The sequence below is a fragment of the Thermobia domestica genome, chromosome 13 (genome assembly GCF_964235325.1).
Source record: "Thermobia domestica chromosome 13, izTheDome1.hap1.1, whole genome shotgun sequence".
Classification (NCBI taxonomy): Eukaryota; Metazoa; Arthropoda; class Insecta; order Zygentoma; family Lepismatidae; genus Thermobia; species Thermobia domestica.
This window is the reverse complement of record NC_137466.1, coordinates 12,343,166-12,479,190: the sequence shown is the minus strand read 5'-3', so window position 1 is coordinate 12,479,190 and position 136,025 is coordinate 12,343,166. Positions and strand designations below refer to the sequence as shown.

The following is a 136,025-nucleotide window of genomic DNA, read 5'->3' as shown; positions in this document are numbered from 1 at the left end:
TATGAAACAGCTACTCAAATTGTTTCAAGGGAAAGGTATTTATTCCAGATTTCAGGGTTTCCTGGTGTAGAAAACTATGATTTCCGTCACATATTTCTGGCATCACGCACCACAGATAAATTAAATGAATATCAGCAACACAATCCCAGATATAACGTTTTTGAAGTATCTTCAAACCGATATGGGAACTGTATTGTCAGAGAAGAAACCTAACGTTGGTACCACCTACTTCAAGTACTACGCCAGTGCCGTCTTGAACACGTTAAGGGATCTAATAGTAAAATTGTTTTTATTGTATATGAGTAAAAAATTTCATTTTGAATTATATTATCAAAATTCTTAATTACAATACTGAAGTTATTTATTAAATATTTATTACATTATTACTCAATTTGTTTTGTAATAACAGCACGTCTTTGGTTGAGTGTTATTACAACCGCTTCTTCATATAAGGCAGAGGTAGCAATTGAAAAAAAAATGTGATCTAGTTATGTTTACACAATTACATTTGTGTTTTCGTGTTAATGGCATGGAAAGTTGCACTTCAAAACAGCTTCCACACATTGATTTAATGTATGCTGTATCAGGTTGTAGTGCTCTAAATACAGAGAGGTTGCACAGAAGAACGTTTTTGTACAGACGTCATCTGAATTGCTAAACATTCCTTCTCTCAGATATGGACTTGAGACAGAAAGAGTTAACCTTCTAAGCCAAGAAGAAAAGATCAGTGTTAGACGATGGACTATTTGCACATCAGAGTTTTAAAAGGGTGATTTTGAATCGTATTGAGAAATCTCCATCAACAAACATCCATGAAATTGCTTGTCACGAATGCTTTTGAAGCATAGTGTTTGGTGATTACTACGAGATCAGAAATTGCACACCTATCATACACAATCAGTGTAAGAAATGGACTCAAACAAATTTACAACTAAAGTAGATATTCAATGGTCTATGCAACAATGGGATGTATTAAGCTTTGTACAGAGTACTTTGTTCATGGATGAGACTCTTTTTATCAGTAATGGTAATTTTAATTACTGTGATAACATTGCATGAAATAGTGACAATCAACTTGATATAAGAGTTGTCTAATCTTAAAAGTAGAATTACTGGTAGTTCCTCATAATCCTAGAAATATTGTAAGGATAATTTTATTTAAAACTTTGAAATATTCAGTTGAACCTAACGAAAACATAGTCAGCCGGATAAGTAAAAGTCAATAGGCACTCTACATAAAATTTTCTTGTTTCATTATCACGAGATATTCTGTATGAACTTGTATGAACTTTTAGGTTGGGAGAGCTTCTTTGTGGCTAAGCGGTTAGCGTATGTGCCTTTTGCGTGGAGACCCAGATTCGATTCCCAGCGGGAACTCATATGGTTCAGATTCCACGTTAATCAGTAGGACCACGTCTCATATAGCCTCGATGCTGAAAAGGGACGTTAAACTCAAATTTAACTCAACTTATAGGTTGGGATTGTACACGAACAGCTAATAGGACTTTATATATTGTCACATGGCTTGAAAGGAGAACAATCTCTCTTCTTCCTTCCAAATATATTGCCAAATTTTTAAATAGGTCGTACATATATTACGTAGCGCTATCTTTGATCAATCTTTATACCTTCCCTCTCCTTGCTGCATTTCGTAACGCAGTGTTCAACACATTCCCCCTTTGTTTCGTAACACCTTTTGAGCTTTCTTTTTCATCAGTTTCGCTTATTTTGGTACTTATCGCTATACAAAGCCATTTTTAAAGGTATTACTTCTTTTTATTACAAAATGCTTACATTCTGAATATATTTATAGACACAGTGTTTTTTGGCCACCAACAAATCAAATTATTAGAACATGGTAGTACGGTAAAAATATTTTATGGTTGTTTAATTAACCCTCTTAATTCCTCGAAACTGTGTACGGTCGTTTTTCCAAGAAGATCGAACACAGTGTTTTAGGTCACCAATGATTGGCAAGCAGGGAATACTGCCGGAAGAGGCAAGTAAAACATGATCTAAAAAATTTACATTGACCTCTTTTACGGGATCCAGGATGCCTCGTGTATTTGGAGTTCGTCATTGCCAACAATGCAAAGAAGTTATCTTCTTCGTCAATGATAGATTCGATAGATTCGATGTGGTTATACACGTAAAGGAGTAGGGGCATATCGTTTGTGAACAAACAATCAAGCATCCCATTTGGAGTTTGGACTTCAGATTAATACTTCAAATTCTTCTTGCCCTAAATTAGTCCCAGAATGCGAATAAAGTCGAATTCTCCAGAAATAAACATATCCAAAAAATCAGTACGAGATGAATATCTAATGAATTAGGTGTTCAATATCTTATTTTGCTCTTGAAATCCTGAGTCGTTCCGTCGAAATATATTATATCACAAAAAAGAGTTTCTGTTTCAAACCTAAAAAAAAAACCTTATACGGGAGGGTCGCACAAGTTGTCGCTGAAATCTGATTGCCATATAGAATAAGGAGCTACGGGTCTTCAAAATTTGAATATCCAAAAAATTATATCATGGAATTATGTACGTTTAAAGTAAATACCTTGAAAACTTTTAAAGCAATCACAACAAAAGTTGCACAATATAATGAGAACAAAATGCTGTGGATATGGCGATTCCTACATTCTTAGCGTCATACCACGGATCTCTGCGTTTAATCGAAGCTCTTCTTCCACAGGGTTATTGTTTGGATCCAGATGGTTCAGTTGAAGAAGGTTCTAATAAGTGGGCAAACTTAGCAGATACAAGCCTTCCAGAGATTAACAAAAAGTGTTATCAGTCATCTTGGTATACACCAATTGCTTGTCAATTACATAATCATTTGTTACAATCTGTTGTTGTTCCAAAAGATAAAGCCAGGCTTCTTGCTGCCTCGTCTCCCGAAGCGGGTGCATGGTTGATGGCGATACCTTCTCCGCCTTTAGACCTTCATTTGTCAAATGAAAGCTTTCGAATTGCTGCAGCCTTACGTTTAGGCTTAGCAGTTTGTGAGCCTCATCGCTGTCCAGCTTGTGGGGATGAGGTTAACCAACGTGGCCTGCATGGCCTTTCATGCATGAAGAGCGCTGGTAGATTCGCCCGACATTCCTCTGTAAATGATATAATACTACGAGCCCTCAACACAGCTGGATTTCCTTCAATACGGGAACCTTCTGGTTGCTGTCGTTCGGATGGAAAGCGACCGGATGGGATGACACTGATTCCATGGATGAGAGGATTGTGGGACTTCACATGCGCTGATACATACGCTCATTCAAGTCTCCTCTGTCAGTAATGAACGCTGGAGCTGTTGCTAATCGCAGAGAAGCTGAAAAGCAAAGAAAATACAACAACCTTCTCGAAAAGTTTGTTTTCACACCAATCGCTATTGAAACAAGTGGTGCTTGGGGTGCAAGAAGTCTAGAATTCATCAGGTAGGTAGTAAGACGCATTTCTTGTGTTTCCGCAGTTCGCTTCACATCCTATTTAATACAGCGCATATCCGTTTCTATCCAACGTGGTAACGTCTCGTCGGTCCTTGGCACTTTACCACCTGGCAAGGAACTGGATGAGGTGTTTATACTCTGAGAAGAATTGTCTTTGTAGAAGAACGTAATCACAATCTAATTGCTGGATATTGTAAAGATCATATATAGGTTTCTAAAGTTATAGGTGTTAAAAGTGAACAAATTCGTATTTTATACTAATACCAGATGGAACACGTTAGTATTAATAAATACATTTTATTATTTAAAAAAATAAAAAAATATTTAAATTTATAATATGTAACAATATCATATAATTACATTGTTAATACATGTTAACTGTCAATGCAATTTTGAAAGTGGTAATACTGAAAATTGGTCATAGAGTCTATCTAGTCTACTATATATACTGATTAGTGTGATGCATCCTGTATATATTGATTAGTGCAACATTGATAATAGAAATAAAATGAGAACAAAATGCTCTATCGAAAACCACAAACAATGTTGCCATAGGGAAAGCGGTGTTGGCAACTCAGCATAAAATATTTTGTTTGAAATAACACCACATACAAGTTAGCACATATTTAAAATGCACTATTATCACTAAAAATAACAATGAAGTGTAGTGGTACTGTGTTGCACACTTTTGGAGATACGTGTGCTGAAAACGTACACTGGAAAACGTACATGGCAATAGATGGTAATAAAGGAATCTGGATCTCGTTCTATGAATTTAGTTCAATTGCGTAACACCTATAGTATAACATAGCGAAATGTTAGCAGTGTCCCAAAATATTGATGCATTTGAAAAATTAAATTGAGGGCGCCATTCTTACATTCTCTGTGAGTTCCAAAGCTATATAGGATGGGACCTATAGTGTAAAGTGGGATTCGAAGTAAAATGAAGGAGAAAGATAACAATGAAATATAAGGTGAAAAGTACAACAAAAACATGTCCGAGGCAGGATTGGAACTCTCTATCCCTAATTTGTCGGTTGTTTATCCTTGTAGACCACGCGGCTATCAGGGCCTACTAAAAATGAAATGAGATAGTAATGAAATAAGTATATTTCCAAAGAGAATACTGTAATATTACAGTGTATAAACATAATCAGATGATATGTACAGAAGAAGTATAAAGGAATATGTCACTTAACACGAAAGTCATAAGCCAGGAAAGTACTCTTTTAAATATTGATAGATAACAGGGGCGTATTTACGATTTTGTTTCGGGTGCTTTGCTAACTTTATTCCTGAAAATGTAAAAATTCTGCAAAATATTTCATTTACTTTAATATAGTAAATAAAATATCGGTGGGTCTTAAGCACGGAACCCCCCCTAATACGCCACTGATAGATAATCTGGAAAACCAATTTACAGAATTAGAAAACACGTGTTTCTTTCCTCTCCTATAACATTTTGCTTTTGGGAGTTGTCTGCTTATTCACCGGGACTACAGAAGTATAATGCAAAACCCTGACTTCTTAATGCATCGAAACGCGAGTAATAGGAACACAATTTGGTTGGGACGTGGGACAATGGATACACACAGCACTTGTAAAAGTCGAATGGTGATACAGTGAAGTGAAAGAATGAAGTAGGGAAAAGGTCAGTTCGGCGTTTATGGACGGACAGAAAAGTAATGATAAATGCACTCATCCGGCTAGCAACAGAAAAGACACTATTACGCTATGGTGTTTGAATAGCGTTGCCAGCGTTGATCGCAGTGCAATAAATAGTTTCTAGCGTAAACTTAGAGCTCTATTGAAGTGTAAATACTGTTTCATATATCTCTTTGTCCGTTTTCAATTGCCACACAAGATGAAAGAGTCAGTGATAGTTCATCTTTTAGTGGATTATTTTGGTGTCTCGGAAGAAGTACCAATGAGGAAAGAGCTTGTGTTATTCGAACATATAAAAAAACAACTTGTTGAAGAGGATGTTGTCGTGGATGAGTTTCGTACACTTGTGATCGACGAAGAGGCTTCAGATGACGCAGAACTGTCTAGTGTAGTCGCAAATAAATGTTACGATACGTCAACATTTCCAGCAGAATATAAATCATCTAAAGCAGAAAGTCGACCGCCGGATGATAGTCAAGAGAGCTGAAGTTCGTCAAGTGACTGTCCATCACCACCAAAATCTCTGAAAACGAAGTTCCCGGAAGGTTATTTGGCTTATGCGTATAAGATATGGACAAAGCAACCAAGGAGAAAAGATAGAAATGTTGATCCTCCAGCTATATCTTCTTGGATTATCAATTGATATGACTCCTAGAGTGAGTTTCAGAGTGAGTAACTACATCACAGAAAAGAAAAAAGAAAAACACAAAACAGTATTACAAAATTTCAAAGAAACGCTCACACGCGTGGATGAACGAAAGCGAAACATGCAATACTTCACACGATAAATAGGAAAGTGTTTGAACAGTTTATTGAAATGAGACGTCAAAATGCAATGATACATAATCGCACATTGAGACGCTGGGCAATGAACTTTAAGAAACAACTCGACCCTAATGACAAGTTATTGTTCCAAACGTCCAGAACCTGGGTCAAAACATTCAAGAAGAGAAACAAGATAGTTTGTCGCAAAATACCCAACAAAGTTAGCAACACTGTTAAAAATAATTTCTTAAATTTAAGAGCCGGCGGGAGTCAAGTGACCTTGACAAATAGAAGATATCGCAGTGCAAAGTGTTTCCTTACTTTGGCAACAGATGGGGTTGTCGCTGAAATGCCGTCAAAGCAAATGCACCCGTCCTTTTCCTTCGTTTTCCCCTGCATGTGGTCAAAGTTGGACAGCGTAGGAGGGGGGTGGTTACGCCTGTAAATGGGACAGAAGAGTGAAATTCTTTTCTTTTGGCTAAAAGAGAAACAGAACTGAAGAAACAAATAAATAAGAGGGACCAACACGATATCAGCCGTCAGCTCCCTGTCAGAGAGCCACTCAAATATCTACAACGGTCACAAACATACCATAGAGAACTAAAGCACTTGTCGCCTGTCTCTTTCTCAAAGGATTCTACCTATGGTAAATAACAGAATAGTGCGGGAAGAATCTGATATAAAATGAAGAACCATACCAGTATTAAAAAAAAAAAAAAAACACACACACACACACACACCGGAGAGTCGATATTCTAATTTATTTAGAGCCTTCGTGGTTTAAAAAAAAAAAAAACTTGGAATTGAAAGGCAGAAAACCCAGACAAAGATTTGAAGTGTATTGACAATGTGAATCAGTTTTTTTAGTGGAATCCATTTCCTTATTTTCTTTTCAAAATATGACCACCAGATTTACCCTCTCTCTCGCCTTCACATTATAATGGTCCTGGGTTCGATACCAGTTGCTGACCATCCTGAGTTTTTCCTATTATAACAGGAAAAAGCCGCAATGTTACATTCAGCCTTGGGGGCCGGCTTAGAAGGACAGGAGGGAGCACATGCCCTGCTTGATGTTGGTTTTTATTGGGGGAAATAGACCACTTCATTAACAATAGAATTAAAAGATGTGTTACTCATGTCCAAAATTATTGTCGCATGTCTATAAATATGTTATTGTAGGAATATAATTTGATAACGAATTCACCCGGTATTTCTTATAATGTTAGTATGCGTACAATCGGCAAAGACATGTATGTGGCAAATTTCATGTCAAAAGAGCAGTAAATAAGAACAATAAAACGAAAACAAAACTTTCGTGTCCATTTAGCAACATATTATTTTACTCATTCTAATCTTCGTATTTATAATTACTGTATTTTCCTATGAAATTTACCACATATATTTCCCGATTGTACACATAGTATCAGTATTAAAAGTCTCCTGCAAAATCATTATTACATGATATTTTTACAAGAAGACAGTTATAGAAATGCGACAATCATTTTGGACATGAGTGTACAAGGATGTAACAGGTGTTTGTTTCAAACATTAAATAAGTGTTCGTATAAATTGAACTTATTTCCTGACGTCATAGAACTAAGAACTGTTGCAGAGCGATGTAAGTCCGGTGACAACACAATATTCCATTCTTACTTTCATACTTTGCAATATATCTATCTATTTTAAAAGCAAATTTTAATATGTTTTTATTTTCAACTTCCTTATCCTAAAATAAATACTAGCCTTTAACCAGCCCTGGTATCCCTGGTTGCATATCACTTTAGGATTTGGAAAAGGTGTCCAACGAATTAAAAAAAAATGATAAGACATCTTTTAAAGACATTCTTTTGTTAATAAATTCCCACTAAAAAGTTAAAAATAATTTTGTTTATGCAAGACTAAATAAAAAGAATGGAGTGCGTCATTTTAAGAATTTATAAAGTAACTGTAAGCCTATATGAGAGCGCATCCCTTTTTTTTAGTCACGCATAAACATTTTTTTTAACTTTTAAGTGCGACTTGATTAATGAAAGAATATCTTTAAAATGTTTATTATTATCTTTTTTATTATTGTTAATGCTTGCGTCCTTGGCATAGGGTGTTTATTTTGGTAAGGTACCGTATGGTACGTTTCTATACTACTAGGGTATATTAAAATTTAGTTTCCTATGCGTTACTACATACATTAAAAAACATTTTTTTAAAAGAATTACTACCGAATATTACTACCGCTCCGCTAATAAGAGAGAGACAGATTGAGGATACCAAACACCCCTACCGTTGATTGAGAAATATTTAGGTGTCGACACTGATGAGCAACATCTACATAAGAATTTGAATGTTTTATGGGCTTTAGACAATTGATTCAGACCGGGAAACATGGGGGACAGAATGTTGGAAGCAAGTAGTCCAGTCCCTAGTTTGAATGCCTGGAATGAGTAAGGACTCTTCCCCCTTGGTAAAACCTGCCGAAATTGGAAGCAATATCAAAGAAGCACTGCTTCGAAAACAGAGGGAGCAAACATGCATAAATAGTCAGAGTCGGATTTAGGTTTAGTGGGGCCCCAAGCTGTTGAAGGTAATGGGGTCCTTTATGTGTCCAGATGAACATACGCACCCTACATACAGCAATGAAGAAACTAGAGATAATTTAGGAAGCAGTCTGGTAGAAGGAGCCCTATTAATTACACGAACGTAGGCTACACAGCAGGAAGCACTGTTGCTACGTATATATAAATTTTACTTTATTTTTTTAAATTTTCTTATATTTTAGAAATCCAATTTTTCTTTAGATTTTGGGGCCCCCAAGAGAGCGGGGCCCTAAGCTATAGCTCGTTTCGCTTACACGTAACTCCGACACTGTAAATAGTATACATATACAGGCGCGGATCCAAGGGTGGCTATAGAGGCTATAGCCCCCCCCCTTGACGCTCAGGTATACACTGGATAAAATGGGCTTCAATCCTGTTTACTCTGGATAAAGAGGCAAACTATGGTTTACCTCCTCCCTTGATCATATCCTGGATCATATCCTGGAGTATATATATATATATATATATATATATATATATATATATGTACATGTATGTATGTATATAAATGTGTGTGTCTAGTATGTTGTACGATGGAAGCTGATGAAAGAGCTTTATACCATATTATTCTTGATTTTTTGACAGGTAAACAAAGAATATTTCGGGAATTAATCTATCATAAATATTATAATAATGTATCTTATTTTTTCTCTTGCATGTATATTCTTAGCCTGCAGGAAGTTTTCATTTCTTTCTTGGAATAGATAAACGAAGACTTTGGTTCGGCTTCTCCTTCACAAATTTTTGTCGAAAGGTTGACTTTATCGCTACAAACACAAATTACTTCTTCTCACAGAAACCATCTACAAACACACTGTACTGCTGAAACAGAAACCATCAACCAAAGAGGTCATAAATTTTGCCATTCCTCGTGTTTGAAGTTCCCGTTCTTCATAATGATTTCCTTCCTCCCGCCCCTGTTAAGAAGATCAAAGTAGATTTTCAAAAGGACTGGCTCCCGCTGAGAAGGAAAGTGGGATGAGGAATGACTATAGTGCCATCTAGCAGTTATACGGCCAAGTACGTGAACACGAAAAAATCTGATTTCTGATTTCTGTAGATTCAATTATGAAGGATATAATTTCTCATCGATTGTGAAATGGATGTCTTTGGAAACAGCGAAAAAATAGTACAGTAGCGCACAAATACAAAGATTGTACTCCATTCTCAAAAAAGTCCGGAGTTTTTAGCTCTTTTCCTTACTGTAAAAAAACAGAAGACTTTTCCCTCTGATTTTGATCATTTTCTTATGGGAATTTGGATTATAATTATCTGTATTTATAAGAAGAAAATATCACGCACAGCGTTCAAATTGCACCTTTAAAATGAGATGCATCATATTTAGTGCGCTACTGAGACATTTTTGCGAAAGAACGAAATGAAACCGTGATTTTCCTAAAAAATGGTTGAGATCCCATGTTAAATTGAACACCAATATTCCGGCCGCTGTGACGCACTCCTTCTCCCTCTTAAGAAACCGTTTCTTATCTGTGCACCGAGACAATATTTTCTTAGAAATAAGATTTGGCAATTCTCATTCATAAGGAAAGTAACAGTATATTTTCTCGTTTCGTTTTATACAACCTCATCTAATTTTCTTCATTTCTCATTTATTAGAGTTTCAAACTCTTGTTTCTAAGAAACGATATTCTCGGTGCACACATAAGAAATGATTTCTCAGAATTAAGAAAGTATTTTTAACAGTGAAGAGAGTAGCTGGCAATGAACGTGACAACAGCGCAAAGCGGAAAGTTTGGTTAGAGAAATCACATCTTTTATTGAATACAATAAGATGTCCCCAAATGAAGTGCTGAATGCAGACCAATACAGATTTGAGAAAGAATTGCGATCTGGAAGAACAGTCGCAATTCATGGAAGCAAATAGGTGTTCGGTGCTGTTGGATCAATTTCGGCAACCATACATTCATACATTATAATGCCGGTCATTGCCATGGATAATACGCTATGACTATATTTGTGCGTCGTCGTGTCAGATCCCAGAGGACAGTTCCCATCTACTAATAATATTGATCTACCAAATGACAAGACATTTGTGAGAAAGTCAGCTAACACGACCAAAAATATCTAATGGATTTTCTTGAACAGGTATTCTGGCCCGATTTACGTAACAAAAAAGTGGATTCCTGGACAGCAAATAAAGATGACGCCCTTTACAATGCTGCAGTGCCTGAAAGTATTGTGTTCATCAAGAAGTTCATTCTGTCAGAATGTACTGGATTAGTAAAAGCAGCTGATGTATTCTTTTTCCGTCCGTTCAAAAACTTGGTAAGATTTATCACAGATACACTAATGGTATGTTCGAACATTAACGTCTGACATAGAAACAATTTATTACGTCTTCAGTCTTTTGTACATTTTCAGTTCTCTGCTGCGAGATTTGCTAATTTGATAAAACTCGCTTTCAGCAAATGTGGATATTCCAGTGCTAATCCCGGTACATTTCCAAAGCCCTTAGAGTACTGTTTTGAAAATGGACTAACAGAAGAATGTTGTGTAATGCGTTGTGAAAATCAAGCTTTTATTAAGTGTGCTCGCTGCGACAAGTGTTTGTGCATGCAACACGCTTTCATTCTTGACTTGCATATATTCTGCGGTTAATCTGTAACGGCAAATTTTATGGAGCAGCCACTCAAGTTATTTGCTTTCCTAATATACAGGGTGAGCCAACACTGTTCAGTTTGTTGTTCAAATACCTTACAGACATAGATCATATTTGTTTGTTAAATTTAGCCATTGTTGTCGTGTGTAAGTTTCTGCTACATTAAGTGTTTGTAGCTGTAGCAAGTGTGTCATATCGATGCCACACTGTTGATATTTTGCTATGTTATAATATCGGCATTATTCTGCATTTGGATTAAATTCATAACATGAGACCCAGTTTCCTTTATTATCATCTGTTGCCACATATCAGACGTCCCCATTGTACATTTTCAGCACACGTAGCTCCAATATTGTGCAACACTGTACCGCTATACTTCACTGTTATGTTAAGTAATTAGTGCATTTTAAATCTGTGCTAACTTGTATATGGTGCTATTTCAAACAAAATATTTTTCTGTTAATTTTTCAACACTGCTTCATCTATGGAAACACTGTTTGTGGTTCTCGATAGAGCATTTTGTTCTTATTATTTTATGCAACTTTTGTTTTGATTGCTTTAAAAGTTTTCAAGATATTTACTTTGAACGTACATAATTCCATGATATAATTTTTTGGATATTCAAATTTTGAAGCCCGTAGCTCCTACTCATCTGCTCTATAGCACGTTAAAGTTTGCACATTTTTATTTCTGATGATGCTCTATCACATGTGCTGCGTAGCAATCAGATTTCAGCGACAACTTGTGGGACCCTCCATTGGTAGGTAATGATTGAAATCAAGAGGTTCAAATAATCTGATGTAAGAAATATATATACGAATAGGACGCGAGGACATTTTCAAATGGTGGTTACTCTCATAAAGAAGCAAGTCCGAAAATGCGTGTGGAGTAAATGCAATGCTGTAATAGCCAGAACACGGAGTTTTATTGTAATACACGTATGATACGTTACCAGTTAGGCTGGTGTCCATCGTAGCAGTAGCGCCTTCGAATCCAGTCTGCATACGTCAATTTATATAAGGTATATGTTCAGAGTTTCCAAAAACAATAGCAATAATTATTGTTTTATTTACAAAAGGAAAAGAACTGCAAAAAACATGTTTACGTAACGAAGACGTACACCCATCCTCCCCCTTGTCATGCTTCGTGACGCATGCTCAAACCCCCTTCTCCCTTCTCGTGCGTTACATATTATGTGGACGACACCAAAGGCTGTACCATTGGACCTCTGTGAAAGGATGAAGTGTTAAATAATAGCGTCGTATGTGCCCAGCTTAATCTTTAAGTTGGCTGTTATTTCGATTAGTCATTGGATGGAAAGGGGATGGACTATATATCTGCTAACGTGTTCAAAAAATCTCACTCCTCTCAACTTTTTATTTGGGGTTATAAACAGTCAATACTGTATTAAGCATCAGTTCGATCCTAGAGGGACCTGTTTGGCATGTTTCTAGCTGTGTGCTTGTGCAATAAACACTAGGAACACTAGGAATGTATTTTATATAGTGCTGCAAAATTCCGTCTGATGCATCTGTATACATATCAACGATTGTAGTCGACCAACTGAACAGTTACTGTGAGTTGTTTGCTTAAATTTTGTTACAAACAAACAATGCGTTAGTGTCCAGCCAAACAACCCCTAGTAGCAAAGTTCGTTGGCCCACCGTTCGGAATTGAGTGAGATTTGGTCAAAACGGTGTGTAGTGGTCAGTGTGAGCCTATAGCTGAAAAACTTCCTTTGGCCCAACGTTGGTTAAATGTATGGTTGGCCAACCAACTATTCTCAGGACCTTCGCACAACGATACTAGAATTGACTGTTTTCCCAACCAAAAAATACGTTACTTTGTCGTTAGGTAAATGTCGGGGAACCGTTCAATGTAAAGTACTTTTCCCTCCACTCAGACACTTTGTTTTATCTTTGGCAGGTCGCTAACTCTATCACACTGGATGCTGATACGGTGTAGAGTGCTTCACTGCTCATGCCCAGTTATTCACCGCCATTTTCTTTAGACCCAATTACGAAAAGAAAAGAGAAGTTCCTGTTTTGTATGTTGAATAATTTTCTTATACAGAGTGTATAGTGAGCTTTTTAGAAAAGAACATTTACAACGCAGAATAATCAAATACCCAACACTTGTAAAGTGTGTAATTGTGGCCGAGTTGTTCTTCCCGCTGGTCTAGTGGTTAGCACGTGCGCCTTTGGTGCGGTGTCCCGGTGGGAAACACTTTCGAATGTTAACTGTCCACGATATTTCTGTATTCGTGTCCGTGTCGTTCCAGATTACTGGAAAAACGAGTAAAACAAGTAATATTAAGTAAACAAAACTAATAATAAATAGTTTTAAAAGGTTGGAAGCGTGCCTCTCGCCAACCGAGGAACTTCAGTTCGCGCCCCGTACACTGCCTTTTCTGCACGGTTGAAGTACAAGTAAAGATTAATCGAATATTTAAAGATTCTAACTGTATGAAATAATCTGAATATCTCAGGAACACGATAGAAAAAGTCGAAAGTGTCAGACCGAATACATCACCTTCCTGCTACTAGTACGCCCGTCGCGAGGACACGTTGGGGAAGATCAGGGAATTGATCTAGATTTGGTTAGGCAAACGTCAGCATTTGGATAATGAACCAACATTCAACGTCGAGGTTTGGTTAAAGTAGAGATACTGTTGGAGTTTGGTTAGGTGAACGAAGCCCCAATATTCCCAATGTCGTTGGGGTTTTGTTGGCCAAACATTGGGAGATGGTTGGCGATTGGTTGGGTAGACGAAGGCCCAAAATTTATTTGGTTGCGAAATAGGTGGGAAATGGTCTGGGTGGGAAATGGTTACCAAAGCGGCCAAACCTGGCGTTGGGCCACCGTTGATATGTCGCATCGCCACCGTTTTCCCAACGTTGGGCCAACCAATTTTAATACTAAGGAACCAGATGTAACGTTATGAAAAAGAAGCAAGAGCCATCTACAAAAAGAACAAGACATTACTGTAACTTCTTAACTGACCAGATGGCATAGTGTTTACAATTGGTCGGAAAAAGTTTCCCCATCTCAAAATACTTATAGTGGATCCCTCTATCATCTATTTGCAGCGATAAAGAATTCTAACGCTTTGCAAATTTTCTCAACGTTTATATAAGTAACATTAGAGAAATTCTATTTGAATAACGGAGCTCACAGAACGTTTATTCGGCAGTACGCCATTATTATAATTCATAAAGATGTCTTAAGTTTATCATTGTTTGTATAAGAGAAAAAAAATTCTAACCACCCTTTGTTTATACAAGTATACTGAAGGGAAGGTTTTTTTTATGCAGAAGAATGGACAGCCAAACGTACATAGCCAGACTCCAAACGACAATGCTGAACAAATTGTGAAGTATAAAAACTCTTCTTGCTCAATAAAAGAAACAAAGAAACATGTGACTTATGTTGCATGTAGACTACGAATTAGCATAATGGAGAATCACATAAATTACAATACAATAAAAATTAGATATAAGATACGCTTTTAGTTATGGTATTAAGAAGCAACAAAGACTGATGAACTCACTTTCATTTCTTTGAACATTACATTGTTTCATAAACCAACTTAACCGCTTTAAAAAAAACTGTAAAGGTAACTAAGAAAGTGTTGTCGCTTTTTCACCCACCACCTTCGAACATCGAATAGTCACTTAAGACGTGTAAGAAAATCAAACATAGTACCCATCAGTCTCGGAGACCTCCCACCAACATTCTGGAAGGTCATGGATTCCATCGAGGTGGAACTTGGTGGGCCGTGAAGCGAAGAAGGTATCGAGCGCATTTTGCACCTCTACTAGAGATTTAAATTATAGTCCCCTCAGGTGATTTTACAAAGAATGGAAGAGGTGATAGACAGACGGTACAATATCCGGGAAGTATGACGGGTGTAGTAGTGTTTCTTATCCAACGCGTAGAGTGGTGTCCCGGGTCTTCCTAGCCATGTGGAACTTAGCATTGTTCTCTAAGAGAAGTACCCCAGATTGTGATTCAGAAGTGTTAACTCCAGAATTTTGAGTTTTTTAAACATGGCTCAACTGGTGACAGCACACAGTTCCATTGATATTCTTGCCAGCTGGTACCTGTTCCTGATGCACGATGCTCGAGCAGTCCACCAAACACAAAGGAGGAGCTTCTGGTGCAGTACTTGTTTCGGCTGTTTAGGAACCGGTTCGTGGGAGGCTGACCAACGATGACGGCATCGTGGAGCTTCGTACGAGGCCCACTTTTCATCACATGTCAACACCCTGTCCATAAATTGCTCCTTACTCAGGTGAGACAGCAAAGAAATGCAGGTATCCGCTCGCGTTGCCTTCAGGTCCTGAGTCAAATCATATGGAACCCATAGACCCAACCTGTAGTGATTCCCAACTTGGTGGAGGTGCTGCCAAATTGTTTCTCCACTCACACTAATTTGTAGTCCCAATTCGTCACATGTCTGGCCACAGTTCGCCTTAAACACTGTCCTAAGATATTCATTTTGTACATGAGTTGGTCTTCCGGCACGTTGTGACTCTTCGAGTGTTTCGTCACTGTCTTTAAACTTGTTGAACCACCGCTGCACTTTCCGCGTATTCACAACAGCCTCACCAAAGGCCATTCATATGCTCTGTCCCGCTGCAGCGGCGTTTGATCCCAGTTTAAACTCGTCCATACTTCACTGTCCATACGCAAGTTCAAGGTCTAAATGAACTGCCGCAACCAGGTAGTATGTTGGATATACCCACACCAATAACTGACCTTCACCTTATCTCCATTCGCATTTAACTCACGGTGTGGGCGCCAATTGAAAATAGACCTGAACAAAAAGCGAGAGAACATTCTTGGTTACTTTAATATAAGTGGCCCTTCTAGTTATTGTATGAACATGCACGAAGTGCTGGTTAACTTAGCTCGACTTTCTTCAACATTATATTGTTTCATGTAAGCAACTTGACAGCTATTTAAAGATTATATATCTCCTTCATAGGAGAAATTGATTTTTAAATAGGAAACAAACGCTATTTTTATACGAACGTATGTACACTCATGTTCAAAATTATTGTCGCATGTCTATAAATATTTTGTTGTAGAAATATAATTTGATAACGACTTCGCCCGGTATTTCTTATAATGTTATTATATGTATAATCAGCAAAGACATGTATGTGGCAAATTTCATGTTAAAAGAGCAGTAAATAAGAACAATAAAACGAAAATAAAACTTTCTGGTCCATTTAGCAACATTTGTTTTATTCATTCTAATTTTCGTATTTATATTTTTTTCCACAATGAAATGTATATGAAATTTACCACAAATATACATTTCCTGATTATGCACATAGTATCAGTATTAAAAGTACCCAGCAAAATCCTTATCAAATTATATTCATACAAGAAGACAGTTATAGATATGCGACAATCATTTGGACATGAGTGTACCTGATATAAGGAATGTAGTCTCTGTTTTGTTCTGATTAAAATGTAAAGTAAGTCTACAATATTATTAGCATTTAGTGAAAACAATGTCCAAAAATAGGACTGTTCTAATCGACAGTACTGACGAAGAAGAATAGGTTAATGTTAAAGTTCAATTATAGTTTCAGAATAAACGAACAAACGCGTGTTTCCTTGTGAATCTAAAAAGAGGTTATACGATAACTTGCCACTTATTAACAAGGAACTGATAGTGAAATGTTCCGTCCCTAATCTTTTCATTGTGGCACTACGTTGATGAAAATACCTATTATGATTAGTGAGATATTGCCTAAAAATTCCATTTTAATGCTTCATTTTATATTAATATTTTATAACAATAACAACACATTTGCCCATTCAAGCCTCCCATTGACTCTTGTGAATGCTGGAGAAGTTGCTAGACGTAGAGAGGCAGAAAAGAAAAGGAAATACAATAATCTCCTCGATAAATTTATATTTGCTCCAATATCCATCGAGACCAGTGGAGAATGGGGTTCTAGAAGCCTTGCTTTTATCAGAGAGGTAGGCAGACGCATATGTATCGTTTCTGGAGATGTTCGCTCAGCATCCTTCTTATTCCGACGTATATCCCTTGCGGTCCAACGTGGAAACGTTTCGTCAGTTCTTGGTACGTTGCCGCTTGGAAGGGAACTGGAGGAGGTGTTTCTTCTTTAGCAAACTGAAACAAGCGAACAATAGAATAATAAAAATAATATATCAACGTTCAGAGAAATTTAGCAGTATTTTAGGTTTAAACTTTAAATGTTGGTCCATCCGCTGGAAACATAATATTTATTCAAATTGGGTTTGCTCCTTAGAAATCATGTTTAAATTTTATTGCCTAAAAATATACTTAACCTTTAAAGTTTTGTTTTGTTTAACTAAAGTAGTGTCTAATAAATAAGACATAGTTAGGTGATAGTATAAACAGAAATGAACAAAGTAACACGACTCTCATGCGTTGTTTTTGGCACACTAAGAAGAAAGATGTTCTGTGACACAAAAACATATATCGTTTCTTGTTAGTAATAACTGACAATTTATATTTTGAAAGAAATGTTATTTATTGAAATACTGTATATGTAGCAATTTACACTGTTAACTAAGAGTTCTATTTTATTCAACATTCACTAATCTCGTAAAGAACTACTTGAGATCACAAAACTACAAAATTAAACTGCTCATTGGATATCTATCCTTCTCACAACACAACGATATTCAGACTATCGTTCAATACTTGTGAAGTATAGCAAACCTTAAACTATATCAAATGCAATCGAAGTGCTCGTCAAGTATATTACGATTTCGCCAGTTGTTGTTGCTCTTGTCATTTCATTCAAATTTCAGGGAATGTAGCAGTTAATTCAGAAATCCTAATTTACACCTTACACGAATTAGATGCTTAATGCTTTCAGCAACATCGTCTTTTGCCATTGACTTCCACCCTTGGTTGCCTGCATCATATATATAGATAATAAATTTTTAAACTCTCTGCGGCAGCTATACATAACTTTCTCGCTGTAACTTTTACGATGAATTGCTGATATATTATGCTCTTTTTTGCCTCCTGAAATCAAATATCATGTAGTTCATACTTGTAATGCACTTTGATTGTACTCGGTATGTTTTCAAGCCTGCTACTATACAATCATTGAACGGGTGACACTTTGTATTAGATGAGAAGGAAGACATCCAGTGAATACCCTGTTCGATCTTTGTTGTGTTATCTCACGTAACTTCTTCTTAGGTGTTAATGAAGATTAAAAACCCTCGTAACAGGTTGTATATCTTTTTTTTCTTTCTACTAACAGTGACACATGCACATACTACTTGTAAAACAAGTCATTTCATTCATCACTGAATAGCACGTGGATTAAAAATCTCCACTTCCCTTAGGTACTCAGTAACGATGCCACTTGAATATATGTGTAGTATCTCGAAACACCGTTTTAATGTCGAATTCCTAATTTTATTTAGAAAAAAAGAAACATCTTAACCGATTAGTGCATAAAGTTTATTAGGCATGCTTTTTCAGATTAATTGCTTGTTTTTCATACAGGAGACTGCTATGAATATATTTTGATCAATATATATTTTTGTTAGGTTATAATACAATAGTTACTTAACGTCCGATAAATCGGACGCTGTCCACCATAGTCACTTAAACCGTTAGTACTCGTTTTGTACTGATTCTGTATTTTCTCAAAATGTTCTTACAAAGAAAGACAGTAATATACGTAATTTTGAATAATATAACGAACAACGCATTAATATTATATGTATGTATGTATGTATAAAATTACAAACAAAGAAAAAGACAGCAAAATTTGTATACAATTTACTGTTCGTATATTACAGGATTCTTCTCAACTCGTATACATTGTTAATTCTGATCATTACATTATCATTTTACTGACGATATGCATGGAAATATTTAGGATGAACTCCTCTAAGGCACTTATGAACTTAGACTTTCCTGAACATTTATTATAACCACATTTCCGTTCAGTTTTACTTCCTATAGGTCAATGATCATAGCGAGCATTGAGCTAATATTGAAGGGTCTTCTTTATTGACTTTCCTGGTCGAAACACCGTTCCGTACATCGTCAATAATGAAAGAGCCTTCTAAATCTGAGAAGTGAATCAATGTATTTCTTGGAATGAAGCTTGTTTGCCAATAACCAAGAATTCACAACTGAAACAAGTACGAAATATGCAAATATTGACGAGTATTATTTTCTCTTTTTTATTCTTGTTCTGTACGATACCACACTGATCTAGTATATCTACTCCTTCAATTCCTTTTTGTAGCTGGCTATAATGTTAGGCTGCGCCACACTTATTCTAAGACATCTTTTTGTGAGACCACCGACTTGTTGAACCCAACGAAAGTATTTCGTATCTCGTTGAAACCGTAACTTCATTGCTGTCGTTCAACCTAACAAAGTTAGCCTATTCGTTGCTAGGATAGTCAGGTGCACCTCCTCGTTCTTTCTTCATTTCTTTGGTTTCTCTTAGTGGGCAGTTGCGGATTCGTCCTTGCTGAATTATACGTGATGCACAAATACCCATACTATTTAGATGATTCATGATATCTTTGGAAGTAAAGTAATTGTCGAAGAATATTTTATACCTAGCATTACGTGGAACGCTTGCTGAAGTTAGCAAAGATAATACGACACTCCCATTCAGTTCATACTAATAGTCTTTCTTTTTCTTTTCCTGTATTCAATTGGAAATACATCATATAACCTGAATTGGTACAAATGGCCCAGTTTTGGTACCCTAAGCGGATGGTCTTTCCTCTTATAAATTGTTTTACATAAGGCTCACACTTTCATCAATTGTAATTGTTTCCTGAAGACCACAGTGTTTTCGGAATTAAGACGAATGCTTGCCTACATACGTATGGTTACAGCTTGCATAAAGAATTCGGAGCAGCGACTCGTTGGGCATTGTTGCTCAAATGAAGTTACACTCTATATTACGTTGCATAAACATATAATAATTAGTAATAATTGCGTTATTCCTACGTAATAGTAGATACTCATTTTCAAAAATAAATAACGCATTTAATGTAAAGTAGTTCCGAAATTAACCAAAGACTCAATACAAGAAAAAATTAAAACAAACAATATATATTACCTAGTCAAAGAATGAGCTTGTAGTGAATGCAAATTGTCCCTTATGCACAGGATAAATCGGACGCCTAAAATTTATATCTAACCTATCATATGCTAATGGAAAACATAACTAAATATGTAGTTAGTAATAAATGTTGATGTCCATACTTTAATTTTTATACAAAATTTAAAGCTTTAAGAACACCTTTATATTTATTTATATGTAAAAAGTAAACCCATACATGAAACAGCATACTGCCTCGACGCCATGTCTTATTCTTCGACAAATGAAGTACAGATAATTAATGTTATCGAGTCACCCAGAGAGAATGTAGAAAGTATAGATAGTACACTCACGAACTACAACGAATTAAAGGGCTGAAAGAATATAGTTTGTTCGAAAAATGAGTAAAAACACGCGTCCGATTTATCGGACGCTATGCACTAATGGGTTAATCGAATTTCTATTGGTTACCAATATTCTCAGCAGGTAAATATCGCGATTACATTTTTACAATGTGCTGAATTAAAATACTTTCATTAAAATCCTGAGATCAAGCATCAACAAGAAACGTCATATTATACACTTCAGGTTTATTACAAAGTCCAAAATGATAAGCTTTGGACCCACATACATTGATTCGATTTCTAACATCACGGAATTGGACTCGGCGCTAGGGTGGAACGTAATTCAAAGTCTGCTATTAGTCTTTCAGGAATTCTTTCAATTTCTCCGAGTTAAATGACGGAGTAGTTACGTCTACAAAGGCCATGATCGTTTCTGTTCTATGAAGATCAACGTTGAAACAAAATTTAATCATTGGTTTGTGTCACTTACTAATTGAATAGAGAGAGAGAGTGCAGAAAAAAAAACTTATAGTTAAAGTCCAAACCAATAACACATTATTACTTAGTGTTTCTGATTTATGAATATCAATACTAATATTTTAAACCGGTAGTTGGTTTCTACCAATTTCTATTTTAGTACAACGATTAGGATATAACTATTCTTCGGAACTCTAGAATCCATTTCTCTCTATTATCATTTTTGCTCTACTATCATGATCGAGATGTAATATATATATATATATATATATATATATATATATATATATATATATATATATATATAGATATAGATATAGATATATATATATATATATATATATATATATATATCGGGTGTTGCAAAATAAGTGTTACAACTCTTGGAAGGTGACTCTTGCCACTGAGACAAGAAGAAAAATTCTCTTAAACTTTCGGATATCGGACATAGTTTCGGATCTACAATGTGCCGAAAGCGTGGGAAAATGATTTTCGGACGCCAATAGTTCGGAAATTATCTAACCTAAAGAGGGCGGGTAAAAAAATACTGAAGAAGTCATACCTGCAGTATTGAATTTTGCATGTTTCACAATCCTACCATGCACGCGCAAGGGATTCCCCAAAGGAACGTAGGGAGTCCCGGATAATCTGCCAAATGAAAATTGGTCTAAATTGATATGAATTGATAGGGTTTGTACCAGGTAACAATAATTCATTTGAATTACGTCGATATCTAGAACAAATACAAAATATCGGACACCTTCATGCCCGTTGTGTGTTGTTGCATAATCGCCAGGTACGGATGCTGGCCAACAGTCACGTTCTGAGTATTAAGTGTAGCGAATTTGTAGTCAAATGCTCTAGAAAGACATCTGGAGTGTCGGTAGAGTACAACAGATGAAGGAGGGTGATTCACATGTGTGGAAACACTTAACAAAAAATGCCCAGAAATGCACTCATACTCAGTAAACGTGAGTTCAAAGTGTTGGAAATTTAAGGAATAGCATCAAGAACATGAAAGCCATTTCCAATTCACCAATAATATTCCATCAAACCGATGCAATATGATCGGCACGTTTGCATACCAATATGGATGCAACAACTATGGCCAAGTTAAAATTATGCAAGGGGATTCACAAAGAAACCGGGTAAACTAAAGGAATGTCACTAGTGAGATCGCATGATCGATATTGAAATGTGGCCAATGCGTGTCTTGATATCAACATGTAACTAATGAACAAATGTCAACACGTCCCACTATTGCTGGGACACCGTCCTACGTGCGAGAACTAGGAAAATAACGTTGTACATTCACCTATTACATCTTTGCACTTTCTGGTAGAACGTAACTAGAACACGATTGTATCAATGTCCCTCTTTTTTGGGACATTATCCCACAGTCGACACATATGAAAAGAAATCTCTTAATCCATGGTTCAAATTCAGATAGAGAGTTAAAATAACAAACTTGTATCATGTCCCACATATGACGTACTAGAAATATAGGAAAATACCTGCAGAAATTCGTATCTTACACGCACTGCACATGCCAAGACAAAGACGAAAATGAGCCAATTTGGCACATATAAGACTACTGCTGGAACACCATACATATGGAAAACAAAACGACATGAGAAATAGGAAGAAACTTCTTAAAGCTCTGATTATTTACAACTGTGCAGTAGGAATAACAAAATGAAACACACAAGCATATCGGGAGGCTGTACAAGAGCGCTTGCGAAACTAAATGAGAAATGAATACAGAGAAAGTGAGGCTCCCTCGAAGACTCAGGGCTAGAGCGCTCGCTTTCGCTCGCGTGGTCGCAGTTTCCAATCCTACTGGGAGCCCACGGCCTCAGATTCAGGACCTGAATATTATTTTCTTATTTTGCCCACAAGGGACGGTGTCCCCGCAGTAGTGGAACATGTCGATATCAACACACACATTGACCACATTTCAATATCGATCATGCGATCTCACTAGTGACATTCCTTTAGTTTACCCAGTTTCTTAGTGAGTCCTCTTGCACAATTTTAACTTGGCCATAGTTGTTGCATCCTTATTGGTATGCAATCGTCCAGATCATATTGCATCGGATTGATGGAATATTATTGGTGAGTTGGAAATGGCGTTCATGTTCTTGACGGTAATTTTTAAATTTCCGAAGCTTTGAACTCACGTTTACTGAGTATGAGTGCATTTCTGGGCATTTTTCGTTAAGTGTTTCCACACATGTGAATCACCCTCCTTCATCTGTTGTGCTCTACCGACACTCCAGATATTTCTCTAGAGCATTTGACTACAAATTCGCTACACTTAATACTCAGAACGTGACTGTTGGCCAGCATCCGTACCTGGCGATTATGCAACAACACACAACGGGCATGAAGGTGTCCGCCATTTTGTATTTGTTCTAGATATCGACGTAATTCAAATGAATTATTGTTACCTGATACAAACCCTATAAATTCATATCAACTTAGACCAATGTTTATTTGGCAGATTATCCGGGACTCCCTACGTTCCTTTGGGGAAACCCTTGCACGTGCATGGTAGAATTGTGAAACATACAAAATTCAATACTGCAGGTATGACTTCTTCAGTATTTTTTTTACCCGCCCTCTTTACGTTGAATAATTTCCGAACTATTGGCGTCCAAAAGTCATTTTCCCACGCTTTCGGCACCTTGTAGATCCGAAACTATGTCCGATAGCCGAAAGTTCAAGAAAACTTTTCTTTTTGTCTCAGTGGCAGGAGTCACCTTCCAAGAGTTGTAACACTTATTTTGCAACACCCGATATATAGGGGAAACCATATAGTCGTTGGCACTCTGACAATTATTGGCACTTTCCTTAGTTTTTCTCTTCACTAAGGAAAAATGAATACGTGTTGCTAAAAATTTCCTGCAGCTGGCAGCTCTAATCCTCTCTGCCCGCGTTCCCTTTGTTTGTTTTGCCGGGAACCTTTCAGTTGGAGGCAAGCTCTAGTCGACAGCGGAAGCTATTTGGATTTTTCAATTTTGCAGGTAATTATTAGACTTTTTGTTAAGGGTATCTATCAGCTTAAGGGAAATGTAATTAGTTTGCTATTGTTTAAAATGTTTTAGTATTTTTTGCACGAGAGGAATTGGGTCTACTAATCATTCCAATGGTACATTTTCAACCGATTTGTTTGTCCTTCGAGTGAATGCATGGGGTGCCAATAACTGTACGAATGAAAATATAAAATGTCAATTATTGGCACTAGAGTGCCAATCACTGTCTCTGATGCTGAAGAATAAAATAGCTTGAAAACTGTCCGATAATGCTTTCCATCTCTACATCTATTCTTGGTCAAAATTTTGGTTTCCTACTCTAATAAGTAACAGTTATTGGCACAGTGCCAAGAACTGTATAAATGGCCATGCCAATGACTGTAGGGATTTGCAGCAGAATAGGTTCTGGTAATGAAATATGTCTAATATGCCTATTGAAATTATTTCTTCATGTACTCTAGTTCAGGGGCGGACTGGCAAAGTTTGGCCCACCCGGCTGAGTTACAGAGTTAGCCCACCATCAAAAAAAAATATATTATAATAGTTTGAACTTTGAGTTACAGCAAGAAAGTATTTTTCAAAACTCAGCTAGTCGGCCATGAAGTGCGCGTGGTCATACACAAGTATAGTTATTAACAATGGCGAGCTAGCCTAAGTCAATGTGAATAACGGAGTAAAGAAACTCCGGTAAAGAAAAGTCTATTGTGAGATTCAAAACGTTAGTCCCAAACGTCTGGACGATTATGGATATTCTTGGTGTTAGCAACATAGACATTTAGTTTCTAGGTTTTTTTTTTAATGGCAGGGCCTAGATCAATGTCAAACTTAAATTATTTCATATAAAATGCATTACAAAACGTTTTCTTATTGTTGCAGAAATCGGCACACAATGCCAAAGATTGGAAGAAAAAGACATGCACTAGAACAGAGAAGTGCTTCCCTTGAAGTAATATCAAAAGGTGTAGGAATAAAGACTGCATCGAAGCAGTGTGGCGTTCCTCGGTCTACCTTACAGTTCCATCTGAGAAATCAAGATGTGAAATCATCATCCGGACCACGACCCATTTTAGAAGAGGAAGAACCATTGTTGGTGGAATTGTTAATAAAATGTGCTGAAAAGGGTTTTCCCAGAAAGAAACAGGATATTCTTAAAAGTGTTCAGTACTTTTTCGTGAAACATCCTCGTCCTAATCCGTTTCCAAATAACATGCCGGGAGATGGATGCTATAAATCGTTCTTTCAAAGAAATCGTGCGGTTGCGGAAAGAACGTGCGAATCTGTTACGAGTGCGAGTGCTTGTGTAACAGAAAACGACATAAGATCATGGTTTCATAATATACAGAAGTATTTTGAAGCCAATAACCTTACAGATGTTCTGCAGGATGCAACACGTATTTACAACAGTGATGAAACTAACTTTTTGCTTTGGCCGAAAACTGGAAAGGTGTTAGCGGAAAAAGAAGTAAGTAACGCGTACGATGTAGACACGTGGAAATGCAAAGGAGTCTTTGACAGTTATGTTTACTTTCAGTGCTGCAGGTGACGTAACACCCCCAATGATAGTTTTCCCTTATGTTCTTGTGCCTAATGATGTGGCTCTATCTGTGCCTACAGGATAGGGTATCGGTCGCAAGTGAGAACGGGTGGATGAAAGCCGAAGTATGTTATGGATATATAGGTAATGTGCTGTATCAGTATTTAAAATCGAAAAATGTCAAGTTCCCGATTATATATTTTGTGGACGGTCATAAAACTCACCTTACTTACCAACTTAGCGAACTTTGCTGCAAGCTTCAAATTGAACTCATTGCTCTGTACCCCAATTCTACAAAAATATTGCAATCTGCTGACGTTGCCGTATTTAAACCATTGAAGGATGAGTGGAACCAAGTGGTACGAGAGTGGCAACTTTAGAATCAATTGCAGTCTCTGACGAAAGCTAAATTTGCTCCTCTGTTGAAACAAGCAATTGACACTTACATTTCGCCATCTATTATACAAAATGGATTTAGGGCATGCGGTTCACACCCATTTGATCCCAACAACATAATTACACTAAATGCGTTGCAAAACCAATTCAAACAGTTCAAGAAATACACGGTGGTAATGAGTAAACTAAGGATGTAGTATTAACCAGAACCGAGTTTGAAAGTATAGTAGGAACTGATGTAATAAGAAGACTTCAGGAAGTTGACAATGAACAAGTCCTTGTAAATAAGAACGAAGAATTCCATGTACTGTATAGCTTATTTCAACCTTTTGTAGATAATAGTAGGCCTAAGTCTTCGGTAGAGAGATGTGTTAATCTTCAGGCAGTGCAGGCGAACAATCAGCAAGGTTCACCTGTATCCTTTGCATGTATCCAACTCAATGATTTCAACCACTCAGATACTGCTAGTAATGCTCATACTCTTTGTGAAGTAAACCCTAGTACACCTAACAATGGCAGTACTATAGATGCAAATGCTTTACAAAAAGGTTCCGGCTCAACTCCAAAAAAGTTAACCACAGAACACCCGTTGCTGCAAGATGTTTTAGTATGGCCAGAAACTCCTAAGAGAAAGGGGAAACGAAATGTAGAAAGACTGCCGTTTGTAATAACGTCTCATAAATATCAAGCTATTTTGCACGAAAAAATGAAGAAAGCAATTAGCTGAACAAGAATAGATCAGAAAGCAAACAAGGAAGATGTCTGAGAGAAAGGAACAAGAGTTAAAACGCAGAGGAAAAGCATCTGAAAAGAAATCAAAGCACGAGGTCTATCCCGATTGTTCAACAGAGATAAGCGGTCCTTCAACTTCTAAACTTAAACAAGACAAAGGACTGACTGAATCATGGAACGCTCACAAGGAGGCTGAACTTCGATTCGTCATCAGCTGCGCGAAGCAAGGTAATATCCTGCAAACACTCTTTTCAGCCATTCTTTTCGGGAAGGATGGATCTTGAATGCGAGTTGTGCCACAGCAAATATCACAGTCGTTGCATTCCAAAGTACCATAAGGAACACATACCAGAAGATATAGAAGATGGATTTGTGTGTCACGGGTGCTACGTTCTACAGGATGACAGTGAATGTGGTCACAGATGAGGACGAGATTAATGAAACGGATTGAAATAAATCATTGAAACATACAATTTTGTTTGTGCATTTCCCGTTTTTTTTTTAATTTTAAAAATATGTTGTGCATTCCTCGGTTTCAATTTGTTTTTACTTCATTATGTTCAAGGTCTAAAATATCTATTTCTTGTGTATTAATAAATATAATAATTTATATTACTTCCAGTCAGGCCTACAAGACTTATTTCTGTCAATAGTATCTTCTACTGTATGCTTTATAATGGTGCCAATAACTGTCCTCATTGGGTGCCAATAACTGTAAGATCATCGTCACATTACAAAATATATTTTTATTGCTAAACTTTACATTTGTATCGTAATTTCTCAACATATTATTCAATTAGAGATTCCCAGAAAGTATATATTAAAAAATCGCCAGTATATGTTATAAAATAAGTCTGTTATAAAGATATGAACGAAAACAAATCCTTAAAGTGCCAATAACTGTATGGTTTCCCCTATATATATACGAGGCGTGCTCAGAAAGTATTGAACCTTAATTTTTCCTGCGTAAACCAATGAAGCGCAGGACATTTTCTTGAATATTGATGTAGACGGAACATTCATGTACAGCCTTGAATTATTTCCCGATCACAAAACGGGTCAGTCACTACCAGTGGGCCAATGAGTTAAGACGTCTAGTGAGAGGTCATCGGATTTAAGTTTTTGTACAATGACAGAAAGGAAACCTGAGCAATGATATTCCATCAACTTTTGCCAAAATCTTGGGGATATCCAAGCGAAAACCATTCACGAGATTCAGTTGGCTTTCAGGGACGATGCCAGGGCAACTCACGCATAGAAGAGTGCTACACTCGCTTCAACAATAACCGCACGTCAGTGGAAAGTGAACCACGATCAGATAGGTCTTCAACAAACCTAAAATCACACTGTGATTGAGCAAGCGAAGACGGTAGTCTTGCATGGTGGTCGTATCAAAGTTGTGTCGAAGCTGATATCAAGGAAGCCCACGCTCCGCATTTGATTCAGGCTTTCATGGCCAAACCCAACATTCCTGTGTGTTGTCAGGCTTCCTACTCATTCGATATGGCTAAGCGGGACTCTTGGTTATTTTACACCTGAAAATGCCATTATTTGAGTGAATGGAAGATGTCATGTGGAATGCGACGGAACGGTTGCTGACCAATCCAAAAACTGCATCCCAGATGTGTTTCCAAGAATGGTAGGCATGCTGGGAGAAGTATGTGACTTACCAATGAAACCACATTGAAGGGGATTAGTGTTTCGGATTTTCAGATCAATCAATGTATTTTTGCTACCTAAGATTCCATACATTTTGAACACTCCTCTTATATATTTTACTGTTATGTACTGCTATGTTTTCAAAATCAGGCTTTTTTTTGGCTTCATTTAGGATCATACGTTCTTTGCTGGTTCAGAAACTATTGAACTTGTTTCAAATGTCCACGCTCTTCAGCCATGATGGGTGGGAAGTAACCAAGACATTCACGGGGAATTGTTTAAAGAAATAATAAACTTTAATACAAATTAACTACTACTACAAGCAACACTGTTCTGGATTATATTTATTGTTTCCACTGTTTCTTCATAGCAGTCTAGGGATAAAACACAGTAAAATGGCAAGAGGGAATGGTTTCGAGTGGAGACAAACAAAACACACCACATGGAAGCATATCCTCATTACTACATAAACAAAAAGCCAAACATGAAACTTAAAGATAGATATCAGCATGTACTACAATATAGTACTACTCTATACCTCATAATTTAACATACAGTTAGATATTCAGGTTTTACTGAGCTTATATATGTCTGCTCCTCGTTATGGCTATATACAGGTTAATATATCTGCTTTAGTTTACGTGGGTAAAAGAAACATCGATCAAACTTGCAGTCACTAAAACATTTAGCATTTGTTATAAGGGGTTTCTTCGTGGCTATATTGTAAGCATACGCTTCATTGGCATAGGAAACTCGAGTTTGATTCCTAATTATTGTTCATATGATTCAGAATAACTGTTAAAGTATACGTGTATGGTTCATACACACTTGATTATGATGAAGAAAGATTAACTTCACACACACAAACCAATCTGCAGTATGATTTATGTAATTTGTCTTTCGTCATATCACACACCCGATGTCAAAAATACACATTTGAAGCAATATGATTTTTAAAGTTTGTTATTGTTTCAAAATCGCTCACTGGGATACTGGCATTTCTACCATCTAAGGTACCATCTAATTTCTTTCTGCGAAAATACCACCAGGTAGAGCTCGCTTCTCTCGCTTTCTATTCTCTTTTGAGCGCTGATAAATCAAAATTTCCGTTCTATGAGTTGCAACACTTCCAGTGGGTGTGCGATATATTGCCATGTTGGCATGTCATCTATGTTGATGACAATCCTTGGCCACCACACTATTCGAAGAATTTTGAAGGAAGTAAAAAATTAGCAAGAAAGAAAGTGGGACCATTCTGTTAGGTAGCATTTCGTCATTTCTCTAGTCTGAATGAGGAAAAGTCAAAAATAACACTTAGATTTAGGATGACTGGCTGGAAAATGCTTTCACAATTTTTCGACCAAGTGTTCCTGCCAGAAACCGAACCAGGAACTGCTCCCACCAAAGCCCATATACTTAGCGAATACATAACGCGGGACCACTGCACTATAACTCGACAAGTTTCAAACCAAGATGCGCAGATCGCTGCGGAGCACTTCGTATTCCACCACCCTCCCCACTACTCTTCCATCCACTGATCTGGCCTTGAAAGTACCAGTGATACTAACTCAGCAAACTTATGCTACAACAAATGGACGGACTCAGGGTAAAAGGTAACAAGTCACTTTTTTTCAATTTTCGGTTTTTAACACAGAGTTGTAGTATTTTAATCAGGGTTGATATGTTTAAAACAAAATGTTTAAAACAAGTGTTTAAAACATGTTTAAAACGAGGGCTGTTGTTTTATTCAGTTTGTTTTAAACGTTTTAAATTGTTTTAAACGTGTTTTTTTTCGATGGTGGTTGAACATGTTTAAAACAACTAAAATATCAGATTGAGTAAGTTAATTTAATTTTGTAACAAACAACCCATCCTCCGCAGGATTTGTGCATGGAGTAAATTACAAGCAGAGTTATATTCTTATTATAACAGCAATTACTGAACGAAATTCTGCACATCAATGTGCGTATAACTAAACCAACAGAAATTCAAATTAAGTATTTCAACATTTCTTAATTTCCAAGAATAACGGAGGTTAAACACACTATACACTATTCTAAGATCCAAATTCATAAAGGGGGCGCGGTGGCTCAGTGGTACAGCGTTCACCTCCGGTTCTTGGGGTCCCTGGTTCGATCCCAGCTCGCACCGTGTGGGCTTTGTGGTGGACAAACACCGTGCTCGTGGGTTTTCTCGGGGTTCTCCCGTTTCCTCCCACTTTCTTCATTCCACCATTTCACTCATTTCTCATTATCACCGTCTCCTTTAGCCTAAACGGCATAGCCGTGGGACGTTAAACTTAACGATTTCATTTATTTTTTTCCAAATTCACAAATTCAAAACTTGGGAATTTTTTGATCACTATCATTTCCATTATAATGAAGAGTTTTCACACCATAAGCTAGAAGAAATGCTCTGATAAATACAATACAATTCATAGAAAAGAGCAGTGACTAGCCTACAAAGAGTAAGAGACATATTTCAACTAAACAGTTTTCAAGATACATCTCTATCTGCAACATGGGTAGCTAATAATGATTAGTGTCTACGGCATAACAACACAATTAACTCTAGACTCCCGCCAGGGATTTTAGCAAAATGGTAGACTCTCACGTTCAGGGCTCTGGTGACCCCCCTAATTATCACAGAGTCATGAGTTATACATCATTGGAAAGCTTATAGACCACAAATTCCTATGAGGTAACATTCGTGAAATTCCCGCCGTATTCGTAGGAAAAAACAGACATAAAAATCATTAAAAATATGAAAACATTGACTTTGCGGGGCCCTGGCAACCTTGCAGCCACCCTACGCTGACAAAATGATGAATGTGTAGACCACATACTTGTGACAATAATGTAGGAAATGATAGCCATTGCTGCCATTGCGAAATGAATTCGTTTTATGTAGGAAATATTAAGAAAAAAATATGCGCAGAAAACATTCATTGAATTTGAGATTCTCTCCCCTCCCCCACTAGTACCACGTCCATATGCAAATCATTTTTGCTGCACACATCATGTATACGAACAAGAATTATGCTTCTAGACCACTTCAGTGAAATATATCTTGTGTTATATGGGACCTCACGAAAATATATGTAAATTAACCAAATTTGACCCTCTCTTCCTCTATAAACAACAAGTACACATACAGGTTACTATCATGTTACTATCATGTTACTATCATCATACATACAGTTACCTCATTGCTTCACATACCAATTTTTATGGATGTACCACAAAGGGGGGGGGATACCCGCCAAAACCTTATGAAAAAAAATTGATGAAAAATTATAAAAACGAACTTCATCCTCCGTTTCTCGGCCGTACATACGCACCCCCTATATACATAAAATGCAACTGACGGAAAGCTTCATCCCTCAAAAATACTTTGGTACCAAATCATCTTTCTGGCTTAATTAGAGGCTGAGCTATTGATGTTTGTTGTAAAAATAAATGTAATTTACGTCAAAAAACTTAAACTCCAGAAACTGGCTAACTTTGACCCCCCCCTTCTCCCCCATATAAGCAAGAAGTACAAATACATGATATTATCATGTAGTGGCCTACTTCATTGCTTCACGTAACAATTTTTATGAATCTATCCCCCAAGAGGGAGAATGGCCCCCCAAAAAACTATTGAAAAAAACACGATATTTACCCTCCTCCCATATACATAAAATGCACACCAGCAAAGCTGCATCTTTCAGGAATAAATTGGTAATAAAACCATCTTCCAGCCTTAATTTGAGGTTTAAGACTGAGCCATTGAGGTTTAAAGCCCTGAGACAGCAGTTGCGTCAATGGGCGTTTAAAGATTAAGAATGCAGACGACCAGTAGAACGTAACACAAAGAAACTAAACTACATATTCCGTGAACGGAGATCGGGAAAAACCCGATTTCTTTCTCCGGAATTGAACATTTGGGCGGATCGAGATTAGGGAAGTTCCCGAAATTTGATCTAGCGGTTAAACATAGATGACAAGCGATATCTAAGAGTGTAAAAATGTAATATATATGCATATTTAGATTATTGTTTTAAACAAAATAAACATTTTAAACATTTTTTTGTGTTTAAAACAAAGTAATTTGTTTTAAACGTTTTAAACGTTTTAAACAAAAAAAACGTTCTTTTTGATTTTTTTTTAAAAAAACTGATTTTAATGGCGCTTTTTTTGTATGAAAAGCCCTATGAAAAAAACGTGACCAAAAACAAGTACAAGGGACGTGCAAAAGGGAATAATTAAGCTACAATGGAATCCACACTGGGTAAAAGGGAATAAGATGACTGTCCTGAAGGGGCCGCGTTGGCTCAGTGGTAGAGCGTTCACCTCTGGTGCTTGGGGTCCCGGGTTCGATCCCAACCCCCGCCAAGTGAACTTTGTGGTGGACAAACACCGTGTGCGTGGGTTTTCCCGGGGTTCTCCCGTTTCCTCCCACTTTCTTCATTCCACCATTTCATTGATTTCTCATAATCACCGTCTCCTTTAGCCTCACCGGCATAACTGTGGGACGTAAAACTCAAAGATTTCATTTCATTTCATGACTCTCCTGAAAAATGAATAAAAATGACTTGTTACCTTTTACCCTGAGTCCGTCCAAATATCACCTGCTAAAATAAATGACAAATATTACCGTATAGCGTTATACCTACAGTATCGACTCGTAATTCTCATATCAGTGGTCCATTTCATTTAATCCCGCTTTTGAAAATGCGTTGCGTTGGTAGCTCTTCGTATTCTACGGTAGTATATTCTGTGTATATTCATTATTAAGCTTTATAACGAAGAGAAACCAAAAGGCGAATGGCTTAATTTTCTGGATTCCACATTAAAGACTGATCTGACAGCCGAGCCTACTAGAACATTACGATACTGAACCAGGGGCGAATACAGAACGGGGGGCGCATCTTTCTGAAAGGGAAATATTTCTGTCTTACTTCAATGAGACGAGTTGACAAAAGTATTTTTGTCAATATAAGGCAACAAATAAGCTGCTTTCAGTCTATTGTTAGTACAAACTATGTCTCAAGTGTTATAATGTTTAACATTTTGCGCCCCCCATCCTTCTGAGTAAGAATGAATAATTATTCAACTTCCAAGGCCGAAGATACAACTTGTGTCAAAAAAAAAGAAAAAAAACTATAACAACTGATAACTAGTAGAGAAAACTTTGTTCAACGATTTCTTTTATTTCAGCTAGTTCCTCTTCCAGAAGTGCGGATCAAAATATTTGGCATAGTTGCAATTAAAATATTTGATTTAATTATCACCCTAGTTATACGTTCGAGGTCCCAAAGGTCATGTGGGCCCCCTATTGTATTTATGAATATACATTATTTGGCATAATTTGAATGCAATTTGTCTTAAAATCCTCATGTATATACCTTCTGCTTCTCAATGCCCCCCCCAACTTTACAGAGAAATCGGCGCCCTTGGGTCGGGCCTAAATGCTAACTCGAGTCGGGCCTCACATTATTAATTCACGGGCCCGGCCTGAGATGAAACCTACATTCACGCATCACACTCAGTACCGGCGTGTTGGCAAATTAGGAGTGAAATAGGTGCAACAGAAACTGTTGGAAAAGGGCCACGTCTTATTATTGTCCATGCAGGAGGGGAATTTGGGTTTGTTGATGATGCTCTATTATTGTTTAAATCTAAGCAAAAAAGTGGAGATTATCATGATGACATGAACAGTAGAAAATTTTCAAAATGGATCGAAGAAAAACTACTTCCTAATCTTCCCGAAAACAGCGTTGTTGTCGTTGATAATGCCAATTATCACAATGTTCAAATCGATAAAAGACCAACTACGTCTTCACTTAAAAGCGACATGATACAGTGGCTATCAGAGACAGACAAACCTATAAACGAAACCGAAATTGAAGCGGAGAATAGAGTAAATACATTGTGAAGAATGAACAAAAGACAATTTTTCTTAAGAATTCAAAATGTACCTTATGTGAAACAATACGCAATTGATAAGAAATTTATAAACGCGAGGCACACTATAATAAGACTTCCACCTTACCACGCAGACTTAAATCCTATTGAACTTGTGTGGAGGGAAATCAAGACCAAAGCGAGGCAATGCATTTCCGATTCACTGGACGCAAAGAAAGAATTACTGGGAAAGTTATTTAATGAATATTCACCACAGAAATGGGTAAAATGTTGTGAACACGTGAAAAAAATTGAAGGTTCTTACTTTGAAAGAGACGGACTTATGGATGAGCGTGTAGATGAACTGATAATTAGATTTAGTGAAACCGATTTAGACTCAGATTCATCGGCTGATACAGACTCAGATGAGTGGGAGAGTGAAACTGAAGGAGAAATGGAAAACATTTAGAAGGTGATTTCTGTTATCATTTATTTATTTATTTTTCATTAAGATTCATTGCGTTGGTAAGGAATACCCCTAATCATACTTAATTCATTTAATATTCAAAGAGAAAATATTAAAATGCATTAAAAATTTAGTGCAGTCAATATACAGCATTTACACTCAAATGTCGTAGAAAATCCTCAGACCATTCCGCTCCCTCCAGATTGCAACACTGGAAAACATCATCGTCGCGGAGAAGGGAGTGGGGAAATGTAGGATTAGGTGCGCAACAACTAGGCTGCAGCGTTCTGTTTACAAACTTTTTCACTTATACCATTTGTGAAACACGATACAATTTAGAACATTACTTAATATATATTGTAATCATATGACTAACTAACTAACTCTATGGCCTATGGAACCCGGAGGTTCAGTGCCGCGTTCACAAAAGCTCTCCACTGACTTCTATCCTTAGCTAACTGTAGCATGTAATCATATGATTGTATAAAAATATTACAACGTGACAATGATTCTCACAAATGAAAATTGGATACCTGTGTACAACCAGGACAGTGTGAACGTTTGAGGAGAGGGAAGAAAGTAGGTACGAGAAAAGAGGCAACGGCCAATAGGGGAAGCGCCGTGATCCGTTCTGCCAGTAGACGGGCTTCTATAAGGTGTAACACTGATATATGGAGGAAGATGAACTTTTGTTACTTGCTTGGTTTGTGTATTTGTGTTACGTACCGTCATCCACAAAGAAGTTTGCATATACTGTAACTTTTACATTTTCATTAATAACTCAGTTTTCTTCATATATTATTGCTTCTTTACACTTTCTTTAACAAAGCAGGATAGTATCGAATAATTATTTATAATTTTGGAGAAAAATAAAGCAAAATAAGAGTATTATAAGCAAAAACGTTTATTCTTATGAAAGGTTGGTCTGTCAAATAATTACGCGATGAATATTTGTGGGGAAATTAGAGGGAAAATAATTCGACAGTGCACAGGTATTAGGAACACTGAATAACATGTGAAGTTATTAAATAAAAACATAAACTGAAAAGAAAACTACGTATTTCTGCGTTGAAGTCTGCAATTCACACTTCATGCATAGTTCCAATATACAAAATCAATCAATATCTTAAGTTGAAATTACTGAAAAGACAGAAAGTGGCTATTAAAAACTTCAAATGTGAACTTGCGCTTGGACCGATCTATTAGCAATATTACAACATACCCTTTTATAAGTTGCTTCGGTGGTGGGTTCAGAGCTTCCAACAAGGCTAGTAACATCATCTCCGCCTTCGTTCCATTCCCGAGTGTTTGTTTAAGGCGCAAATTTCCTGTAAGAATTTAAAGTTTCCGTATGTATATTATTTCAGCTAACAAGTTATAGCTTTATTAGCATTTTCAGTGAACATCTGCAATTCTTCATAGTTTGGTGACGTTTCTAGTCCATTTACTGCCATGAGTTGCATTTGAGCTAGTACCTTGCGCTTCAATTTTTTCACGGTGAGTCAAAAGCCAATGTCTATTTTTGTTCATGGTTGGATCCGTAAGGCTTTTAAGTTAACGGTTGACCAGGTTCTGTTCATTTGCACACACTTTTGGAAAGATGTATATAACAATATACTAAAAGTCCTTAAATATCCAGTGACGAGTTCGGGAGCCATATTGGAAAATGACCGGTAAATAGTGGATTTTAAAGTTATAACTCCTTCATACTTTAACAGCTATAACTCACGTTGTATTTGTACTATTGATGTTGCTTTTAGTTCATTCGAATAACAAAGGACTGCGCTTCACACACTTAACAGTCTATTACACACGGGGGAAGTAACAGAGGTATTTTCTGAAAAAAATCTCCAGATTTACCCTTCTTCCTATTACATTTTCTTTATCAGTTCACAATCTCGTTCTTTGAGAGTAGCAATTAAACTTACATTAAATACATCATAATACACTTAATATAACATCAAAGTTTCACTGAAATCATAGTGATAGAATGACAAATAACAAATAAAACTTTGGTAAGTACTACACTTTGACTATGCATAGAGTGATTAATGCGTTCTGTCAAGCCACATTCCCGAACTATGTATATTTCTTCAACGCCAGTTTTACATTCAAGATAAGTTCCTTGGGAATCTGAAGAACAAATGTAGATTTATTGAAATACATTCTAAGCATTTCACAGCTGCCAGTACCAGTGTTCTTCACCTTTCTGGAGATGCGGATACCCAGGTTGTGCGTACAGCAATAAAATTCTCTCTCAAACAGCCACATCCAGTACCAATTATTGGGGAAGATATTGATCTGGTTGTACTTTTGGCCTCATTAGCAAGTGAGGAAATACCTAGGTATAAAACTAACCAAGAAAGTTCTGTCGATTTTTGTGTAGGTCTGTGTTCAATTTGCTCTCACACCGTGAGCTGAATGCGAATGAAGATAAAGTGAAGATCAATTGCTGGTGTGGGTATATCCCGGTTCTTGCAGTTCAGTTATGCCTTGAACTTCCGTAAGGACAGAGTGAACACAGGACCTCCACAGAGCGTCGTAAGTGCGTGTATGCCGTACGAGTTCAAAGTGGGGTCAAACGCCGCTGCAGCGGGCTGGAAGATATATCCAGGCCATTGGTAAGGGTGTCATGACTACACGGACAGTGCAACGGTGGTTTAACAAGTTTAAAGACGGTGACGAACCACTCGAAAACGCACCATGTGCCGGAAGAGCAACAAATGTACATAATGAAGATCTTCAGTCAGCAATTGAGGCGAACATTGGCCAGAACTTGGACTACAATTCAGTTTAAGGAACGGGAACTACAATTCAGTGTGAGTCGAGAAACCATTCGGCAGCTCCGCCATCAACTTGGGATGCACTATAAGTTGAGCCGGTTGAACCTATATGATTTAACTCCGGGTCAGAAGCCAACGCGAGCAGACCACGAAACACACAGGAGAGCGATCTTCTTCGCTTCATGACAGCGTGTTTTTACGCTGTCTCGTCTGAGGGAGGAGTCACTTCTGGACAGGGTGTTGACATGTGATGAGAAGTGGATCCTATACGAGGGTCCATGGCGCAGTCATCATTGGTTAGCATTCCATGTACCGGTTCCAAAACAGCATTGCAGCAGAAGAATGCTCTCCTGTGTGTTTGGTGGATTGCTCGCGGCATTGTGCATCGGGAGCTGCTACCAGCTGGTCGGAGGATCAATTCAACTGTGTGTTGTCAGCAGTTCAGCGGTGTTCAAGAAAAACGCAAAACTGTGGAGCCAGCACTTCTGAATCATAAATTGGTTCTTCTGTTATAGGACAAGCCTAAGCCTCACGTGGTTAGGATGGCCCGGGACACTATTGTACGCCTTGGATAGTAATCATTGTTCCATCCACCATTCTCCCCTTACATTGTACCCTCCGATTATCACCTGTTTCATTCCTTGGACAATCACCTTAAAGGATTCCAGTTTAAATACCTAGTAGAGGTGCAATACGCACTTAAAATCTTCTTCGCTTCATGACCAACCAATTTCTACAGCGATGGAATCCACGGCCTTCTAGAACGTTGGCAGAAGGTCGTCGATGCTGATGGGAGCTATTTTTGAACTTCCAGATCTTAGATAACATATCAATGTCGAAAGTGGTGAGTAAAGAAGCAACATAACTTTTTGGTTATCTTTATAGATATTACATTTATTAAACCTGGTAGAAAATCTTCGAAATCTTAAGACATAATTAACATTTTGTATACTGTCACAGGTGCGATACGTCATCAGCTTCTTACCTCCGACGAAAGTAAAAAGCTCACTACTTGCTGAAGAAAGGCAAAGGCCTACAAAAACAAGTCGGCATTTTCAACTATGAGAATGAGATCCCTGATTCCGTCACTGCTCCTGTTGCATTGTTGCTTCTTACTTTGTACGGTGCTGAAAAGTTAGTGCTTACTTTAAGATAAGCTGCGTTATCGAGCATTCATGAAACCCATTGCAAAATATCCCGTCAGAAATGAAATTCAGTTGGAAGCTTTGCCATCTATCAGTGTAGCAGCCAATCAGCACTTATTTCGAGTTTACCATCAGGTACAACTCTGGTAGGGTAACAAGCTATTCCCTATTGCCATGAGGAAGAGGATTGAAACGTATTTGGAACCGATCATGACAGAGAAATCTTTAGCTCCGGACTCTTTATTTTAACTTACGGTGTATATATTATAGCTGCGAGATGGGATGCGAACGCGTATTGAAGTACAGAAAAATAGGACTGATATGTACCTCGTTGTGTGTACATTGTCCTGGCAGTGGTTGCATCAATTCCTTTTATGAGGAAATCAATCCCGATGAAACTACGAATGTGGACACTATTGAAACGTAATAATCGTTACTGAAAATCCAAACTGCATTTTGAAAAACCGTGTGCTGAAAAAAGCACTCTGTTCTTAACGAATTCTGCAATTCTACAATGATTGCCTTTCATTTAGGATATCAATAGATTGTAAAAGCCTTTTAATTGAAACTATTGTAGACTATGTTCGTTATCAGACTTTTTTATTAATTATAAGTGTTACTAATGATTAATTAGAGAGAATTGGGTGACTCGTAGATGTTTGTCTAAGATTAGGGTTAAACTGGCCTCCGATAGAACCCTGCTACTACAGTTGTATAAATATTTATTATTTCTTATCTAACATTACGATTCCTATTAAACTTGGAAACTATATTTTGCGTATTATGTTGTATTTAATGTAAGTTTCATTGTCAGAGGACAAGATCGTCAACTGATTAAGAGAAAGTATTTGGAAGAAAGGAAAGTTTGGGGATTTAAAAAAAAATCCCTCGGTTACTTCCCCCATGTGTAGTAGGTTAGTAAGTGTCTGTAAGCGTGCTCCTTTATATCAACCTCTCCCAAGTTATGTACAAAATTTCAGCTTGTTATGATTTTTTCTGGGTAACATATAAGAAAACTAATAGGAAGAAAGGGAATTTTAGGGATTTCTTTTTTAAAAATCCCTCCGTTGCTTCCCACATGTGCAGTAAATTGGTAAGTGTGATGCCAAGCGTAGTCCTTTATTATTCGAATGAAGTAATAATAATATCAATAGTGCAGACAGAACGTGAGTTACAGCTATTAAATTGAGAACCAGTTATTACTTTTTAAAAAGCACGGTTTGGCTTCCATTTTCCAATATGGCGGCCAAACGCGTCACCTGATTTCTCAGAAGTTTTAGTATGTTGTTATATTTAGCTTCCCAAATATATGTGCTAAATTTAGCTTGTTATGATTTTACTAATGTACATATTGACTGAATGATACGTGTCTAGACTGAATGATAGACATATGTGTCATGACGGGCGCGCTAGGCGATAGACTCCAGAACATAAAAAAGTACATTAAGACCACAACTTGCAGTTCTTCTTAATGATTAATTTTTATATGCGGTATGTGGAATAAATGAAGCTCGGATAAGCGAGACCAGGGTGTATTGGTGTTTCACGCACCTAAGCCAGTAAAATATTTGTATAAATAATTATCTTTCACTCCCCAGCTAAATTGATGATTATGGTCGCACATCTTACCTTATAAAATATAGTCCTATAAAGAAGATATATATTTTAGCTAAAAGCTAACGAGAAACCAATAATTTACTCTAGTGTTCTTTTTAAAAATTGCAAAGTTGTGCATTTCATCACAATAAATCGTCTGATACTAAGATGTCTGTTTCTGTCTTTATATTTCCTTCACACTTTGTTGGACACAAAATTGTTCCTTTCCAAGAAAGCAGGACGAGAGAAGAAACTATACAACAGCATAAACTCCAAACAATAGCTACTAACAATAGTACTCTAATCCTGAATAAATAGGTCATTAAAGAAAAGTATCAAGTTATTTTCTTATTATATTCCTTCAGTTCTTATTAACATAAAAATTATACACTTTCTATAATGTTTTTTTTAAAAAAGATATGGGATGGGATTCGATTTGGTGTCAAAACAGGGTACGAACTACTAATTCACGACGCTACCCACGTAATTACGGAAACTACTTTTTACTTGTACTGTTTTTCTTAAGAAATAAATGCTAATTGGCGCATGTTATTTCCACCTTGAAGACGAGAGATTTCCTGTTTGTTTCTATATTTCTGTACGACATCTTGGTTACACCAGCTAATTTAAATTTATCAAGCAATCTAGACACTAGGTTTAAACCAATAAATGCAATATTCAGTTCCTTGATTCAACTACCCAGCTCCTCTACTGCAATTCACTCCGCAATAGTGCTGTGCTACGGCAAAAAGCCCTCGCAAGCATGATTGCCAGTATACACAAAACAGAGCATAATTTTGTTTTTGTTTATATTTTTATTATTTTCCTACATTATCTGGAAATATCTCCTTAGATGGATAGCTTTCTATTTTCTCTACTTACTAATAACAGAATTTTATCCATAAATGTAAGGAAAATGGAATAAATGCGAAAATGTGAGTTACAGTATACGCGGATTTTTTTTCCTTTTTGAGCATGGATGCACGGGATGCTCATATCTCCTTGTTTCTAAGGGATGTCATATCTCAGACTTCTTGCGTGTTTAGGCTGTAGTAACTCATGCAGTCCAATATAAATTAATTTCCAATCTATCTGAGAGAAAGGAAAACTTGTGCTAAAGCTTCATATTCAAAAACTTACTTTTATGTGCAAATAATTGCGAATAAACATGAAGCTGGGGTTACCATGTGTACTTGTCTTTGATATCACTTCCTTTTTCATATTTCAGTACACTTCTTCGGAACACAACGAATAATAAGAAATAACCACTTTATATTTACGTGTGTGAATCATGTGCCTACTATTAATATACTTTTGGGTGGATCAAGTGTAAGATTGCCGCAATAGGTAATTAAATAAAACTTATTGTTTTGAGTTGTTTATTTGTTGATTTTGGAGTTAAATCATTCTCAACACTAACCGATTAAATTCTTTGCTATACACCCTTCAAGGGGAGAGAATCACTTTGAATCCCGATATTCACCTGATGACAACACGGGAACACAATTACGACCTCGATCAACTACACCTATATTCAGCTGTCAAATTGATGATCATCTCAGAAACATAGGGAGACTTTGAATCTGCGTGCCGTCAAAATGGTGAACCAAATGTTCTAACTAAATAACTCTATGGCCTTTGGGACCCAGAGATTCAATGCCGATTTCAAGAAAGCTCTCCATTGACTTCTGTCCTCAACCAGCTGAATTCAGTTTCTACTTGGTATTCCTATTACTGCCAGATCCATCTAACATTGTCTTTCATCTGCATCTATGTCTACCTGATGGGCGTTTTCGATTGGATTTTCAGTTAACACTTCGAAAGCATTCCTACTTTCTTCCATACTGGATATATGACCTGCCCACCTTAGAATTTCGAACTTGATGACCCTATCAATGTTTGGTAAACCCTATAAGTTATGCAGTTTTTCGTTATGAAGTTTCCACTATTCTCTATTTCCGTTCTTTTAGGGTCCCAATATTCGTCTGTGTTTTTCCCTCAGACCTCAATTCTAAATAATTAGTTCTATTTACTTTGTATCCTAAAGGGACAAACCAAAAGTGCTATATTTACATAAGAACGCACCTACGTCTATCGAAAATCGTTTGCTTCTCATTTAAACGAATTATTGCTGACGCTTAGATGGAATGGTCCTTTGAAAGAGCGGTCAATTCGGTCATATGTTTAAAAGAACTGAGCAGGCAGTTAATCAGAGCTAAACAGCTGCACATCTGTTGGCAGGCCAGGCTCACGTCGCGGTACTAGGCGGAAACAGGTCCCACAAGGTAACAAAAACTGGTTATCCAGCGGCTTTCAGAATCACTCAGAGAATTACATACAGTTATTTGCTTGTCTTGGTATTATATGCCCTCGTTTGTTTAAGTAAGCCACCCTGTATACATTAGGAACACAAACTAATTAAAATGAAATTTATTGATAAAAAAACTTAACATAAATTATTTTGAATCAGCAAACACATTGTGGTAATAAATACTATTTCCATTTCAGAGTAAACTATTTGGTAACCAACACCAGTGGGTACCAATTTATAATTTTGAAAAGACATTTAGGTCTATCTCTGATTTTAGCCCTCATATTAGTTTGTTATGTAAATTATTTCTACATACACACGACCTATTACAAATAATAAAACGACCTTTTTCTTCTTATGGGTATAGCGTAAAATGGTTTCTCATGAATACATCATAAAAAGAGTGAAAGCTATTACCTTTATTTATTTCCGGATGTAACGTCAGATAAAGCTGAGCGCGAGTTTACTGCACAGAAATATGTAATAAATCAATGTGAGAATCACATATTAACGTAATAGTAAAAAAAATAAATTGTAACTGAAGCGGATAAATCATATAGCGTTCATCTCTGGTGCATGCGATCCTAGATTTGATTCTAGTCCATATGAAGGGAACGTTGTAGTAGACGAACAAACTGCGCGTCGATTCTTTTAACGTGGTCTGTTTTTTTTCTAATTTCTTCTTTCTATAATTATCATTCACCTCATCATCAGTGTCTCCCTTAACCTCAGTCCATAATCATCAGAAGTTAGACTAAAAATCATCAAAAGTAATAACAAAAATGGTTAATAATATCCTAAGATTTATCCTTGAAATGATACTATACTGCAGAGTTACATAAAGCTTCAGAATGAAATAAATAACCTAGCGTATGTGCTATTTTGTTTCATAACTTAGATAGTCTGTAGAAAGGAAAATGTTGAACTATTGAAAGTCTAGATGGTACTTTATGGAACATAATAAGTGTTATATGTTTGTTTGGATGGAATTAGAAACTAAAGCTCTGAGAGAGGTGGTTTGGAACTGAATTGGATAGATATTTGAGATCACTGATTTTATGGTGGATAGCAGATAGTTATATAAGTTTATAGGAGTTCATATTTTGTCATCCATGTGTTGGAGGTACTCTAAAAGACACCATTCCAAGAAAAATGTTTAAAACTGAATTTAGCCTAAATAGGTTCGTCGATGCTGCCATTGTCCAGATAGATGACAGTATTATCCTTTTGCCAACCTTTTGTTTATGAAACGCTGTTAAAGAAGAGTGGTTGTGCATGTATGTTACACTGTACAGAAATCATAGAATGCGCATCTGTTGATTATTATGTTAATATGTTCTATAAGGGTTAGTTTTGTGTCAAAAAAAATCTGAGTTCCTTATAACTGTTGATTCTTATGATGTGTGAACCATTTATGTTGTATGAGGTGAGTAGAACATTTTGCTTTAGGAGAAATTCTACGATACAACTATTACCAAAATTCACTTTCAGGAGCCACGTGACACATTATGAGGAGAAAATATAAATGTAGTTTTGCAGTAGTTAAAATTCTAAAATTCTAGTTTTCTTGTTCACTTCTCCAAGGTTTTGCCGGAAGTTCAGTTCAAGCAATAGCCTAATCATCAGGGGCGGATCCAGGGGGGTGCGATCGGGGCGATGGTCCCCCCAGGGAAGGAAGCTTTCCTTTATATATATATATATATATATATATATATATATATATATATATATATATATATATATAACCCATCCCAAAGTTTGGAAACCCTTAAAAGTAGCAGTATGACAACCCACCGCCCTCCCAGAAGTCGGTCCTGGATCCGCCCCTACAAATCATACATACAATATGAACAAGAGTGGTCCAAGTACACTTAACTCTGCTACTCTGAATGATATAGAGGATCAAATGGAACCCGACAAGACTATTGTCTGTAGCAGTAAGCAAAGACAAGAGTGGCCCATGAGAACCCAATGTATTAGAGATTTTGTAAAGTAAATATAGATAGGTAATGTAATTGATACTTTTGGATAAATATAAATCAGGAATATCTAGTTTTCCAGAGCTGAGAAGATTATTTATAACATATTCATATTAGTATGGGAAAAGCTATTAGAGACAGAACAACTTTGGCATGTGTTAGTTTAGAGAGAGGTGAATTTGATAAGTCATTCTCTTTTAATTGCAGATGATGGATATGTTTAAAAGAAGCCATACAGATATATAAGATTTCATATGCTATTCTGTCCTGATTTATCTATGCGATGGCATGAGGTGTTTTCCGAAAGGAAGTAGAAGAGCTCACAATGAAACATCTGTTAAATCAAACGAAAGAGGAAAAAAAATAAGTTATGCTGTAGAGCACTGGAAAATTAAGTGTACTTTTATTTAATGTATACTCATTTAGTACACGTAAAAATAAAATATTTAAGATTTAGAAACAGTATTCCATAAAGAACAAATACTTCTATTTTGGATCACACAGTGGCAATTCTGTACGTAAGTTAAGCATTACTATGCAGAAATGGCATGGGAAAAATGAACGTATACTGCTTAAAAATCATAGCTGATTGGTAATTTTCACTATGCTTAAACACACGTCGGTTGGTTTATTGTCTAAAATTCTCTCATTTTCTAAAAGTAATAACTTGATGTTACATTCATTCACCAATATAATAATCAATTTTGAAACGTTAGTTATTTTCAGTTTTAAGAATCCTTTCAATTAATCTGCTAACACAAATAGTATGCACATTCAAATATCTGGAAATAAAGTGTATTATTGTTCTTTTCTTGCACTTTTTGAAACAATTTCTGTTTCTTGGTAACTTTAACTTGAGATTTGTTTGCCTTTCGGGGTGGTTAAACTATTTACTCAAAGAGTGCTTAATTATGATGTTGCATTAGTAAAATGTTCGATAACAAATTCTCTACCAATTGCGTCTTCACTTCTAAACAATCGATATTTGGATTTGTATTTATTTCTGAAGATTTAGAAAGTAGCTTTTAAAGAAAAAATCTATCGGGGACAAACAAAATCCGATATCTCAAGTCAAGCCCAAAACTTCCCTCGAACATACCACTGGCGATTCTTCGAAAAAAATAATTTAAATTGTAGTAAGTGGTTGGGACTGAAATATAAATTTATTCAATATGATTAACATTCTTTTAGTCGTTCCCGAGAAACATGCCTGAATAATCATCACCAACGCTAATAAGGACGAGAGAAAATCGAAAAATAAGTTTTCCTTACTTTCTCAAGACAAATCGTTAAGTCATACATGATACACGTCGTTAGTTTATTGTGAGAGTCTTCCATGTATCATTAGGTGGCAATGATCAAGATCCTACAGATGACACGATCACAGTGCTAGCATAAAGTTTAAATGAGATGCCCATTCTGTGTCCAGAAAGTGGGGAAGAAAATGTGTTCAGAAATCCTTGAAGTTGTGGAACGCTGACAATACTGACATATGTTATTTACATTAGGCGGCCTAGTCTCCCGACATCTGACACTCTTTTGGACGACAATGCCAGAAAACACTCTGCAATGGCAAGGCAAATTATCTTGAAATCTACAGTTGGGAGCGACTTGCCTATACATTATACATTCCCCATCTCACCCTCCAACTTCCACCTCTTTCATCATTAAAGAAGGCTCTCAGCGAAAGGTAATTTCGAACTTATATCGAAGTAGTGGGAAGGATTTTTTGGCATGCAAGACAGAAATGTTTCCAAGACAAATATTCAGACCTTTTAAACTCTTAAAAGTATCTACATTCTTGACTCATATTTGGGAAAATAAAGTTTGCGTGTTTATTCTTGCAATATATTGTTTTACATAAACATCTATGTCTTTGGCCAAGAGGGGAACTAAATTTCAGAGTTATCATTGTATATCTTTTTGTATTTTTCTAAGAACAATTCGAATATATTGTAATGTGTAATGGTGATTATTAATTATGTATTATTATCGAAACTATCGGAGCTGGGTGTGTAAAATTATGGTTTGGTTGTAATAGCGTAGTAATGGCACTATCTCGGCGATCATGTGGTATTAATGATACTGTTAATAATCAGATGTATCGAGCAAAAATCCTAGATCTAGAAACACTTAAAAGTATTATATATTGAATATGAAAGAAATAATCACTTCTGTTCATGGTTTCAGTTAAGCGTTAGAATCTTAGATGCTACTGTTTAATGAAACTTTGTCTGTTGGTGAATCGTACGTGTATAATGGAAAATAAACTAAGTGAACATTTTCGAGTGGAAAAATATTAAATTGTTCTCCAACAATAGAACTCTTTGTTAATGAACAAAACGGACGTTGAAAATCGTAGTTCTAATGGAATCTTGTTTTATACGACATTGAAGAAGAAACTAATGAAAATTGAAGTGATATTGAAAACAAAGTGCCCGAGTTGCACCAGGAGCGTTTTCAATAATCGGACTTACTATAGCAAGCAATGAAATACAATGATGTCGCAGAGTAAGTTACAAAACGATCCTAAGCAAACGATCGCAATTATCTGTAATTACTGACAAGAAAAAGAACTGTTCTTCAAAATAGATGAAGGAAACTGTGTAGTACAATTATCTACTGCACTGCGGAAGAAACTTCTTCTCTATTGTACGATAAAAGCTAGTAAGAAAGGTAAAGTAGCCTACATACAATTTGGATATTTTTTCGTTGCTGTAAGAAGGCGTATACTTTCAGAATTATTTGAAACGGAATAGAGAAATGAAATGAACTCTGAAACTTCAGATGGGAACAGAACCTCTGCTACTGGAAAACGTATATCCAGCCGTTATCCATCTGACCCCTCATACGCACCTGTCAATAATTGACGTAAAGAAGATAATCTCAGAAATAAATTCAACTCACTTGTAAATGCAATCCGTGAACAATACAGTAAAGCGGAAACAGGGCTAACCAATTAATAAATCTGAGGAAAACGCTCAGAGTAATCTACTAATACCGTAAGCGCATGTAACACTATTTAGAAATGCTAGATTTTTGGACATAAAGAAACTTCATTTAGTACCATAAGTACTAAACTGTTTTTAACAGTTATTATCAAATAATTTTAATAACTTATATCACTTAACAGATCACATCTTATGCGAAAAGTGAATTATTTAATAATAGATATATAGACACCATGAAATTAAGCTATTACAGAAAAAAATTGGAGGTGGAATACTGTTGGTAACAACGAGTGAGTCTAAGGTATAAATATGCCCCACTAGATACTGTTCTTTTTTATTTTATTCTCTTTGAAATTATTATAGGGAAGTTCATGTCTTGTACATTCTTCCATCTGTCAGTAATAATGTCATCTATAAGCGCTTTTGTTTTTATTTACAATATATACAGTATAATAGAACCAGAAAGTAGCACTCTTCTAACACGTGATTGAAGCCTTTCACAAGTATCTGGGGCTGACTCTGATTTTCTTGCCCCACGAAGTACATAATTTCATAACGTTGTATAATTTAAAGTCACTCAACAATGTTACAAACAAAAATGGCAACTAGAGATGGCGGGAACAAATTTCTGGTGGAATCGATTTTCGGCTATGAATTGGATTCGGATTTAGAAGATCCGGTTCCGGAACCAGGTTTCCAGATCCAGGTTTGGAACCGGTTCCTGAGATATGCTTTCGGAACCGGTTCTGAATTTATGTACTTTGTCGTCTCGTAAGGAGTAATGTGTGAACATAATGGAACAGAATTTCTTTTGTGCAAGCTACAACTGATTTTATTTTTCGCAAACGAGTTCTGAAACAAATGGTGTAATACAAAATCACTACTAAATATAAATAGCTCGGACTCATTCAAACTTCCACTACTCGAGTAACTTTTACTTTCCTTGTGTATTTAAGTATTTCCGATGAAAAATTACCACAAGAATGTATCGAGGGACAATTTCAATTCCCTGCAAATTCTAAATACATTGGAATGCAAACGCAAAATTATAGCTACAGAAAAGAAAACTACAAATTTTTATTTTCACACTTCACTAAACTTGAGTACTTGTGCATGAAACAAATATTTTTATACACAAACATGTACGTATTTACAAACATTATTTATAAACAAATAATATATTTACGATGTTCTTGGTTGTTCCGCGCAAGGAAACAAATCAGAAATACTCTACTTGGTTCTGACCTCGTGTAATTAAATTAATAAAGGATAAAGAGCATCACGAGAGAAAGGGAGGCGAGGCATAAGACATGATTATTTCTACTTAAATATGTTCATGCAGAATGAAATTTCCATTGCGAATAAATGTTGTATTCCCAACTGTGAATATAGCTTTAGAACTAATGATAAATTATTCTGGACCTAACGTCAAGAATGGAAAACAAAACGCAGATGCAATATCCTGATTTATGATGAAAAGTTGCTTCACGATAAATTGATTTATGGCAAGTGAATTTATGCATTATTTTTAAGTATCACATAACAAATCCGAGTAAACTTAAATTCTTAAATTGACCATGTCAGCTACAGCCTTCTCGGTCAATTTTTAATCGAATATATTGATCTTCGTGATAACAAAATGCTATGAAACACCTGAGTATAGAGTCTCCCCTGTACCAGACTAAATTACACCACACATTATTAAAGGTTGTTCCAATACTTAAATATCTATTGCTAGATATATTCAATAAAATGCCAGCTAACTCTAATTTCCAATTGGAAACTTCCAGAGTTTTGTCTAACACCCAAGGTAAATGGTATATACAATGATGTAAAAAATTATCCACCTATTGTGATCATTTATGCACCAGCTAAAGTGTTTGAAATAGTTATGCAGATACAAATATAATTGCATTTACAGTACTTCCAATTATTTTCCTAGAGCAACACGGTTTTCAGCCAGAGAAAGTCACTAATATCCAACTTTGCTGAATTTATTCGTTATTTAGCTACAGAAATTGAAAACAAACCTCAAGTAAATGTGTTATATATAAACTTAAGCAAGTTTTCTGATGTCATCAGTCATGATATGCGGCAGAGTAAACTTACTACATTCAACTTTATGTACAAAGTAACGTTACATGAATTCACAGCATCATAGATTAGCGAAGTTAACTTCATACGTAACAAGGGTACTTTGCTTGAACATTACCTAGTTTATTTTGGCGCCCCAGAAGATTCGAATCTGAGATTATTATTGTTTTAATTATACTTAAATGATTTATCTAATATAATACAATCACATAAATTGTTATATGAAGATTATGCAGATATCATGTTATATGATGTACGCAGAAACAATTATCTGATTACCTACTGAAAAAAGATGTCACATTAATACGTGACTTCAATGCTCTTCACGAATGATTTAAAATCAACCAGCTACTGTCAAATGCTAATGAGTGTAGCGAATGCTCGTTAACTAGAATAACTCGTTTCAATTTCATTATCAAATAGTTAATGTTCTATTAAAGAGAATACGTCATGTTCGCGATCTTGAAGTGACGACAAAGTAAATCTTTCTTTTGGCCTTCCTAATAAGCAAATGATAAGTTAAGCGTATAGAAATATGGAACATAACGAGAGTTATTGGTGCATTTAGAAATCCTGATGCTTTTAACATACTTTATGCTCCCTACGTACGTTGTAATCTAGAATATACAACACAAATTTGAAATTCTCATACTAAAATCGATACAGATAGACTAAAATTAATACAATTTAGGTGTATATGTTTTATAACTTTAAAGTATCACGAGTCTGTCCAAAATAAGATATGAAAAATACAAAGACTTCTTACAACATTATTCACTAGTGTTGCTTGAAACTAGGAAAACTAAGCCTCATTTGGGTATTTTACATAATTTAATACATACATACTTAGACACACAAATCCTATTAAGAGGGTATCAAGTTCACATTCCCAATTACAAAACCTGTTATCGTCTAATAACTTTTGATCTAACAAAACGACGTACAACTGCATTAGATATTTACCAAATGCGGGTAGTGCATACATGAAGAGCTTTCATTAGTAACTGTAAACATGAGAGAGAGATAGAGGGAATAAATAGTGAATTTAAACTAATGTTGAAGTGAGTCAAATAGTCTATACTTGACAAACTTCATATCACTAATTGTAAAGTAGTAATATTTGATGACACAATTGTACGCTGGTATTAGGTGTGCACCGATGTGTTCCACTAAAATAATAGAAAAAAAGAACAAACTGAAAATATATCTTCCGTGAAATAAACTTTTTTTTTGAGTTTTCCAAGAGAGTTCTTTATGAAATATCCAATTACAAGATGTAAAGAAAATACATTGTTTTGCAGGAAACTGCTAGAGTGAAATATTCTAGGCTCTATTTGAATATTCCTGCAAGCAAAATTACATATTGTAAGGTTGTTAGTAAACTTTTAACGGTTGTAGTAATAACAATATAGTCTAATTCGTTTTGGAAGAAACCACCCGAGAAACACACATCCACATCTAAATTGCTACTTCTGGAGTTTTCAAAAATAACATTGAAGAACGAAAATAAATTTTCGGGGTTATCTGAGTATCCAACATGCGTTCTAAGATAATTCGAGCGTGCTGATTTCAAATATGAGGACCATTTATCTCTATCGCTCATTTTTTTAGATATAGGGGTATCATCATCTTTATATCTTGAATATTGTATCAATGGAATTAACTCACAAACTGTAGTTTCACTACAAAACTAATTGCTACCTACAGCGCACAAAAACTTGGCTTTACCTAAACAAATATTGTAAATACGTCACATGTAGCCTAAATATAGTCTTGCATTCTTTTAAAGGTATAATACACATAAAATATACAAATACACACCAACCCCCCCCCCCACACACACACACACACATATATATATATATATATATATATATATATATATATATATATATATATATATATATATATATATATATATATATATATATATATATATATATAATGCATACATTGTGAATCCTTTTTTAGTTTAAGGTTTGAATTTCTTAGCTTTAGACTTGCGCTAGTGCTGAGCATTTGGCATGTCCCGCTGAAGTGTCTAGCAGTAGTCAGCTGGCATCGCTGCACTCCATCGACCCTGGTGTAGTGTGACTCCATTAGAGAGATGTCCTGATGGAATCGTTCTCTATGTTCATCGCTGACATAGGTTCTGCGAGAAAAAGTCAAGATGTGAGTCGAGGAGAGGAATTTTGAGAGACTTGTTACAACCAAGCTATTTATACGCACTAATACAATTTTGCACAACATTCACATAGTCATCGGATTTATAATTTCCAAGGAAATTTGCTACGACTGACTTGAATGTCATCTATGCATCTCTTTCAGTATCACTTAGCAAGTCTTGGATGTTGGTGTCAGCTATGATCTTTCTAATTTGTGGACCTATGAACACACCTTCTTTCACATTCACATAACCTAACTCCGAAAACTTGCCGCACAGGTACTCAAAAGCATCTGTTTCGGTGTCAAGTGCCTTCACGAAAATTTTCATGAGCCTCAGTTTTATGTGTAGCGGTGGCATGATAACGTTGTTACACTTAACTAACGGGGCACGAAGGACGTTTTTGTTTCCTGGCTGCATTCTATATCTGATCGTCCAATTCTTCGTTATATAATGATGCTCCCTATGTCTGCTATCCCAATCGCAGATGAAGCAGCAGTGCTTGGTGAAGCCTATCTACATTCCCATGAGAATAGTTAAAGCTTTTAAATAACCACAGATTCGCCATTTGTACTTAGTATAGCGTACTTTTTCAAGAAGTAGCGACATGTTTATGTATGCCTCTTTTAAGTGTACAGAATATCCAAGAGGCACTGACGCACATCTATTTCCATTATGTAATAACACTGCCTTCAAAGTTGTCTTTGAAGAGTCTATGAACAGTCGTCATTCTTTAGTATTGTGCACCACTCCTAGATTTGACATAAGACTTTTAACGTCCGTACAGTAGCAAATATTGTCACTCGCTGTGAAGAACTTCTCTTATTCCTTTTGTCTATGCCGAAAGCGATAAGCCATATCACCCAGTGCAAGCAAACCATATTCTTTAAGCCGTGAACTGAGCAGTTCAGCTTGACCTTTTGTTAGTGCCAGGTCCGAAGTTCATCATTATTTAATCAATGAATAGCTTCCTCATGTTGGTAGTCAGTATGAATCGCTACTAGAAGATGAAAGAAACATTTAGTCTTGCATTTCTTCTTCAACAGTTTATTCTGCACGTGGTGTCGTTTTTGAAGACTTTAGATTTAAACACTTATTTATAAAATAGACATAAAATCATTAGAACACTTTTTTTAAAATCTGCAATTTTCAACTTTACCCATCCAGTAACCTGCATGTATTTTTGGAAGTAGAAAATTCTAGGAGACACTCTATAAAACAACATAAAAACTTAAGTTATAAATTAAATGTCGATTGGTAGAGATGGTCGCTTCGCTAAATCACACAAATGGACATCGGAAAACAAGTTTATCGTCATGTAAGGGCCATGAAATATTAAAATCCGTCGAAATCTAGAGTTCAAATTATTTCAAGAACACATTTTTTTAAAATTATTTATAGTAGACAGTAAAAATAAGTTATACACATAGTTTGAAATTAAAACTAATACGCTCCTTTATCGTCAAACTTAAGTTTCTAATGGATTCTACGGTCTACTACAACAAATTTTTCTTTACATCTAGCATTCCCCACACCGAAGTTTCCGTACATCAAATTTTCCGTGCACCGAATTTTCTTACACCAAGTTTTCCTACACCGAATTTTCCTATACTGAAATTTCCTACAGTGAATTTTCCTGCACCCTTCATCGCATGTATAAACATTTTGGAAACCTAGATTCCTTGCAATTAAAAATGACTGCTGCGTGGCTTTGTATACTCACGTTATCTAACAATAAAACTACTGTAAAATGTTCTAAACTATAGCAACACATTTTGGTACTGTTCATGTATAGGAAGTATGAAACTCTGCTCCTATTCCATCTAAACGCATGATTTAACACAAGATGATATCATTGCGTAAGAAGAATCATTACTGGTCTTCACCTAAATAGGTTATAGCATAAACTATGTTTCTTAAATTCTTGTAACTTCTTCCATGTTTCAGCCATTCTACATTGACATAACACTTCTTGTTGTACTCCTTAATTTTTAGTTAAAAGGTGCAGGAAAATTACAAGAAGTTAAAAACTGGATTTGAGATAGATTTGCAGTATTCCTTACTATGTGTTTTTTTCCACTAGATCTTGCGGAATTGAGATATACTTTAGTGAGGAAATATTTACTAATTTCACATCATTTACGTATGTGTTAGTGGAATGTCTCAATACAGGCAGTGGAAAAACTAGATTTATTTACAACATACAATACAGAAAACATACAAATTCATTGTTTTCTTACCAGCGCTTGGTTGTTTCTTTTGTAACAAATTGGCAACGGTGTAAAACTTGGGTGAAAAAGTTTGACTCAATTCTGACAAAGAACAAGGACAAATTTCCAACGAAGGAGCAAACACAATGATGTTATACATAAGTTGTTTTTCTGCTATATAGCTCCAGATTTTGTTTTAACTTCCATGCACTGGGCGTAAAATAAGAAGAAACATTTTTCAGTGTGGTACGTACCACTACGACATAAGTAATATTCAATTTTCATAGGATCCAAATTCAATTCTAGCTTAAGTTGTCGGCAGGACTGTGACTACTGTTACCGGCAGAGTAGTTTAAATTTCAGTAGCTCCACTTCAAGCTGGTACACAAAGAAATAAAATAGTTACTGGAGTTTGTTTTTTGTTAAATAACCAATGTTGCTTGGTGCACGTGATAAAGGTCGGCTATCCACAGGGAGCGAATTAAAGGTATTTTTGCAAGGGGGATAAAGTGTACGTCACAGAAAATTTGCATGGGAATATTGAAGACACTTTGGGAGACACCCCGTTACACAGAGGGGGATTTTCCCCTATCCCGTGGTAATTCGGACACTGGATATCCGTTGTTAACACGAATACAAATTGACAATATGTGTCCTATAGGTTCATATTAAGAATTGTTTTCGGAGAAAACATTTATTCAAGCTTGCCTCTCCATTATTAAGCGCATAAACCCACATACTTCTGCACGGCTGGTCGGAATTTTAAAATGGGTGTAGCGTGAAATATAAGAGTTATGCGATATCTTAAAGACCTGAGGTGATAGAGCAAAACGGTAGTCAGATAAATTTTGTGTGGCAAATTGCATTAGAAAAAGTAAATATCCTGTCAGATATCCACAGCTCGTTTTTCAGTGTAATTCATAATATATTTTATGTTTGATAGTGGATTTTTTTTTTACAAAATATGAACCAAATCTCCTCAGGCTCTTTCCTAGAGAGTCACATGTAAATGATTCCGTCCAATAAGGAACACTTTTAGAACATTTTTCAGTATCATAGCTGAAGTTACATTGCTGGGATTCATAATAAAATATCGATTTATGGAATAAGTGAAAGCAGTTTCAAATAATCATTAAAGGTGATTCAAATTAAATAACAAATTTTAATTACTTACAATATAACAAACTGCAACTATTTTTGAGGTATTGAAATACTTTTATTATATAATCCCGTCGGTGAATCTCACAGAAAGAATGACTAAGAATTTGGCCCCGTGAGATTGAATGGTATCAGGTATAAGTATATGCATATGTTAGGACTGCTATGAATGAACTGTCGAACGGAAGTCTTAGAAACCGTGTAAGAACCAAGAAACAGGTTGAAATCTAGAGTTCGATTTTTTCACTCTCACAAAGTTTTCCTTAACCAATTTTGCTTCAAAGTACAGTTGTTATAATCAGATTATCTCTTAACTACAAGCAATATTCACGGAACTTATAGGAGTATATGTGTCATAGTCAAGAGTGTGTCAATAGATGTAAATTGTTAGTTAACCACCTTTTTCTTATGTAAAGAATATATAAATAAATAAACAAGATACTTACCAGAATGAAAACTCGAAATTAAGATTGGATACGTATGACTATTTTAAGTGACATAAGAATGAGCTTTCCTTGACTTTGACAAAAACTATGCACAGTAATTTGATGTAAATCATTTTTCTCTGTTATGTATCATCTATGCATGGATTGATATATACAAGGTGTCTCAAACGTCCCCTGACATAGGGTAACTCTATTATTATCAGAGTTACTAGAAAATTTAAATAGGGAAATCATCTCCAAATATGATCTTTTCAATCTAAAATGACGAATTATTTTTTTAAAATTGGACGAGTCGTTTGGGCAGTACATATTTCTGCGCTTAATGTTAAATAAAAAGGCAACGTTGCTATTGTCTTTTACGCTAACGTGTCGATGCTCAGCCCCATTTGAAACAGTAAATTCATTCACATATATTATGGGTCCAGGTAAATGGCAACGTTGCATTTTCATTTAACATTGGGCGCGTAAACGTGTACAACCCAGATGGTTCATCCGATATAAAAAGTTCCCGCTCTTTAGATTCGAAACATCATATTTTGAGACGGTTTCCTCTGTTATATTTTGTTGTAACTCTGATAATAACAGAGTTACCATTTGTCAGGGGACTTTTGAGACACCCTGTAGGCCTATATTAATGAAGGGCTTTATTTAGTTAAACAGAAAGTACAGTATAGGATTCTCTGCAGATTTTGGGCTATGTTTCATTAACCACACTATATATTTGCTTTTCTTGCTACTGTCATAATAAATAGTTTGATTATGGTATACTTCAGCACAGGTAGAATGGTTCAAATTAATTGCCAGAATGGTTCTCGTACATATCAATTTTACATTTACAATTCGTTTTGCTTGATTTTCTCCAAAACTGCAGTGAGATTTTATAATACCTGTCATTATGTTCGATTTAATGGGATCTAATGATTGGTATGTGGCTAGTGTTTGGTCATAGTTTTGTTAAACAGTGACAATATTATACTAGGTATTATCTACGTTTTTGATTCGAACAGGAACTCTCCAGAAACTTAATAAAACTGTTTTAGTGAAATAAGAAGCGTAACACAATAGAATATTTAAACATAAATATTAGAAAAATGTTAATAGAGCTCTCTAAATCATATGTTTATAAGAAAAACTGAATAAATTCCCCAACACCTGGAGCAACAAACGCTGTAAACTTCCTTAATAAATATATAAATTAATGACATGCCATATAGAATAAATAATTTTAGGATATTTATCAAACAATTGTGCATTACTTTACTATTATAGAACTTGTAAAATACAAAATTTACTAATAGTGGACATACATTTTTAATTGTGTGTGGACTTCGTTAACATTTTAGGAATTCTATTCGTAGCCTGAAAAGCATTGTTAATGACTTGATCAAATTTGATAGACAATTTAACATTTCATTATCTGTGAACATAGACATTTAACCTGTTTACAAAGTATGTGACACCAGAAATGTATCTTCTTAAACATGTTTTTTGTCCATAATATTGCTCAACGTAGTTACTTTCCACAATAGATATCCATATTTTGTAGCATCTCTTGAATGTAGAAGTCAATATGTTGATATTTTTTTCTAACCAAGTAGTGATATCAGAATAATTAAGTAGGCTTTTTAAGTGTTAGCAATTATGTTTTCAGAAAAGTAATAATTTTGTGTTCATGTAAGGTCTTTTCACAGCTCGTAATTAAAAGTTATTACCATTACATCATGCAAGATTTGATGACTCTTGTGTTTCGTTATATAAGGATCGACCACAGTAAATATGTTGGCAGTTGAACCAAGATGGGTAAGTAAGGATTTGCAATATCTTTTCTATTAATTTACTAACGAGATATGTAGTTCAAAGTTTTATTTTGTCACCACCAACTAGCATTTTTGACCAGAGCGTAATACACTTATTTATTAAAATTAAAATTAAGTATTACGTTTCGACAACTTATCGTCGTCTTCATCAGACGCTCAATCTGTGTAGCAATAATATTACATTTTCTCTAGCATTATTATTACATGTTACTGGTAGATTTCTTCTTAACTATTGCTGAATAATTTTAGTCCTATTACATTAAATACAAATAATTATCTTTTTTAAAAAATTAGAAGAACAATAGAATTTGACTTTTATATTACACTAAAATAAACATTGTAATTAAGTAAATTGTTCCGAAAGAGCTTAAGTATTTTCAGAATATTTTTTATACATCCAAACTCACCGTAAGAACGGAATGTTTAATAGAATAAGCTGTACTTTCTGCTGACCTGCTAGCTAACCTGGGCATTATTGGTGCATGTGGTCCATATTTGATTTCCAGTGAGAGAAAATAGATCAATTACGGTGGTTTGGCCCTTGTCTTAAGCTGTAGATCTAAGCCACATGTAGCTTCAGTCCTTGAACAAGACGTTATACTTCATCCGACTATATCCGTCTGTCTGCCAAGAAGTATAAACTGGAAATGTAAATGACATGGAAAAATATTTTAGATGCTATTTCATCCTCATACTAACTGTAGCCTCTCTTTGCTACTTCCGCTATTGAAACCGAAACTTGAAATACATAATTGGTAGTTCTTATATTAGATTTTATTGTTTGCAAGTTTATCATACTTTCAAAAGCTTAACGTATATTTCTTGTGGAAATATAAACTCTATAAAAAATAATAAACAATTAAATTTAAAATTCTTCGAGTATTTTAAAGTTTCGCTACATGAAGTCTGGGGAAACCAACACCTGACCATTGAATGTTCTTTTTGCAAGATTCTAAAATTTCTTACTCTAAGAGTATAAATGTGGAGCACAGGTCAATATATAGTTTATATTTACGAATATGACATTTTAAAGTTTCGTGATGTGAAGATAATAGAGAAACTGTGAAAAAGACAGACATGTCACATAATTCATTCATTTATCATCTAAAAACATGAGTTCTAATTAAATAAAAAACTCTAGTCAGTGACAGACAGGAATTCATTTAATTTTGTTGACTATCTATGACTAGAAAAGGTGATATATATTACTAGAAAAGGGTGTTGAATAATTTGGGGAGGCGGAGAGTATACATTAGGAATTGCCTCGGGTAAACTGGAACATCGGAAACCCTTCTGAAGGTCATAAATTCATTATTAATTGTATTATATATATATATATATAATTACATATATCCAAATTGTACAAAGAATAATTTTGCAAAATTAATCATGTGTATTGTGATATAAAGGAATACAACTGAGAAATAAGGGACGATTTTAGTGAAACTCCATTGCAATGTAAAAGCTTCTAAAAGCAAAAGAGAAAGAAAGTAACAACACATAAGTAACTTTCATGATAGAACGGAGTTCCTAATTTTTATTGAACGGACCTATAAAATAACGATTTACTTTATTTCCTAATTTTATAATTGATAATATCAAAACAGTATACACAACGATATTCGGCATACTTGCATTACATGATTTGTTCGAAATATTTTACTGCAAATATTAATTCTTTTTTTTTTAGTTGTCTTCGCTATGAGCTATAATGAGCTATATGTTTCTTTTGATTTACTTATGTTTATTTATGCCTCATCCACATTTGTTATGTCAGATTTTTTATGTACTGTGATGATAAATTCAGGTATAACGATATATTGAAAATATATCTGTGAAATTCATTTCAGCGAGGAAAAAACACATAGGCGATATATAAATAGTGCACACACATCACAAAATTCTGGCAGTAAAACCGTAAGATATGGTTCTCTACCATTTACCATTATGAGTAAAGTTAAAATATAGTGCATCCTGTAAGTGAATTTTAACAAGATATCTAAATTTTATTTATATATTTGAAATAATTGAGATTTAAATAGAGGGATACATTATTGACAAATATATTTTGAATATTTTTATTCGGAAGCAAAAGACTTAAACATGGTCAAACGTTCGTCTACTGCAATACTGTGCAAAGGAAATTTGTAGCTGGAGATCGCTTTAAGCTATGCCAAAGCAAATGAAAGTTGTAGAAATAATGAGAATTCATTCTTCAATTGAGAATAAAACAGACAATGAAGATGACTGTTAACTCTTTATTTGTTTTCATTAATTTTGATAAACGCTGAATTTAACTCCAAACGGATGATTTAGAGCTGAATACGAAACACTTTATCAAATCTATTCCATATTTGTTTTTCTTTTTTGAAATTAAATGCAGTATTCTCGTATGCAACAAAACATTGCCTTGATACATATGAATCAAACAATGAAAATTGTGCATCAAAGTAATACGATCATTTTACACATTTTTTTCAAATGAGTCCTAAAGAGAAAATATAGTTCATCGGCAGTGAGGTCAAAATTCAAAATTCATAAAACCAAAATTCGGAAGATTTAATTCATCATTGGATCACACCATATTTGAAATGAAATTAACAAATAAGGAAGTAGAAATTAGCAGATCGTATTACACTAAAGGCATACACGCCAAGAAACACTCTGATTCATACGAGTGCGTCCTTGGCTTGGGAGATCTTGGTTCGATTCCCGGCGGGAGCTCCATGCGGTTCGGATTCCATGTTAATCAGTGGATCCAAATCTGATGTAGCCTCGATACTGAAAGGAACGCTAAACTGAAATTCGATCATATCAAAAGCATCGTTCAGTCGAAACAATAGATCTCAAACTTTGCTAACAGTTGAAGTATTGGCACTTCTATGGTCAGAAGTATATCACCTTTAATGAATTTGTTATTCACTGAAAAAATTCTTTTCTCATTGCTATGAATTGTAAAAAAAATCTATTAGAAGGTTTCGGTATACACAAACGATTACAGTTTCAAACTAATGAATAATGTTTTGTGTATAAATACGTATATCTTATATATAGTATTGTTTTTCTTCAAATAAATGTAATTAATAGAGATTAATCATGTACTTAAAGAGATGGAAGATTCATAACCACTTATACTATTGTGATATCCAATCTATGGGTGGCTCTGTGCCTGTCTCTAGGTAAACCAAATGTCTTTTTTATAAGATCGTTCATCTAAAATTCTAGATTCTCTTCCATACCAGTAAATCAGCGACATTAGACATCTCCGTGCAGAAACTCCATTACTTGAAGTGTCGCGAGTAATAATCTTGTATTAGGCTGCTCTAAATAACAATGCAGCAATCGCGAGCCCACTATTTTAGGCTTCTGAAAATATTATGAAAACAGAAACTATTAAATGATGTTAATATTTAATACTTTAAAACACTACTTATTCGAATAGTTTGAATTTTCGGTTCGTTCCTCATTCTGAAAGAATAAGTTTTGAATTCATCACGATCTAACTACTTTACAGAGTATACTAAGTAATATCGAATACTATTTTAGAAGCATTAACTAAAATGCTATGTACTTGTGTGTTGTCTAGAAAGTTATACAAATTATTACAAAATTATTACCTAACGTCTGGACTAGTTTGAGAAAAAAAGAGGATCGTTAACATAAGCCATTAAGTCTCGAATTCTCGAGAAAGACGCTACTCAGATTTTCAAATGAATTCACTGCGATTACGCTTCTTAAAGCTTTTGCTGCAATACACACTTAATACACTTTGTATTTTGTCTTACTTTCACTCAGCATCGACACAGAACTGTCATGGGAATGTGATTATCGTAGGAATCGAGTTCGAGTCATGGTGCTCTTTCTTGTAGCTCGAAATCAACTTTAGTTTGTCGATGCACGCCTCATATACGGCTAGTGCTGAGAGGAACATTTGCAATCAAATCAAGTAGCCTATCTCGACATCCGTGTCAAGAAAATACCTTTTATAGACCACATCTCTGAAATATACAGAATTTCGTCAAGGATACGTTCGTATATAGAGATATACTCTGAAAAGACAATGTCTGCAGCATATTACTAATAGATCAATGTTGTCGTCGTTCTAAAACTTGTGCACAAGATTCCCTTCGAAATACATTTTATCCTATTAAAGTACATATGAAGTATGAATAGAACATAATTTAAATTTGGTGATTATTTCATACATTTAGAAATGATGAAAACTAATAAAATTTCCGTAGATATTTATTAGTGGCAGAATATTAATGGCAGTATTCCACAATCTCTTTTACCAACATCATTAATTAAAGGAAAGCACACTAGTATTCATACTATATTGATTAACAATTTCTCTCTTAATCATGCATGATTTTCGATATCATTCTATGGATTAAATAGTTGGAATGTGTTTCTCATAGCTTAGTCTAGATGAATAAAATTAAAACGACGTTATCTTTTAACTCATAACTGAGAAGCGGTTGAATCATCTGTAATAAGTTTCTAATTAAGCACTAAGTTCGTGTATGTTTTTTTTTCATGTTATCTTAACTAACTTTGTGTTGAGTTTCTCACATGTCATCTTACCTAAAATGCGCATTCTAAAGACTAGAAAGGCTAATGCGAATCATATGCCAAACCCTTTGTAGGAAGTGAAACTGAGTATATAAACTAAAAAATTAGTTGGCACACGACTCAGTATTCTCAATAATTCATCTTCTAAATTGAGCGAGGAGATATGTGAGAGTATCTTGATTAATGACATTCAAGTCATAAATTGCACAATATGAGGAAATCTATAAACAGTTTGTAGTAAAGTTTCGAATGTAGAATTCTATTTCCTTTAAAAACAATATGTATTTCTTTGAACAAAAGTTTGAGTTCACTCACATCGTTAAAGGAATAGGAAAAGATAAATTGATACATGCAATTGTTCCAATATAGTTATCAATAATCGAGTTGTTAAAATATCGATTAAAATATTTTCTTTAAATTGAAAAAAAAAACTTCAACTGAACTACTTATAGATCCACAAGCCTACATTACTGCTTTTCTGCGTTAAAACAAAAACTTTAAATGCAGAACTCTTTGTGTCATTTGTTTAGTATCCGTGAAAAGTGCTGTATTTGCGGCTTAGAAAAAGTGTAGATTCTTAACTAATTTCGGTCATTTTTGATCATTTATATATTTGTGCTCCCTTCCCTACGTCCCAACATCAAAGTGTGTACATAACAAACATCGCAGCTCCAAAATTCATCTATGTTGAAACTTTGATCGAGATCGGCCAGGTGATTCAAGCGGTATTAGTTCACAAACGTAGTCACTTTCATTTTCATTTATGTTATATCCCCTTCGGTTTCCCCAAATTGCAGGGATGAATTTGTATTTAAGCGGCACCAAAAGTGTCCTTGTTCATCTCAGTGACTCGAAAAAGATATTGATTCGACACTAACATCGGTCATTTTCGATCCTTTTCATATTTCCATCCACTCGTTCCCTCCCCTATATTACACCATCAAAGTAAAAAGATAAAAACCATTCTAGATCCGAACCTCATCTATGTTGAAAATTTGATCGGAATCAGTCAGGTGGTTCAAGACTTACGAAGTCATAAACATAGTCCCTTTCATTTGTATATAGATAGATTTCTAACTTGATTATGTTTTTTAGAAACGTAGTTGAAATGCGCACTCCTTGTAGAACAGAATAGGTTTATGAGAACTGTTTGAGCTACTCCGACCAATAGGATACGCACTTCAAAGAAAACAAACATCCTTATTGTCACTCCTCCCCATCTACAACCCACATGCCGATGGGGCATAAATCTGAAAACGACATCGGACATGTTACTATTAATCTTAGTGTCCCTCAAAACTATGCATTAAATACTAATATCGGTCGTTTTAGATAGTGACGTTCTCAATTCTGTTTAAGTCGAAGCTCATCCCAATCGAAGGGGGAGGGGTTAAAAATAAAAATGCTAAAATGAGTGAGATTTGTGTCCAATTCATAGTTTCTCGGGTCTGAGAAACGACTAACCCATTTGAAATGTGTACCCACTTCACACTGGGTACTTAAATCGTACCAATTTTACTAAAAGTGTATTCTGTGAAGATAGGGAGTATCAGTATTTATGTTAGAAGTTGAGTATTTTTTATCGTTACACTTTCGTTGAAACACATACTCCAAGATGGAAGGATATTCAAACATTTTCCATAAAACTATCGCACCGTGTGAGGAACGGGCATTTCAGCTAGTTTTCTCATATAACACAATCTGGCACGAGATAATTACCTCTTCTAACAGATACAATTTAAGGGTATCAATTTATAATGTAATATTCCCGTTTGAAGTAACCAGGAACCGATCTGAGGAGTGATAATTTCCTAGAGAAGTTTATCCGTAATCAAATTTTCGGGAATAAGACCATTTGTCCAACATGACTGCGTCTAATAAGAGAAAACACGGAATGATATCAATTTAATATGGGTAATAATTTCCTAGGAAAATATTTTTCTCTATCAGAGTTTGGGATATAAAATAATCTTGCATCAAAATGGGAACTTTTGTTCAGAGATAACACGGAATAGTATCAATTTATGATGTAAAATTTAACTTCGTCTTTGAAATAACTTAGAACTGTCAGGTGGGTATTAATTTCCTATGAAAATATTGTCCTCTATATAATTTTCGAATATAAAGCCATATTGTCTAAAGTTAGTACCTCTGTTCAGAGATAACACTTGACTTTTATTAATTTATTCGGCAACAGTTGACTTTTATTCGAAGTAAACGGAACTGAGAGGAGCATGAATTTAATAGCAAATATTACACTTTAAAAAATAATCGGGATATTAAGCCCTCTTGCCCAAAGTGAGTGCATACTCTGAGAGATTACATTCAAAGATATCAATTTTTAATATGACTTCTGACTTTTTCTTTGAAATAATCAGAAACCAACAAGAGAGTAAGGATTTCCATGAAGGCAAAATTTCCAAGAGTAAAGATCTCCAGGGGCAGAAGATCCCCTGACACACATTTTTTGGCCGAAATAAACTCGAAGTCCTTGAATACCTCCATATTCTCCAAACTCTGGCATCAGAGACCCCACCGCTCTTCCCTAAGTTCGCACCATCCTAAATAGGAGAATATTGAGTGTTTTACATCGATTCAAATGAGTTTGATGACGGTCTTGAAAAGCATTCCAGAGCTTCTATGACTGGTCCAGCTACTTTGTGGCGTTAGGAAGGATGTGTATAGAAAATTAAAGTAGAAATATGTATTTCTTCTATCCTTATATACATTTTATTAAAGTAGTTCTGGAACTTATTGAACGTCCACTTATATGTGATTAAATAATTCAAATACAAATACCAAATTTTCGGAGTTAGATCCAGCATTGACATGTAAGAAATAGTGCTGAAGTAGTACTTGAAATGGTGAATACCGATCAGAAAGGGGAGTAAACATTTGTCAGAAGGAAATCAAATGACTACTACTTTGAAAGCAACATACATTTGGAGATTCATTTTTTAAGAGTAGGTAGAGTACTAAGAAGGGCGTAGTTTTTGGTGTTCAGAGTCTGCTTGGAGTTCAAATAATAAGTTTATTTTGGTATGATTAACTAACACAAACCCAATTCCTCGAGGAGAAAAATAAATGTGGCCACTACGGAAATCTAGATGTGCACATACATAGTCTGTAAAAATGACCCTATATGAAATACTAAACTCGGATTTGTTCGTGGTTTGACAACAGAACAACTAATGAATAGTTCCGAAATCGAGTTCGTATTAACTATTCATTCTTGAGAGATACTTTTACGGTGACAATGAGTGGAATTTAATTAATACTATTATGTTGTAATTATAAAAGCAGATATTTATCGATCATTTGTATGTATCCCTCAGAAAACTGGGTATATTCAACCCACCTATTATTGTTCACGTTAAGAAACAGTTCTACTATTGTAGAAGACTCGGCTCGATAGTTGCCTCATAGTTAACTCATCCAATGTAGTGAAAGGGAACAAAAAAGGCTGGCTATTAATTGCCTTTGTAGTCTTATAATTTAAGTTTATTAGGGGTAAACCAGGGTATCGTCTGCTCTAAATTAATTAGTCACATATGATTAATTTAGTCAACTACTACATACTAATGAGATATTCTGAATACAGTTCTGATAAAAATGAGTTAATCTAACTTTTAGTATGGCCCTAAACATACGCCAAAACGATTCTGCTTACGACCCATGATGATTATGTACGTAAAATTTCGTTCTATAACAAGCAATCCAACGTACAACCAACATACATGCAATCATAGATTTTCATGTTTGAGACGCTCATTGATTTTTTTATAATTCCAGGAGTGACGCTGGGAAAATTGCATCACGAAGAGTCATTTTAAAAAAATGGTCACCCACCTATGTTTGAAAAAGCCGGCATTCTAACTCACATTTGGAATTAAATCAAACAAACCTTAAGTTTCTTACTTTATTTGCGATTAGAGCCAAAGTCTTCGTATTTCCTACAAACACCTGCCATAATATGCTTCTTTAAAGGATGACATGTGCTCAAGAGATTTTGTAGCAAGACTTTTCTATTTAATAAACTAGAAGTCATATTGTTAAACGCTTGAAATATGAAATATAAACGAAATATCTCTAAGGCATATCAAACTGAACTGGGGATTTCAAAATATAAAGGCCAAATTTTAACGACAGCATTATTATTATAAAATTAATTAACTAGTTAATAAGTTTATTCAAAATTCTGAGATCAAAGGGCTTTCCTTCCATACGTTCACGAAAGGGTCAGAACTTTTCTTGCAATCTATATTTATATATGTAACTGATCAGTTTTGTTATACTAAGACTATAACAGAAACCGACAATAAAAATTAATATGAAGAATTGCCGAAGTCAGGAGACTTGATGTTTAGTAATTTTGTTTGCGGAACGTATAGTGAAATTATGATAAATAGCATAAAGAAATATAAATTTTAGTTTAGAGTGCGGGAAAGCCACAGGACAGGACAATAAATTATTCAGTGAAATATCCAATATAAATAAACATGCTAATAATACAGTGTCCTAGGGTTAAATGGTGTTCACCAGGTTATGACGTATGCTGCTGATGAAAATTTAACAAGAGATGATAGGAGAACAACGGAAAGAAATGCTGAGGTTTTGCGTATTAAATGCTAGCAGAGACATGGATTTAGAAGTACATGGACGTTCGTCGGGATCATAATACAAGAAATTATGGATGTGTTGAAATATCGAATAATACTTTTAATAAACTGGATACTTTCAAATAACTAGAATCAATATTGACAGAAGGAAACCATACTCCCGAAGAAATTAAATGTCGACTAAAAGAAGGGAATTCGTATTATTATTCACTGCAAAATCTCTTGTCTTTTCGAATTCTGTCTAGGAAGCTTAAAATATATAAAATTATAATTGTATGGTTGCAAAAGATGGTCGCTTCTTCTGAGGGAAGACCATAGACTGAAAGTATTTGAGAAGAAGATCCTGAGATCAAGATCCTGAGAATTGTAAAAAAAAAATCTATTATAAGGTTTCAGTATACACAAACCAATACAGTTTCAAACTAATAAATAATGTTTTGTGTATAAATACGTATATCTTATATATAGTATTGTTTTTCTTCAAATAAATGTAATTAATAGAGATTAATCATGTACTTAAAGAGATGGAAGATTCATAACCACTTATACTATTGTGATATCCAATCTATGGGTGGCTCTGTGCCTGTCTCTAGGTAAACCAAATGTCTTTTTTATAAGATCGTTCATCTAAAATTCTAGATTCTCTTCCATACCAGTAAATCAGCGACATTAGACATCTCCGTGCAGAAACTCCATTACTTGAAGTGTCGCGAGTAATAATCTTGTATTAGGCTGCTCTAAATAACAATGCAGCAATCGCGAGCCCACTATTTTAGGCTTCTGAAAATATTATGAAAACAGAAACTATTAAATGATGTTAATATTTAATACTTTAAAACACTACTTATTCGAATAGTTTGAATTTTCGGTTCGTTCCTCATTCTGAAAGAATAAGTTTTGAATTCATCACGATCTAACTACTTTACAGAGTATACTAAGTAATATCGAATACTATTTTAGAAGCATTAACTAAAATGCTATGTACTTGTGTGTTGTCTAGAAAGTTATACAAATTATTACAAAATTATTACCTAACGTCTGGACTAGTTTGAGAAAAAAAGAGGATCGTTAACATAAGCCATTAAGTCTCGAATTCTCGAGAAAGACGCTACTCAGATTTTCAAATGAATTCACTGCGATTACGCTTCTTAAAGCTTTTGCTGCAATACACACTTAATACACTTTGTATTTTGTCTTACTTTCACTCAGCATCGACACAGAACTGTCATGGGAATGTGATTATCGTAGGAATCGAGTTCGAGTCATGGTGCTCTTTCTTGTAGCTCGAAATCAACTTTAGTTTGTCGATGCACGCCTCATATACGGCTAGTGCTGAGAGGAACATTTGCAATCAAATCAAGTAGCCTATCTCGACATCCGTGTCAAGAAAATACCTTTTATAGACCACATCTCTGAAATATACAGAATTTCGTCAAGGATACGTTCGTATATAGAGATATACTCTGAAAAGACAATGTCTGCAGCATATTACTAATAGATCAATGTTGTCGTCGTTCTAAAACTTGTGCACAAGATTCCCTTCGAAATACATTTTATCCTATTAAAGTACATATGAAGTATGAATAGAACATAATTTAAATTTGGTGATTATTTCATACATTTAGAAATGATGAAAACTAATAAAATTTCCGTAGATATTTATTAGTGGCAGAATATTAATGGCAGTATTCCACAATCTCTTTTACCAACATCATTAATTAAAGGAAAGCACACTAGTATTCATACTATATTGATTAACAATTTCTCTCTTAATCATGCATGATTTTCGATATCATTCTATGGATTAAATAGTTGGAATGTGTTTCTCATAGCTTAGTCTAGATGAATAAAATTAAAACGACGTTATCTTTTAACTCATAACTGAGAAGCGGTTGAATCATCTGTAATAAGTTTCTAATTAAGCACTAAGTTCGTGTATGTTTTTTTTCATGTTATCTTAACTAACTTTGTGTTGAGTTTCTCACATGTCATCTTACCTAAAATGCGCATTCTAAAGACTAGAAAGGCTAATGCGAATCATATGCCAAACCCTTTGTAGGAAGTGAAACTGAGTATATAAACTAAAAAATTAGTTGGCACACGACTCAGTATTCTCAATAATTCATCTTCTAAATTGAGCGAGGAGATATGTGAGAGTATCTTGATTAATGACATTCAAGTCATAAATTGCACAATATGAGGAAATCTATAAACAGTTTGTAGTAAAGTTTCGAATGTAGAATTCTATTTCCTTTAAAAACAATATGTATTTCTTTGAACAAAAGTTTGAGTTCACTCACATCGTTAAAGGAATAGGAAAAGATAAATTGATACATGCAATTGTTCCAATATAGTTATCAATAATCGAGTTGTTAAAATATCGATTAAAATATTTTCTTTAAATTGAAAAAAAAAACTTCAACTGAACTACTTATAGATCCACAAGCCTACATTACTGCTTTTCTGCGTTAAAACAAAAACTTTAAATGCAGAACTCTTTGTGTCATTTGTTTAGTATCCGTGAAAAGTGCTGTATTTGCGGCTTAGAAAAAGTGTAGATTCTTAACTAATTTCGGTCATTTTTGATCATTTATATATTTGTGCTCCCTTCCCTACGTCCCAACATCAAAGTGTGTACATAACAAACATCGCAGCTCCAAAATTCATCTATGTTGAAACTTTGATCGAGATCGGCCAGGTGATTCAAGCGGTATTAGTTCACAAACGTAGTCACTTTCATTTTCATTTATGTTATATCCCCTTCGGTTTCCCCAAATTGCAGGGATGAATTTGTATTTAAGCGGCACCAAAAGTGTCCTTGTTCATCTCAGTGACTCGAAAAAGATATTGATTCGACACTAACATCGGTCATTTTCGATCCTTTTCATATTTCCATCCACTCGTTCCCTCCCCTATATTACACCATCAAAGTAAAAAGATAAAAACCATTCTAGATCCGAACCTCATCTATGTTGAAAATTTGATCGGAATCAGTCAGGTGGTTCAAGACTTACGAAGTCATAAACATAGTCCCTTTCATTTGTATATAGATAGATTTCTAACTTGATTATGTTTTTTAGAAACGTAGTTGAAATGCGCACTCCTTGTAGAACAGAATAGGTTTATGAGAACTGTTTGAGCTACTCCGACCAATAGGATACGCACTTCAAAGAAAACAAACATCCTTATTGTCACTCCTCCCCATCTACAACCCACATGCCGATGGGGCATAAATCTGAAAACGACATCGGACATGTTACTATTAATCTTAGTGTCCCTCAAAACTATGCATTAAATACTAATATCGGTCGTTTTAGATAGTGACGTTCTCAATTCTGTTTAAGTCGAAGCTCATCCCAATCGAAGGGGGAGGGGTTAAAAATAAAAATGCTAAAATGAGTGAGATTTGTGTCCAATTCATAGTTTCTCGGGTCTGAGAAACGACTAACCCATTTGAAATGTGTACCCACTTCACACTGGGTACTTAAATCGTACCAATTTTACTAAAAGTGTATTCTGTGAAGATAGGGAGTATCAGTATTTATGTTAGAAGTTGAGTATTTTTTATCGTTACACTTTCGTTGAAACACATACTCCAAGATGGAAGGATATTCAAACATTTTCCATAAAACTATCGCACCGTGTGAGGAACGGGCATTTCAGCTAGTTTTCTCATATAACACAATCTGGCACGAGATAATTACCTCTTCTAACAGATACAATTTAAGGGTATCAATTTATAATGTAATATTCCCGTTTGAAGTAACCAGGAACCGATCTGAGGAGTGATAATTTCCTAGAGAAGTTTATCCGTAATCAAATTTTCGGGAATAAGACCATTTGTCCAACATGACTGCGTCTAATAAGAGAAAACACGGAATGATATCAATTTAATATGGGTAATAATTTCCTAGGAAAATATTTTTCTCTATCAGAGTTTGGGATATAAAATAATCTTGCATCAAAATGGGAACTTTTGTTCAGAGATAACACGGAATAGTATCAATTTATGATGTAAAATTTAACTTCGTCTTTGAAATAACTTAGAACTGTCAGGTGGGTATTAATTTCCTATGAAAATATTGTCCTCTATATAATTTTCGAATATAAAGCCATATTGTCTAAAGTTAGTACCTCTGTTCAGAGATAACACTTGACTTTTATTAATTTATTCGGCAACAGTTGACTTTTATTCGAAGTAAACGGAACTGAGAGGAGCATGAATTTAATAGCAAATATTACACTTTAAAAAATAATCGGGATATTAAGCCCTCTTGCCCAAAGTGAGTGCATACTCTGAGAGATTACATTCAAAGATATCAATTTTTAATATGACTTCTGACTTTTTCTTTGAAATAATCAGAAACCAACAAGAGAGTAAGGATTTCCATGAAGGCAAAATTTCCAAGAGTAAAGATCTCCAGGGGCAGAAGATCCCCTGACACACATTTTTTGGCCGAAATAAACTCGAAGTCCTTGAATACCTCCATATTCTCCAAACTCTGGCATCAGAGACCCCACCGCTCTTCCCTAAGTTCGAACCATCCTAAATAGGAGAATATTGAGTGTTTTACATCGATTCAAATGAGTTTGATGACGGTCTTGAAAAGCATTCCAGAGCTTCTATGACTGGTCCAGCTACTTTGTGGCGTTAGGAAGGATGTGTATAGAAAATTAAAGTAGAAATATGTATTTCTTCTATCCTTATATACATTTTATTAAAGTAGTTCTGGAACTTATTGAACGTCCACTTATATGTGATTAAATAATTCAAATACAAATACCAAATTTTCGGAGTTAGATCCAGCATTGACATGTAAGAAATAGTGCTGAAGTAGTACTTGAAATGGTGAATACCGATCAGAAAGGGGAGTAAACATTTGTCAGAAGGAAATCAAATGACTACTACTTTGAAAGCAACATACATTTGGAGATTCATTTTTTAAGAGTAGGTAGAGTACTAAGAAGGGCGTAGTTTTTGGTGTTCAGAGTCTGCTTGGAGTTCAAATAATAAGTTTATTTTGGTATGATTAACTAACACAAACCCAATTCCTCGAGGAGAAAAATAAATGTGGCCACTACGGAAATCTAGATGTGCACATACATAGTCTGTAAAAATGACCCTATATGAAATACTAAACTCGGATTTGTTCGTGGTTTGACAACAGAACAACTAATGAATAGTTCCGAAATCGAGTTCGTATTAACTATTCATTCTTGAGAGATACTTTTACGGTGACAATGAGTGGAATTTAATTAATACTATTATGTTGTAATTATAAAAGCAGATATTTATCGATCATTTGTATGTATCCCTCAGAAAACTGGGTATATTCAACCCACCTATTATTGTTCACGTTAAGAAACAGTTCTACTATTGTAGAAGACTCGGCTCGATAGTTGCCTCATAGTTAACTCATCCAATGTAGTGAAAGGGAACAAAAAAGGCTGGCTATTAATTGCCTTTGTAGTCTTATAATTTAAGTTTATTAGGGGTAAACCAGGGTATCGTCTGCTCTAAATTAATTAGTCACATATGATTAATTTAGTCAACTACTACATACTAATGAGATATTCTGAATACAGTTCTGATAAAAATGAGTTAATCTAACTTTTAGTATGGCCCTAAACATACGCCAAAACGATTCTGCTTACGACCCATGATGATTATGTACGTAAAATTTCGTTCTATAACAAGCAATCCAACGTACAACCAACATACATGCAATCATAGATTTTCATGTTTGAGACGCTCATTGATTTTTTTATAATTCCAGGAGTGACGCTGGGAAAATTGCATCACGAAGAGTCATTTTAAAAAAATGGTCACCCACCTATGTTTGAAAAAGCCGGCATTCTAACTCACATTTGGAATTAAATCAAACAAACCTTAAGTTTCTTACTTTATTTGCGATTAGAGCCAAAGTCTTCGTATTTCCTACAAACACCTGCCATAATATGCTTCTTTAAAGGATGACATGTGCTCAAGAGATTTTGTAGCAAGACTTTTCTATTTAATAAACTAGAAGTCATATTGTTAAACGCTTGAAATATGAAATATAAACGAAATATCTCTAAGGCATATCAAACTGAACTGGGGATTTCAAAATATAAAGGCCAAATTTTAACGACAGCATTATTATTATAAAATTAATTAACTAGTTAATAAGTTTATTCAAAATTCTGAGATCAAAGGGCTTTCCTTCCATACGTTCACGAAAGGGTCAGAACTTTTCTTGCAATCTATATTTATATATGTAACTGATCAGTTTTGTTATACTAAGACTATAACAGAAACCGACAATAAAAATTAATATGAAGAATTGCCGAAGTCAGGAGACTTGATGTTTAGTAATTTTGTTTGCGGAACGTATAGTGAAATTATGATAAATAGCATAAAGAAATATAAATTTTAGTTTAGAGTGCGGGAAAGCCACAGGACAGGACAATAAATTATTCAGTGAAATATCCAATATAAATAAACATGCTAATAATACAGTGTCCTAGGGTTAAATGGTGTTCACCAGGTTATGACGTATGCTGCTGATGAAAATTTAACAAGAGATGATAGGAGAACAACGGAAAGAAATGCTGAGGTTTTGCGTATTAAATGCTAGCAGAGACATGGATTTAGAAGTACATGGACGTTCGTCGGGATCATAATACAAGAAATTATGGATGTGTTGAAATATCGAATAATACTTTTAATAAACTGGATACTTTCAAATAACTAGAATCAATATTGACAGAAGGAAACCATACTCCCGAAGAAATTAAATGTCGACTAAAAGAAGGGAATTCGTATTATTATTCACTGCAAAATCTCTTGTCTTTTCGAATTCTGTCTAGGAAGCTTAAAATATATAAAATTATAATTGTATGGTTGCAAAAGATGGTCGCTTCTTCTGAGGGAAGACCATAGACTGAAAGTATTTGAGAAGAAGATCCTGAGATCAAGATCCTGAGAATTGTAAAAAAAAAATCTATTATAAGGTTTCAGTATACACAAACCAATACAGTTTCAAACTAATAAATAATGTTTTGTGTATAAATACGTATATCTTATATATAGTATTGTTTTTCTTCAAATAAATGTAATTAATGGAGATTAATCATGTGTTTAAAGCGATGGAAGATTCATAACCACAGAAACTAAGCTACTGAATGAAGTTTACCCTATAATTAGACAACGTACTTCAGTATGATTATAATTTATACTATTGTGATATCCAATCTATGAGTGGCTCTTTGCCTGTCTCTAGGTAAACCAAATGTCTTTTTTATAAGATCTTTCAACTAAAATTCTAGATTCCCTTCCATACCAGTAAATCAGCGACATTAGACATCTCCGTCCAGAAACTCCATTACTTGAAGTGTCGCGAGTAATAATCTTGTATTAGGCTGCTCTAAATAACAATGCAGCAATCGCGAGCCCACTATTTTAGGCTTCTAAAAATATTATGAAAACAGAAACTATTAAATGAAGTTAATATTTAATACTTTAAAACACTACTTATTTGAATAGTTTTTTTTCGGTTCGTTCCTTATTCTGAAAGAATAAGTTTTGAATTCATCACGATCTAACTACTTTACAGAGTATACTAAGTAAGATCGAATACTATCTTAGAAGCATTAACTAAAATGCTATGTACTTGTGTGTTGTCTAGAAAATTATACAAAGGTATTATAAAATTATTACCTAATTTCTGGACTAATTTCAGAAACAAAGAGGATCGTTAACATAAGCCATTAAATCTCGAATTCTCGAGAAAGACGCTACTCAGATTTTCAAATGAATTCTCTGCGATTACGCTTCTTAAAGCTTTTGCTGCAATACACACTTAATACACTTTGTATTTTGTCTTACTTTCACTCAGCATCGACACAGAACTGTCATGGGAATGTGATTATCATAGGAATCGAGTTCGAGTCATGGTGCTCTTTCTTGTAGCTCGAATTCAACTTTAGTTTGTCGATTCATTTTTATTCGAATTCGTATTATTATTCACTGCAAAATCTCTTGTCTTTTCGAATTCTGTCTAGGAAGCTTAAAATATATAAAATTATAATTGTATGGTTGCAAAAGATGGTCGCTTCTTCTGAGGGAAGACCATAGACTGAAAGTATTTGAGAACAAGATCCTGAGACGATTATTCCGACCGAAGATGAACAGGAATGGTTAATGGCGGAAACTTCAAAACGAGGAGCCACATAATTTATATAGTTTACCAAAAATTGTTAGAGTAGTGAAGTCTAGAAGGGTCAGGTAAGCAGGTCATGTAGCCAGAATGAAAGAAAGTAGGAACGTTTACAAAGTCTTAACTGGAAGACCAATCGGAAAACGATCACTAGAAAGACCTAGGGTAGATGGGAGGACAATATTAAGATGGATCTCGCAGAAATAGGAATTCAAAGTAGAAACTGGATCCAGTTGGATAAGGATAGAAGTCAATGCAGAGCTATTGTGAACGCGCCATTGAACCTCCATTGATTCCATTGGCCATAGAGTTAGTTGGTTAGTTAATAATGCTTTGTCATTTACCAGTTCTCACAGATTTAATTTGAATAATGATTATCCATTCCTTTGGTATTGTTTTAACACAGCAGGTCGTGCGTTCTACTATTGTCGAACAGGTATTTTATTTTTCAAACCCTGAGTAGTTGGCAACACGCTCGACCTTGAGCGGTTATGTACCTTTTATGTACCTTTTGTACATTCCAGTCTATATTCAGTCATTATTATTGTACCTGCCCTGATTTGTTACATTATTCCATTAGTGTTCTACTATTGTAGATCGCTCGACTATTAGCGTACTGCTTTGTTTCGCATTAGTGATTTATTTCATTTTACATTTTCACGTTATTTTAATGGAATACGTGCTTGGATATACAGTATTTGAAATGTCAGAATATACCAAAAAGTAGGTGCTTCTTTGGTTAGAGGACCGAGAAAGTGACAGTGGAAGTGTATCTGGGATCGAAGACACGAAGGAACTCGAGGAAGATTTTGTTGAATAAACAGTTAAATGCAATGATACCGAAGATATACCAGACACTATACCGGAAGAAGAAGAAAACATGCGTTTTATATCGGTAGAGAGAAAAGTTAGAACCTTCTCGCTGGTATGTAGATCGCAGTACGACTAGAAACTTCCGAACTCCTAATTTGCATATAATGCCAGCTTTTCATAGGCTTGGACCCCAAGGCATTATTTTCATGCCTTATTGATTACGAACGTAGTTGGTGTTAATGCTTTTAATACATTTAGAGCAAATAAGAACGATGAAAATGTCAAACGCAAGAATTTTCTACAGGATATAACTTTTGAGTTGATAAAACCAGCCAAAAACCAACGTTTAGCAATGGAATCCTTGCCCAAAGAGTTTCGACACAAAGGAAGACTTCTGTTTGGCTTCAGCGAAGGTGTTTCATTACCGCAAGACAGAACTTCCGGGATAGGAAAGTGTTTCTTTTGTGGCCGTTCTCGCAACAAGAAAATACTTGTGGAAAATGCCAGAGATGGGTGTGCCCAGAACACGCGTAAAAAGTGTGTGACGGGTGCTTGGAGTAGACAATAATTCCAAAAGAGTACATCAAATCATTCTATCTGTATGCTTTATCATAGTAGAAAGTTTATGCTGTTATTTGAACACTTATACCTAAACATTTATTAGATCTTTTGTTCGAAATGGTTAATAAGTTAAATAAGATATACATAATGTTTATTTTTGTCAATACTCTTGTATTAATCAAATAAAATCATTTTAAAATATTTTAAAACCTGTATAATAATATAACGAACATACCCAAGACCAAATATTGTTAAAAGCCGTAACACTATTGAAAAATATTTTGGTCTACAATAGTAGAACGCATGGCCACTCACGTAACGGTGGAGGGAGCGACCAACGTAGTGTTAAAGGAGCACAACTTAAGATATGTTTATTTTATCATTTCCCATAATATCTGTTAAAGGTGGACTACTAAATAAATTAAGGTTATCAAGAAGAAAAAAACTGTACTCGTTAAAGTAACTTTTCAGATTTCTAAATCATACATTCAACTACGAATATAATAAAATAAATGTAGTAATCTATATGTCAGTATGAATACTGTAATATGTTGGTAAAACCACCGCAACATTAATGTTTATTTTTTTATTTTATGAAGGAAGAACACTTGGGAGACACTTTGCTGAGAACAGTAGTTTACAACGAGGAATTTCCATATCGCTTTTCCTCAGTTTGCTGCTGCTGGCAACTGCTCAACCACCAGTTAAACAGTATTATGGCCAACCGCCATATGTTTATAATGCAAATGGTCATAGGAACCTTGGTGGATTAATAGGAGGAATTGCACAGGGATTTAAGAAAATACCCTTAGTTGGAAATATTCTGGATCTTGGTGAGAATATTGCCGATTGTAAGTACCTTTCATATTATTGATAGGTTCATATTTAGAATATATATCTAAAACTGGACTAATTTTGACCTGAAAATTGTAATATATTCTTGATATCCTTAATAGAAAAATGTACATGTATTCAAGAAAATATTGATTTCGTTTCTGTTTTACGAACCTCGAAATGAGTGAAAAAATATCTTCAAATAAGATCAGCATTATTATCGGCTTCAGGGCATGCACTGTAGACAATTTAAGGATTCATGAATAACGTTTACATGATTCATGAACAATATCTAATTGAAATCAATTTGAAAGATGATGGACAAGTGTTTCCAGGAGTTTCTAAAGGCATAATTTTCTTCAAGAAATATTCCTGATTCTTTATTTTGCTTACAATATTACTACATTGTCATCAATAATCTTCTAGCATAAGATGGGGTCCTACATAGTCAATGTTTACTCCTTTTAACCAATTATTTTGCTTTGTGTAATCTCAAAATTTGGTTTTTGATACTTAGTAACCATAAAGATTTGGTCTTCATTTCATATTGTGTTTCCTATTTGTACTCCTGAGTGTAATTACTAGTTTCTGCCTGCTGTTGAAATTCATGATACAGTATACCCTGTATCATAAATTCCTCTGCTCGAAAGAAATACATCCAAGATAATCCAGGAACTCTTTGAAGATACGAAGAGAAAAATTCCTTTTCTTTGGAGCACATTTATCCGTGCTTACACACATATACACGCAAATAAAAAGTTCTTATCATAGATTCATTTCAATATGCAACTTATTATTGCCAAATTTAAAGGTTGTTTATGTAATCAACTTTCGTTTACAAAAAATCATTGCTTAATTTTACTTATGGAAGAATAAGTTGTTTCATACTAGAATGGCTGTATGAAAAGTAACGACAATATTGTTATAATGTACACATAGAGAAACTCTTGTCGTACTCCTTCATTGTAATTAACTTTCACCTCCATCACCTTTTCTCATACTTGTAAAATTCGTCGTAGACCGTCAGTGCATCAATCTTTGCAGATGTTCAGCACGGACCAGTACATGGCATGAATAATGGTTTCTCTTCAGTCGCAATGGTTCTTGGGAAATGGTTCTTTTATTCCGGCTCAAAGGTCATCACGAAATCACAAAAAGGAACATTGAAGAATACTGCATCTAGGTGCCACTTCAATCTTGATGCACGCAAGTTTCTGATATTTCCGAGACAAATTGATATGGCGCTTCCGCTTTTCTTTCCTACTTCACAGAACTACAGTTTCCACTGAATATCATACGAATATTACCACTCGCCACATTTCACCACCTATATCCCCTTATCGGCAACCTTTTATTTCAGATTCACTTTCCCTTATGAAGTGAAAATAGTCTCGCCACCACATATATCCAGCCTATAGTATATTGTCATTCCCCAGTAACTGAGCCATCTGATTACTGAAGACAGCCGTTTTGCAACATTTCCATAGTAAAGTCACAATCAAGTACAGTTCAACAAAGTAGAGTGGGTTCAATTAAGTAAATATTCTTTGCTGTCGTGTTTCGATCACTTCAATCTGTTGATAATAAATGATTTAATCCTGGGTAAAGAATTCAAGTGGTATAAATTTGAGTTTGGAAAATACATAAAACTTGTATAACCCACTGTTAATTTATTGTAGGTCAATGAACATGTTGTGACTATCTATCAATTTCACAATCAAGACTATTTCATGTGTACATATACGTGCAATTAAATCGCGTTTTTTTCCCTGTTTATGTATTTGTTGGCTAAACTTAAACTTCTTCAACTAATAACTAACTGGTTCATATTAGCTTTGCTATCGTAAATAACTTAACTAAAAACATAAATCACTGAGCAAAGCAACGATTAGTACTTTTAATAATAATAATAATAATAATAATAATAATAATAATAATAATAATAATAATAATAATAATAATAATAACTTTGGAAGAATTTCGCCAACTAATTTAGCATATTGGCTTCATCAGACTAATGTCTTCAATTAGTTGATGAAACTGTTATACAGTTATTATTAATTCTTAAATAAACGTTGCTTCGTTCAGTAATTTGTATTTCTAGATAACTTGTTTAATTAATACTTATTTAAAAATATAATATATATCTCCTTACCCATATAAAATAAATACCTTTCAACTTCAAACTTAAATTATTGATATACAATTTTAATTGTTACTTTTTAATAAATGTATGTATACCTTAAGATTATTTTTATGATTGTTGATCCATTGTTGGAAAATTATGGTTAGATGCCTTAGCGACAAAACTTGTTTCATCATACAAAAAATCTCTATTGGATGGTGGTGGCGTGGAATCAGCTGTTATAATATTAAAGGCGTATTGGTTCTTTACTGTACGTGATGTTTACATTCTCAAAATTACTGGCAAAAAGCAAGGTTATCCTTTTTGTTTTTATATATAGCAATTGATCTTATTTTTCTATCGTATTTTAAATTAGAACCCTTAACAAAGGTACAAGACGATGTTAATTTTTCGAAGGTTTCGAAGGTCCTATATAAATTATACGGATAAATATATATAGGACCAAAATATTTCCAGATTACAGAACTGTTTACTACTTGGTGGATACACCTCTAAATTTTTAAATATACAATCACTCTCTTCCTCATGTGTGTTCTTCGCGTCGATGTTCAATCATCAAATTTATCACACGTGGGATAATTTTGATAGACACTGACGCTAACAGTTTAAATTGTGTTCTAAAACTGTGAAGAGCTTTTAAAAATAGAACTAGATCTTGGTTGTAAGAGAGACATGGTAGAATTAACACACCATTTGGTTAAAATACATAAAAAACTTAATTTACTGCACAGAGATTATTGCTGGTATGGTTGGTTGCGCCTATTGACTTTTCCTCACGAGGTAGATTCCCGAAGTGTCCCCACAGAATTCATGTAAAATTGATTCAAATGCAAAGTTCTTTGTGGCCCAATGTGTATTGTACTAACTTTAGAGGCCTAAACCGGTAATTTAGATATTTATGGGGCTCCATAAATCTGGAATTCATTCTAGACAACTATAACGCTCGGCCACACAATTGCGTTTAGTTCCTTTAGATGTTACTGGAGATGAATATGCATGATAACACCATGGTTAAAAAATGTTTCAAATGTCTCAACCGTTTTCGTAATAACACGCAACATGCATGGTAGTTCACTTAATAGCACCGAAAATACTAAGGTATCAATCTGCACTTCAAGATAATCACATTCTGCAAAACGTCTTATGCATCAGGTTTAGAATCGTTTAACATAGAAGCTGATAACGATTGATGAAAATACTCATTTTTCGTACCGGAGAAGTATGATTTACGTGAAATCTTTCAAAGGTTCCTTTCAAGCCTTTCCCCTCCTTATGATGTAATTTGCCTATTGCAGTAAAATGATAATACGTAAAGTGCTCTCTACGCACATCTATTCATTTCAAACTGCTAAATTGTTTGTTCACACCTATAATTTTGTAATAATGAAATCTGGTAGTAAAATATTATACAAATTGCACTTTTTCTTACCTTGTAAGCAGTATCTTCCAGAACACTGAAGTGTGCGTTCACTTATTTATAGTGATGAGTTTATATGCCGAGTTTTTCTTTTCTTATATTAAGTGATATCTGAGATATTCTGATTAGCAGATAATTTGAAGCCCTAGTTTTATCTAAAGATATACATTTAAACAAAACGCATACAATAATTACTTGTAACAACTAAATGCTTACATCCTTGACAAGTCTATTTAAAGGGATTCAGCTACTTCCTCATAAAAAAATCAAAAATTGAAATATAAAAATTGTTTGCTGCAAGCATTTAAAACAGAACTTTCCAGAATATTGAAACATGTTGTCACCTATATTTAGTGAGAACCATATTCTGAGTTTCATAACAATAACATCAGCTAATACTATATTCCTAGCAAAAAGAGATAAGAAGAAGAAGAAAAAGCATTACCAGCCTTATGAGAATTTTTTAGTCAGAATGATATAATAAAATACATCTTGTTGCAAGTTCTAACTACATGCTAATCTTACCTTCCAAGAGTTCAGCCGTTTCTTCACTTTGCGCATTTTATATAAAGAAAACTGAAGATTAAAATGTTATAGAAATTGCTCCCTTCGTCCTTTAAAATGAAGTATCGAAAATAATGGGACACTCTCAATTATTTTGAATGAGGAACATATATGCTCAACTTCTTACTAACTTGAGAAGGTCTCTGGGACTCTATTTTTTGGGAAATATTGTGAACACCCTTCTCCATCAAAATACCTATAACATATAAAAAAGCCAGACCGATGATAATAATAGCACTGTATAAAAAATATTTCAAAACTCTCAGGTGTTTTCTTAATAATTCGCAACATATGGTAGTTTAATTAATAGCACTGAAATATACTAAGGGTATCAATTTGCGCTTAAAGATAATCATGTTCTGTAAAACGTCTTATGTATCAGGTGTGGAATCGTTTAACATAGAAGCTGATAAAGCAAAAAGACCTAAAAAAGCTATTTCAATAGATTTGAACTATTAGACGTTGCTATTAATAATAGGAACAAGAAGAAGATGCTATCATTATTAGCAGCTGTTGGTAGCAAGGTATATTATGATGAACAGAGAGATTTGTTTTGGTCCAAAATCCCACGAAACGGAAGTAATATGGAGAGTTTTTTTTATAAGAAATATGTGACAAAGCCAAATCGGATGTTAGAATAATAGCAGTCCTATTAATAGTACAGAAAGAAAAGCAGTCTATGCAATATCTGATAAAGAAACAAACGTCTCTCTGTGAATATGAAGTAAAGTTAGATCAGATATTTCGAGTGCTAGTAGCTTTGGGGACTGAACCTAAAGCAATACATAGACAGATGGTTGTAGCCACTAAATAAATAAATAACACTTTTGTTTGACTTTCAACTAAGAAAACAAAACAAAAAATACTCATAGAAATATTTCACAATTCTCAAATTCCATTTAAAGATTTAGGTCAAATAAAGGCTAGCAGACAGAAAACAAAGCATTACATCACAATATCTACATTGAGGAACCTATAACGCAAATTATACTGTTTATTCTAGATCCTAAACACAGTACATGTGTTAAGTTTCATGAGATGTATAGATTGCCTCTTTCAAGTATTCCAAGTATGGGACACGCGACCAGAGAAAATTTGAAATCAGAATTAAAATTCTGCAAGTACCCTATATAAGAGAAAGTGGTTAACCTTCTAAATTTGCTCAACCAGAGAACGTGTTTTCTGTAAGGAAATTAAATTGCTCGTTGTGCTAGAACATTGAAGGGTAGTGTTGAACAATTGGTATAATAAAAATGTATGATATCACCCAGAGAAAACTAACATAGGTTGTTTTAGTTAAAAAAGTGGTTAGTTTCGGGAGAATAAGAAATTTATAAGAATACTATTATTACAGATGCAGGTATAGTTAAAATCGAAAATGACGTTCAAAAATTAAATGAAGAATTTAAACCCCATTTAACCCCATTTTACCCCTCTCAGCAGTCAGCTCTTGTGGTAGTCGCATTACTGGGCTCTCCTTGTGAAATTCACAATGAATATTAATTTTAAGGAGCTACCGTCTCACTATCTTCGTCAAAATATTGTTCTGCTAGTAGGGATCCAGCTTGTGGAGTGACTTGCGATGTCAATGTGTTTCATATCAATGACCTTATGTTTCCATCACAGAGTTTCGCTTTTCGCTCACTAGTAGGTTTTGTGAGAGAGCTTTACCTGCTCAGAACATATGGTCCAATGACGTTTGACACAGTAGCTTCCAATACCTCTAGGTCACTTCCAGGATATTACAGTCGCAGTTTCGCCAACTAGTGATCACCTAAATTCCACCCTCCTTCAAAGTTCGTAATTTATGTAGATGTTTGTAGTGTTTGTAGTGTTCGTAGTGTTTGTAGGTCGTTAACACACCACCACAGTATCCACAATGGTGAAAGAACCGAGAGAACTTCACAGCTCATAACATATGGTGTGCAACAATTATGGCAACCCAACTGGTTTTACATATTTGTTCACAGATTATGATTCAAAGATTGTCAGATTATGGTTATATTGTGATTCTATTTTTTTAAAAAAAATATTCTGTAAGAAGCTCCATTATTATTGAGCGTGGGTCACGGTGACTCAGTGGTAGAGCGTTCACCTCTGGTGCATGGGGTCCCGGCTTCAAACCCCGCTCTCGCCATGTGAATTTGTGATGGACAAACAACGTATGCGTGGGTTTTCTCAGGGTTCTCCCGTTTCCTCCAACTTTCTTCATTCCACCACTTCATTCATTTCTCATAATCACCGTCTCTTTTAGCCTAACCCTCATAAACGTGGGACGTAAAACAAAGATTTCATTTCATTTCATTATTGAGGATATAAATTTATCACAATTACTGCATTTAATATTAATTTTTGTTAAGCGTTCATTTTTAATAATTTAATATTACACAACATTCATAATACCAATGGTCACTCCTTATCATTGCATAATATTAATAATTTCACTATAGTCAGGAGAGAATACTATCTTGTTCGTGAAGATGAACACGACAATACAGTCCCAATCAAATTACGTTAAACTACATACAGAAATAAAAATTATTTTAATTTTGTGAAAGCTGACATTAAAATCAAACTGCTAAAACTAATTTGATATTATCTTTCGCATTTTCTTGTAAGGAATTCTTTAAACCTATTCAGAACGGATTTGTTGAAATTATTTCTTGCAAAAGATGTGGCAGTCAACATTTCCTGGTTGTGATATAACTTAAGACTGAAAGAGAAAGCATGCTATTACAAAAATACGTAGAAAAGTATTGGGGCATACTTTGCCTACTATCGTAGATAATTTCGTTGATTCACTCACTGTTAAACAATTTTTCAAAAATTAAATGCTACAAAAGAATAAAGATCATTTCTATATATGTTGCTGAACACAAATTTACTACTTAAATTAATTGCTTAGCTCTTACTTTCAAGTTAATTTCACTATCAATCTAAAGGAGCGTGGTCCTATGTACCATACCAAGCACATTTTTATGGGACTACATATCCAGCATCTTTGGATAATGACCATTTAACTTTTCATACCGATGCTGTTTGAGGAATCTTGTTGAAATTTCGCAGATAGATACAGATTGGAAACTGGAATGTTGATATGCAAAAGTGCATATACTAGCATTTAGATATATTCCACTTTCAGCTAATAAAGTTGCTCACCTGAGGTTTGCATTTCAAACGCCCTTACTTAACAAAGGTACAATACAATATAACAGATAAAGATAATATGAAATATTTTAAACAACCTTACTTAACATTAGTCAGGATTGTGCCTCATACACAACGCACCCACTAGGCTCGCAATGAGTATGCAATATATATTGAAATCATTTTCAGTTTTAATGCACTTATCATATATCTTTTTGCGACTGGGAATGTGAACATTCCCGCGGGGTAGTGTAGATAATTATATTGTTGTAACCGATACCCTCAATTTTAATTTTTGTTAGGAAGTTCTAGATTTCTGGTCACACAGTTGAACTGTTACTTTGTTATAATTCGAGGTGGGTCCGATCTTAAACCGATGGAACCGATTGCTTCCAATTTGGCTTCGCACCTAAGGTACCCAATACTAGAGTATAATATAATCCTAGCTTGTTACGTAGAGTCAGTAGCAAATGTATCTGTCCCCCAATTGCTACAAATCAATTAGATTTGGTCCAATACTTTTGCTTGTATCACAAACTTCTGGACAGATACAAATAAATTCATTTCAAACAGCAGATGAGAGTTTATAACCTTGTTAAGTAGAAAACAGACTTCTGATGTGGATTTGATACACGATAAAGATCTCCATTTTTAAATTAATCTCTTTGTTTGGAACATGTTTTCCAATGTACTCTACAGTATCATTGATGTGATTAGTTGTGTGCAAACGGATTGTTTTACTACATTCCGTATGGAGAAGAAAGAAAAAAACACTGAATTAGAGAATGGTTAAAATTAACTTAAAAGTTCAAATCTTTAACGATTAAAGGATGTAAGTTAGGAAATCTTTGTTTCCATTCATGGACCTACTCCGATTCCCGGTCATGGGAACATCTCTTTCTTTCTTGACAGGAAAAGATAGAAATATGATCCGAACACGTTAAAAAATTTTAAGACTTGCGGGATTTAAATCAGGGCTACCTTGTACAAAACCGATGCGGTAGCCACTTGCTAGGCCCACCATTTAAATTATGTTGCATAGGGGATGATATATAGTTAGAAAACTTTCATGTAAGAATTGTTCAGATACTAAGGCATGAGTAAAGATATGATTATTACTTGGGTTAACGATCATTTCCTTCTTCAACGATGAAAGAAATCAAATATACCTTTCTTAATGAAGAAAATGTTTAGAAACGTTCCTCAGCTTGAGACGGAGACTTTAATGTTGTTCCGTAGCATAGGAGGAAGAACGATGACATACATTATTTTGTTATTATATAAATCGTATCAAAATGCCCTAGAATATTAGATATTGAGATATTTTTAAATAAAATATGATTACTTGTTACATTTGTGAATCGTATGAATACCTCATGTGTATCGTTGAACACTCTAAATCTCCTATTCAATATTTTTTGTGGATGGCCTGAATTGGAAATCGAGGATGGAACTCCGCTATTATCTATTAATGTTGTACTAAAGCAGCATCGCCTTACAGTTCCCTAAAGATAAACCTACGAACAGAAGTAATTTTTAAATATTAAGAAAATAGACGTTTTATACTTTGACAGAAGATATAATAGCATAGTTAGCAATATGTCTCCTATCAAACTCAAAAGCCAGGTTGAATCCTACGTGTAGGCTGAAAACGTTTGTTTTCGTTTCATCACTTGAGCGAACAAGATATTCATCCAACTTCTTCAAAAATGAAAACATTCGAAAGACAAGTCAAGGAAAGGTGGAGGAGAAACATGTTCACCATTAATTGCAAAGTCTACAAGACGTTTCGATCTGGTCATATTTGACGATTATTCCTAGGACAAAGTGAATTGTTGAGCAAAAATAGGAGAATTGAGATATATGGAATGGAATAAAACTCGTGTTGTCAGGGTTCCTTTAGTCACGAAGTCTAGACCTGTAAATTAAAATGTCCACGATGACGAACTATAATCCATAAACTATTGACTTCTACCAACGCTAGGATTGCTCTCTTGTGTATGGCTTATAGACAATACGACGAGTACACCGTGAATTTCAGACCATCCACTTAATAGTAATTGGAAGTGGAGAGTATATAAATTAATACTCTCTTTCCTTGTTATGCGTCGTTTCGTTGTTCTCTGAAAGGAAAAATATGTACAATACGGAATAATGAATACATGAATTCATACTATGATAATATGAAAAGGGTTCAGAAAAGCTCTAAATATTAGTAATGAAAGCAGTTTATTTCTTTATTACAGCAAAACTGCCTAGACCTCCTTAGCGGGTACTAGAATAACAATTATAAAATTTGATATTGAATTATTTATAGTTGATTTTAGTTCTTCCTCCAGCACAGAATCCATTATAATTTAACATTTTATAATTAGAGTAATAAGTTAGAGAATATACATTTTTCTTACACATTATTGCAATTCAATTTCGATTCTATTCTTTCTATGGAACACATTTTTACTTAGCTCATTGACAATTGAAGCATTACCCTATCCCTTCATTAATACACTGGTCACCAGTTGAAATAGAGACAGCAGGGCAGTTGCAGAAACTGTCCTGCAGATGCTCCACCAGTACATGTGAATGAAAGGCATCGCGTGTGTACTGCTGTCGTATACCTCCCGTCATGGTAACCGTGTCTTTGCAGTATGTGATGGGCAAGACGAAGGATCTGAGTGCACTTGAACATGGTGAAATCGTAGGAGCCAGACGACTGGGTGGCTTAATTTTGAAAATGGCTGCAGCACTTGGATTTACAAAGACAACTGTGTCAAGGGAGTACCGTGAGTATCTCTCTTCCGGATAACCGCATAAACACGAGCAAAATACCTCAGTTAGGTTCGTGTCGACGACAAAGTAGGCGCCGAATGGCCCACATTGTAGCAGCCGATAGACGGTCCACAGTGCGTCAAATCGCGGAGAGGTTCAATGCAGGACAACAATGCCGTGTTAGCAGCCACACAATATGCAACCACTTACTCCCCATGGGGTATAGAGGCCATCACTTCACGCTAGTACCCCTAATAACCGCACGATACAGGAAGCAACGTCTAGCATGGGCAAAGGAACACCGCCACTGCACAATGGAAATTTGGAAAAAGATTGCCTGGACAGATTAATCATGTTTCACATTGGTACATGCCGATGGACAGGTATGGATGCGTAGCCAACAGCACGAGGCAATGGATACATTGTGCCAGCAGGGAACTACCAGTGGTGGTGGCATTCTCATATGTGGCGTGTTTACGGGAACTGAAATGTTTCCTGTAACACTTGTGACACAGATCCTCACAGGTGAACACTGTCATTTTCTGTCATTTTTTCGGAAGTAACATCTGGATGATGACCTCATCTTCGAGAAGAACAATGCGCCGGAACACCGCTTTAGGATGGCAACAGACTGGTTTGATGAACATTTTTCTGATCTGACAATACTTTCGTGGCAATCACGGTCAATAGACCTGAATCCTATCGAGCACATCTTCATCACCTTGGAACGACGCCTTTGAGCTGTGGATCTTCTTCCGACCAACCTGCGGGCTCTGTGGGAGACTTTGCAGCAGATATGAATTAAAATGCCACAACAATGCTTCAGGTGCCTTATGGATTTCATGTTGCGGCGCGTAGCCGCAGTTATCAGAGCAAAAGCTGGTACTACACGCTATTAGGTAGGTGCCTGTAATTCAACTGGTGACCAGTGTGTGGTATCATTACTAGTTATTTAGAAATGAGTTTAGTTTCACAGTGTGATACTGTGCAAAACATCCAAATCATGCAAATTTATTACTCGAAGTTGAGCATGTATAACTACTCGTTCTGTAGAAAAAAATACGATCAAGAAGATAATCAGTTTCTCGAATGCTGAATCCATATCAAAAGAACATATACTGTTACTAGACATTTCTTGCTGCTTTTGTTCCAAGGAGATCAATATTGAAACCTCAGTGCTAACAGATGTCCATTATTTTCGGTTGCAATTGAAGAATAAAATCAGAAATGAAACATGTCTTTTCTTGACTGATTTCTTATCAAAAGAACTGCGTATCGCTATCTAGTTATGTTTTTTTCAATTGTCCGAAACCGTTGTAACTGAAAGATCGTAAATTTTTACTCTTAGGCTTTGAATACATGAATAACAGTAGAGGCAAAAATGCTCGGAACTATGATTCTGTGTCCAAAGAAATGGTTTTCGATAGCATTTATCATTTTTGATTAATAGAAATATGCATAGAAACAGAAAGTAAGATTAAATGGCATTTGCTAGCAATATAGTGAAACGGACCCTTGATTCAAATTGATCACTATTGACCCAAAATGTTAGTTCTGACCTAGAATAATCCAAAAAACGTTTCAACCTAAAATGTTTTAAAAATTTAATTTAAAAAAAAAAAATCTGTTTGGAGTGATGCAAATAATTTGAATATTTTACATATTGTAGATACTATGCGGGTACTAATGCGAAAATTAAAAAAAAACAATGCGTATTTCCTTGCTTCATTACGTGTTTAAAATGTCAAAAAATCGTATCTTTGATGGGGCACGACACTGATAGCTTTGTTTAAAATGTAATATACTTAGGTACAATATATATTTTTTGAGGGTCTCAAAGTGATGGCAACATTGTCTACAAAATATAAAACTGAAACAAACGTGTTTTTTCATAGTTTCACGACCATCTCGAAACCCTCAAGACAAACCTTCGAACATTTCTTAGCCAGGGTTTACGATTTGGCTTTCCTTTCGTCACTAATTTATTAAAAACAGGCTCTAAAGTTGAAAATATTCTAATTAATGAAGACAGTGACGAACATTGAATGGATTACCGCAAATTATATGGTGTTTGGTTTTCGATTTGTTCTCATTGAAAGATTGTTAGATCGGAAATGATTGATTTCCGCCAGCTCCAGTTTGAATAAAGGGTTATGAGAGGAGGTGAGACTTGTTCGTAATAGATTGTAAAAAGTAGCTATTGAATCAATGTTTTAGATTCTTCTAGATTAGACAAGATAGTTTTGACAATTTTCATCAATAAAAGTGGACATCAGGATTACAGAAATTTACAGAAATGTAAATTGAAGTCCTACACATTTGCCAATATATATATATATATATATATATATATATATATATATATATATATATATATATATATATATATATATATATTCCTAAACTTAAAAGTTTTGGTAATGTTCCCTCCAAATTTACATAGAAAGGAAACAATTTACTCTGCAAAAGATAGATAATTTACTCTTTTCTCATCCAAATAAATATGTATAATACTATAAAATATGATCAAAGAGGATGTAATACATCTGCGACCTCCACATTTTGGCAATTTTTCATAAATAAGGTAGGAAGCAGAACCAGTCAACTTCATAGAAATATTGTATACATTCGTATCCCAGAAAAAATTTACTAGATTTTTTGACAATTCCAAAAATTAAGGGATAATATTTTGGATATATATTTTCCAAAATATTAGAGTAGACTGTTAATGTACCCATGTCTACGGTAAGACAGTGGGCCCTTGTATTCAACTGTACAACCACATAAGGTAATAAAGCCTCGTTAAAGAAAAGAAAATTCGACAGAATGTTCCTAGATTTACATTTTGACAATTTTAATGAAAAAAAGGGAATAATATAAGTCATTCTAAGATATAGGGACGCGTATCTCGATCATATACTGGTATACTAAACTTTCACTCTTGTCAATTTCTTAATTTGAGAAGATGTCCTACGTACCCGTCTTGAAAGTTGAGGGATGGGCCACGGTACCCATGCTAAAATCAAGAGAGCATTGACGCCTATGATTTCACATTACATGATTAGGACACATGGTGTTTTTCAACGAATCAGAGCTGAGTTTGATCAAATCAGTGACACTAATAACACTGCAGAAAACAATTCATTAATATTATATACAAAAGTATGAAGCTGTACTATTTATATCACGCTAATCCATCATATAACCAGGATGAGAAATCATTGCAGTCGCAATGAGGGGACCACTAAGTGGAAAAAGAAACACATTGCACTTCAATGCTTCGACATAGACAATTCATAAATTTCAAGATCTACTATTTTTAAAATATGTGAATTTAAAGATACAATTTACAGAATTTTGCATAACAGAATTTTGACAATTTTGCATAGCATGGAAACACCATAGAGGTGATAGCAGACACATTCTTTAGATTAAATTTTAACGTTTTAATAAGTTGCATTCTGATATTACTCATAATATATTGCCAATAGCATCAGAAGTTGTTTACTTAGTATTATTTAGTAAGAAATTCTAATTTAAAGAAGGAACAAAAATGATATAACATGCATCACGTGCCTAAAGAAAACACTGGTACGAAATTTTATTTAGTGTTCTATTTGCCTGGATCCTTGCTGTCGTATGATGTCTTTCCTTTATCCACAATTCTTGCACGAGTCCCACTCATTTGAACTGTTATTAAGGTTTCTAATGAATCTAAATTGTGGCGATATATTGAATTACTTTAAGCTGTATGCAATATTTAAGCAATGCTCGCATTCTGTTGTTGGTAATGAAACTGATCGCACTGTTTATAATAACAATTTAAACGTAGATAGAGCTTCAATTACTTTTTGTCCCGATCTGAAGATTTAACAGTCCATGGTTATCACAAAAGAATCCATCCTAGCAGTTCAGTAGCCTTATAAACATCTCAATTTCGAAACAGCGAGATCATGCTTTTAGTAAATAAGGATTCATGAAATCGTTTGAAGCAAAGAAGTGATAGATATATCTTCCGTAACTCATCTGTGATTTCCTCAGAAGATAGCCTCTCACATGATCAAATTTAACTGAAATGGGGCATCTACAACTCGAGTAACAGAAATACTTTTAACTGCAGTTTGAGAGACAAATATGATGACTATCATTTCAGTAATTGTGTTTAGAGTAGAAAGTCTCTATTTTCTAAAACAGTACTGATTTGTTGTGCATTGGTGTACTAAACGATGAAAATACGAGGCGCATTTCAAAAAGAGGTTGCTTTATTGCACTGCTTGGTCGCACTTGAAACCACTTCAGAGGTAACTAATAGCTGGAGCCTCTTGCGTTTTACATCGGTTATGTATAACCTTAATAGTAGTCGATTCTATGGGCCATCTGAATTCTTCAGACTGTTTTCAATATTAGGTACACAAAACAAATAATCACTAAAGACCCTTTCCGAAACAGTTTACCTTGGAAGTCACACTACACATACCACACACTTATTGCCGTGAAACAGTACTATAAGCTCATAACTACATGTTGACCTTCCAAAAATCCTGTGTAACCGATACTATGTGCATGGATTTGGACTAATTTTAGATACTTATATGTAACTCTACTTTTGTATTTGAACCAATCAGCGTTTTTTGATCTTGATATAAATCATTTTAGCATGTAAACGGAAAACGCCAGCGAAAGAATATTCTTAGAAAAATAGACATACACGACTTAGTACCCGACTACCTTACAACAATGTTGAACCCCCGTAGCAAAATCTTGAGATTACATTTCGCTCAGTTGTTCGGGTATTTGAATTGTTGTTCCCGTTAATTGAGGACCGTAGTTAACCGAAAATAAAACTTACAACCTTTGACTTCCGACAACGCTCAAATTAGCTGCTGAGAAGAATCTGACCTAAATATCTTCATAATCTCGAATTATTTCATTTCAAAGCAGAGACCAAAGAACTACTCTGTACTCTGCTGGCTCATTCCTACACCTTGCAGACCTTCATTGGGTTCTAACACTTATGGAACAGGTCTAAAATTTCTGCTATATCTTTAATATTTATGTGGAAATAATCCTGTTATGATTACCAGAAATGTATCTAAAAGTTTTTAGTGAATGTCTTCATATCAAATTTAGGTCTTGTACTTATAATATTATACAGTGTAGAGATAGTAAATACCACAAGATGTTGTTTTCTTGCAATTTTATGGGAATCCATATGCTTAACGTCTGAAACGTTTATGCCTAAGGTTCATAACCTGATAAGATTGATTATAAATATTGTAAATTTCACAATGTGTAAATGCAAAAATACAAATATAGCTGAGAGAATCTAAATATTATTTTGATTCATTATTACTCCTTTTCATGTTAATCATCAATTATCGACATGAAGCATTTATGAGTAGAGAATAAAAATTCGTTCTAAATTAAACACCGATCAGTACATGAATTCTGAGACACAATCATATCACTTCGTTGTATATTTTCTTTCAACTGCTTTCTAAGGAATATTAAAACACTGTTCATTCTTTTCTATATATACTTTCACAGCTGCTCTAGGTGCAGTTTCAGAATTATTTAAATTAAACCCAGAACAGAAGAAGAATTTGTGTTACGAAGAAATTGAAGCATGTGTGCCAAGGTGGGATGACAACTGGTTGAAAATTGGTTACCCTTTGAAATATGATCTACTTAAAATACAATTCACGTTGTACGCACCTGGTCAAAATCCGGTAAGCTTATAACATTCATTTATATTAATATACTTTAAAGGAAAAAGGTATACATGTCATTTGTCATAATAAGAATGATATTACAAAATGTTTGTTACACAGAAACATTGAATAGTAATTCATTTGTAAGTCATTTATTATTTTCCTATAAGACTAACCTAATAATCACCTCAATTTTCTTTAATAAAATTTGAGAAACATTGAAATTACTTACAACACATAAGTTTAAATTATATCAAATGTTTCGTGATGTGCAAGAATTCTCAAGAACATTGTTATCCAACTCAGTGTTTTTATTTCATTTTATTTCATTTATTGAATATTTCAGCAGAAGAATATTCCTTTCCAAGCAGTATGAGCATAGATATAAAAAATTAGATTATGAAGCGACACTTTGTTTGATTTACCCACATTATTCTTAGAATTGGCTTTGTAATGCTCAAAACTGTCAACTTACGTCTCAAAACCGTCAAAACTAATGGCGAAAAGGTGCCATTAGTGTAGTGGCACAAACCTTACTGATTTTGGTGGTACATTTTAGGACAATCCCTTACCCTGCCCCAACAGACTTAACGTTTTCACCGTGTCTTGGTAGGGCACAAGCGCAAAACCAATGACAGGAAAGCTACTTAGGGTCGCTTTTAGAGTTGCCTGATGGTTATAATATAATTATTCTATTAAAAGTAACTTGTAGCAATGCCAGAATAATGTACTAATGTTTATGAGTCAAAATATAGCGATATTAGCTTACTTGTTGGAACGAATGTTCAGATTTTGTCCGAAATGCCACGTTAAAGATAATTCTAGGCATAGTCTTTGTTACGCACGGTGTTTTGTGCAACTCTTCGCTTCTTTTGCTCCGTACGCACCATAACCCAGAACTCATCACGGGGAAGTGGTTGCCCATAAAGTAGCTGAAGTTGTGTTAGGAGTTTAGGCCTATTAATCATGTCGTAGTAGTTTTAAGATGTAATGTTTAACTTTGGAAGAATGAAGTCATGTGGGCGGTTTGATCTCAGAGTTTTCTCATCATCGAATTTCCAACAAAAGTGCAAAACTCTCCACCCTATTTTGTAGTGCCATAACAAACTTAAACATAAATATAATTTTTGGTATGTAATTATAATGTCAAAAGAAAAACTGTTGTACAGGAACTTATATATATATATATATATATATATATATATATATATATATATATATATATATATATATATATATATATATATATATATAACAGTTCTTCTCAGAGTATAAACACCTCATCCAGTTCCCTGCCAGGTGGTAAAGTACCAAGGTCCGACGAAACGTTACCACGGTGGATAGAAACGATATGCGCTGTATTAGATAAGATGTGGAGAGCGAACTTCGTCGGAAACACAAGTAATGCGTCTTCCTACCTCCCTAATGAATTCAAGACTTCTTGCACCCCAAGCACCACTGGTTTCAATAGCGATTGGAATGAAAACAAACTTCTCGAGGAGGTTGTTGTATTTTCTTTGTTTCTCAGCTTCTCTGTGGTTAGCAACAGCTCCAGCGTTCATTACTGACGAAGGGAGACTTGAATGAGCGTATGTATCAGAGAATGTGAAATCCCACAATAAATATTTACCTCTCATCCATGGAACCAAAGTCATCTCATCTGATCGCTTTCCATCCGAACGACAGCAACCAGAAGGTTCCCGTATTGAAGGAAATCCAGCTGTGTTGAGGGCTTGTAGTATTATATCATTTACAGAGGAACGTCGGGCGAATCTACCAGCGCTCTTCATGCATGAAAGGCCATGCAGGCCACGTTAGTTAACCTCATTCCCTCAAGCTGGACAGCGATGAGGCTCACAAACTGCTAAGCTTAAACGTAAGGCTACAACAATTCGAAAGCTTTCATTTGACAAATGAAGGCCTAAAGGCGGAGAAGGTGTCGCCATCAACCACGCACCCGCTTCAGGAGACGAAGCAGCAAGAAGCCTGGCTATATCTTCTGGAACAACAACAGATTGTAACAAATAATTATGTAATTGACATGTAATTGGTGTATACCAAAATGACTGATAACACTTTATGCTAATCTCCGGAAGGCTTTTATCTGCTAAGCTTGCCCACTTATTAGAGCCTTCTTGAACTGAACCATCTGGGTCCAAACAATAACCCTGTGGAAGTAGAGCTTCGATTAAACGCAGAGATCCGTGGTATGAATTTAAGAATGTAAGAATCGCCATATCCACAGCTCGTCGAATACCAAGACCGCCCAAGCCAACAGGTAAACATGCTTGTGTCCAAGAGTCGTCATTTAAGGAGCAGTTCAGAATTGATTATTTATTTTCCTACATAATGACATACTAAACAACTGTTTACTACACTGAATAAGTAGTTTTGTTAAATAAAATCTTTTCATATTTATTTCTGCTCAGGGTACAGGAGTTCATAATTAATGAACGTAATTGATTAACAATTTATTTATTTCTGTACTCTGCCAAAAAGAATTAAACTATGAACTGTTTGCACATTAGAGAAAACGAAAAAGATTTGTTATTTGGTTAAAACACATGATTTAATTTCCAGTGTTATATAATAGTAACGTATTTTTTTTATTTTCCTTCATCCGTATATAATGCATAAAACATGTATATTTTTTACAATAAAATGTAAATTCCTCACTTTAAAAAATAATTTCTAGCAGTCAGGAAATGAACCAACGCTTAAATAAACATCTCTACTATTTTGTTATTTTATTTGTTTGATGAAAATGTGTAAAGAGCTTAAAATTAAATTTCGTGAAATCGTTTAATATGTTAAAACATAAGTTTCACTTTATTTGTAAAGGCAAAGTTATTTTGATACCAACCAGCAGGACACTGGTTGAAGAATGAATATAACTATGTACGAACAGAGGAACAGAATAAACAGCTAGATATTTAGTATAGAAGACAGCCTACTCTGCTCCTGGATTTTAGACTGATGTAATCGACATCAATAGATTTCAGGACGGCATCAGCTATCGTCTCTAGTTAGCAAAGAAAAAAATGCAGGATATCTTAGATAGAACTTAGTCAGATTGCAATATTGTTCTTTGTACCTCAACTTAATTAAAAAGATAACATAGTTAATAATTAATCAGTATGATAGCAATGAAGAGTTGACCAGTACAGTGAATTAATAATGATTTCTTATTCTTTTACAATCTCAATGGTCTGTACTTTAACAATGTCTGTCTTGCCTGTCAATCAGGATATCTCTATCCAGTAAGGTTCTCTTTTATTCTAATCGTGTAATCATTTTAATATATCAATTAACTGAATAAAATTGTTATGGATTAGGTTAATTTCATATTTCATTTATCACTTATTAGTTCTTCTGAACTATTGTTTATTATTTAGTATTAAATCTAAAGATCCTATAAGTAATTAGTAAATCCGTTTTTTAGTGTTTCTTGAACCGTTTACAATGCAATTCTTTGTCCTAAATAAGAACACTTTTACTTTACTATACTACTTTACTTTACTATACCTTTTAATTAGAAAGAGCATCAGACGTTCTGTAATTTAGGTTTCAAAAGCAAACATGAAAGTTAAGAATTTTTAATGGCAGCAGAGGACGTGACACTCACAGTTTCATTGCGCTTACCGAAAAATTACAATATCATGGTTTCCATCTCTGTATCTTACTTTCTTGATAATTTTCTCCCCAATGGTCTATTGCTTTTGTAAGCATACGCATACTATTCACGTTAGAGCGGAGGGAAAATAAAAACGTCCTCGTAAGTAGAGGCTTAAGGGACGCAAGGATCTAAATTATTTTTTAGGTTTTAATCTATGAAAGGAAGTCTAGTGTCTTGTGAAGAGAAAAATACGACTACGAGCAAAGAAATGTCATACGTAAATTATGCTTTATCGAATAGTCTCCTTTTCTTTATTCATTCAAAAAGTTTATAGGAAATAGTACCGACACAATTATTTAAATTTTTACTCAATAAAAGCGTAAAATAATTACATTTATAGCAAACGACTTAAACATTGGCTAACTTTCTTTCACTGTGAACATTTTTACAAGGCATGTTTGTTAGGAAAAAATATACAACTCATCACTGCATACAGACCTACGTACGAAACATAGTATCAATCTCAGGTGATCTTCGTCACAAAAATATTATAAAAGCTGCGGTACTAAAGTATTTGTATCTAAACATTGCTTCACAGATTTGTGGAGCAATTCATGAAAATATTGTATCGATAAACGTACATACCAAACTTTTATAACCATCTTTTAAAATAAGTCAGGAAATTTGTCATCACATAAAGCAAATAAATAAATAAATAACAACTCTGGAAAGAATATTATTTCTTCCAGTGTCGTCATAAATAGAAAGGACCAACTTGCTTCGTGCGAAAGGTGTGCTTTGGAAGAAACTACAGCTGTTAGTTTTTGGGAAGATATACACAAGAAGACGTAAAGAAGTTTTAATCATTGAATTCACTTCTCATTCCCTGAAAATTTTCTTCACTTGATGTTTTATTGCAATAATTGTAAAACTAAAGATCAGAGGTTTAAAGTCATCCTAAGAAACAATTTTCATAAGCGTAATTATAAAGTAAGAAAGATTAATGATTCATTGGAAGTGTAACGCATTTTTACACAATCCAGAAGGATATTAATTAATAAATAATGTTCCCGTGTATTAATGCGAGTCTTATGTACTGCTTATTATTATTTTCTGTTTGCAAATACAGTGTATATTTTAGATTTTTTTTATTAATCATATGATTTGATGATCTCGAAGTTTCATCACCGAAGAAACAAAGCTGTGGAGTGAATTACATAAAGGCTACATTGTTAGAATACTTGTGGTCAGTCCATATCATGATAGGCCCTATCCATCTACAGCTTACTCTCTGTTCCTTTGTCGATAAACCTGTGTTTTTTCTCAGGTATGACTTAACATATCAATTCCATATGAATAACGCAGCAATACTAAACAAAACATCTATATTTAGTGAAGCGTAAAATAATTTAGAATTAGTCAACTATAAACATTCATACCGAGCAAGATATTCGGTACTTGTATGAATGCGTACGATATAAGGAAGTTAATGTTTTCTTGTCTCTTCTCGTGTCGTGTCGAATTTCGGTACAAAAGGAAAATAATACAAGTTAAATACATAGTAAAAAATCAGGTGTAAGAAAATTGTAACGTTCTCACTCACATGCAGCAAATGCCATTTATGGCGGAAGGAATAGACACTCAAACAAGACGTACAAAGAACAGGCAGTTGCCTAACAATATTTTTCTTCCTTTTCGAGATGCCCAACTTTAAGGTCACTAAGTTCTCTTTATGCCTTGTGAACTTTCTTATAGTTACTCCATGTAACTACTTGTATTCAGAACTTAGTAAATATCACACAGTGGAATAGTGTTTGCTGTCGATATGTTTCCGTTCCTAAAGGATATGTGTTCAGTATAACCTCATTGGGTTAGGTAGCAAACTGTGCAGGTATGAAAATCTGAAATGTATTGGTTGGTTTAGTATGTTTTATTTTGTGCTTGCTAGAAAATTAAACAAATAAATTATATTATTCTTTTATTTCTGAGCTACCTTTAAAAAATTTGTATCGGGCCCACAAGCACCTAAAACCATATCAGGTTTGAGCCTACAGCTCAACGTGCAATTCGAACTACATAAGCTATCACATTGAATCGATCGTGGATCGTATGGTAACCAGTTAATGTTAGCCAGAAAACAACTAAGTGTCTACATTAAGACAGTCATACATCAAGCGTATACAGTAGCACCAAAGCTGCCGATAACGATCATAGCTGCATATAGTTTATTTGCATAAAACTATTTCACACTAGAATATTTCTAGCAACTTGTGACTCGTGTATTTGAGTATTAAGTGCTTATCAGACCCTGCCAATTTTCTTTCTGAATTTACTTCAGAAATGAAATAATGATATTATAGTATAGTTATGTAATTTTCTACAGGCTGCAGAACACTATTTAGTAAACTGACCAACTTTCCTGACGTTGTTGTTATCTTCTTATAGCTCGGTCTTTAAACCAATAAAATCATTATTAAATTCAATACTTATTCTTTCAGAATACACAACATACTAACAAGACAAGCTATTCCACTACGAGGTATTTTTAGGTACTAAACAATTGCGTTAACAAATTTCACGTAAAAGTTTTATTTTGGCAACATTTTCAAACATGTGGGAAAGAGATTTTTACTGACAAGCAACCAAAACATCAATATTTAAAAAAAAAAGAAAGAAAGAAAAAGAAACATAAGAAACAAAGTTGAGCAGGTCAAAGAAACTGGAAAATGTTGCCATGCTAAATGTTCGCTTACCTTCCTTTTTGCCCAATTATCTGTTGTTTTGGCCATAACTTGAAAATTTGCTGTATGTCCAAAAATATTTTTGGAAATTTTCCAGAATTTAAATATTATTATGTATTTTAACTCGTATTATTTTCATGTTCCTGAAAATGCAAATCGAACGACATAAGGACATATTTTCAAGACAAGACACCATTTTCACTACAGGTGATGAGCAAAGCGCAAGTCTCTTTTCTTTTGTCCTACTTCCTGAGAATTAATTTAACAACCAATTAGCTTTTGTGTTTAGCAAAGCATTACGGATATGGTTATGTTGAATAGACTAATTCCAAATTCTTACACGCAGCAGTTTATTAGTAGAGTCCCTGCACTGAAATGGGTAATATTTGCGTGTTATTCGTATAGAAAGGATGTGTTTAGTTTTAGTTGAGAAATCTTTGAGTATGAAAACTCTTTGGTTTATTGAGAAATAGACAGCGCTACATAAAGATGGGTATTACGAATGGAGATATTATAATAATTATAAAATATGTTGGCTTTAATTAGAAAAATCCACTTGACATCTTTTGCTCCTTCAAGATCCTTGAATCATATAATTATCATCATAGGTATTTAGCCATTATTTGTATGTCACTTGCCACAACCGAGAATCATTTATGTATCGTAATCTCCAGCTATCCTCTTCGTCTTTAGGTAAGATCTTAGTTTGAATACCATTCATCAACTGTATCCTCTTTCTTCAGTTCCCTCTTTTCGCTGGCATCAATCCTTTCAGCACATCCCTCATGATTTTAAATTATATGATTGTTTCAAAACCATGTTGCAATCTCAGAAAATGTTTCGTGTGTTGGTCTATATCCATGATTGGCATGGGCTTTGGAATGAAGCTTGAAGATTCAGCATTCAGGAGTACATATTTCCTCTAAAATCCCTTGTAACACTGTTAACAATAGATAGAAGTTAGCCCATATTTAAGTTTTCTGCTCCAAATTTAATAAATTGATTCAAGTTTGAAAGGCGAATCTGTTTTTCACAGTACAACTATTGTGCACATTCTCTAAAACAATAAACATGTAAACATTCGTTCGTCCTGCTCATAACTGAACGATTTAATTATATTTACTTATTTTCTTTGCAGGCAGAAATAAAGGCGCAACGTAATTACATCAGAAACTTTGATGGGAAACTACCATTGAAAGTTATTGTTCTTGGTTACATTGGGAGAGCTGGTGCTGGGTATGCCAGTGTCGTGTCTGGTTCTGCAAATGTTAGTGTTACCACTATTTAATAATTCAAACGACTAAAATTACTTTATTCATGTAAAACGAAATTATTTAGAAACTATAACATATTGTGATATCAAATGCGTTGCAAATTTTCTCTTGCCGTCGCCAGTGAGCGAAGGTATTTCAACAAAAAGGTTTGTCTGCGTGAAATTGGTGACTAGGCGGCATCAGCGAAATGGTGGCGCAAATGTTTTGTTTCAGTTTTGGTGGTGGAGAATTTGAGTTTGAATTATGATGTGCGCGCCAACCAACTATACTTGGTTCATGTCCTTTTTCGTGGTTCAGAGCACGTACTAATTGTAGCTTCTATCTTTCATAGCCTTGGTTTTGCATAAAAAGTCAGTCTTGGTTCATGTCTCAAATCCCAAATTTGTGGAGATAAAGGGAAGAAATGACTGGTATCAGAATTACGTGGAAATGAAACTACGAGTACTATATAAAAAACAAATTATTCTGGATTTCCAAAACAAAAGAGACATTAGCTATGCCTAGTTATAATGAAACGCTGTAACAAGATAACGATTCCGTATACGTTGAATGCTAAAGATAAATTCAGTTTTTAATAAAATAAAATTTTAAAGATGACATCTCTTACCTTCAGTTATCCATTAACCTTAATAGGGAAGGTCGCAGGGTCTTACTATGAGTTTATATTCATCCTATGCTCAATCGACTCGCTTTTACATATAAAACAATTACGCAAACGGAGAAAATCTCGATCTCAAGTGTTTTTGAATTAAGAGCGTTTAAGGATCAAAATTGAACAGATTTTGTGAAAAGTTTGAAGTAACTAATTTGTTTTAGATAAAAGCTTCATTTTTGGCATCGGAGATTTTCCTGGGTGCCCAACACAGTAGTGCACTCATTTGGGAGGAGGTGAAAGGTAATAGCATGCTACATGTTGCGAATTGCCTTCTGTTAGGCACATCGGGTAGAAATGCTGATAAAATATATTTGCCACCGTTATTCGACTGCATTGTCATTTAAATGTCACTTTTCTGTGTGACCACCATCAAATTAAACAATGACACTTGTCTCCGAAACTACCGTGAACGGAACTCAAAACATAGTCGGCCTCAGCTTATGCATTGTGGAAGGTGGTGTTTTAATATTTTATCTTTAGAATGTTTTTCTTTTTAAATAGCGGATTTTAATTGCGTTTGTTGGAAATTAGTGGCCATACTTCAGGGAATAGTGTACGATATTGGGCGGTACATGTAGTCAAAAAACGAACAATCGGCTAACGACAATGTGTGCAATCATGGGTTTTCTCCACAATAAAAGCCACGTTGTTGAGAACTTTGATTGCATATTCCCGCTAATCATTTTTGGCCTATTTTGTTGCTGAACATCTTTAAATATTCCCTGAAATTTGATAAATATTTTCCCATAATCGGTATCTCATTTCCCTGGCTCATGAAAAACACATAGCAAGCGATGATGTATTGAAATACCGTCTTCAGCAATTCATGAGCATAGGCCGACAGGGTTAGGAAACTGAATATTCGCATTCACTGTCAGTGCCAGCCTGTGGGGAACAATTGACTTGGTTTAACTTCATTATAATTATAAACTGGTTTTTGATTACCACATATGATACTATGTTGTAGTGCAAACGTTTCGCTAGACAACTGATCCGGGAAAAACAATACATTAGCAACAGAGGCTTTTGACAAAATATTAATCTCACTCCAACGTAAAGAAGGCAAGAACATCACAGTGTAATTACCGTAAGATTAATTATGAATAACATGACGTAAATCATTGAATTTCCCACGCCTGACAAAGCGTATGAGAGACAAATGTCATTGTTCAATTTCGAGGCGACCAGACAGGAAAGTGACATTTGAATCATACAGATACTATGTACAGATGAAAAGGGGTACCGAATACATTTTATTAGCTTATCGACCCGGTGTGCAAACATTAGGTAATTTGCAGGTTGTAAGACGCCGTTACATTTCATCTCCTCCCCTGTAAGTAGCCTTACCCTGCCAACTATGTTTCTACCTCAGGACTGTGCTGGATACCCAAGGTACAACCCAATGACAAAAATGAATTGTCTATCTCCAGAAATGTTTATTTCCAACTTTCTGCAAAATTTGTTCAAGTTTGAATTATTAACTCTTGTAATTCAAAGATGTTTACGATCGAGGATTTTTCAGTCTGCGTTTGTTTCGTATGTAAAAACGAGTCGACCGAGCATAGTATCAACATGAAGTCAGAGTAACAGTCCACGGCCTTCCCTATTTAGTATTGCTAACACTAAGCTAAGTTTTGATTTCGGTAAAACGTCATTATTATTTTTAAATATGTATTTACCATGGATAAATACAAAGGGATATAAAATATGTACTCACTGTTTGTTAGTCCATATCTCATGACAAAAGTCACTTGACACTGACAGAGGGTTATATCATGTGTTCCAAATAACCATCTGTAGCTTCTACAAGGTCTGTACGGAATACTGCACCTTTCAGCGCGTTCTATCCGCCGGAATCGATGATGGCATAAGTCAACTACCGAACGAGTGCTTGACGAGTTGTCTCCGTGCTTACGGAGGTGAGGTACGGACGATTCGAAAAACTTCTATTTCGTCTCCTGTACAAGTCGGTAAGCAGCGCTCACTAGATCAAAGATGAGTAATTAGTGCAAAAGTAGCCAAGTCTTAAGACATCCGTCAACGTCCTCAAACATCGAAAATGTGACTCGTGTGAAAGAAATCTTGCCTACAAACCGTCTTGTGGGTGCTTGTCTAATAGCCGACCTGTTAAATGTTTCACAAACTATCATCCCCAAGTTTGTGATCAAAGATTAGCACACGGAATAATTGTGGCAAAGCTTTTCCCAAGAATTTTGACCAACGACCAAATATTTCGCCGAGTTGAAATTGGTCACTTTTTTTTGCAAGTGTGCAAACATATTCCTCATTTTTCGGACAATGACATCATTGGGTGATGGAATGTGGATATTACAGAACGACCTCAAAATGAAGCTGCAAAGTGCCCAGTGGCACAATTCGGCGTTCCCTTGCCCTGAAACGTCTCGAATGAGCAAATTGAAGTTCAAGGCTATGGTCATTGTGTTTGCTGTCATTACAGGGATCGTAAACCTTGAGTTTTTATATCCCACGGGAACCATTAACTTAGAGGTTTTCAAGTGACTGAGGTCAATTATCCGACTCGCCAGATCAGAACGCGTCAGCTCACACTTCTTTCTCGTGATTGTTAGGGAAATAGATGCTTAGTTAAAGAAACATCTCGGTTTCTGTGTCGGTAAAACTAAGCATTAGTGCCTTAACATTCTTCCCCTTTTATTTTAAATATACCATTACCTGCGAGATCGTATAAATAGAGTAAGAGTATTTTAATGTTTAGCTTTTTTTTCTGGTTGATTTCTTAGATGGGTTGAATAATTTCCCCAACATCCTCTTACCGTTTGCTGCTGGAATTATCTCCCTTGTTGACTCATCCGAATGTAATACTGTAGTCATACCGATTGCGCATGTATTATCTCCAACTTACACTCCTAAATGTAGCCGAAATTAACTATAACCATAATTTTATTACATAATACACAAAAACTTATCTTTTTATGTCTCATCAGCACACTGAACATACCACAGATCACATGGAACATACATTGTCATGAATCAACAACCTCGTTTTTCTTTTTCGTTTTCCTTATACCAATCGATATGTTGCTACAACTAAGCATTTACTGCCCTAATTGTGACCAACTGTCTGGTTAAATCTAACGTGGTATCGCTGCCCTAGTAGCCCTATAGTCTTGGCTCGCTGTTGTAGTCTTCGTTTGTTTCTCCATTTTAATTCCTCCAGAAAGATCATCGTTACACAGGAATTGACAACGTAAAAGCATTTCTGTAATTGCTTTAAGTTCACTTCCTGAACACCTCTTCCAGGATGCATTCACAGATTGGAAATCCCATGGCAAGGATGTATCGATCCAAAAGGACGAAATTTTGAAGATTTTTTAATATACAGGTATTATTAATCCTATTATCATTTAAAGAAATGTGTTGCCTTTTCACGCTAATGATATGGTGACAATACGTCCCGGATAGCCCTTGTATACAGTCCCCATCACCCCGAACTAGAACCAAACTACGATTGTTAGTGTATCTTATGTAATAGCAGCACATGACTACTTTTCTTTTCCACACGGTTCGTCGATTATTGTTCTTTTTGGTCCATACACCCTATTCTTGACGATTTCTCCGAGATAGATATCTAGAGATGTGATATCAGGAGCCCGAGTTGGCTACTCAGCATGACTTCTTCAATCAAATCTGATAGAGTATTAACTACGTACAAATGTGTCATGTCGATAGTATTGATATGGGCCTCCGCCTTATTGCAATTAAAAAAGTTCATTACTATACAGCTTTCGATGTCAGGCAAACCCTTTGTTTGAAGCATTATTAAATACAATCCACCAGTTACGGTAATCTCGAAAAAGAGTGGAGAAATGACACCACACACTGAGAGACCTAAACCCTGGTGGATTTACTATCCTGCCCACATATGTGTGAGAATTTTCAGGCGCCGAGTGGACACAATAGCGGCGGTTCACAGTACCGTTAAGTTTGAATTGAGTCTAGTCAGTCCACAAAACTTTACCAGCAAATCATGCTTCATTGCTAACCATGTGCTGATATCACTCACAATATTCAACAGTCGAACTGAGTCGTTCTCATTTATTGCGCTTAGCCATCTTCTAGAGTACATTTTCCACGCTGCCGTCTTCAAAATTCGCCTTACACATGACTGGAACATTCAAATTTTGAGCGCTCCCTGGCTTACTGATTTTAAAATGACCGGGTGAAATATTGCAATGCTGAAACACTGGACGGCGGACTTGTAGCTGTTCGTGCTCGCTGAATTTTTCCATCTATTCGAATTTATCAGGAGTGTGTTCAATTATTTGGACGAGTTTGTAGCGGTGTTTTAAACACTCTCTCCCAATGCCATTGTAACTCGTGAATGTTATCTTACTTCCAGTCCCACTTCATTACAGCCTTGTGTTCAATAAACGATAAGCGAACGTCCACCATTACTGCTCGACTGCCTTCTGCTGCACTGGCTAGTATGATTGGCTCAATCCCGGTATAAACCACCCACACATGAGCGGCATAAATTAACTACTCTGCCTACCACTACAATTTAATACATTAAGCTACATTACGCACTAGATTAGTGAGTGTAAGGTAATTTTGTTTAGAAATTATTTAATTACAAAGCAAGTACATTTTGGACTCCCTGCAGATACCAAAGACCACGCAATTTACAAACAACTTAGTTATGATAAAGTAACTCTGTATGACTGACATATGCATATGTTACAGGAATAAAGTAACTCTGTATGACTGATCTATGGATATGCTATAGAAGCAGCAAGAAGTAATTTAGATTTTAACTTACTCCAATGAAGTGTTTCTGTCAGCATAATAATCTAATGCAGCCGCACTAATGTTATCTTTACCATAAATTTGGAATAATGCATTTAAGCGTAGTTTATAAATTAGGCTGGTTCAAAAATACAACCAAAGAGTAAGGAATAAAACATGTTTACATAATTCCAGATTATTGTTAAAAATTACATGAGGACTCTGAAGAACGTAAACGTTATCGTGGTTACTTGGAACAGTGGAAATAGATATGAACAAGCTGTATCAAATGGTAGAGTTGTTGGTTATGCACTTGGGCATCTCATAAATTACCTTCAGGTAAATATTGTTTATTTCTATTTGCTTACATAAGTCTTCAGTATTATTACAGTATAATCGCTGTACCTGCAGATGAACGTGGAACCTGGACCAATTGTGTATTCAAAGACAATCTGCGTCATGTTTATCTTTTTAAAGTATTATTTATGCCTTTTCGTTCTTACATATCTCATCTTTGAAAAATATTAACCCTACAATGCACAGTGGGATAGATATGGGTCATACCGGTAAATGTAATTTGTGCTTTCCTATATAACGGTACGTAGTTGCTAATGTATGATGAACCAGATTGTGAACGTTCGAAACTAGTTGTAATTCCACAGTTTGAGCTTAGATTGCTCTATAAGCGTACGGGTACTTCCTTACTCATTTTGACTTTCACTTACAAATCTATTTCTTTTTCACAGGAAATAAAATCATGCATTGTAGAGTTAAGGCTTAATATTTAATTATAATTTTAAGGTATAAGTCATAATCATACGGTATACGTCAGTCGTGCTAGTGTCACAATGAAATTTTAGATGAAGGTATATTTTGGTATCAGTGTCATATTAATAGGCGAAGTCTTAATGGCTATCATACAGACTTAATATTTATATTTATAAAAGAAAATATTCCCAAAAACTTATACATAAGGGCTTAGACTCTACCAATCACCTTGTTCATCTCAATATGATCTTTTGATTTATGTATATCTGTCATTGTAATACATTTGTTACGTGTTAATGATATTTTGGAATTTAAAAAAAATGCCGTAAAGCTTCTAATGTCATTAAATAAGTTAAATCACATTTTACAAATGTATACACGTAAGAGTAATAATGAAATTGATTTCATTTGCATAGTTTTTATTAAAATGATTATTTTAAAAAAAAATTCCTACTACTTAGTAAAATTTAACACAAATATAGAAATCCATAACAAACGTTTATAGAAGCCATTAGTTGTTTATACCAAGGCTACGGTTGGTCTTTAGTATGTGTTAATGTATATGTCATAAACAAAAAAGAGAAAGAAATTTTTAAGTATGACAATATACCTACATATTTTAATTCTTTTTTTTAAGTTTTTGTATATTAGATAATAATTTCAAAATTAAATCGTAGTTTGTAAACTCATAATACTAATTTCAAATGTGATACTCTCCAGTTCTAATAGATTGTTCTAAGAATGTAAAACACCATTTCAACGTTGGACCTTTTTGCCCAATCCTATGTTATATTTCGAGTTTAAGAGTGACTAAGCTTCACTAAGAAAACAGTCACACTGCTAAAATTTTTCCTTTTCTATCTTAACGAGCAACAACATCGTACAAAATACAAATGCTTGTTAGCTACTCTGAAAGCAAATCGAAAATGTAAACTAACTAAGAGTAGCCACCTTCTTGGTTTCAGATTAAGAACTTCGTGTGGACAACACGTATCCATGAATTGACAAGATTTTACAGTTTTCTTACATTGTTATTCAATGATATTTTTCATAACAATTCATTTTGATTAGTCATCTTTCATTTTCAGGCTACAAGTCATTAACGTTGGACACAGAAATATTTAATTCAATTCCATTTGAAAGTTTAAAATTAAAGATTATTGTATAGTAAATGTATTGTCAAGAAATACAAATTACAAAAACGTTCTTTACTTTTAGAAAAATGCAGATCTTGATCCATATAATGTGCACATCATAGGTGAAGGAGTAGGGGCTCATGTAGCAGCTTATGTCTCACACACAGTTAAGGATCTTGGAAGAATCACAGGTAACTACAGCACTCCATTCATAAACTTGTATCTTTAAACATTGCATTTAAGAGTAATTAAATCTTATTAAGTTTTAAAATGTTACTTGAGTACACTTACTTAATTCTGAGAGATCCAAAATGTAATATTGCAAATTCCTTAATGTGTGTCAGTTATTCAGAGTGGTTATTGACAAAGTAATTGAGGGAAAGAGTGTTAAACTAAATGTTAATCCCTAAAAGTGTTTTGCTTGATTTCATTTCACTGCACAAATAATATCAAATTTTTTATCTAAACACAGGAAGCATTCAGCTATTGTGCGAAAACCGGAACAATTAAGGTAACAGCACTTAATAAACAGAAATGATAAATACAATGAAGAACACAATTCAAGATGTGTTTTCAAAATAATAGAGATAAGCATTATAAGTGACTATAATGATTGTAAAATAGGATGTTTATAAGGGAAGTAAAGATCCAAAACACATTTCCATTTTGGGTAGAAAACACCACTCAAATTTCCCAATACTGTAGGTAACTTGGATCCATTTGACAAGGATTGGGACTACTAAGTCAGTACAACAATGATTCTAGTGAGAAATACGTGCTGGAAATGTCAGCTACAATACTCTCTCCCGCAATGCTCAATACTTAAATCAAGTTGAAGCAGAGGTGTCTGCGAACATGGGGTTGCCACTTACAGGATTGTAAATTGCTCGACTAAAATTCAAAAATGTGTGTGCACGTTGGTTCCCAAAACAGTTAACTGCGCAACACAAAACCAAACTATTGGGATACCCAATGGACTTTCCTATGTGATATGCCCAAAAGGAAGATGCACTTCTGTATTTCAGTGTGACATATGATGAGAGTTGTGTGTTCCATTAAATCCAAGCATCAGCCAGTGCATTTGCGACATAAAAATTCTGCAAAACCTAAAAATAATAAAATCTTATTTTTATTCTACAAGCTACTGAAAACAGTTTTCTGAGATCTTCATACTATCATGCGTATGTATTTAATGTCCCTTGAAGAATAATAAATGTTAAAACACTGCCAAATTTCGAGAAAGTTTCGTCATGCATTCCAAACTAACGAAGAAACATGTCTTATGTGGAATCCATTTTATTCTTGGCAACACTGGGATACATTTAGTTAATGTCAGCAAAGAATTGGTTGCAATTCTCAAATAGACCGTCCTTGAATACCCTTTATAGAGCCCCGATCGCAATCTACTATTGTCTTTTCCTGACCCTAAGGAAATATCCAGCTGGGGAACACTTTGATGACAACGATGAAGTCAGGGTAAAAATCGCAACATGGTTCTAGTGCAAGTGCGGAAGTTTTACGATTATATGATGGAACAACTTGTTTCTCTTTGAGCAAATGTTTAGACAATTAAGATATGAGGCACACATTTACCCATGTACCTATCGTTATGTCCAATATATTATATTTCTTGTTATATTCTTTCTCATTGGTATCTTTATTAACCTTACAAGCATCACATGTAAAGAAAACTCGAATTTTGTTCCCTTTAAAGTAAGAATTTTTTAAAAAAAGATACTGTAATAAGAAAACTAACAAGTGTATTATTCTCATGAAACGAAATTGTTTGATCTCTAAACCAGATAATTTCTGCCTTAAATGTTGGTATATTGTTATCAACTTCCCAAAAAGTATTTTAAGCATTTTCCAACTTCTTATTCATCTCGAAGAAGCATTTCATGTTGTTTACACTGCAATTTCAGAAGCATGTTTCTGAAAACAGATAAACTTTTTTTCTATTAATTCGATGCTGAAGAAAGTAATATCAGCACTCTACACTAATCAAAATAGCACGACTGGATTGCGTAATAGTATATAGAATGTACGTATTCAATTATTTTTTCTTTCTTAACAGTGATAATTAAATTAGTTTCCTAAACATACTCCAATAGACGGTGCAGTCTACTTGAAGCTTTAGCTTACTTTTACTCCTTTATAGAGACCTAGACAGATAACCGATAGTGGATACGTAGTGCTCGAATGCGTAGTAACTTTATTATATATATTATGTGTCTATTCTTATGTCACGTATCGTTATAAATTAAAAATATCTATACATCGGAATCAATTGGAGAAACCAGGGACTCGTCCGCAACCTGTACATAACTCGACGAGTGAAGCAACTCTTGAACTAACGAGAGCAATAATGTAGAGATTGGAAGAAGAGTCAGATGAAGATGTAGTTTATCGCCATAATTATTCAACAAATTATCGTCGTTATCATAGGTATTCTGCCATTAATGGCAAGTCATTTGCTGCAACTCTGAAGATTCTATGTTCTACGTTCTTCCGCTAAATTCTTCGTCTTCACGTACGATTTTTTAGTTTTGATATTGTCCATTAATTATAGTCTTCTTCGCCCCTCCCTCTCCTTTTTCGCGTCATGCCCTCTAACACGTCCCTTATGATACAGTTCCTTCTTGCCCAATTTCATAACCCGTTTATCTCGCCCTTCTTAATCATACTTAAAGTTTTCTCTTTTTCCCGCACTATTTCTAAGATCCCTGATTCGCTTTTCGATCGACTCAGCTTATTCTCTGCATTCTTCTCCACACCCACATTCCGGTAGTTTCTATTCGTTTTTGATAATTTTTTTCTGTAATGCCGTGTTTCTGAGTCATATAGTACATACTCCACACGAAGTATTTTATGCGTCTTTTTTCTCAACTGCCTATTCAAGGTCCCACATAATACTTTTTCTTCTTTCTAAAGCCTTCTTTCGACATTCCCATTTTTGATTTTACTTCACGTTCACATTTCCTATAGTTACTAGTAATACTACCAAGGTATCTAAAACTAGTCATCTATTATTTTTGCTCCCCTCTTACTTCTATATTTTACATTGACTCCTCATTTCTAATCACCATGTCTTTTGTATTTAATATTTCTAATCATATGATATTATTCACAGTCCTTCCTCACGTTTTCAAATATTTTGTTGATTTTCTCTTCGGATTCTGCAATAAGCGCCATATCATCCTGAAACTCTATACAACTAATCATTCTATCTCCTACGGATATACCGTCTTCATTATGTAGACTCTTTTTTCAGTAGAGAGATACTAAACAAGGTAGGCGATATACAGCATTATTGTCGAACTCCTTTCCAATTACACTCTCCTCTGTTATTTAGTTCCGTATTGTAACACTTTCTTGTTTGTTCGCATATAAGTTTCTTATGAGTCTTCGATCTATACATTTCAAGCCAATCTTCTTTAGAACTTCCAACAACAATTTCCAATTCACGAGCTCAAAAGCCTTTTCAAGATCAATAAATACCATATACACATCTTTTCGTTTTTCTATAAACTTTTCCCGATCACCCTTCATAATCCAATTGTATCTCTTGTTCCCTTACTTCTCCTGAATTAAAACTATTTCTCTTCATTTTTCTTATTTTTCTTCCATACAACCTGCTGTTCAGAATTCAACCTCTGTCTGTTCTCCTTCGTAACACGTTATTAACTTCCTGTGTACGCTTCTACCCTCTTCCGTATCAACCTGTTTCCACGTTTTCTTTATTCTCTTTTTCTGAAGCACCTGTTCTCTAATTTATGGTTTCTTAGTGAAAATAGGAAGAAGAAGCACATAAGTAATTGATGATTTGAATGTTTGAAGAAAATATTGGGAGTTAAAAGAGGAAGCTGAAGATCGAGAAATGTGGAAGAAACATTTCCCAGCCCAAATCAAATGATAGTAATAAACCCTCATTAGTTCCAGAACCTAAAAAAGACAAAATACTTAATAATAATAATAATAATAATAATGATCTCGTATTGAAACTCGAATAATTTTGTCCAAGCGAAATACTTAGCGGGACGCAAAGAATGTTCAATTTCCTTCTGAGGCTTGTATTTCATTTTAAAGTGAATTGGAACTTATTTTCTAGGGGCGCTTTGTATACTCAAGGTTGGAAAGGGGAACCTGTGCTGTATATTCATCACAAAAAATAGAATTTTCTGAACGAAAGGTAACTCACCCGCCAACAACCGTCCTCCCTTCAAACCAAACATAGAACGTTCGAACTTCTGCAACAATTTGCTAGGCATTGTTCACGCCTGCTGCTGCTACCTGGGGATCGAATTCGTTATAATAAACCTAAACCAAGATTCAGTGGTTTTACGAAGTCAAATTCACTTCGTTTCACTGCTCTTCTTTCCTTATGGTTTAATGTATTATTGATTCATGTTAAAACTCATCCTTGGTAGCTCATTTATTACAAGAGTTTCTCTAAAAGTGGAATGTATTATCACAGAGGCAGCCGGATGACCTCACGCCTAGTAGTGTAACATATTGTGCAACGTGTATAGCCACTTAGTATGATGGCACACTATACTGAACGTTTAGATGCTGTACTGTATACAACGGTATAGATGCGCATGGGCTTATGTGCCATTTAACCTTCATTATCATTCTAGTTTCATCTCCCATGTATGATTTCGTCTAGCCTTCATGTCACTTTCGCACGATGTCCGTTAGCTTCTGAACACACGTGGCTCACATGGGAACATATATTGATAGTAGCATTGCCCAATCAAACAATGTGCAATCGATAGAGGAGTGAAGAAAAGTGAGAAATCCAAAGTTTTACGGGCCGACACACAAAAACATAGGAGATACAGAGGAAAGAAGAACGTAGAATTGTGTGAAGATAGCAATGCAAAAGATACACTGACACAGAAAGAACTCCAAATGATGAAAGTAACCAAAATGACATTTACACAATAGTATAGTAAGCAAACATTGTACCCACAGACATGATCAATAGCATCATATGTAATGCAGTGTGTTCCGTGCTATTTAACAAAACTTCATTTTCTGCTAAGTTGGCAACACTGCATTGCAATTGCAACTTCCGAAGAGAAGGAAGGAAAATACCTTGAACCTGAACCTGAACCTATTCAGGGCGATCGCACCCCTCCCCCCAGAAGAGGAAATTTTCTTATTTTATATATAAATAAAACCCATTCCAGAGCTCTTAAAAGTAGCTCTAGTTAACAGTATTACAAACCACGCCCCCCCCCCCCCCGAAGTCCGTTCTGGATCGACCCCTGATTATTGAGCATGTCTGTGGGTACAATGTTTGCTTACTATACTGTTGTATAAAGTCATTTTGATTACTTTAATCATTTTGAAGCTCTTTCTGTGTCAGTGTATCTTTTGCATTGCTATCTTCACACGATCCTAGATTCTTCTTCCCTCTTTATGTCCTGTGTTTTTGGGTGTCGGCCAGTAAAACTTTAAATTTCTCACTTTTCTTCACTCCTCTATGGATTGGACATTGTTTGGTTGGGCACGCTACTATCAATATAAGATGTTCCCTTGTGAGTGTTAGAGCGCTCACATCTTCAACGTCAGGTCTCTGGTTCGATCTCAGTTCCCCAAGCAGAGTTAGTTGTGGACTAACAGCATGTGGGTAGGTTTTCTCGGGTTCTCCTATTGTCAGCATTCTACCATTTTACTCATCTTATCACCATCGTTTCCTTTAAACTCGACGCATATTTGAGGAAAGTTAAACTAAAGAAAAGCGAGAGTACTTCTATTCATTTTAACATTATATACTTTTGTGATTAATTGTAAGGAAATGATCCACCTCAATTTACCTTTTTGTGTATTTCAACTAAAAGTAAGATAATTAATTCCTTTATTCCAGGGTTGGATCCACCTTTCAAGGGATACAATAAAGCTGCCCCGTTGTTCCGCTTGCACAAAGATGCGGCAATACTTGTTGATGTAATACACACTGATTCAGCTACTAAGGACTCTGGTATGTATTAATATACTACTCGATTGTAATTGTAAAACGTAAGACTGTAGACGACATGGTCAACTACATGTTAGAAATCAAATGGCCACGAACAATCCAATAAGTAGAAAAGTAATTATGCTAGTAGTTACAGTATTTAAAACTTACTTAAAATAACATAAAAGATAATTGTTTTGTGTTGTAGGTGGGTGCTACGTAAATCGATGACATTTTTATTATCTGAAAGAAAATGGTGAACACATATTAAAATCCTGCAGGTATTTTAAAATGATATGATAACAACAGTTATTTTAAAATTCACTTAATTGTTGGAGGTGATATTACGTAATATTGAATATTCTCTTTCGATACATTAAGGGAAGTGTTGCATGTAATTTTGGTTATATTTCGCTATATTCACATATTGTTTCACTTTCATTCATTTGTCATGATTTTATGCTCAAGGGCTTACTTGAATAAGATTCCTTTTCACATTTTGTTTTTATACATTAACTGTAACATTCCATTTGCCTTCCTCGAAAAAACCTTTCCATAGATAAATTAGTGCACAGAAAATGATTTACTTTTTTTAATTTTCAATTTTATTAATATTTATTTCACTTCTTTCTCACTTCACTCAATTAATGAACGTTTTTTCTGATATTAATTATGTTTGTATTTTATGCAAGTTATGTTTTTTATACAAGTTATATTTTATACAAGTTATATTTATATTCTGGTATTTTGCTCTTACGGCAATTTCTGCAAATTATTATTCTCATGGGAGATCTTTTCAATTCAGATCTGCTCTAGTCGAATAGAGAGCTGTATCTATGTTGGGGCTGCTTTATACATTGGATAACAAAAAAGCTAAAAATGTACTGTTGATGGAATGAAGTTACCACATTTTTAGTAATTTAGAGTCCACTAAAACTTCAACCGTGTAATAAATTCTTAAGGAATGATATGCATTATACATTAAAGTTCTCCATAATGTAATGAATTATGCGAAATAGACCCAAGTAACTGATCCTCTCATTGAGTGAGTGCCTTATCTAATTTTATTTAGAATTAAATTAGTATAATATTCCGTTTATTGTGGGAAACTATTCGCTGTTAAGGTTACACCATTATAAGTTAGATTATTATCGCTGGTGTGGAAAGGTCGCTTCTATTTGCCCTTGCACTCAATAAAGGATGTGCATTAATTTGTACGTCTCCCAATCATCCTTTCTCACCAGGACACATACCATACTTTGAGGACCGTGACCTAAACTTGGGAGGATTTAAATGAAAATCAGTATGCAACGTGGTCAGTCGTGTTTGAATTATCTAATCGTAACAGATAATGCTATCAGTTTTTCTCTTCTCTTTCTTTCTTTTACTGTTTACTTTATTGATCGTGATGCGAGGGATAGTTCACCTGCTTTCCTATGCTATTGAAAGCACATGCCACGACCTACATCCTTGCGATGTGAAAGGATTGTTAAGCTTAGTGTTAAATGATTACGATAGTTACTTATATATTTAAATAATCAAATTTCCACTCCTAAAATATCTACGTTACACGTATCTACAGTTATTTCAGATTATATGATGCTATAGGCACATAAAAAAACACTACATAAAAAAAAATATCAATACTATCTTTACAATGCAAACAGATTATATGACCGTGAAAAAAATTAAGCAGATCCTTTTTTTTAATAGGACTCCAAGGTCGACCAAAGAAATATGTATACTTTTAATTTCTTTAATGCAAGTGGCTTATTCATAATAAAAAGTGTGTAACGAGTCTTATTTTTCTCTTTACACAAATATGTAGTAGGCGTGCTGGCTATTTACTGAATATCAGATTTTAACGCCGTTAAAGTAATGTAACTTTTGCGAAAAAATAATTTCACTTACAATATTCCTGCTGCTGCCACAGAACAAATTTGGTGATTTACTTCCAGTTCAAACCAAGTAGGCTTCCACAAGACGATGTACTCCATTAAGGTGTGCGACTAAGCAGTCCTCCGATTGGCTTTTGGTGTCCTCCGTATAAAATGTTCTCCGCACTTAAAGACCACTACCGAGCGTCTTCTGTTCACTGACTAATGAACGTGACTTTTTTTTTTCTTCCAATCACAAATGTTAGGCACAACCTGTCATCCGATTGAAATGATTAACTTCCAATTATTTGCTGATCGTTTGTCGGGTTACTTTCCACATAAGTACAGCGTTGTGGGAACATCGACCTGTATCGCCCCAATTACTTCGCCCGATTCCCCCATTACGGTGTTTCAATGTTCATCCCCTGAGGTTCTTCGCTCGACTCTCTCCCGAGATGGGAGTATCGATGTTCGTCGTCCGACTGACTTGTGCTTTTCCTTTTTACCCTTGGTCCCGTGACTGGCAACGACTCACCCAATATAACACTGTCCACTATTGGTCGATGACCAAAAATTGTCCAATCTAAAATTAGTTTTATATGTCACCAGTGGCATATTTAGGGGGGCTTCCGGGCTGAAGCCCCCCCCGTAATCTTACTATAGTAAGGTATATGAAATATCTTGCAGAATTTTCATATTATCAGGCAAAGCCCCTCCCGAAACAAAATCGTAAATACGCCACTGGATGTCACTTACGCAACTGGGGTGACCTGCCAATTTTCGTTCTCATGTAGAAAAAGTCTCTCAGCAAGTATCCGAACAAAGAGTTATTGTTTTACGCACAAACACATATATAAAAATACAGTCAATTTTGTCGTCTCCAAGTCGGGGTTGACGATAAGATGTATCTCACTGTTTCCAACTAGCATCCTTTTCACTAAAATTAGTTAGAGAAACTTAATAAAATAAAGGTTTTAACTTTCTTGCTTCGATGAGCACTTTGCTATCGATAGCAAGATCTTCACAATCCTCTACGTCTACGGTATAAAAAAAAAATATTTTTAAACAATTGTATTTTTTCTTTCTAAGAATGCATTTATTCTGCAAATTTAATTCATTTATATCAGCAATATATATATATATATATATATATATATATATATATATATATATATATATATATAATTCCAATTAAATTACCGACAATCAGCGAGCTGAAAAACTAAAATATTTAGTACGTATTGTAGAAAAGAATATTTCATATTTCAAAAATAGTATTAATATAAGAATGTATGCTTAATAGAGTGACCCATATTATATAGTCAAATTTTCAAAATTAGCTTACATATCTGCACAGCCCCTATTTTTTTACTAATAATAAAACAACTCTGCTGGCAAAATTAGAAAATCAAGTTCTAATTGGAAGAACGTGCTGAAAGGCATATTAAATTAAGAACGTAATTCAAAACTAGGGATTTTTAGGTTAGTTTCAATGATGTACAACCAGCTGGAAAATAGTAAATGACGTGTGTTTCCTAGTAGAATATCAACAAATAACGCAGTAATACTAAAATCTTATCTGGGATTGTAGTAGAAGAAGTAAACATAGATTAATCCTTTGAAGATGACGGCTTCAAACTGTCGACACCTTCTTCTTTTGTCATCTGAGTCGGAACCAACTCTCTGTTAGCTTCGACCATTTGCAGGAGCAACTGCTTTTCTTCTTCATCATTTGTCAAAGACTTACTGAAGTCTTCAAATAGTTTGTCTCCACACTCAGCTATATCATTTACAATTTTGAGGTTTTAAAATAATATTTCTCCTCTAACGTAATGTTAATTGCTGCTCCATTCATCCGGATGTTTGGTCGAAAACTTGCATTTATTTTCATTTTATCAAACAACTGGACTGATCTTTTTAAGGCAAAATCAGTCAAAACAGCTTGGTAAGTTAAAAGAGTTGACACGGGAAGGTCCCACAAGTTGTCGCTAAAATCTGATTGCCGCATCGCACATCTGATAGAGCATCATGAGAAATGAAAATGCGCAAAATTTAAGATGCTATGGACCAGAAAGATAGGAGCTAGGGGGCTTCAAAGTTTAAAAATCCAAAGAATTATATTATAGAATTATGTAAGTTTAAAGTAAATATTTTTAAAGCCGTTAAAGCAATCAAAACAGAAGTTCCACAATATAATGAGAACAAAATGCCCTATAGAAAACCACAAACAGTGTTGCCATAGGTAAAGCAGTGTTGCCGACTCAACATAAAAATATTTTGTTTGAAATAGCAGTATATACAAGTGTGCACAGATTTGAAATATACTATTATCACACTAAGCATAACAGTGAAGTCTAGGGGTACAGTGTTACACATTATTGGCGCTACATGTGCTGAAAATGTACGATAGAGAAATCTGATATGTGGCAGCAGAGGGTAATAAAATAATGCACCAGAAGACGTGAGGAGTTTGCATTATACTTCTGTGCCCCGATGAATAAACAGACAAGTCGCGAAAACAAAATAATACACGCAAGGAAAGAAACACGTGTTTTCTAATTCTAAACAGGTTCTCGATTATCTTATCAATATTTGGAAGAATACTTTCTTGGTTTCTGTCTTTCGTGTTAAGTGACATATTCTTTTACTTCCTTTCCTACATACCATATGATTATGTTACTGTACACTGTAATATTGCCATATTCACATTGGAAATATAATTATTTTATTACTACCTCATTTCGTTTTTAGTCGGCCAGGATAGCCATGTGTGTGGTCTAGAAGGCCAAACAACCGACATATTAGGCATCGCGGGTTCCAATCCTGTCGCGGACATGTTTTCGTTGTACTTTTCACCTTACATTTCATTGTAATCTTTCTCTTTGATAGTGATTCGGATTCCACTTTACATTCCCATATACATTCGGAGCTGACACAGGCCATAAAAATGGCATCAATCAATTTCATTTTTCAAATTCATCAATATTTTATGATACTGATGGCATTTTGCTATGTTATACTATCGGTGTTATGCATTTGAACTAAATTTATAGTATGAGACCCAGATTCCTTTATTACCATCTGTTGTCACATACCAGATTTCATCATTTACATTTTCAGCACACGTAGCTCCAATTGTGTACAACAGTGTACCACTACACTTCACTGTTATGTTTAGTGATAATAGTGCATTTTAAATCTTTGCACACTTGTATATACTGCTATTTCAAACAAAATATTTTTATATTGAGTTGGCAACACTACTTCACCTATAGCAACCCTGCTTATGATTTTGGATAAATCATTTTGTTCTCATTATATTGTGCAACTTTTGTTTCGATTGCTTTAGCGGTTTTCAAGATATTTACTTTAAACTTACATAATTCTATGATATAATTTTTTGGATATTGAAATTTTGAAGCCCAGTAGCTCCTATCCTTCTGGCCCATAGCACCTTAAATTTTGCTCATTTTCATTTCTCCGATGCTCTATCAGATGTGCTATGTGGCAATCAGATTTTAGCGACAACTTGTGGGACCCTCCCGTGTCAGAAATGGATTGATGTTGGTTGCTGAAATTTGAGAATCTGTTGGGAGCTACTTTGCCTTTTCACTTCTTTACAATCGTTAATTTAAATTCAGGCCAATGGGTCTTAAAATTGTATTTTTCAGCATTAATTATTTGCTTAAATACTTAATTGTTATGTTCTAATTACTGTTACGCCAAATATTAATCCAATAGCAATTAGTATAAACATGCTCCTTGTATTATTTATTTACATATGTACCGTTACTTTTCTAAGTTTTACATGTTACTTTTTGTTTACGTTTATCTACTTCATTCTTTATATCCATTCCCATCTCATTTTCGTTAAAAATCGTACCCATATTCAGATGCTTTTGAATAGAATGACAAATGTTATAATTTCCTAAATTAATGCCACTTCCTATATACATATTGTCAACAATGAAGATTATTTTGTCATTCAAAGTGGGAAAGAGCGGCAGATTCATACACTAAAAGTAAAGCTATGGAATGAAAATTGCACTATGCCCACAGCTGGTGGCAAGGATTTGGTTCTTCAGGACTTCCAGTGTACGTGTAAAAACCGTCGAATGTAGAACGAAATTCTGTCATTTCACCAGCGAACAAGGCATTTGAGGTAAGTTGAAGCTGCCGAATCATTTTATGAAGGTGTATTTAACAAACCCTTGAATAGAATACACAGAAAGCCGAATATGAATATACTGAAAACCTGCGACAATACAATGTTAAGGGCGACAGTAATCAATGTGTCACTGCGATTATTACAAGGAACGTTGAATAAGTTTTGCAAAGACTGTTATAATATTATTATTAATTGAAGTAGGACGATGAAAGTTTTGGTGAACATACTTTGTCCGTTTGGCTATGTAATCATACTACTCCATGTAGCCTTCATCTGCTGGGACTCGTCTAGCGTTCTTTCCGTACTTTGGTTAAATTTTACACCTTTCCATCCAGGAACTGAGTGCCTAGTCACTATCGAATGATTTTTTTCTCGCAAGCAGACCTCCTGACGAATAATCATGAAGAAATCCGAAGGAGCCAAATCCAGACAATAAGGAAATTGAGGAAGGAGTTCTCGTCAAACGATTTCCTTCAATGTCATCAGGGTTGTGTGAGGCTTGGCATCTTCATGAAGAGTTTAATGATCTTATTCAGCAGCTCCGGTTTCTTGGTGTGGCGATATACCTTATCCACCAACAACAACAAAAAGTTCTGGAAGAATTAAATACACACGAACCTTAAACTTTCGTTCATGCATTAGTTATTTACGGTTACTGGAATGTCATCAGCCATATTACTATTTTAAAATTCCATATCGACCGTCGGCATCCTTTAAATTGAACTGTATAAGATGTCATGCATGATTAATAAGTAAACCATTAGTGCTCACTGGAAAATAATTACTACCACACAGATTTCGATTTTTCTCCATGTGATTGAAGCTGTAACAGAAGCACTATACAGAAAGAGATCAATACACGATTATTGCAGGGTTTCAGTAGAAAAGTGATTAGTAGTGTAGTTATTAAGGACAATAATCCTACTCTTACTTAGAAATTTCATTACCTTACAATCATGAATATAAGTTCAAATACAGCAATATATAACCCATTGAGATCTCCGAGAATCAACACAAGAGTTTCAAAATTATTGTAAAACTGAATGAAATTGTCTGCTGAAAAGGCTCCAGTGCGAAGAATGTGCATCGAATAGATAGTAATTGGTCAAGGGAAGAAACCTCACATCACAACCCCTCTAAACTTAATTCTATGTTAATATACTCACTGAATACTGTGCTGGCTACCCCGCCAATTGCGCGACCATCATCGTGCTTATCACAGGTAAATATCATTAACGAATGAAACCAGACGGTTGTACAGACTAAATATTACATTTGTGATAACAGATAACTGACACTGACCGACCTGAGATCAATTATTTCAATTTCTCGGTGGGACCCCTGAAGCTCTAGAAAAATTCATGTGTGAAGCGTGGACTTGGAAACAATAACGTTCAAGATGAACCTTGCCTTTTGAGCCAATTACTGTCCACGTACTGCCTATCAGTTCTTCTTCCACCATAACAGACTTCCGCGAAATTTTGTCGCTTATGAACAGATGGTGATTTTACATTCCTGTGAGAGAGGACAGGGTCGCTAAGACAATGACGTATGTAGTGATTAATTTGATACAAGCAGTCTGTGCGGAGTTAGTTTGATTCTTTCGCTTCCAATACATGTGATGACTGGGTAAGTTTGTTTGATATAACAACGATATATTTTCTTTAAGGTTCTCAATTTTATTGGTTTCCGTTGAAATGTCATAAGTCTGCTTCAGCTTCCGACCAATAGAAACAATAGTAATAAATGAAGTAGGAAGCGCGTTTGGAGTATTATCATCAGACGACATTTGACATCAGCATTTAAAATTTCCTCTACAATCATGAGCTTTAAAGAAACTATTTTCTCACTAAGAAGGAACACAGTCTCCAGACGAAACATAGTAGTTACCCTTCCGATCAACAAAAGATGGCATAGTCGCTTGGATCTCCCCATCATGAATTCCCCGGTACCAACTTCCACAACAGCAGACATTGCATTATAAGACGTGCTGTCTTGCGTGAGGTACGCATTTAAACCCCGAAAATACCAGGGAATACAAGCATGACCTTCAGAAGATGTCTTCATTAATAGGTAGAAAATATGAATCGGTAACTGAGTTTGAGAGGTTTACTTGATTTCTTACTTTGATAGAAGAAACGTTAATTTACAAGTTTGCTTTTCAGTTTCCACTACTAAAGGTATTCGAAACCGTTTTTGACAACCCTCTGTTAACATTATAGCAGCTAGAGTTACTGCCTGTACTCTTATCTGCTTCTTTCCCTTTACTCGTAAGGTACTATTACTGGAGCAAGATAGTTATTTCTTTCACTGTATTTTAGTAACAGATACAGCTCTTTTTTCTGCTTTGTACATTAAGTGAGAATTACAATATTTTTTTTTTAAAAAATCAAAGAACGCCTAAAACCATGTTACAAGTACACAGTGTGAGCTAGCGGCCTCTTCTAGCAATTCTGTAGTAATTTCTTACCATAGGATCAGTGAGAGGACAACGTAGTAACTCAATCATCACTCTCCGATAAAACCATTTTGCCCTGGAAAAGAAAGTACAGACAATAAAAGATTTCGATTAAAAAAACACACACAATTCTCACCAATACTAAACAAATAAAACCAAAGGAAAATGGTAACTTTTATAGCCTTCTGTACTTATTGCAATTTTTGAAAGCTGTTCTATTCCTCCTTTATATAAAAAGAGAAAATTCTTGACTAAGCGTCAAGATGATTGGTGTGTTGCCCTTAAACTCAGACAGAAACATCCACCGGTCATTATTATGCAAGACTTCCACCAACCACCCGCGAATCCGGAAGCGGTATTTGCAATTGAGATGGCAGGTAAAAATAATATACAAAACAGCAGGTGACAAATGAAAGGATAACTTTAAAAAAACGCATTCTAGATAAGATTTTCAGGAAACAAGTTTAGGCAACAGAACCGCGTTAGGAAAAACTAAGCTTTAGACAAGACATTGTTATTTTTTATATATATATATTTGGAGTGTTGTACTGTATGGGGCGGAAACGTGGACATTACGTAAAGGTGACGAAAATCGACTGGAAGCGTTCGAAATGTGGGTGTGGAGAAGAATTGAAAGAATTAGTTGGGTAGAGCGGAAAACGAATGAGAGAGTGTTGGAAATGGTGGGTGAGAAAAGAACATTTTTAGATATTATTAGGAAGAGGAAGAGAAACTGGTTGGGACATTGCCTAAGAAGAGATTGTATCATGAGGGACGTCCTAGAGGGTATGGTGGCGGGAAAGAGAGGGAGGGGGCGAAGGAGACTACAATTAATGGATGATATTAAATCAGAAAGATCATACGCGAAGACGAAAAGGTTAACGGAGAACCCTGGAGCATGGAAGCTTCTCAGCTGCGGCAAGTGACCTGTCAATAAAGGCAGAATACCTATGATGATGATGATGATATTTATAAATTATATTTTTACAGAGTCTATATAATTTATAATGTTACTCATATTAAACTTGTATTTTAAGTTAAATCCTGTTCAATTCTGACTTTCGGTAATAACGACAGGGTTCGGTTTTATCAAGTCCGGATTAGCTTGACTCTGGTGCACATACATTACAGTGACAGTTCAAATTTCTATTTTAAAAAAGTTGAGACCCATCCAGTGGCTGCTTTTTGAGAACAGTTCAATCAAATATTTTTAAAATCTTTAAAATCGCCGTACATCTTCTACAAAACTAGATGTTGCAATTCTTTCTATTTTTCTAATATAAGTGCTGAATGATATACATTGTAAATACGCAAAACTTCGCTTTGATTTTTTCTGAAAAGGTCTCTCCCGAGTGGTCGATTGTACATATGTAATGTACCCAGTTTAGATATCATAATGATTACCTTCTTTTCATTCCTCAGGACTTGGGATGCCAGCACCACTGGGACATCTGGACTTCTATCCAAACGGTGGACATAATCAACCGGGATGCCCTAAAAGTCCGAGCAACTTTGTTAACAGTTTGTTCGAAAATTTAGATGGCAGTGGGGGTGCTCTATGCAACCACGTAAGAGCAATGAATTACTTTGCGGAGTCCATAAGCAGTAGAGGTTGTTCGTTCGTTGGTAGAGTATGCGATAGCATACAGGCTTTCACACAGGTAAAGTTATCAAGTAATTATCATTCAAATGCAAGTAAATAGTATTATATATATAAATTATTATTTTCAAATACCAATAAAAATATAAGCTGTTGTATGAGGCACAATTTATTCTTAAGAAGCTACTTACACAAGTGCAAGGTTCCATTTACGCACGTAATAAATGGAAATGGTAATTCAGAAAATTTTTATTATGCTTTTTTTTTCATGTGATCTGCTTAAAGTATCTCAGTAGGTTTTCGGCTTTTAAAAGTTTACATCCAGAGGACTTCACTATTGCTACCATAATACATATTGTGCACATTTTTAGTTTAGCGATATTCTGAATATCAAAACACTACACACAAAATACCACCCTCAACATTACTGCATAATCATCAGTCTGTATAGCCTCACCAATTGTGCCGGTCCTAGGAAAATAAAACTACTACAGGCCGACAAAATGTCTCGAGCAAAAATCTTGGTTGTGGAAATCCTACTCTTCAATCATCATGAAACAATTTCCTATGTACCTAAGTTCTCGTATCTCCAAACATTTACTGTACAAAATGTCTTACGAAAAAGAAACTCTTGGCTTTAAATATCCCCTTACCATAACAATTTGTTCATGCAGAGATTTCAAAGAGATTTAACTAACTTAGCACCAGCAAAAACGCTTTTATAGACACTAGGAGCGTAGAACACCACGGGTTCAAAACGAGTGGTTATACATATGTCTTAAATAGGGTAAATTCCATCCCTCGTTTTCACTTTTTTTAATTCTATGATATTATACTGTCAATATGTGCTTCTCAAAGGATGTGTTATATTTATCTATGCCGCAAATAACTGCTAAGCTAACCTTTATTTCTTTTACCACTTGTAAAATTATATAATTGATTATTGCGTATTAGACTTCATCTGTCATTATACTATATACAGTATTCTTTTCGAAGAAAAGTTGGGGTTACAGATACTTATTTATTCAGGGGAATATCCAAAGTATGGAACACGCTAGGTATCTTCATTGACAGCGCTCACGAGACGACATCGTAGTCAAACTGTTGGTGGTGATGTGCCACCAAGCTGTTGACAAATTCCTTACTACGTAAGGGGCAGTAGAATAGCAGAGTGCAATGAAATAAGCTGACAATAATAGCATAAAATGGGTGTTCTCTGAGTTCCAAATAGGGCAAATTATCAACGTTTTGTTATGAAGTGCAAGGGTGACAAAAATGACACGTGTGTTGGGTATGTCGTGACAGACAATGTCCAAGGTGTCCAATAACTGCAATCATCATCATCATAGGTATTCTGCCTTTATTGGCAGGTCACTTGCCGCAGCTTAGAAGCTTCCATGCTTCACGGTCCTCCGCTAACCTCTTCGTCTTCACGTTCACGTATGATCTTTCTGCTTTTATATCGTCCATTAGTTGTAGTCTCCTTCGCCCCTCCCTCTCTTTCCCTCCACCATTTCTCTAGGACGTCCCTCATGATACAATCTCTTCTTAGGCAATGTCCCAACCAGTTTCTCTTCCTCTTCCTAATGATATCTAAAAGTGTTCTTTTCTCACCCACCATTTCTAACACTCTCTCATTCGTTTTGCGCTCGACCCAACTAATTCTTTCTATTCTTCTCCACATCAACATTTGGAAGGCTTCCAGTCGATTTTCATCACCTTTACGTAATGTCCACGTTTCCGCCCCATACAGTACAACACTCCACACGAAGCATTTTATGAGTCTTTTTCTCAACTCTTTATTCAAGGTCCCACAAAACAGACTTTTCTTCCTCCTAAAGGCTTCTTTCGCCATTCCTATCCTTGCTTTTATTTCACGTTCGCACTTCATGTTATTACTGCAAAACTCGTTGCAAAAGCATGACAATGAAGAGAAACAGTGGCCGGAAGAAAGCCTTCAATGATAGGTTCAGCTAAGTAATAAAGTAGACACTCAAATAGACTAACGATCCCTCCACATGATATAATGTAGATGGAGAGCACAATTCCAGTACCATAAAAAACTCTCTTTTCCAAGTCATTGTAAAACTTCATGTCATGATTGATCGTAGCTTCTGTTGTCCGGTTTCCTTCGTAATATTTCTTAGTAGTTTCTGAAATTAAAATTAATACAACACTGGAAAAATGAAATAAATTATCAGTATTAGTAATGATATAAAATGAAGAGAAAGTAAAGCTAAGAGATGGAAAAGTCGTACGTGCAAGTAAATACTTAAATAATGAAGTTCAGTCAACTTGTAATTTTAGGATTTAGAATTATGGGCTTTAGGCATCTGTGGCCATTTAGCCTGTCACGTATGAGGAATGGTGTCCATCGGCAAGCACTCTCTCCGGAGAAGGAAGTAAGAAAGCGGCTTTTGATATATAAGTTTGGTACCATTTGCCTGATGTGAATGAAGAAAACCTCATTCAGAATGGGTGGCCTGAAGACGATTTTTAGACTTTTTGACCGACTGCCCCCACCAAGCTGTAATTTTGTATACAAATGATATCTAAAATTTCAAAATGTATATTGAAATAAGACGTTTCAACTACTACACAATGCATACAACCTGAAGTCAAAATTTAATATCAACCTGACCTAATCTAATAAGACTGAATATATTAGCGTGGGGATGAAGTTACGTAATCTAATGTAAATGGAGTGTTTACCATCCCGTGGATGATTACTCGTGTACTTACCTGACAGCAGGCACATCAACACAGTCCTTGACGTCTACTATTATCAATTACGAATGTCTTTAAACATTATATACCGTGTACAGAAAAAAATAGATTAATTATCAAACCAGACAATACTTAAATTTTTGATGTACTCATTTTTTATATTCAAATATTGTAATTCTTATGTATAATAGCTGTAAACGATACCTACTTTGTATTATCGATTATATTTGTCTCGATGTTCTGTTCTCTACACTGTAACTTCACTAATTAATTCTTCGAAATTAAGGATATTGTTGATTTGTCGAGTTTCTTTTTGTGAGATGTACAATAGATGTCCAACTTATGAACGAAGACTTATGAATCAAGAATGCGGAAAGCGTTTTAAATATAATATTGTGTGTTCCGGAACTAATTTGTGGTGGTGATGAGAGAAGTATGAATCGTGCCGGTGTCGTCTCGTGTTGAATACTCTCATGATTACGTGGCAGAATACCACAAAGAAATGTAGATAATGTTGTGCATAAAATCTGGTACCAATGTAAGAGAAGACTTTCTTTGCAATTGATTGTATATGCATCGTCATAAATATCTTCCCTCGCCATGACGAGTACACGACCCGATAACAGCGGATGATTCATCATTCCTTTTCGTTTAAACGTAGATCGTGTTTGTGTTTGCTGGGCTGTCAAAGAAACATATGGTCCCTATTATACTAATTCAACCGTGAAACATGATGGTGATTTGGCGATGTTTGCTGCAATATCCTGGTTTTTGTTGGGCCCTGTGCTGAGGTTTGCCAGTCGCATCAGTGTCCTTAATTATGCATCTATATTAAGGAACCATGTGAACCCCATGATACCGGAATTGTTCCCAAGTAACATCATCATATTTGGATGAAAATATGCGTATTTACACAGCTGTTCCGGCGTGGTTTGGGGAACAGTGAAGTTTATTTAAACACGTCTGTGGTCCGCCTAATACCTACAGATGATCCTGATTGAAGATCTCTGGTTCATTACGAATACATGAACACTCAAGTGACTTACGCATGGTACCATACTTTTTTAGCTACGTATGATCATTAAAATTGGATTATTTTCAACTATACATCTTCATTTGCAGGGTAAATCTTAAGAAATGTGACCATATTTGATGTGTAAGAGAAATCAACATAATATACGGGTAAACATACTAAAACATATTTAAGTTCTTAATGTACGAGTTACTCATTTATGAATTATTTTAGTGTGCAATGTTATTCACGGATAATCTTTCAAATTTAGTCTTGACTCATCTGAGTTGACAGAATATTTGATACGTGTTATACGTATGTTTTCTAGTATCATTATTAGTGGTAATTAAATAAAGTGACTTCTAATTAAGGATAACTTATACTGACCTTTTAAAATTAAAAAAATTGAAATACCCATGAAGATTTAATACAAACACATGTGAATGTGTTTTAACCAAATTTATAACAATGTAAAAATTCACATAAAAACATTTTATGTACACGAAACATTTTATGTACACATATACCTAGAAGGAGACTATGTACACATTATATATCTAGGTATAGTAAATGAATGCTCATTCTATATTAATATGTTTTCAGTAGTCTTATTGTACTGTATTTGATTTGTTGCAGGGCATTTGTGAAGGTTGCAATGAAGTAAATGAGTGTGCTCAAATGGGAGAACCGGCATCAACATACGATTATGGTGCTACAACACAATTAAAATTCTTCTTCCGTACAAAAACACAAGCACCATTTTGTGATGCTCAAGGATATAATTATCAATCATATCTAGCACTAACTGGTCCACCAGAACCACAAGGTAAATTTTACTGTAAATTCCGTAATAGACTTTTGAATTGGTTACAAATTGGAAACAAATCTGAATATCTAAATATATGTATATCTATATTAGTAATGCATGTAACATAGGTATGTTATTAGACCTTAAACACGTTACATTCAGAACACTAACACCTTGGATATATGTTGTTCAAATTAACCTTTAAACGCCTGCTAGGGATCTCAACGAAATTATAGACCCTCACGCTAGGGGCCCTAGTTACTCCTTAATTATCACAGAGTCATGATTCATGCATCGTTGGAAAGTTCATCGATCATAAATTCCAACGAGGTAACACTTGTGCAATTCTCGCTATATTCGTAGAAGAAACGCAGAACTATAAAAAACCGGGAAAATGTTTAAAAAGTAGAATTTGGGAGGCCCTGACAACCCTTACAATCACCTTACGCTGGCAAAATAAAGCTCATGTATAGGCGACACACTTGTGACAATAATAAGGAAACATGGGAGCCATTGCTGCAGTACAAAGCGAGAAAAAGTTCAGAACCAAATTTCTAATTTTAAAAAAAGTATAATATTTTCGAAGGGCGGTTGAAGACCTTCACATTGTTAGCCCTGATGAACCCCTAATTACATTAGTCGGCAGTGAATTGTTTCCATGAAACAAAGTGTTCCCTATAGTTCTCGAGCTGCTAAAAACGGATCCAAATTTAGTTTCGTCCTACATCTTCAGATTTTGCAATAATGTCTGTTATAGTAGATTTTGGTTACAATTCTAAGGAAATCGCAGAACAGTAGGTTTGAACAGCCTATATTTGCTCCTTTCCTAACTATCCCAGAATAACAAATTATACCTCGTTGGAAAGCGTATTGAACACAAAGTCCAACGGTAAACATTTACGATCAATCGCGCTCAATTTGTAGAAGAAAAATATTGAGAAAACTGGAAAAAAACGGTCCTTTGAAGAGATTTAGAAACGTTTACAACACTGACACTCACGCTACGCAAACAATAGCTCAGTAATCCATAACCTATACATTCAAGTGTATTATATTAAAATATTGGAGAGATAGTTCAAACACAAGGGATGTAAAGAGTCTGGAATATTTTTTTAAAAAAAGAAAAGCGAGAAAATTTAATATTTGGAAAAATTGAGAAAAGTTAGCAACATTTGCTCTTGCAATACTCACACATAAGCTCAGTAACAAACACCACATACATTCAGTTAAATAATCACAGATGTACCTGAAAAGAAATTCAAAATTTTGTTCATGAAGTTTCTATGTATGTAAATTGTCAACGAATGTCTTGTTAAACTTGTTTTTTTTTGGGGGGGGGGCGAAAAGAAAGATATAAAGAATTTCTTTAATTACACTCAATATTTCAATTTGTGAGAAAAAGTGACCTATTGAAAGCTGGCAACGTTGTATTTTGCCAGATTTCTCCGCCAGCCCTCTACTGTTGCTAAGTTGTCTGCAGGTTTGAGTGTGTCGCAAGGAGTTTGTGCGTGTCTTTTGTCGTTTAAGTGTTTTTGTAAATATCACAATTCCTCGAGATTGTGTTAACCACCCAGATAATTTTTGTTATTCTGTGGAGATTATATAGATAAGGCTAAGAGGAAAAACTTAACACCTTTGGTGAAGAAGGCTTACGAACTATACTTCGACAGCAAAGTTGATGAAGATACGCAATGGGTACCTAGTACAATATGTAATAACTGTTCTTCGCGTCTCCGGTCGTGGTTGGAAAACAAACAAGCTAAAATACCATTTGGTGTTCCGATGATATGGCGCGAGCCAGTGAATCACAAAAGAGACTACTGCTTTTGTGTTGTGAACATTCAAGGTATGAAAGAGAAGGACAGAAAAAATAACTATTTTGATAACATTTTGTCTGCAATAAGACCTGTCAAACACAGAGATAACGTTCCTATTCCTGTACCTCCAGCAACATGGTCTCTGGAAGAGGACAAAACAAACGTAGCTTCTTCAGACTCGGAGAGCCCAACATCAGATTTTGAATTTGAAGAGAGAAACAAGCCACAGTTTGTAACACAAAATGATTTAAATGACCTTGTGCGAGATTTGAAAATAAACCAAGCCGCAGACTGAAATTCTTGGATCCAGACTTAAACAATGGAATTTACTTGACGTAAGTGCCACCATTTTTTCATACAGGAAACGACATGCACCACTCAGTGTTTTTTTTCAACAATAAGATACACTTTGTTTTTTCTAATGTTACTGGTTTGTTTGCTGCTCTTGGTACGACACATGTGGCACAGGAGTGGAGACTTTATCGACTTCTCAAAGAGCAGTCTTAAGGCTGTTTTAATACACAATATCAATATCCTTCAAGTGTACCAGTTGCTTATGTCACACAGGTGAAAGAAACATATGATATGATGAAACTTATATTAGAAAAAGTTCAGTACAGCGTTTAAAAATGGCACATTGTCGCCGATTTCAAAGTTATAGACATACTTACAGGGCTACAGACTGGATACATGAAACATTGCTGATTCTTATGCGAATGGGGCTCTCGAGACCGAAGTCATTATCGAAGGAAAGAATTTTCACGACGCAATACAATGCAAGTAGATGTTAAGAATGTTGCAAACCCCCTTTAGTTAAATCTGAAGACATACATCTCCCTCCACTTCATATAAAACTTATTAAATCTTTTGTTGCTACAATGGACAAGAGTAGAGCTGCATTTCAGTACTTGACACGTAAATTTCCGAATCTCAGCGCCAACAAAGTGAAGGCTGGTTTGTTTGTCAGTCCCCAGATTTAATACGGGACCATGACTTTGATGCAGCGCATAGCACTGTTGAACGGCAGTATTAAGTACCATTCAAGATTTTGTGTTCCGGTTTTTTAGGCAAGACAAAGGCTGAGAACTACGAAACACTTGTGGACAATTTGTTTAATAGTTACGAAAAGCGTGGATGCAACATGTCGCTGAAAATGCACTTTCTACACAGTCATCTAGATTTCTTTCCACCGAATCTGGGCGACGTGAGTGATGAGCATGGCGAAAAGTTTCACCAAACAATAGCAGCAATGGAGATACGTTACCAAAGTGGGTGGGAACCAAATGTGCTTGGGGACAATTGTTGGGGATTAGTTAGAGATACCGAAGACACTCATAGGAGGAAGGTTAAACACAAAACAATGACTAGGTGAATCATATGCAGTGTTCTTTGGTGACATACATACTTGTATATCGCAATGTGAATATTCGTATTATACATATATTTCTTTGTTTACTCAAGTTAACCAACTTTCTCTCACCTAGTAAACAGCAATCTCTATGAATCCTTCAATATGAATGTATTGGATGTGCGTTACTGAGCTTATGTATAAGTATCGCAAATGTAAGTGTTGCGAACTTTTCTCAATATCTCAAAATATGAAATGTTCCCCCCTTTTTAAAAAAAAATACTTCCAGACTCTTCACTCCCCTTAGGTTTGAGCTATTTCTCTGAGTTTTTAATACGGTACACCTAAATGTATAGGGTATTGGTTACTACGCTTAAGATTGCGTCGCGTGACTTTCTTTTTTTTCTTTACATTGACAAAAGTAAACATAATTAGAGATGTAGGCCACAGGTGTTACCATCCCTGGGCAAATACCCAATCTCAGGATTTTGTTCTAAAATATTTTCAGGCTTCCCTCTGAGTAAGCGACAAAGTTTCAGAACCATACAGAAGAACTTGCATGACAAGTATTGTTATTTGTATAGATAAAAAAAACCTCTGTGGAGAACCTATATGAATTTCAACACTTTTGCTTTAATATTTTGGTATACTTAGCTGAATCAACATAAATGTCAGAATAAAGTTCAAATTTCTCCATGATTGGGAAGGATTTCCCATCCAAGAGTTATGAGATAGCCACCAAATTGTGTTCCTTAGCTAAACATTTAAATTTTAGAACCAAATGAAGTCACCTTCTGAAGATAAAGTATATTATTAACTACTGGAACGACGTGAATTTTATATAGCTCATCACATTAAACTACCAAGTCTAACAAAAGACTTATATCGCTTCATCATCTTTGCCACCCTTGAATTTCATCTTTGAAAACTGTGCTGCACATACAAAGAGCGTTCCATAAGTTTTGCACAGATGGGTATAATATTGTTACTAGTTGCAATATGATTATACAATTCTAGATGATGTTACTGTGATTCTTTGGCTACAAGATCATGTCACCCAATGTTGACTCCATTTGCTGCTATAAACTTTGTCGAACGTTCGTTCCTTGCTTTGAATTCACCTTGGTAAAATTTCTGTGGTTTATTCTTACACCGTCGTTTCACACAAGAAATGAAGGCTTTGTCACTGTCAAATGCTTTCTTCGAAAGTGGGCTTTCATATGACCAAACAGTAGAAAGTCTGAAATAGTCAAATTCGAGGTGTAAGGAGGCTGAAAGACAATTTCGCAGCCTTTTTTCATGATTTTCTGTGTCAACACATTTACGAGAGGTTGAACATTGTCATGATGAAGTTTAATGACATTAACTTTCAGTTGCTGTCTTTTGATCTGTAGAGCACGTTGTACCTTATCCAGTAACAAACAATAACGGTCCGTGTCAATTGTTCCAAGAAATATATGAAAACACCATTGCATATGCTTGAGAAACGAGGCTATAATTTTCTGGTCTGATCTGGAGAGTCTAGCTTTTTCAAACCGCTGCAACCAACAACGGATATTTGCGCAGTATTATGTGTGATCGCAATAAACCGGAAGCAACTTCCTATTAATTGATGCTCCTGAATCATCAAAAGTGTTGAATATAAATTCCGTTTACAACCGTTGTCGGGTCCATGTGTATGCTACGGCGTTCATGTAACTTTTTTGAGAGTAATAGGAAACAAGAATTATTAGCATTTTTTTAAAAAAAAAGAATTTAAGTATGTGCTAAAAAGTTTATCACATTCCCAGTGATAAAAATGTTAACCCATATGTGTGAAATTTATTGAACGTCCTTTGTATATCATGTCACGTTTTGGAAAACTCCATTCTCTTCTCTACGATCCGCTTAACTATATCGCGCTTTATCCGTGTTTGGTATTACCATATTCTCCTTTCATTATCAGTATTTACTGCAGTCCGATGATACACAACTTCATTTTCTTAACTACTTCAGTCTCATATCCATTTTTTACATTTTTTTTATCCTTTTCTGTCCAATAATTTCCTGTGTCATAATTTGGCCTTCCCCGTCCCTTGACTCGATCTAGAGTAATCCCTAGACCAGAAATCGAATGCAGTTTCGAGTTTTCTCGTATATAGCAACTTACATTATAGTATCTTATCATTACTTTACATATATGCAGACGAATAACTCACATGTACAGTGTATATTCTCATTTCATTATACCTTTTACTTAATAATATATACTATATACTATATAATATATACTATATAGTATAGTATAGTACCATTATACTTAATAATAATAATAATAATAATAATAATAATAATATATATATATATATATATATATATATATATATATATATATATATATGTGTGTGTGTGTGTGTGTGTGTGTGTGTTACCTTTGTATGTATTTTGTTCCCTCCTATCTCTATGATAGGAAATACAAACCTATTTAAGTGCAATTGATAATACTTGTACTATTTAATTTAGTAATGTCATTAAAATAACAAGGCTTTGTATATCGCAATTTCAGTAAGTACTACATGATAACATACTTTGTATTTCATTTCACAGTCTATAATTATCCCCTCGCCCACAATAATAGTCCAAATTGAATGTCTGGGTACCTTTTCTATCTTAGTAAATGAACTAAGTACTTTTTTGCTTTTTGAACTAAGATGAAATCATATAACAGCAATTTCATAACATGCTACTGAATTCAAACGCGAAGCAGTTTAGGATTTTTCTTCTGAAGTTTAATCACATTCCAACTAAATATCAAGTTTCATTCTCGATCTCTAGCTAAGTTTTTTCGTTTAAAATGCAAACTATCTTCATAGTACAATTCACGCAATTCGTTACATACATGTGGGCTCCTTTTCCCTTCTCTATGTGTGTTAGTTATTCTAGATTTCCGAGATTTGCCCTGTAAATTGCTACAACTTCAGTGCTTAAGTTATTGTGTTTCTTAAGGTTTCGACGATTAAACATTCTGATCGTTTTCATTTGCGTTATGACCGTTTCGAAAATTAAATGGTCTTCAAAAGCGAGGAATAAAAGGCAAACGTTTAGGTATAAATAAAGTTCTGCATTTTTATTACTATTATAGGTGTTGTGAAGGGTTGGGTGTTGTTGCTTTAAAAGTTTTGTCGTCCAGACGCTATAACTATTTATTTAGATATTCTAACAGTTTCTGTAATTTTGCGTTATCTCCATTTTTGAGTGAACTCTCCGTTTTTATAGGCAATATAGCCATTCTTACAATTTCGGCAATTTGAAACTCTGGCCATTTTACTTTTTTTTTTTTTTTTAGATATTTAGACCGTTTGCATGGTAATTTAGCCCTTCGGATTTTTGTGCGTTATCGTCATTGTGCAATTTGTCAAACTGGTTAGTTTTTCTGCATAACGTTTTGACCGTTCTTGGCTATGTTCTGACAGATTTTTTAGGCGATCTGTCCATTGGGCATTTTTCCACTCTGGCAACTTGACAATCAAACAGGTTTCGCAATTGGACGTCTTGACCTCTCTGTGGGCGAGTTATTCGATTAACAAATGGTGGCGCTGACCGTTGGACGTTCTGTCTCAGACGATACATTAAAAAAAATACCTGCTGCAATTCCTAACAAACCACTCCTTTAGTATTTTCTTCTTGGTTGTGTTAAGAGCAGTTATGCAACACATACGATAGATATTCGTACAACTTAAAGAAAGGATAAGGAGTGTTACAGTGACAACGACTGAGGAAATAGTAGTAGTTTCGACACATTGAATATCTAATTAATGATTCAAAGACAACTAATGGAGGGCAAATGATATATCTTTAATCGTTTAAAAAAGAAACTGTTTGGTTTCCAACAGTTCATAATAAATGTTGTATTTATATCTTTCCAAGTTCAAGTGTTACCACCATTTTATATCATAACGTTATGTATAAAACAAGTAACAGATGCTCTCCGAGATGTGACTAACTTACCATTTCAACAACAGATATTTAATAGCCTAATTTTCACAACATGAATAAAATATACATTTAAGAAGATGTTAATGTTTAACTCTTTTAGTTGCAGCTGTTCCCAGTGGAGGTAATGCTGGTGCCAATGTACCATCGAATGTCGGAGTATATGTAGTGCCTGGTGGTGATTATGTATATCCCTCCGACTAAGCATATTCTGAAAGCGAGACATTTGGTTACTGAATAAGGATGTAACTGATTCTACAAATATGGAGCATAAGCTATTTTTAACTTACTGAAATTTTCAAATTTGTGTCAAACAAGGGAGATACTGATATAATTATATTGTATATAAAAACACTAATAACAAAAATAAATATATTAGAAATATATTGAAGTAGTGCTTTCATTTCACACAGGACACATCTTTATTTACGTTAGTATACAGTACAATATTTAGTTCATAAGTACAACCTGAACTAAAATTTGTTTCTTCTTAACATTTATAGACTACGTTTTTTAAATTATTTCCATTGTGTTCAAAAATTGTTATATGGGTTGTCTAATCCATGAGAAATTTGATACTATAGCGTAAGTCAT

The 136,025-nt window shown here is 34.9% G+C and overlaps 1 protein-coding gene across 1 annotated transcript; it reads left to right on the top strand.

The window, feature by feature from the left end:
* The first annotated feature begins 26,736 nt into the window (after nucleotides 1–26,736).
* On the top strand, nucleotides 26,737–135,798 carry LOC145667497 (pancreatic triacylglycerol lipase-like). The gene is made up of 10 exons (XM_081734974.1): nucleotides 26,737–26,938; nucleotides 76,740–76,991; nucleotides 92,565–92,746; nucleotides 100,224–100,352; nucleotides 105,974–106,117; nucleotides 107,765–107,873; nucleotides 113,555–113,668; nucleotides 123,570–123,808; nucleotides 128,123–128,312; nucleotides 135,535–135,798. Exons 1-10 carry the CDS (start codon nucleotides 26,737–26,739, stop codon nucleotides 135,633–135,635), a joined length of 1,662 nt encoding a protein of 553 aa, XP_081591100.1. The 3' UTR covers nucleotides 135,636–135,798.
* The last annotated feature ends 227 nt before the right edge of the window (nucleotides 135,799–136,025 follow it).

What these genes read in the sequence shown, in the direction of transcription:
- LOC145667497 (XM_081734974.1), top strand. Translation starts at nt 26,737, where the DNA reads ATGTCTGAGAGAAAGGAACAAGAGTTAAAACGCAGAGGAAAAGCATCT. An exon ending in GCATACAGGCTTTCACACAG is followed by an intron (nt 123,809 to 128,122) that starts GTAAAGTTATCA and finishes GATTTGTTGCAG; the next exon opens with GGCATTTGTGAAGGTTGCAA. An exon ending in TGGTCCACCAGAACCACAAG is followed by an intron (nt 128,313 to 135,534) that starts GTAAATTTTACT and finishes TAACTCTTTTAG; the next exon opens with TTGCAGCTGTTCCCAGTGGA.